Here is a 105,238-nt window from a genome sequence, read left to right as displayed (position 1 = left end):
AAACACAATACTCATACTTTAAGTTGCGTTTTTCTTAAAATAGTTTTTGAGGTCCTGTGACTTACTGTGCATCCGGAAAGTATTCACAGCATTTCACTTTTTCCAAATATTGTCCTGTTGCAGCCTTATTCCATAATGGAGTAAATTACTTTTTTCCCTCAAAATTCTACTCACAAAACCCCATAATGGCAACAGAGAAAACATTTTTTGGACATTTTTGGAAATGTATTAAAACATAAAAAAAAAAAAGTAAGAAAGCACGTGTACATAAGTATTCACACCCTTTGCTCAATACTTTGTTGATGCACCTTTGGCAGCAATTACAGCTTCAAGTCTTCTTGAATATGATGCCACAAGCTTATTGCACCTATCTTTGGGCAGTTTTGTCCATTCCTCTTTGCAGCATCTCTCAAGCTCCATCAGGTTGGATGGGGAGTGTCAGTGCACAGCCATTTTCAGATCTCTCCAGAGATGTTCAGTCAGATTCAGGTCTGGGCTCTGGCTGGACCACTCAAGGACCTTCACAGAGTTGTCCTGAAGCCACTCCTTTGATATGTTTGCTGTGTGCTTAGAGTCAATGTCCAGCTGAAAGATGAACCATTGTCCCAGTCTGAGATCAAGAGTGCTCTGGAGCAGGTTTTCATCAAGGATGTCTCTGTATTTTGCTGCATTCATCATGGCATTGCTGTGCGCCATGCGACACGCGCAGAATTCCTCCGCACGTCTGTCTCAATGTGCCGAAAAAGTGCTGATGTCCACGTTTTTTCACAATTCCTGTGCTAGTCAGACGACGTCCCGGAAAAAACACAGCGTCCAGTTTGGAAATGAACGGCACATTCCACTGTTACAGGAGTTTTTGTCATGGAAAGAGGAGCGGAGGCTTCGCGCGTCGTGGCGGTGCCGCATGGCACAAAGCAATGCCGTGATGAAGCCTCACGGGACATGTTCTGGCATGTCCAGGCACATCCACAATTTCACGGATAATCACTCGATGGAAAAACCACCGACAGCTGTCTGAACGCCATCTCAAAGCCGTCCTGTGAGACCAAAACGGAGGTGGTTTGGTCTCGCTCCAGTAGCAAATCCATCGTGACGTGCGAAGCCTCCGCTTGGCTTTCCATGATAAAATCTCTTGTTAAAAGTGAAATCTGCCAGAAAATGGTTGATGTCCAGCTCTTGTGATAACCAGAGAAATGGTACACGATGGTCACGGATCCAGACAGCCATCCGTTTAGAAATGAAATGGTCGTTCAGCCTGTCGATGGTGGCTTTGGAGCGCGGCGCGCCCCACAGCCGCTGGGGGCCATCCTTAAAGCGACACTAACACTCCTTATTCTCTACCAAGCCCGTAACATTTTCACCGAAAGTCAGATAAATTTTTCTAATAGTTTCCAGCTGCCAGTCTCTAACAGTTTCTGAAAAAATTCTGATGGAAAAAAAGCCCAAATCATTCCACCATTTCCTGGCAATGAAACAACGACGAGGGGGCTGGACCACTCCTCACTCAAAGCCTGCTCACAGGCAAATGACGCAACCGACAGGCGTGGAAAAACTCACGCATGCGCACGAGGGTTCAAGCTTGTCTGACGCAATCACACGTGATTCAAATCCATATGTTTTTTGAAAAAAATAATAAGGTCGGATACTTTTCTAATAGACCTAGTATATATATGAGGTCTATTAGATAATAAACCGACCCTTTTATTTTTTTTTAACTATATGGATTTGAATGAAGTACGATTCCACCAATCATGCTTGAACCCTCGTGCGCATGCGTGAGTTTTTTCACGCGTGTCGGTGACGTCATTTCCCTGTGGGCAGGCCTTGAGTGAGATGTGGTCCCGCCCTCTCGGCTGAATTCCTTTGTTTCACACGCTGCTCGAGACGGCGCACGTTGCTTTATCAAAATTTTTTCTGTACCTGTGAGGAATATCCGAGTGGACACTATTCAAGAAATTAAGATGGTTTTCGGTGAAAAGTGTTAACGGCTGATGAGAGATTATGGGGTGTTTCTGTCAGTGTAAGGACTTCCCACAGAGCAGGACGTCGTGCAGCGCTTCCAGGCGCCGTCATCGGCCTTTTTCGACCTGAAAACATCCTAATTTAAGGCTTAATTCACCCAGGACGTCATGAGAGAACAGAGAAGATTCAGAAGAGGCCGGCATGAGGACTTTATGCGGACATTCCACTGTAAGGACATTTTTTAATGAAAGACGTGCGCGCAAATTCGCCGAGTCGTTTCCGTGACGACTCGGCAAATCTGTGTGCGCTGCGACAGGAAAAACACCTCAGTGTTGAAAACCATTTGTAAAATTCAGGCGGCTTTTGATGGCTTTCAACAAGTGAGTAACTGAGAAATTGTTTAACAGCTTGGGCATGTTCCAACTTGCCCGTTAAGGTTTCCAACGGAGGTGTTTTTCCTGTTGCGACCCCCCGCGGTCGGGTCCGGCCCGACATGCGACTCTGCCCGCACGTTCTTTCATTACAAAATGTCCGTTAACAATGGAATGTCCGAATAAACTCCTCATGCCGACTTCTTCTGAAAGTTCTCTGTTCTCTGACGACTTACTGGGTCAACAGAGCCTGAAATGTTGACGTTTTCAACTTGAAACGGCGAGACGCTGCCGCCTCAAAGCGCAGATCGCCGTCAGGCACCGTGGGCCGTCCTTACGGCGACACTACCAGACCAAAATCTCTCATCAGTTGTTAAAATTTTTACCGAAAACCAGCTGAATTTATTGAATGGTGTCCACTCAGTTGTGCCTTACAGGTTTGAAAAAAATTTTGATCAAACAAAGCAGCAGTCTCTGAGCCATTCCTAAACAATGAAAAAAACGACGAGAGGGTGGGCCACTCCTCACTCAAAGACTGCCCACAGGCGAATGACGTAACCGACAGGCGTGAAAAAACTCGCATGCCCACGAGGGTTCAAGCATGTCTGATGTAATCACACGTGATTCAAATCCATATGGTTTTTGAAAAAAATAATAAGGTCGGATACTTTTCTAATAGACCTCGTATAATGTCCCAGCATAAATTATTTTGCAGGTCGAGACACTGGGATGTCTACAAAATCTGTGAAAAAGGTCAGCTGTTCAATACAACAATTAATTGTTAATATGATCATTGCATCGGGCATAATGAATATCCAGACGATTTTTAATGTCTTTAAAATGTGATTATCAGATGAATGAAACTCCTCAATGCAACAGCTTTCCTGCAGGGATGTCTCATTTGCGTAATTACCCCAGAGGTAGATCTGTATCCAATGAATGCGCGAGGTGCTGGTTGCTTAACAACGCATCCTCCAATGAAAGCGAACATTAGTTGAACGCTCCTGGAGAAATAGAGTGGGGAAAAAAAAAACGCTGCACACTGCACAGAGCTTCTGCTAACTGGGTCATTTTGCTGCTGCATTATCAGAAAATAGGTGAGAATTTTGCTGTTGACACTATCACGAATGAGCTCTAAGTTTTTTGTATTTCGGAGAAGTAACATTTTTATTGTCATATTCCTGTTAGGTAGAAAGTTTAACGGTTTGACTGGACTTTTAACCGGTAATATGTTTACTTAGCATAGCTTTAATCCAGGTTAGCAAACCTATCTGAAAAGCGCATTCAGTGAATCATATATATCCGATTCAGGAATGTGCTGTTCCTGCTGTACATAACTTTTAAATAAATCCCTGATGATGACAGCTAACCATGTTGGTCATGACTGTGCTGTTAACTTTGTGATAAATTAGATTAGATATAATTTTTATTAATCCCTTGGGAAGACTCCATGCTTCAATTTAAATTAAATTGAAGCATGGAGTCTAATAAAATTAAAAGAAGAGAATTAAATGTATTTTATATGAATTACAGTTATTTTGGTTATCATCATTCATTCTGTACAAATCCCACTTTATGTTTGCATTTCCTTAAAAGGGAGGATTTGGTGTCCTTTTTTTCTCATTTATCATTGTAAATAAAAAAAAGTGAGGTTTAAAACTGTGTATAACACAAAAAAGGTCACCTTGGTGGGTTATGTTTCATAGATTAAATTGATTAATTAAAATGGTGCAAACTATTCAACAATGAAAATTACTAAGATTGTGTTTAATATTTAATTTCATAATGTAAGTTGTCAGTTCTTTTTGATCATGGTCACCACAACAGACCCCACATGTATCTACATGCTGATGTGGCACAAGTTTTACGCCAGATGAGGCAGCACGGTGGTGAAGTGGTTAGCACTGTTGCCTCACATCAAGAACATTATGGGATCGATTCCCACTTGGGGCTTTTTTGTGTGGAGTTTGCATGGGTTCCCTCCTGGAGCTCTGGCATCCTCCCACATCCAAAGACATGCAGGTTAGATAAGTTGGAAATTTTTCATTGACCGTAGGTGTGCGTCCAGGTGTGATCATGTTTGTTTGTTTGTCCGTCCATACGTGGCCCTGTGATGGACTGGCATCCTGTCCAGGGGTGTACCCGCCTTATGCCCTATGACTGCTGGGATAGGTCCCCCCCGACTCGTAATTCAAGTGGGTATAGAAAATGGATGGATGGATTTAAGCCTGATGCTCTTCTTCTTGATGCAACTTCACATTACATGGAGAATGGGTACAAGTGGTCTTGAACTGGGAGCCTTCTTTGGAAGCAAGTGCGATAACTGCTTGGCCACCACACTGCCACTGCCCTTTACATTACAAATTTAATTTCAGAATGTCACAATGATGTAAATAATTTCTGAGCCTCTTGCCTTGTTGCCAACAGTTCAAAATCGAAATAATATTTATACACTTCTTTTAAAGTAAAATGCTAACTTTTAATAATGTGACACATTTCAAAGTCATGTTTACTAAGGGTTATATTCGAGAAGCTGTGTGTGTGTTATTGCGTGTTTATTGCATAAACTCCTTGAAAGAGTAATCAATTGTAAAATAATTTTCCAGTTTTTTTTTTTTTTTTTTTTTTATTTCTTCATCTACAGAAAGTACCAGTTATTTGCAGTCCTTCTTAGCATGTTTTTATTTATTTGTACCATGCTAACCATAAATGTTACTGTAACTACAAGCTAATGTAGGTCTGCAGTCTTGACCTCAGGTCTGTTTAACTACAGATAACCACTGCGTGCATTTTTGGTTTAATAGATAAATGTGCTGAGGGAGCCTTCGCTGGGATGTTGTCCTGTAAACACACCGACTGAAAACATTGTGAGTGTTTAATGTAGTATAATGTCCGGAGCAATGTTCATCTGGCTTTGTTATAGTCCAGATAATGATCATGAGAATAGTTCTGTTTATTAGCATGTGATATGTGCGAGAGTTGCAGTTTATAGTAGAGTGGGAGTGGTAAGTGTTGAAATCTGGTTCGGCTTGTTTCCCAAGGACAAGCCAAGCTCATTATATTGTTTTGCAGGGACAACGTTATAAAACACACACTCCGTCTCAGATTCTTTTTTCTTTTTCTTCTTTGTGTCTGTAAGCTTTTATTATGTTTGTAAAAATCTATTTTGGTTCATTTATGAAATGACTAAACTGGAGGGAGGGGGAATATTCTCAAATTTGGACTTGATCCAGCCTCTCACAGGCAAGGATATGCTGTTTCTGCTTTAAGGAAAATTTTGTCAGTTGTTGTGTGGGCTTGTTTTTTTTTTTTTTTTTTTTTTTTTTTTTTTTTTTTTAAATTGTCTACACCAGGAAGAAGATACCTTTTTATTTTTTTAAACATGTTTGAAACACTTTAACAGTAATACTACCTTGTTTTAATGTGCTTTTAAAAAGTTTAAGACAATAGTAACATGATTTAAAGTGGTTATACTTAGGATAAATTGTAAGCAGTCTGGGCAGCACGGTGGCTTAGTGGTTAGCACTGTTGCCTCACAGCGAGAAGGTCATGGGTTCAGTTCTCACCTGTGGCCTTTCTGTGTGGAGTTTGAATGTTTTCCCCGTGTTTGCATGGGTTTCCTCCGGGTGCTCCGGTTTCCTCCCACATCCAAAGACATGTGGGTGTGACTGTGTGTGTTTGTCTGTTTGTGGCCCTGTGACAGACTGGCGTCCTGTCCTGGGTGTATCCCGCCTTGTACTCTGACTGCTGGGATTGGCTCCAGCCTCCCGTGACCCTTAATTGGACTAAGCGGTTGAAGATGTATGTATCAATCAATCAATCAATCAATTTTTTTATATAGCGCCAAATCACAACAAACAGTTGCCCCAAGGCGCTTTATATTGTAAGGCAAGGCCATACAATAATTATGTAAAACCCCAACGGTCAAAACGACCCCCTGTGAGCAAGCACTTGGCTACAGTGGGAAGGAAATGTATGTATGTGTGTGTGTGTGTTTGTGTATATATATGTATATGTATATAACAGTCTTACTTTAATGTTTTCAACACAAAGCCTAGACCAATTTAAAGTGGTTTAAAAGCACGTTAATACTGCCTTTGCTCAAGTTTCAACTAAATGGCTGTTGCAAAATGGTTTAAAATAAATCAAAACCAGTGGAAAACATGTTTTAAACTCGTAGTTATCAGATAGTGACTGACTGTGGGTCAGTGCACATCAATTAACTGTATAAATACTCAAGAGACAAATTGATCATGGAAATACTGTTTGCTTGAAGCTGAGGTGATCACCCTGTGGTGTAGTTGCCATTGGCCAGTAGAAGCTCATCATTAAACGCTGATGTGATGACCAGTGTGGATCAGATCTGACAGATAATCCTGTGTGAGTGAAACACCACCCAGATTATGTGGTGCTGCTCTGTCTCATGTCTTGATGTTCTGTTACAGTGGGAGCTTTTGATCCACCACCCAACCACTAATCCACAGTCCTGCTTCATACCTCATGACCTTACATCCTCATGTCCTGATGATTCAGTGATATGGGAGAGTGGTGGACAGCAACCCCAACAGAGATGTTAATAGGTAAACTGCTCTGCTAATCCACACTCTAAGAAAATGCATCTGCCAAAGAAAGTACTTCAAGAACAGAGCAGCCTGTTAAACTATTTTTAGAGATTACTTGAGGTGACCCATATTTTTGTTCCCTTTTCAGAGCAGCAGCCTAATAAAAGCCTAGGAGAAACTGCTGCAGCTATAACATAACCTGCAGTTGACATAATTTCTCTTTGTCTTCTTTTTTTTTAGGGAATAATGAGATCTCCAGCATATCACGAGTGACTATGTCCCCTTCGAGACCGAACAACCTCCTGTCATATTCTTTACCCCTGTCCAATAATTCCTACAGTGTGATAAGTGCCTTCTGCACTGAAGATAATGTTGCTCAATGCATTTTATACATCAATCAGGTACTGCAATGCACAGGTTTAGTGTTATGTGTGGGATTGTTTTATTTATTTTATTTTTTTTAAATGCACCCAAAAGATAGAAACTGCTGGTGGCAGTGCAGTCTACACACCAGTTTGATGTGTTAGTCTTCTCAGTATACTTCTGTGGAATAACCTGCGCATGGTATCGTTACATTTGTACTTGAATGATCTGTATCCTGCAACAGTGAGCAAATCCTCTTTCTTGTCCAGGAGCTTGCTTCGCTGGGCCTCACCTCATGTATTCAAGCTGCCTCACCAGGGGAAGCTGGCCTGAACACCGTGCCCACTCTGAATGCCATGTATGAGCTGATGCAGATTCACCGACGTATTGTACGGAATCTGGAGGAGCTGGAGAAGGAACAACTGAAGCAATCCAGCACTTTGGAACACATGCAGATGAGCAATTCCAGACTGAAGGTATGTATGACAAGGAGACTTGTAGAACAGTCATCCATGTTAGAAAAACAAAACTATGCTTTTAAATCTGAGCTGATGTTCTGTGTATGTCATGTCTATTTGTTTGCTTCCAGGATCAGTTAGAGCTGTCCATACGTGAGAAATCGGGTCTACATGAGACTGAGAGACAGCTGCAACTCAAACTTAAGACTTTGCAGAGATGCTTAAAAACTGAAAAAGATGAGGTACACTTCACCTCAACAGCATTCTGGTTTCACTTTTCCAATATATATCTGTGTGTATGCTCGAATATTAACAAAAAACTACAATGTGTCAATCTTGCTGGTCAGGTTCAGAAGCTCCAGAGTATCATTGCCAGTCGAGCCTCTCAGTATAGCCATGATGCCAAGAGAAAAGAGAGAGAATCCGCAAAGCTCAAGGAGCGTCTCAGTCAGCTACTGGTTGACCGTAAGGATAAGAAACTCGGTAAGGCCATTTATCTCCTGTGTTTATAGCTCAGAGGCTTTGGGCCTGATCTAAGACTGGCATGTGCAACACATCTAACTGAATGTGTACAATGAACTGATTTATTCCATGGAAAAGTAACTGGGGATTAATAAGATTTGGTTTGAAATGGTCCGAGGATGGCAGCACGGTGGCTTACTGGTTAGCACTGTTGCCTCACAGTGAGAAGGTCATGGGTTCAATTCCCGCAGCCTTTCTGTGTGGAGTTTGCATGTTCTCCCCGTGTTTGCGTGGGTTTCCTCCGGGTGCTCCGGTTTCCTCCCACATCCAAAGACATGCGGGTTAGGTCGACTGGAATCTTTAAAATTGTCCTTAGGAGTGTGGGTGTGTCTGTTTGTCTATTTGTGGCCCTGCGACAGACTGGTGTCCTGTCCTGGGTGTACCCCGCCTCACGCCCTATGACTGCTGGGATAGGCTCCAGCCCCCCGTGACCCTTAATTGGACTAAGCGGTAGAAGATGAATGGATGGATGGTCCGAGGATAATTGGACCAGATTTTAACATTGAGTGGTTCAGAACAGACCAGGAATGATTGTCAACACGCATAAACAGTGAGAGCTATATGCTGCAGTCCTAGTCAGAACTCTAGCAGCAGCATTCTGACCCAGCTGGAGATCTCTGATGCTGGACTGTGGTACACCAGAAAATAGAAAGTTTCGGTAGAAGAGATAGTCATGAATCAATGTCTTTGGGCCAGCCATAGACAGAGCAGGTTGATTCCTTACAATATTACAGAGGGGCATTCTTAGTTACTTCTCTAATGCGTAGGTCGAAGGACAGTGTGATCAAAGGTCACCACAAGTTTTTTTCACTTGTGTACCACAGGATCAATGACCATCATCCCTGTCTTGTCAGAATTTAAGAGTAAGCAGTTTCTAGGTATTGAGTTTTTCACTGAAGCCAGGCAGGCCTCTAAAGTCTTTAGCATGTGACATTATCTGCAGTTTTGTCATGTACAACTGGGTGTCTTCAGCATAGCAATGAAAAGTAATTCTAAAACATCGGAATATCTGACCACACACACTCATCTTCAACCACTTATCCAAGATCGGGTCATGGTGGGCCAGAGCCTATCCCAGCAGTCATAGGGCGTGAGGCAGGGTACACCCTGGATAGGACACCAGCCTATTGTAGGGCCCCAGATAGACAAACACATTCACACCCGCACGCACACCTACAGACAATTTAAAGATTCCAATCCACCAAACCTGCATGTCTTTGGATGTGGGAGGAAGCCAGAGCACCCAGAGAGAACCCACGCAAACACTGGGAGAACATGCATGTCAGAAAGCCCACAGGTGGGAATCTACCCCATGACCTTCTCGCTGTGAGGCAACAGCACTAACCACAAAGCCACTGTGCTGCCGAAATATCTGACCAAGACATGCTATATAAAGAGAGAACATCAGAAAGCCTAATACGTACCCCTGTGGTACTCCATATTTTGTTGAAACAAGATTTGAAGTAATGTCACATAAGACACACAGCAAGAGGTGGTGTCTTTGGCACTGTCCTGTGGCACAAAAGATCTGTGCAGACACACAAACTGATATATGGTCTAAGTGTACAGTTGTATGCAAAAGTTTGGCCACCCCTGATAATTTTCATAATTTTCCTTTTATAAACCATTGGTTGTCTGGATCATTTACAGAAAGTCTGCAATAATTAAACAAAATTGGGCAGGTGCATAAATTTGGGCACCCTTGTTGTTTTGATTTGAATACATTTAGCACTAATTATTGGAACACAAAATTGGTTTGGTAAGCTCATTGACCTTTGACCTCCTTACACACGTGAATCCAATCATGAGAAAGGGTATTTAAGGTGGCCATTTGCAGATGTTTCCCCTCTTTGCATCTCTTGTAATGAGTGACGACATCGGAGTCTCTAAACAACTCTCAAATGACCCCAAAACAAAGATTGTTCAACATCATGGTTTAGGGCAGGGGTAGGCAACCTGTTCCAGAAAGAGCCATGAGGGTGCAGGTTTTCTTTGCAGCCACTGACTCCACCAGGTGATTTTACTGATATCACTTTGAGCAGATGGAATCAGTTAATCAGTGAAATCACCTGGTGGAGTCAGTGGCTGCAAAGAAAACCTGCACCCTCATGGCTCTTTCTGGAACAGGTTGCCTACCCCTGGTTTAGGGAAAGGATACAAAAAGCTATCTCAGAGATTTCAGCTGTCAGTTTCCACTGTGAGGAACATAGTGAGGAAATGGAAGACCACAGGCACAGCACTAGTTAAGGCTCAAAGTGGCAGGCCAAGGAAAATCTCAGATAAGCTAAAGCGAAGGATGGTGAGAACAGTCATCGTCAACCCACAGACCTGCTCCAAAGACCTACAACATGATCTTGCTGCAGATAGTGTCTCTGTGCATCGTCAACTATACATCGCACTTTGCACAAAGAGATGCTGTATGATGCTGTAATGCAGAGGAAGCCTTTTCTGCATACATACCTCAAACAGAGTAGCTTGAGGTATGCCAAAGCACATTTGGACAAGCCAGCTTCATTTTGATGAAACTAAAATTGAGTTATTTGGACATAACAAGGGGCGGGATGCATGGCATAAAAAGAACACAGCATTTCAAGAAAAACGCTTGCTACCTAAAGTAAAATTTGGAGGTGGTTCCATCATGCTGTGTGGCCTGTGCAGGTACTGGGAATCTACTTAAAGTTGAGGTTCACATGGATTCCAGTCAATATCAGCAGATTCTTGAGAACGATGTTCATGAATCGGTGACAAAGCTGAAGTTGTGCCGGGGCTGGCTCTTTCAACAAGACGACCCTAAACACTGCTCAAAATCTACTAAAGCATTTATCAGAGGAACAAGTACAACGTTCTGGAATGGCCATCTCAGTCCCCAGACCTGAATATTATTGAAAATCTGTGGTGTGATTTTTAATAAAGCGGCTGTCCATGCTTGGAAACCAACGAACCTGAGATGTTTTGTAAAGAAAAATGGTCCTAAATGCCTTCAACCAGAATCCAGACTCTCATTGGAAGCTATAGGAAGTGTTAGAGGCTGTTATTTCTGCCAAAGGAGGATCTGCTAAATATAGATGTATTTTTTTTTTTTTTTTTTTCTCTGTTGGGGTGCCCAAATTTATGTATCTAACTTTGTTTAAAGCATTATTGCACACTTTCTGTAAATCCTATAAACTTCATTTTACTTCTTAAATATCACTGTGTTTGTCTGCTATATGATATATTTAACTGAAATTGCTGATCCAAACAAAGGGGGGGACAAAGCTCTAAAAGGGGGCAAAGCTCTCGATTTACCGATCGATCTACGTTCCGATCCTCACCTATGGTCATGAGATTTGGGTCATGACCGAAAGAACGACATCGCGAGTACAAGCGGCCGAAATGAGTTTCCTCCGCAGGGTGGCTGGGCGCTCCCTTAGAGATAGGGTGAGGAGCTCGGAGTCGAGCCGCTGCTCCTCCACGTCGAAAGGAGTCAGTTGAGGTGGCTCGGGCATCTTTTCCGGATGCCCCCTGGACGCCTCACTGGAGAGGTGTTCCGGGCACATTCCATTGGGAGGAAGACCCAGGACACGGTGGAGGGACTACTTATCTCGGCTGGCTTGGGAACGCCTTGGGGTTCCCCCGGAGGAGCTGGGGGAGGTCTGGGCGGCTTTGTTTGAGCTGCTGCCCCCGCGACCCGACTCTGGATAAAGCGGAAGAAAATGGATGGATGGATGGATGCTGATCCAAACAACCAATGATTTATAAAGGAAAATCATGGAAACGATCAGGAGTGCCCAAACATAAAACTGTAAATATGCTAAATACAGTAAAGGCTCAGTGTTGTGTGCTTTTTAATAACTTCTATCTATTTATTTATTGCAGCTATTGATGTACTGAATTCCCTGGGACGTTCAGATGGGAAACGGAGCCAGTGGAGGACTGCAAAGGTGAAGGGAAGGTAAAACACTTCTCCCCCCCCCCCAGGAAATCTTCTTCCTCAGTTGGTTTGCTATATTACTTAGGCAAGTGTCTCTGTAATTTCCTCTGTACAGCCATGAGGGTGACATGTACAAGTCCTTGATGGATGACTATGAGGCGAGTCGGAGGTCCTTGATGCTGGAAAATGCCGAGCTTAAGAAAGTGCTCCAGCAGATGAAGAAGGAGATGATGCATATCCTGAGTCCACGGCAGCCAAGTGCCAGAGGGGCCATTGCAGATGAGAGCCATGATCAGGTGCTTGTATAGTGTCGTTATTGATCACAGTAGCGGTACACAAACAAGAAGACAGTGCGTTGATAATCCCCCTGACAGAAATTTGTTAAATAGCATTCACTTTAGCATTGGTCTGACCTGAGATTCATTAAAACATGTCTGTTATCATTTCATACTGTATTTGGAGTAAGTTATTCTTATATAATGACTGGGATTACATTTTAATCATTACACAAATCAAGGACTGTCTGTATATTCCACATATGGAGTCTGACACATGATTTCCATGGGTCAGCCCTGGACTAACATGAGCATGCATGCTTTTAACTTTATTTAATTAAAATACATTTCTTCTGCTGCTTTGCTCAGGGGGGTTCAGATGGTGAGGAGAAGGTGGGTGAGTCTAGCAGGGACATTCTGGACCAATCCTGTGAGCAAGCTCGGGAACAGCTCATCAACAGCATCCGCCAGCAGTGGAGGAGACTCAGGAACCACATGGAGAAATTAGACAGCCAAGGTACACACAGCACTTTGAGGTAGAACTGAGATCATCCCACATTAGTTGAAGATGATACTATAAAACAGATTTGTTGATGATGAATTTGAAACATGAGCTACTGTAATTTTCCAAAATCAGTTTTTATTTATTTATTTTATAACATTTGAAGTTTTGCCGTGCAAAAAGATTATAGTATCAGTTGCACATTTTTCTTTGTTTTCCTGGAAAGCATCTCGGGTGCAGAATCAGATGGAGTCCAGTAAAGAGGTGGTGCTCAGGGAGACCCACGAGGATGAGATGGACAGGATGAGGTGTGAAGTTCAGCAGTGTAAAGAGTTCATTCAAGTGCAGCAACAACTGCTCCAGGTTTGTATCTGTGCCACTGACCATTTTTGCTCATCATTTTCCAGTTTAATACATATGTGTTATGATTTGCTCTTTGTTGTAATGCAGAGGTCTGAAACTCTTAGTCCCAATAAAGCTCACAAAACATAAGGCCTCTGTTACAAACAGAAGAGACATGTTCTTTCTTTGTTTGAGTTTACCACACTTTGTTTGTTGTTTTGAGTTTGTGGCATTTTTTGTTATTAGCCACTGCGTTGTTAATACTTTATTTCATAAGTAATATTTTGTGAGCTGTGCACACTGATCATCACATGCACATATGGGTGCCAGATGTCGGTCTACATGCTGTTGTAATTCCCCTGCCCCAGAGGGTATGACAAGTGCGGTGAAAGTGATCCTATGTATGGTTTACTTCATTCACTCATGTACATTAACTCAAAATATGGTGTACTCACCTTAATGCACTTTGAACCACGCAGAGTGCCTTATACCCCAAAATTCAGTTTAATTAATGTGAGTTATGAGCTTATGGAGTCACGAGGTTGCTGGACAGAGGTGTTTGGCGATGCCAATATCTTTGCAGGTGAAGGAAGGTCCAAGTCTTTAGGGTCCTTGTGCTACCTGTCTTACTGTATGGTTGTGAATATTGGATGCTAACCAGTGACCCAAGGAGGTAACTGGATGTCTTTGGTACTAGGTGTCTTTGAAGGTTTGTTGGGTTGAGGAGTATCACTTGCATTGTGAGGGAGTGTTGGCTATGACATTTTGACCATGTGGCCCATTTCTCTGCATGAGCCAGCACACAGGTTCCTGACTGTTAAGGACCCCAGTAAAAACACCGGTTTAATTAGCAGTAAAGTATGTCAGCGACCACTGATCGTGACGTGTGTGGATAGACTTACAATCACGAGTACTTTGTTGTATTGTTGAACGGCACATTAAGTAACATGTCCTTTAAATCTGTTATTGCATAATTTTTTTCAGACTGCGCAGGTTTTATATGGAGAGGTAAGGTGAAGTCATTATTACCATAACCCCTCAGGACTTTGCCGAATGCACCATATGGACTGCCTTTTTCCTTCTGTAAAATAATCCATAGAAATTACTTCAGGTTATTTTATTTTGTATAAACACAAGTGTCTCTGTAAAAGACATTTTCTGCTGTTTGTCTCAAGCATGGAGGCAAGTAAAATGCATCTCTAAAGCACACTTTGTATCTCTGGATCACCTGCTTTGTTCATGAGCATAATCCACACTGGACACAAATAAAAATAATCTCAAGCCATTATGAGAGGTGTTCTTCCTGCTGTAGGCACAAGGACCACATGCTGCAGTGCACCTCTGCAGAGCACACACAAACAGTAATAATTCTAACAACAGCAACACCAAAAAACTCAGTTATTTTGTCTCAAACCAGAAGTCACATTGTGTTGACGTAGACTTGATGGAGTGCAGTGCAAGCGCAGGCCAACGGGACTGGGAAGGGGGCAAAGTTGTGCACCTCCTCAGTCCCAGGCACCTGTGCCTAGTGAGTATGCACTATGACACTCACTGACTTGAGGTTTTTGTAGAAGGTGGCTCCATTGTTTTCTGAGATTGTTCCAACATGGTTTCTGGAATTTATCCATCCATATTTTATTTTATTTTTTTAAATACCTGCTTACTTCTGTTAAGGGTGACGTGGTTCTAGAATTTATTTTTGTTTTTAAAGGTGGAATTTGTCACCAGCCCTGGTGATGGTAGATGATCATCCTGCATTTGACTGAGACCTCTGTTGAAAAAGAATAATTTCAAGTGTTAAAATATTGAGCATGTGCTTTCCTGCTTTCTGCAGCAACGTCTTTACACAACATTTGACGATGACACTGCAGCTCTCCTTAATGACTGCTACACGTTGGAGGAAAAAGAACGACTTAAAGAGGAATGGAGACTGTTTGAAGAACAGAAGAGAAACTTTGAAAGGGAGAGGAAGAGCTTCACAGAGGCTGCTATTCGCCTGGGGCGAGAGGTACTCTAGAATTCTGATTCTTAAATTTACATATAAAATGTTTTGTGGCTGATAGACTTGTACTTCTCTTGTATTCCATAGAAAAAAGCTTTTGAGGAAGATCGTGCCTCTTGGCTTAAAAGTCAGTTCTTGAACATGACTCCCTTTGCTGACCGGAGGAGATGTTCCTCACCTGACTGTCAAAGTGCCTTATCCATCAGTAAGTTAATGTAATTTTACTGCAGTTAATGGATGTTATATACATATAGAACACCAGGTAATTCACATTCATGATATGTAGTACAAATTTAACTGGGGAGAACCCTGAACTTGATCATTTCACTCACTGTAGTTGGAGCATAGACTGGGAAAATAGACAAAACACCTAGTGAATGCATAAGTCTGAGCCTCATAATGCTCTCATTGACAGGGGTGACATTTGACACCATTGGAAGGAAAAGAACCACAGCAACTGCCACTCCCTCAGTATGCTGACCACTGGGACAACCATACGTACTAAAAGTAGATGGGTCAGGGCACTTCCACAGTGTCGGTGTCTGGGTTCATGTTTGTCGTGGATTAAGTCTAAGATCCAAGCCTTCACTTACTTCCAGGTCTCAGTCATCAGATGTCTGTACACTGTGAAAGTGTCAAACTTCTAGAGGTATTCACGTAACCTCTGCAGTGACATTCATGGCTCTGGGTCCTTGGCCTTTGAGATTGAGAGATGCCTGGGAAGAGTTAGTGGAGTCATGAGGTTGACAGCTCGACACAACTGTTTGGATGCTAATATCTTTGCAAGAGAACAAATTTCCAAATCTTTAGGGCCCCGGTGCTTCCTATTGTGATAATTGGATGTTCAGTGGCCTAAGGTGATGACTAGATATCTTTGGTACTCAGCCTCTTCAAACGATTCTTGGATACCACTGGAAAGACTTTTATGTCAGACCACTGGTTACTTGGGAAGACTAAAATGAGGAGTATAATATATTTTGGGTATGATCCAGGACACGCGTCTCAGTGTTGAGTGGCTGGAAACGCCCATGTTTCACCTGGTTGGGGCAAATGAATAGTTACTTTCGAGATGTGGGGATGGACCAATTGGTTGGTGTTCTGAACCCAAGCTGGTTTTGTAGTTTGATGGATGCGGTCGGTGCCAGCACATGCTCCCTTTCCTGGCCTGACCTGATACTTTCATCAAGCTACTTTTGAAAAAAGAAAAAAATTTGAGAAGGAATTTACAGTGTCTGTTAGTTGAAAAAAAATTTTTGGTACTGTTTTTACATGGAAACAGTTTTTCATTATTAAGAATATATCGTTCAATCAAATTTATTTGACCCCTGCTTCACAGGAAGTGAGCCAGAAATGAGGGTTTCTTCCACGACCTCTCAGTTGGCTCAGTCATCAGCCTATGCCATGTTCAACACTCCAAAATCTGCTATTGGTGCTATTTTGCCATCTACAACTGAACTTTACCGAACACTCTGCCTGATGCCAGACAGCAGGTAAACTGAAACTCAAATCATCACCGTCTGTAGTTACCAAAAAGTCTTAACCATGTTCACTGTGCTGAGATTGCACCCTTAGAGCCCAAAGGGTATTTTTTTTAAACCCTACTTTAAGAAATCCCCCTTTTTAAGGTACTTTCTTTTAGTATAATACCCATGTGTTGCATATCAAAATGTTTGAAACAATCTAGTTTCTGAAAGTGAAATTTTATTTTATATATATATATATATATATATATATAAAACGCTGTCTAAAAGATGTCATCTGTTAGCAATATGATGAAAAGTTGACAAAGGCACGGGAGCACATCATTTGGGTTCTATGGGTCAAAGAGGGCATATTGTCTACTTTTTTTTTTTTGTTTTTTTATTAAAACAATTTGCCAGCTGTCTCAAAATAAATTGGAATTGTTGATGCATTCTAAAATTAAGGCCATGCATCACAGAAAATTAAAAGAAAACTCTTAACTTGGCATAGTGTGGAATAGACACTTGCTGGCAAGGTGATCTTGGGACTTGTTCTTAGTATGTCACTTAAAAGACCAAAGCTCAACAGACTGAAGCACTACTTATCCTTGTCACGTTAATCTAGGTTAAGTTTGGGTTGTTGCACATTTTGCCTCAGCTGTCAAATATGTTAAAAAGTAAGGAAAATGCTGACCACAAGGACTACTGGTATGAGATGGGTGGAGGTTGTGCAGAGTCAAATTAAAGTACATATGCACAAGTCTGCTTGTTCTCCTGTTCTAAAAATGAGCGAGATCATATTAATCCATTAGTTGTCACTTGAGACGAACCAGTTAGTGGGTGGTCTTTAAAAAAAATAAGTAAATGTTTTTTAATCTGTTATTCCTTATTTTCCATTCTAGACATTCAAACAGAGGACAATGTCAAGATTCCAGCACCAGTGAAAGTGGAGATGTTAAATTTCAGTCATAAAGCAGAATTCAGTGTGGGAACCTAAGCGTCTTTTCTGTGGGTGACAATGAGAACAGTCTCACTTAAAGACTCTGTGGTGCTGCTTTTTTTTTTTCTTTTTTTTTTCTCCCCATCTGCAGTCACCTGGCTGAAATCGACCATAATTTTTGCAGATGTGTTTTCACCAAGGATGTTTTTTTTTTTTTTTTTAGGTTTGTGAAATAACTAAGCACTTTATGATGAATGCCATCCTCCATTTCTATCTTTTTATAGGTAAATCAGCACTGGCTGTATAGTTATTAAGCTATAATTAGTTGGATTGTATGTACATACCAAGTAATGACTAGAATGTTGTGGAGGTAAAGAACAATCAATATTTTCTTCATGTTGCTGAGATATTGAAATGTCTGTTTTTCCATGCATTGTAATGTTTATATATTAAATGTTTTTATTGAATGCATAGATGTCGATATTGCCGTGATTGTTTTGGCTGCTGGTGAACAATAAAGCTTAATATATAAATAATTTTGTTTTACTCGTTGATATAGCACCCCCTGGTGAAAGAACAGTGGCGTTTACAAGGGAAAGAAAGTGTGTACTAATATATTTTGTTGCCCATCAGATTCTGTGACCGACATGTTTTAAAACCAATCTAAATGTTTGACAAAAAATATCCGGCAGCTACTGGATATTTTGTCATAACAGATATTGTCTACATATCATGTATTGTTTAGTACGGTAGAAAAAAAAAGATGTGTGATTGGTTCGATTAAAAAAATATATGGTCACATTTGATGCGACACCGGAATCCGGACGTGGTTGTCTTTTACTTTTTGTCTCGTTAGCATCCAGTTGCAGCGACGCTTGGTTTTTAATAGAACGCACCGAGGATGTCTGGTTCTTCCAATCTCGTAGCCATGAAAAAGGTTGTACAGCAGCTTCGTTTTGAGGCGAGCATTAACAGAGTGAAGGTAATTTTTTTTTTTGGATGTGTTTGGACTACAAATGTCTGGGGAAACCGTTATCTTGCTAGTAGCAGTAGCTAGCCGTAGCAGGGCGTTGTATACTGGCTACAAAACTTTAAAGCGAGTTTCACTCTGGGCGAAAATATTTAAACAGCGTTAGTGACAATTGATATCTGTTAGTCAAAATAAACGAGAACGTACTGAAACTACACAATTTAACAACACAGTTCATGAAGTAGCTGCACGAAATGCTTTCGAAATGTCTCAAGTCTTTGACCAAACAGGTAAACAAAGCGGTCAACCAATTTCTCAAATTTAGACAATTTAAATTTTGTCATTGGTTTCGAGCAGTTAAAACACTTCACAACACAATCTGATTTGAAAACTGTTTTCAAAGTAATAGTCTGTGCTGTGTCAGACCTCTTTATTAAATCTTAGTTTTAAACAATTGAAGCAGTTTGCAAATAATTTAATTCAGTTGTCTGCAGTGGACACTGCTTTAAAACTGAAAAGTATGTCATACCCCCTGCAAACAAAGGTTTTGGGGTATATATTAAGTAATCACCTTAACTGTCTGACTGTCCAAGAACATCCTCTCTTAAACTGGTTGGTGGATTTCAATAAAACCTCATACAGTGATTAAAGGACCACATGAAAATGTGCTGTAAGGAAGAGAATTCTTGTCTAACTTCTTAAGGCAGAAACTAACTGAACAATACCTGTGCTACTGAGACCCACTCAGTGGGTATGAAGACGCACAGAGGATGGACCAAAAAAGTGATGTTTACATAGTGTGACGGATGTGGCACCTGTTTGAGGAAAGCCAAAAGATGGAAGGTAATCTGTTTAGTCTACCATGCATTTTCTGTAAGTAATTAATTGATTAAGCCAGACATGCAAATGTTATTTGTAATGGAAGATAACTGATTGCAGTTTGAGAACCCCACTGACCCTTGGGTAATGGTTTATATTTTCTTGATAACTTGCAGGTGTCCCAGGCAGCTGCAGAACTTCAGCAGTTTTGCATGCAGAATGCTCTGCATGACCCTCTGCTCACCGGCGTGTCCTCCAGCACCAACCCATTCAGGCCACAGAAGGTCTGCTCTTTCTTGTGATACCACTGTGTTCATTGGTGAGTACGCCTCCCGCATCTGGTATCATTCACTGAAAATTAGTGATTTTTTTGCAAAGCTTGACATAAAGATTTGAAGAACAGTCCACTGCTCTGGATTTTTAAAGCATTTTCTAATGAGACATTTCATAAATGTTTCTATAGGCTATAGCTTGGAAACCATTGATTAGGCGGTGATATCGACATGAAAATGATGATACGGCAGGGTAAAACGTTATCAGTTTTTCCTACTTCATAGACCCCCATTCTTATCAAACATTTTTTGATTGGATGTCATTATTGTCAGCTTTGTTTCAGATCTATCTACAATGGGTTGTGGTGTGACAGAATTTCTGAAGCAGGTGGGAATGTAGGATTACACAAATCTTCCTGTGGCAAAAATGGAAATCTTTGAGTCTGATGTTGCAGGTTAGAGTTTCCGCTAATGTATCCTGTTCAAAATCGGAGAGCAGCATGGAAACTATAACCTTTGCCGGCCCGCCATATACACTGAATACATATTTTGTCAAATGCTCATACTTTCTGGAATTGCACTGTTGATTTGAATTGGTCTGAAAACATTCTTAGGTTTACATGCTCAGGTTTTTTATTATTATATTATTATTATTTTTTCAATAAATGGGGACAACGGTTTGTATTGTCTGGTATTTTGCTGGTCTTAAAAACCCAACATGAAAAAGACTTGAAGATCATGAATTGTGTTCCTTTCTGAAAACAGTTCTAATTTTTTTTTTTTTTTTTCCTTTGTCACCCACCACCGTATGCAAGGTGCAAATTGCTATATCACCCAGGAATACCACCAACTTGTTATACTTTGAGTTTCTAAGGAAGTTAAAATACTCTTCCATTTGCTTTTTTCCTCATTAAGCCTTGATAACTATGGAATTACAAGGTACAGCTAAAACGAATTTAACAGTGGGTGTGTTAGGTTTACAGTGTGCGACGCTATCAATGCTCACATGCTTTTCTGGCATTTCAACATGACAAAAACTTAAGATTGACGTAACGTCTGGCGTCTTATTGCCAAATTCTGCATCTAGCAACAAGGAAAATGACTGCAATGAAAAACACTTTCTGAAAAACTGACCTGGAATCGATGAACTGGATCAATAAACAGAATCAATAATGGCATTGATATCACTAAAATGTTAACCATTCCTATCGCTTGTCTTGACTATCGTCAACAGGATGGACTGTGATTGTAGTTTTTAAGTGTAATGTAAAAGTTAACGGGATAGATTTTATTTTCATGTCATATATACAGTATACCAAATTAAATCAATATTGTGTATTTTTTTCCTCTTCTTTCTCTGTTTTATTCTCTTCTACTGTAGGCCTTCGTTTTGACAAAACAGGGAAAATTTGACCTCAACACTGCTCCTCGTGCCAAGCCATAGTAGTGCCACGAGACGTCTTGTGTGTAGAATGCATTGGAATCATGTCAGAAAAATGAGCATCTATTTTTGTTTAGTTTGTTTTGCAACAGTAGAAGAGTTCAGACAGTTTTATTTTTCATGGCACAGTGTGGTTTTTCAAGTAAATTATTGTGCCTTTTATATTCTATTTTAGTCACTACTGTTACTGACCTTTTGTATTTAATGAATAAAAAGTCTTTGGTACTCCATCTTATTTGTTGTGATCATTGAGCAAATGATTTGGCAAATTCCATAATCGCTGATACATGTGGCAGAAATGTTTTTATTGAGCACTGAGCAGATAACTGAAATACAGAAATGACTGATGCTTTGAGTTTTAAAATCAGCAGTTGACTCAAAGTAATCTAATTTTTATTTTGTCTACCTGACTGAAGTTTGTCATATCTGCAATGGGAAGAAGTGTAGGTTTGGAGGAACACCGTGCTTTGATGCCTCTGGAAGTGGACTGAGTGATGCTCCGCCACACAGGGTCCGTCACTGGATTACAAACAATGTGTGTTTCAGTCAGAGAGACAGGTATCACCTGGACTGCAACAACTACATGGGTATTACACTCCTCTCTATCCCAGACAAGATGCTTTTAATGGTCATTCTTAAAAGGATTCAGTCCCAGTTAGCTGCCACTAATCTGTATTCACACCCAAGAACCCAAGCTTTGTGATGCTAATATCCTCCATCCTCAACACATTGTCTACTGTGAACACTTTCCGGTTCCTGGGATCCACCATCGCCAGAGATCCGGAGTGGCCCTCCCACATAGACTCATCAAGAATAAGGTACAGCAGAGGATGTACTTCCTCAGAGAGCTCAGGAAGTTAAACTTGCCCCAGGAACTGCTCGTCATCTTTTACACATATCCAGTCTGTCCTGTGCATCTCCATCTTTGTTTGGTTTCCCTCGGCTTCCAAACATGACAGGCACAGACTTCAACAAACTGTCGGGTCTGTAGAGGGGAAAAAAAAAAATCGGAGCTAGCCTGTCCTCCATCCAGGACTTACACCGGTCAAGGACCAGGCAGTGAGCTGGTAATATCTCTGCAGAGCCTTCACACCCTGGACACGGTTTAAACTCCTCCCCTTTGGTCGATGTTACAGAGTTCTGTACATCAAAACAAGGGACAAAGGAACAGTTTCTTTCCACAGGCCATCACATGGGTAAACAAATTTAACCTGGTATAAAACTCACTAATTCATATACTTCATGTACAACCTTAATCTGTTTGTTTCTCCTTTGTGCACACATTTTTACTGCACATTTTACTTGCACAATCCCAGATCAGACCTCAATTCAGACTAACAGAAATAATTTTAAAACAAATTTCAAACAATGGCTGCATAGTATTTAAGATGATAAAATATTGTGTGCCTTATAATAAATTAAAAATTCAACAAAAAAGTTGAATAAAGTGGCTAGGTTATAATGTTATAAATGTGCTTTTTTGAGTTAAGCAGTGATTGAACGATTTTTCTTTTGCCTTTGTGTAGTAAAAGCGACATATTCCCAACTCAAGTAAAATGTTTATAATTGGGGTGAATTTAATATGTCGTTCTATAACTTAATTCCTTGATTCTAATCATTTTTCACTATCTTTTGCTGCCAGACATACTTGAAATGATTCATCGTTAATAAAGTCTGGTGTAGCTGGCAGGAGTCAGACGAGATTTTCTGATGAAATCGTAGTTAAGGCATTGCCTCAACTCTCGCGAGATTTATTCGAGGGCAAATCTGAAACAAAACTCACCAATTTCAAATACTGGTAGTTGCCCGTTCGTGATGGCTGGCCTGGGGTCAGTTTTTTCATTCATTTCCACAGAAGTTAAACTTGAGGACGTAACGCATAACTGACGGTTGACCAGCTGAAAAAGGCTGTCATCGCCACCCCGCAGGAAGAATGAATCATGGGACACCGTTGCTGTGGATACGACGGTAACGTTGACTTCTTTGACTTCAGACACAAGCTAGCTGGCGTTAGCGAAATTAAAATTTTGTAGCGGTTTTATCTAGTTAAGAGACGTATGTTAGCGAACAGCGACTGTCCCGTTTAGTTATAAATGTCTACTTGGTGTCTGAGCTGAGACAGCTGCGTGCGCTAGCGTGAAGCTAACGGCTGAACAAAGGATGGTCGCGTTCCCTGATTTAGGCCTCGAGAAGTTCATTCATTCATTCATTCATATGAAGACTGTTATCACGCTGACCACCTGGTTTAGCTGATTGTGTGTTGATGGTGATGATGCTCCACGGTGGGTCCACACAGCTCATCTGCCTCACAGCCAGCAGCGGAGTTCCTCTGCTCACAAGAGGAGCCTCCAAACAGCTGCCTTTCTCCGTCATTGGTTCCCTGAACGGGGTCCACATGTTTGGAGGTGGACAGGGCGTCACGCTGTCCTCCTGCCAGACTGCCTGTGGGGGGAGAGTGCTGTGGAGAGTCTTCCACGACAGTGTGGTGCTTATTGCTGTGAGAAGGGACCAGCAGGCAGGAGGTGCAGGCAGCCAGGAGGAGGAGGTGTGTTTACAGCGCCTTTTGGAGAACGTGTGGAACTGTATGGTTCTGATTCTGGGGCGAGACGAGCTGGTCAATGTGAAGAACGTGGAGCGGCTTAAGAGGGACTTGCGCTCCTGCTTCGGCCTCATTGATCAGCTGTTGGAGGAGCGACAGGATGGCGTTCTGGGTAACTTGACACACTGCGTGGACTCTTTGCTGCCTCCCAGTACAGTTCTTCTTCAGGAGGCGCTGGAGGGATTCGCACGAGCAGCAGACAGCGAGTTTGGGTGTCTCATCATCAGCGGTCGAGTTGTTGTGGCAACTGAGAAATGGTGGCGCCTGGATCCGCGTGAAGTGGTGCTACTCTCTGCTTTGATGCGAGTTCTCTCTGAGTCTAGATCAGCCTCGTGTGATTACCCTGTTTTCCTTCCTCTGGGCAGCCCCACTGTGGCTCATCGCCTGCTCCGCTTCCAGCTCCTCCCAGGGGCAGATGTTTGTGTACTCTGTGGCCCGACTCCTTCCCTGCACAGAACTGAGACTGAGCTGGTGAGATGTTTCTGGACACCCCTGGTGGAGACCTTGAGAGACTGTCTAGCTGTTGGAGAACGATGCCTTCCTGGATGTGTATCCCTGCGTACTGATGTCCTAGCACTACTTCTCATCAACCGTGAAACTCGTCGGTCAGTCTCCTGTGTGCAGACATCCACTAATCACTCACTCACAGACCCTCCTCTTCCCTCCAAGGAGCGTTGCTGGGAGCTGCTGAAGCTCTTCTACATCTTCAGCACATCGCGCTACTTCAGCCAGGATGATACCTTGTGTGTATCACCAGAGGAGAAGGCTGTGAGACAAAACACTGAAGACTTTGTCCTTGGATTTTCCCACCAACCGCTGCAGTGCTATCTCATTACACAAGAGTGCAAAAGTTACGCGATGCAAACACCACAGCACCAGCTCTTCCTGCTCATCCCACCATCAGTCCCCACCTTTGCACTGCGTACGGTGGCCACACAGACTCTCACTGACATAACTACAGCCACTGGTTTTTAACGAAGCATTTAATTTCAGTACAATATTTAGATATTATTCTATATTATTATTCTGTGTCTGAGTTAAGATAACTATTCATCTGTCATATGTATTCACTGCTGACAGTTGATGATCATTTGTTTTTACTGATAGTGTTAAACATGCATCAGTAGGTCTTGACACTGAACCATGAAGCATAAAATTATTGTGCATCTTTTATGAAGACAAAACACTGCTAAGACAGAAGTCTACTGATTTACATGTGTTATTGTTTCCATGCATTTTCACTGTCAAACTGAAAACATTTTAAGTTGAATAGGACCAAGAAAAACTCTCATAACATAAATGTTAAATAGCATTTATTATTATGGCTTAGTCATCTTAAGTTTTTTTTTTTTTTTTTTTTTTTTTTTTTTTCCCTCTTCAAAATCCTTGTGCATTTTGGCATTAAACCTTCATCAGGGAGTCAAACAGAGTTCAAAACATTGCACACACAGTTGTTAAACTCTTAGCTTTGAAGTTGTCATATGTCACAAATGAATGCTGGTTAATGTTGACTTAAAGCTACAGTGTGCAGGATTTAGTGTCATCTACTGATGAGGTTGCAGATTACATTTTGCTGTAGCATCTCATGATTTTGTTCCTTCATTGGTATTGGGGATTCATGCTCTCTTGCCTTCTCTTAGGATAATCAATATGTATGATGCTATATTTCACAAAAATTCTCGTGCTTGTTATCCTGCACTAGCAATCAGTAGACAACGTATAGGGGAGGAACAACTGATTCCTCTTCTTTTTCTTCACTTTTTTAATCCATGCTGCCAAAATACGAAAGGCAGAGTAAGTATGTCCCTTTTTTGTGTTACAGTGTTGTCATGGTGCTGTAACATAGTGGCCTCCATGGGGGGCTTGCTCCCTTGTAGATATGAAGGGCTCATTCTAAGCTCACAGAAACACACCATTTTGTTGTTGCAGGTAAATTATACAGTAATGAACAGGTGGTTAAGAATGCTGTATATAAAACCTCTAAATCCCACACACTAGCTTTAATTATAAGGTTTCCACTGTATCTAAAAGGGGACTGGCAATCTACTGGCATGCCAGTTTAGAGTGCACGTGTGTATGGGGGTGTGATTGTGTTTGTTTGTCTATATGTGGCCCTGTGACAGCCTGGCGTCCTGTCCAGGGTGTACCCCCCTCACGCCCTATGACTGCTGGGGTAGTGGGGTAGTTTCCAGTGACCCTTAATTTTAGTTAGTAAATAGAAACAAATGGTAAATGGACTGCATTTATATAGCGCTTTCCATCTGCATCAGACACTCAAAGCGCTTTACACATCAATGTCTCACATTCACCCAAATGTCAGGCAGCTGCCATGCAAGGCGCCCACTACACACTGGGAGTAAGTAGGGGATTAAGGACCTTGCCCAAGGGCCCTTAGTGATTTTCCGGTCAGGCTGGAATTTGAACCATGGATTCTCTGGTCTCAAGTCCAACGCTTTAACCACTAGACCATCACCTCCCCTAAGTGGTTAGTGGTTGAACATGAGTGACTGAGTGAGTGTGACAGCAGCCCCCTCCGCCCTCCCAAAAAAACAAACAGTGGAGTCTATAAATATTTGGACACTGGCATCATTTTTTGTAATTTTGCCTATTCACGCCATCATAATTAAGTTGAAATGAAACAGTTGTGCATGATTCAAGGGATTTAACAAAAATTAACATTAACCATTTAGGAATTGCACCCATTTCTATGCCTAGTAAATGAAGTCTGAGACATATTCAGTGACTTGAGAATGTTCTTGTGTCCATCCTGTGAAAGAAAACTGTCAGTGATGATTTGTATTAAATTCTTATACTTAGCTTGTCCATTTACTTATGGCATCTGAAAATGGTCTGTTTCTAAAAATTGGTGTCATTCCTAAATGTTAAGATATTTTTGCTGAAGCCTTGAATTAAAGTTAGACAACTACACTGCAAGTACTTTCATTATGTAATAGAGCCTGACCAATATGTATTTTTTGAGGGCTGAAAAAAACTGATATTAAGGAGTAAAAAATTTCTGATATAGAAATGTCAACAGATATACACATAAAAAAGGCTATGATTCCATACATTTTGTTATCAAACACCTATCACAGAGACATATAATTGAAGCTTGATGTTTTACAGTTTAAACAAGAACTTTGCTATTAAAAAAAATTTCAAAATATAACCAACAACCATCCGACATGGATCACGCAGTCTTCACTCAGCTTGGCCTTCGCTGTGTCGTATCACTCAACATTTGCATTAAATAGACTTCCTGTCTGTTTTGGCCCTGCTTAGCTGGTGGCACAGCGACCCAGTGGTGTAGGGATGCACAGTGCAGCACGTGCTGTCGCACTGAGGCCCGGGAGATACAGAGGCCCGTGAAATTGTCTGGACTGATCTACATGACCACACTCAGTGAATCGCTCTTTTATGCATGTTGTGTGCACTGCGCACAGCTGTTACCCTTGAAGCAAACATATCATGGTTTTCCAATTGGTGAAATAGTTGAGTGTAATATATTCCAAAATGGTGTGGTTTTTAAAAAAAATGTATAATGGGCTAAATTTACAATAAAGAATATGTTGTGTGGGCCGCTGAAGAGGAGGCTAGCATGGCTAGCATACTGGTATAGTATAGTTCTACGCTTTTTACTATTTTAATTCTTTTTATTAGGAAACGGAGCGGACCGCGGCCTCAACTTTACCTAAATTCTGGGTCTTTTAGTGACGCTCAGGGCTAGTGGCCATCGGTCACCTTAGTATTTCTTCTGGTTTTCTTGTTGTTTAATGCTGACAAATTATACTGTATTTGTTGTCTTTCTGATGCCTGATTCTGTTTTTTGTTCTCTGAGGTGCAGCTCCGTCCAGAGATGGATGTGGTATTTGTGCTGAAGACCCTCCTGTCCTGTGCACGGCAACATTTCCTGTATAGTCGTTTTGTGAATTGTTTTGTAATTTATGTCTGTAGCATGGCCCAAGCAGAGGGTCACCCCTTTGAGTCTGGTCTGTTTGAGGTTTCTTCCTCAGAGGGAGTTTTTCCTTAACACTGTTGCTCTGGGGGTTAGTAAGTTTAGACCTTACTGGTGTGATGTGCCTTGAGGCAACTCGGTTGTGATTTGGCGCTATATAAATTAAAATAAATTGAATTGAAAGAAAAATTGACAAGTCCGGGCCCAGCAAACTGTAAGCTGTGTTTAGTTTTTCTATTCATTACTTGGCGAAAAGAAATAATTTTTTATGATCTCCATATTCTTGATTATAGGCCTAACCTCATTAACCAGTCTGATTCAGAGTCAGAAGCATGCAGTTCAGACGCAGCCAGAAGCACGTCAAATGTCCTGACATAAAAAGGTCCACCTACTTCTGGTCATGTTACTTCTGCTGGCAATCATGGAGATGACAGAAGCCAGGAGGACAGTGCTAAAGAATATGAGCAGCAGAAGGATGACGAGCCACTGTCACAGACACTGCAGCCTCACCCCACAGACAGAGGGCATTTTGATGAAAATATTTTAGATGCTGCTGTTATACATTATATCATAGCAACGGGGTCCTGTAAACCTTGTGGCCCGTTCCCAAAAAAATTTAGATAATCATTTTTCTGAAACGTTTTACAACACATCTACAAAAGCCAGGATCAAACTGCCAAGCACCTGGCTTTGCTACTGTCCAAAGCTGGACTGTCTGTTCTGTGAGCCATGTTGGCTATTTGGAGATTGCAGTTCAACCTGTTACAACGCGTGGGTGAATGGAATCAAAGATTGGGGAAAGTTGACAGAAAAAAATGAAACTCCACGAGTCATCTCATGTACATGTTGCAGCCTGCGTGGTGTATGAGCAGTGGAAACGCAACCATACTGTCGATGTGCAAATGGAGAGGGACGTGCGTAATGCAGCTCTCTTTTGGAGACAGGTTTTGGAGTGCATAGTGAATGTGACATTAACACTGGCATCTTGCAGCCTCGCGTTCCGGGGGCACAGAGCAGTACAGAAGCAACCAAACAGTGGGAATTTCCTTGCCATTATTGAGCTGCTGGCTAAATATGACCCTGTGCTAAGAGAGCTAATTGATCGGACCAAGTGAGTTAAATACTGAAGTCCCACAATTCAGAATGAGCTCATACACATTTTGTCACAGCGAGTTAAACAGGACATTATAGCTGACCTAAATGAAGCGCCTTTTTTCTCAGTGATTATGGACACTACACAAGATCTGTCCAAGCGAGACCAGCTTAGCCAAGTTTACAGACACCCTTTCCCTGTTTGATCACCGCTGTGCACCAGTTTAACCAGCGGTCTGTGTTTTTCACTTTTTACACTGTAGCTGTTTGGTTCTTTAAATAAATTGTAAAATATATATATATATATATATATATATATATATCTTCTGTCTTGTCATGCTATAGGCTTCATTTTATTATCATCTCTTCTTGCCTTAAGGTTTATTATGTAGAGGTGCACTCCTGACTGCAAGAAAAATGATTTTGTAGTCATTTCAGCACCGTCATGAATTAGACAGCTCCTCCCCTGCTGTCTGATGGGATGATGAGGAATGCTGACCTGCAGGCTGCAGACTCTTGTGCACATGCAATTCAGAGTGTTAAACCTAAATTCTTGAACTCTTAAAAAATTTCTAATACAATAACACAAGTCATTTATTTTATTGTAAAATGCAGCACACTGTTGGTAAAAATCTATATAGACCTCATAGCGTGGGTGGGCGCGTGTATGTGTGTGATTGTGCTCGTACGCCTAATAACTAGTAACATGCCCGTAGGGCCCATCAATATATCTTACGCTGGGGCCCTGCTGAGGTTGCTACACCACTGTGGTGACCACTTGTCTCTTGTCACTATAAAACGCTCACTCTAATTGAAAATGAATGACAGCTGGTCACTTTGCCTCTGTCTCTTGTAGCTAATGTGATGGGGTTCCCAGCCATACTTGACAGATCAGTTGATTTCAGCTTCATTGTAGTGGTGTACAAAAGCAAAATTACAAAAACTCACAGTTCAAATACTTTTGGCCCTGACTGTATATCAACTGCTCTTTCAGCGTCTGTTTTGTCTGATTTTTTTTGTTTGATTAAAAAACATCAAAAAGCAGTATAACGGGTCAAAAACAGACTTAAGATGAAATGAGATTATTTTTACAATAATTACTTGTGTTCCAAACAGATTTAGATTATTGCCATGTTTTCATTCTAGGACAGTGTGATGGCCTTTGCCCATTCTCCATATAATGTGGAGGGCATCCAGTGTAAAACTTGTGCCAAATCAACATGCAGCTCCTTCTCAGACGTGCTATGGTGACCCCGAGTGATAAAAGGAAGAAGCTAAAGGAACTTACTTTACCATTTTTTTCATCCTGCATTAATTTGTTCATTCAAATTTGGTGTAATTACTGATGCTGTAAAATAAGGAAATATTCATCATGGGGGAGAAAAAAAACCCTGTAACAATTTACAAGCACCAAAGATGACACGCTGGAGTTTATTCTTTTATTTAACCAACAGCCTCTCTGAAAGAGCTTCTGTTTAGATTAAACTAAAACTGACAACAGCACATACCTCTGCCAAGAGGCCCAACACTCTTCTGATTATGTGTACTTGTCCTGAATTACTGGTCGGGACACTGTTTCAACATGTACTGTACACGTAACATGGAAATGGATGGAGAGATATTAAAGATTAGCTGTCATCATTGTCAACCTCAGTACTTACTTCACCTATAGGAGACAGGGTTTTGAGGAAAGGTGTGTCTAGAAGTTTGTGCTGAATTTAGAAACTGAAAAATAAACAGCAATCAGGGAGAAACTAACAGACTACTACTGTAATTAGCACTGGTGAAATGTTTTTGTTCTTTTTTATATTTTCTGTGCAGCATGTCACTAATCCACATTTACTGTGTGACAAAAATGTGTCCGGTTTGGGTATTTCTGGAAAGGAGCATGAGGTTTACTCAGCTGTCCCGCTGAAAGGCCCAGCTTTTTGTGCAGTCAGTGCAGTACAGGTGTGTGATGTTTCTGAGCCACCGTGGTCTCAGTAGATTTTCCGGGCATTTCCAGAGTGATTCCAGACAAATGGTGTTGGAAGATGGCTATAGCATCATGCTGCTGTCTAAGACATTGCTTAAAAAAAGTTTGAAAGCATGTTCAGTTGGGAGTTGTGCTGCTGATGCATTGATTGTGAACTCCTAAGTGTATCATTATCTTTTCACTTTTATCCATATAGATGAAGAGCATATTTTCTCGCCACAGGTAATGCTTTTTCCAAGATGTTAGACTAACCAGTGTTTGACAGTTTTTGTAAATCAACAAGAAAATTGATGTTGTGGTTTCACAGAAATGGCATGAAGGTGAACAATCACAAAGTTGAACTCCAGGTTTCTGTGAAATAAGACAGACAGATAAAGCTTTTCACTTGGTCTATGTCCAGACTGCATGTAAGCAGGAGATAATGTTAAAAATCTCTGCACAATAGAAAAGCAAAACAACAATTTCAATTTAATTAGCTTATAATGCTCCAAATCACAGCAAAAGCTGCCTCACCTTACACGGAACAATTCAACATAAAATTTAAATAATTAAAAATGAATAAAAAAAAATTTCAAACACATAATTAAAAACAGAAATAAAAGAATAAAACAGATAAAAAACTATTCATAAGAAAGAATAAAAATAGGTTTTCAGTCTTGACTTAAAAATGTCCATGGACTCTGACTGCCCCACAGTCGCAGGAAGACTGTTCCACAGGGTGGGTGTACGATGAGAAAAAGCTCTTTGACCTGCTGACTTCTTCTTCACCCTGGGAACACAGATAGGTCCCGTATCCTGTGACCCCAAAGCCTGGGCCGGCACGTAAGGTTCCCCCAGATCAGCCAGATAAGATGGTGACAACACATCACATTTAATGATATGACAAGAATGTGACTGCAAGATGTGTTGTGCATAACAGGAATTTCTTATCAGCCTTTTCTTGGTTACAAGTCTGGTAAATTTTCTAACTCTGATTGGCTCAGGGAAATCTGAAACTGGTGGCCTGTGAAGCCACTATGTACTGCATGATAAACTTCTGTCTATAAATTGTAATATCTTAAACACTATTTTGTACCTTTTTGCTTGCAAAGGTCTAGTTTATGTGGCTTCATTATTCACATTCGTGGCCTTTTCTACACTCATTTGCGGTTTATTTTGTTTTGAAGTGGTTTGACAGTGCTCTAATCAGCTTGTTGTTTGTTTGTATTCTCAGTATTACTGTGCCTGGAAAAAAAAAATTCTAGGGGGAACTTTGATACACATATTACGATGGTGTTTTAGGGCCACATAGAATTTGTTTTTTAAGACTTCGAGAATAAAGTCGTAATATTACGAGAATAAAGTCGTAATATTACGAGAATAAAGTCGTAATATTATGACTTTATTCTTGTAATATTACGACTTTTTTCTCGTAATATTATGACTTTATTCTCGAAGTCCAAAAACAAATTCAATGTGGCCCTAAAACTCCATCGTACACTGATAGCTCTTATGTGGTATCTTACTTTAATTAAAGTGCAAGTGTGTAAAAAAAAAAAAAAAAAATCAGTACTCCACAGTGCAAGTACCACATAATCTGTCCCAAGCCGCACACATATACATAAAACCCTGGTAATCATGGTGATATGTTACAAATCCCAGCAGCAGAGGGTTACAAAGAAGTAACAAGTTCTCCTAAATTGTGTCCATTTCTAAGGTTCATTACAAACAAACCTTGAGAAAATGTCACACAGTTTTAGATAAGTGCAACTAAAAAAGTGTTTATGCACAAGAAAATAAAGGAGCATTATTTCTGGGTTTGTGGGTGGGGTGTGGGGGGGCCCACGCCACCATCTCACTGGGGACGGCTGTCTGTCTATTTATTTTATGGCAGTATGTTCTGCGGGCTGACTGTTTTGACCTCACAATTTTCAAAGCTTCCTGTCCAAATAATGGTCGTCCGCGTGGTGAGATTTTCTGTCATCCTGTATCTGCTACGTAGTTGTTTACTTGAGCTGTGCCTGTTTATTCCCTTTCAAGTTATTGGTGGGGAAATGGTTGTGTTTGTCACATTTAGCCAGTTGAAGGCCTCCTTTCCTATTAAAGCTACAGTCGCCCTTCACATGCCCTCATGTAGGTTGTTCAGTGTGTAAAACTGATTGTTGTAGAATCAATAATGCGTGAAGATGATTAGTTCCTGTACATGATACAGGATCACAGAAAGCTTCATGAGGGAAGAGCATCATTTTGGCAGGAAGCATTGAAAATGGTGAAAATAGTCAAAACAGTCAGCCGGTCAGGGGAAGAATGCTCCGTAGGACAGGTGCCGTTTCGTGCAGTACACCTTGCACAGTCACATCATTGTGTCATTAAAAAGCAGTGACACCAATATAGTACCTCTTTTGCTTTCCAGAATGCAAGGCATGTTTGCATTATCTGCTGCACACGCACTCTGGACATAGACTCAGGCAAAGCTTTCATCCCATGTGGGCAATTTTAGTATTGAGTTTCTGTACAAGCGTTGATAAAATTAGATTGTGATTCTATGACTACAACAGACACATCAGAGACAGAACTCTGCCTCACTGAAGAGCCTTCAAAGAAAATCATTTCAGAGCATTGCCATCTTCTGACATCACATGATGTCTTTGAAATCCAGAAAAGGTTACAGTCAGAGAAGATGCATCCACTGAGACTGTAATGTGTCAGAAATCAGCTGCTTCACAAACTCAGAAATGCCATCGCACATCTCCTGGGCCTTTCATTGGGACAGAAAAATACTGAAGAAGGCAAAAATACAATGAAGTATACAGTATATGCCAGTGCACATTACTTTAGTATACATAACATTCACTTGTCTCCCAATGTGTTCATACGTACACATTGAATAAATGTCCTCTTCCATTTTCTCCCTGTTTCATGTTTGTTTTTCAGCTTTCAGGTGTATTTTTCAGTTTCTAGATTAATGGCAGACTTGTTATTCATTGGCCATACTTGTTCCAATTAAATATAGATTGCTGGATTCAGCACGGTCATTTCGTGATAGACCTTTGTATCCAGAAAGTATTCACAACTTTCACTTTTTCCACATTTTATGTTACAGCCTGATTCCAAAATGGAGCAAATTAATTTTTCCACTCAAATTTCTACTCACAACACCCCATAATGACATGAAAAAAGTTTTTTTTTTTTTTTTTTTTTTTTTTTTGCAAATTTATTAAATATAAAACACTAAAAAAAAAAATCACATGTACATAAGTATTTACCGCCTTTGCTCAATACTTTGTTGATGCATCTTTGGCAGCAATTACAGCCTCAAGTCCTCTTGAATATAGTGTCACAAGCTTAGTACACCTGTGTTTGGGCAGTTATGCCCATTCCTCTTTGCAGCATCTCTCAGGCTCCATCGGGTTGGATGGGGAACGTTGGCGCACAGCCATTTTCAGATCTCTCCAGAGATCTTCAATCAGATTCAGGTCTGGGCTCTGGCTGGGTCACTCAAGGACATTCACAGAGTTGTCCTAAAGCCACTCCTTTGATATCTTGGCTGTGTGCTTAGGGTCATTGTCCTGCTGAAAGATGAACTGTCACCCCAGTCTGAGGTCAAGAGCGCTCTGGAGCAGGTTTTCATCCAGGATGTCTCTGTACATTGCTGCATTCATCTTTCCCTCAATCCTGACTAGTCTCCCAGTTCCTGCCACTGAAAAACATCCCCACAGCATGATGCTTCCACCACCATGTTTCATTGTAGGGATGGTGCCTGGTTTCCTCTAAACATGATGCCTGGCATTCATGCCAAAGAGTTCAATCTTTGTCTCTTCACACCAGAGAATTTTGTTCCTCATGGTCTGAGAGTCCTTCAGGTGCCTTTTGGTAAACTCCAAGCAGGCTGCCATGTGCCTTTTACTAAGGAGTGTCACTGCCATCTTCTAAGTTAGTTACTTTTAAAATTGAGTAATCAGTAAAGTAACTGAGTTACTTTTTCAAGGAGTAGTCAGTAATTGTATTACTTTTTCAAAGTAACTGTGGCAACACTGTTGACCTCTGTCACCAACAAGGCATTTTTTTAATCCACACAACTACCCCTCATTGGATATCTTCTCTTTTTTGGACCATTCTCTATAAACCCTAGAAATGATTGTGCATAAAAATCCCAGTAGATCAGCAGTTTCTGAAATAGTCAGACCAACCCGTCTGGCACCAACAACCAAAGTCACTTAAATCCCCATTCTGATGCTCAGTTTGAACTTCAGCAAGTCGTCTTCACCACATCTAGTAGATGCCTAAATGCATTGAGTTGCTGTCATGCAGGGGTGCCAAAAGGGGGAGAATAAGGAGAAGGATTGTAGGGGCCCATGATTGACAGGGTCCCTAATACAATTACAATATTTCTGTGTAGGCTCTCAGTTGTCCAGGTGGTTTCCATAGTAGAGAAGCTTGAATCTTCAACTGGACTGGGTTGCTTGACGCAAGGACGCTTCAAATCAATTTCGCTTCAAATCACAGAAGCTTCCTCAGCTAAAATTCTTGCTCTGGTAGTCTGACTTCTGTCTGACCCTTGTAGAGAAGAACAAACAGAAGCCACAAAAGCTGGAGTTTTAAACCTAACCAGACGCGTCCTACCGAGAGGCAGACTGTTAACCGTTACACAAAAGGCTATACCAGCACCGCAGAGAGGGCACCAGTGGACCTCAGTCTGCAGTTCATCTCCACCTTAAAGACACTAACCACATGTTTGAGGACAAGGGAGTTAAAATCTTAGCAGAGAGAAGAAATGGTTTGAGAGAGGGGTGAAGGAGGCATTCTATGTGAAACAGGTGAAACCCAGCCTTAACCGGGGAGGGGGTCTGAGACACGCTTTGTCCCCTGTTTACAGTGGGGTACTCAGATCAAAGCAGTTTCAGTGTTTTGTTCATGGTAATGAGTCATTCACGTCATCAGGAGAGGCGTCAGTCCCATCGTTAGGAGGGACAGCTATCCTGTCATTAGGAGGGTGCTAACAAGAGCACAATAGGTGCTAATTAAAGCAATTGTTTAGTCACTAGCCAATAGCAGTCTGCCTCTCAGTAGGAGACATCTGGTTAGGTTTAAAACTCCAGCTTTTGTGGCTTCTGTTTGTTCTTCTCTACAAGGGTCAGACAGAAGTCAGACTGCCAGAGCAAGAATTTTAGCTGAGGAAGCTTCTGTGATTTGAAGCGAAACGTCCTCGCGTCAAGCAACCCAGTCCAGGCAAAGATTCAAGCTTCTCTACAATTGCAGTACTGGCAAAATAATATGGGGGGTGGCCCAGTAAGATTTCTTTTCATGGGGCCCCAAATCCCTCGCGGCGTCCCTACTGCCATGCTTTTGGCTGTGTACCTAATAAAGTGGTTGGTGAGTGTATATGTATTTAGCACTTAATAACAGCCAGCTGGTCTCACTGTGGGGCTAAAACTGACTGTAGCGTTTGAATGAGGAATTTGCATAACAGCATTTATTAGCCTTTAAAGTTGTGTTGCCAGCTGCACACACATTTCCAATCCAGATGCAGGAGGCGTTTTCATAATTATTTTAGAGTTCAGCCTCCTCCAAAAATAAGTTTTGCGTGTTCAGCTCAGGATAAAGTTGTTTGGCTGGTCCCATGTTGAGTATTTGATTGGTGTGGCCTGAGTGAGTCAGTAACCGGAGAGCAGACCGTGATTTTGGGGGGAGGAGGGATAACGGAGCCGCTCACAGACGCTCACTTGTCGAGTTGCCATGTCTGCAGTGCGCATGTGACTCCGAAAGTTCTCTGATTTTTTTTTTTTTTTCTTCCTTGGAATCCTTAACTTTTATAGTTTCCGTAAAAAAAAAAAAGGAAAAAGAAAATCAGGGGTTGTACCAGGTTTTGAAGCACTATCAGCACCGAAAGGTCCAAAGTTTTTCTTTCTTTCTTTGCGCTCGGTTCCAGGAGGCCGTGCGTCATGTCGGCTACGCGGCACTTTGTGACTTTGAACAGGGCGGTTGTCGGCGCTCAGCAGCCGGCTGCTCCGAGGCTCCGCTCTCTGACTTCTCTGTCCTCCTCCTTCTCCTCCTCCTCTCCTCTCAACAGGACCATCTCCGGTCTGAGCGCCACGCGGCGCGGGGGGCTTCCCAAAGAGAAGCTGTCCGAGAACGGAGTGACGCCCCGGGTCAAAGTGCTGACCGTGGACAGCATGAACCCGGCGGTGAAGAAGGTGGAATACGCCGTGAGGGGACCCATCGTGCAGCGTGCCTTGGAGCTGGAGAAGGAGCTGTCGGAGGTTTGATCCCACTCACTGTCTCCACCATCCGTGTCCTCACTGCGCTCACCTGTGCGCGCGCCACAGGTTTTTTTTGTCCACTTCACACTTTAGACACATAATAAATAAATACATTTAGTCAGATACTGATTTTCTCATTCTTCTGCAAGGAAGATTTTCTTAAATGAGAATTTTAAAAATGCCAAAATGAGAAGAAAAGGCAAGACAGGAAAATGGGCACCCAAATCAGGATGAAAAGAAAAAAACACATTGATAGATTAATGAAATTCAACACACACACACAAAATGTCAACATTAATTAGAAAAAATAAATTTACAAAATAACGAAATCAAAAGTTTGAGGTTTTCTGCTAGATTCAGTTCCTCAAAAGTTTTACTGCATACCTCTCCATATATTTCAGTAAACAGAAATTTGGTTTTGTCATCAAGAATCTACTTTTATAAATGAAAAAGAAATGCAAGAATAATGATTGTATTAATTACCAAGTCATGTAATTGTTAGATTTTTTTTTAAATAAGCATATCAAATCAAACATTTGACTTTGTGAAGTCAGAGAGATTGAACACTTTGGGAATAACTGTTAATGTACATGTTCTCCCCTTAAAAAGTACTGACAAAAAACACGTTCAGAAAGAACAGTTGTTATGATCGAAGTCAAATTGGGGTCTATATCATTAGGAATTTTAAAGTGAATTCCTTTGCTTTGAATGCAACAGGAAATGTAGAATCTAGATCTCAGGGTAATGAATTACTAGTTTATAATGAATTACTAGATTGTTATAATTATGTAATACATCTGCACTTTATTATTTCTTAGTTATATGACCTGCAGCCTGTAAGTTACTATATTGTTATTATGATGCAGCATTTGCCACTTTCACAGCTTTATGTTGGAGTAGAGAAGGGTTGTAAACTCAGAATTCCCATGGCAGAGTGTAGCTCAGATTTTACAGCAGCCAAAAGGGGACCAAAGTGCTTTACAATGTGCTTTGTAATTAATTAAAATTTAGAAATAGAAATCAGGGAGAAACTTGTTCCACAGTTTGGGACCGCCTACTGCAAAAGCGGGATCACCTCAGAGCTTACATTTTGATCTCAGGACTTCTAATTAAATTTGAAGACATGACCATAATGTCCTGCTGCAACTGCTGAGAGTTAAAATTTCAGACAGGTAAGGTGGGGCAAGACCATTAATGGTTTTAAAAACAAACATTAATATCTTAAAATTGATTTTAAATTGAGCTGGAAGCCAGTGTATTGAGTAAAGTACAGGGGTAATACGCTCACATCTAGAAATGTTTGTTTAAAGATGAGCAGCAACATTTTGCACAAGCTGGAGGCACACAAGGAAATGAAGTGCCTACAATAATCAAGTCTGAGGCTGATGAAAGCCTGAATGACCTTCTCAAGATCATGTCTATTGATGGAAAGAAAACCTTGCTTTGACAACAGAGTTTATCTGTTGATCAAACAGGTTAATCACTTCCAAACTCTTAACAGCTGGCTTTAATAATTAGCCTGAATACCAAAAGATTGAGGCTACAAGATTACTCTCTTTCCAGTAAAGAAAATTTTGTGACAGCCACTGCTATATATCACAAATACAATAGAGTCACAAATTCAGTGCATCGCTTCTGTTACAGTGCATCCGGGAAGTATTTCCACATTTTATCTTACAACCTTATTCCAAAATGGAAGATATTCATTTTTTCCTCAAAATTCTACACACAGTACCCCATAATGATGACGTGAAAAGAGATTTTTCTAATTTCTTAAAACTAAAAAAAAGAAAAAAAAAAGAAATCACACGTACGTAAGTATTCACACCCTTTGCTCAGTACTTTGTTGATGCACTTTTGGCAGCAATTACAGCCTCAAGTCTTCTTGATTATGATGCCACAAGCTTGGTGCACCTATCTTTTGGCAGTTATGCCCATTCCTCTTTGTAGCACCTCTCAAGGTCCATCAGGTTGGATGTGGAGCGTCCGTGTACAGCCATTTTCAGATCCCCCCAGAGATGTTCAATCGGATTCAGGTCTGGGCTCTGGCTGGGCCACTCAAGGACCTTCACAGAGTTGTCCTGACATCACTCTTTTGATATCTTGGCTGTGGGCTTAGGGTCATTGTCCTGCTGAAAGATGAACCATCGCCCCAGTCTGAGGTCAAGAGCGCTCTGGAGCAGGTCTTCATGCAGGATGTCTCTGTACATTGCTGAATTAATCTTTCCCTCAATCCTGACTAGTTCCCAGTTCCTGCTGCTAAAAAAACATCCCCACAACATGATGCTTCCACCATCATGCTTTACTGTAGGAATGGTGCCTGGTTTCCTACAAACATGACATCTGGAAGTCATACCGAAGAGTTCAATCTTTGACTCATCAGAACAGAGAATTTTGTTTCTCATGGTCTGAGAGTCCTTCAGGTGCCTTTTGGCAAACTCCAGGCAGGCTGCCATGTGCCTTTTACTAAGGAGTGGCTTCCATCTGGCCACTCTACCATACAGGCTTAATTGGTGGATTTTTGCAGAGATGGTAGGTTCTTCTGGAAGGTCCTCCTGTCTTCACAGAGGAATGCTGGAGCTCTGACAGAGTGATGATCAGGTTCTCGGTCACCTCCCTGACTAAGGACATTCTCCCCAATCATTGAGTTTAGACGTGCGGCCAGCTCTAGGAAGAGTCCTGGTGGAACCTAACTTCTTTCATTTATGGATGATGGAGGCCACTGTGCTCATTGGGACCTTCAAAGCAGCAGAAATGTTTCTGTACCCCCAGATTTGTGCATCAAAATAATCCTGTCTCAGAGGTTTACAGACAATTCCTTTGACTTCATGCTTGGTTTGTGCTCTGACATGCACTGTCAGCTGTGGGACCTCGTATGTAGACAGCTGTGTGCCTTTCCAAATCATGTCCAGTCAACTGAATTTACCCCAGGTGGACTCCAGTTAACCTGTAAAAAACATCACAAGGATGATCAGTGGAAACAGGATGCACTTGAGCTAAATTTTGATCTTTATGCCAAAGGCTGTGAATACATATCTACATGCGATTTCTTAGTTTTTATTTTTAATAAATTTGGTGTATTGTGTGTAGAATTTTGAGGGGAAAAATTAATTTCATCCATTTTGGAATAAGGCTGTAACATAACAAAATGTGGAAAAGCAAAGCACTCTGAATACTTTCCAGATCCACTGTCGTCCCCATGAGCAAATAGATGTATAGATCATCAAAGGACAGATAGTGCTTGGCTATTATTAACCCTAAAAGCAACATGTACAATGAAAATAGAATAGGGCCTAGAATAGAACCCTGTGGTACTCCACAAGAAAGAAGTTCTTTTTAAGAAAAGCCTCCTCTGTAACACTTTGTCATGAAGCTGTATGTCTGTGCTAGGGTGATGGTCTAGGGGAGGTGATGGTCTAGTGGTTAAGGTGTTGGGCTTGAAACCAGAAGATCCTGGGTTCAAATCCCCGCCTGACTAGAAAATCACTAAGGGCCCTTGTGCAAGGTCTTTAATCCCCTATTGCTCCTGGTGTGTAGTGAGCACCTTGTATGGCAGTACCCTGACATCGGGGTGAATGTGAGGCATAATTATAAAGCACTTTGAGCGTCTGATGCAGATGGAAAAGCGCTATATAAATGCAGTCCATTTATCATTTATGATATGACAAAAGTTGCGTAATACAGTTTCTTCAGCCACAACAATAGAAACGTATATACTTCTTTGACAGTTGTCTGGGTGTCTTGGTGGCTTCCCTCACTTGTCTCAGTGGCTAGCACTGGTCTTAGTGGCTAGCACTGTTGTCTTATAGCAAGAAGCACCTGAGATCGCTTCTCGCGTGGTCCATTCTGAGTGGAGTTTGCATGTTCTCCCCGTGTTTGGGTGGGTGAATTGGAAACTTTGAAGTATGTGTGAATGTGTTTGTCTGTCTGTATGTGGCCCTGTGATGGACTGGTGTCCTTTCCACACTGTGTACCCAGCCTTTCCCCCTCTGACCACTGGGACAGGCTCCAGCTCCCCTGTAAATCTTAACTGAAATAAACTGGTATTGATACCTTCCATTAAATGGATTGTGACAAGTTTTGAGCAGCTGATTGAAATTTAGTTTAATTCCACATAATGCTGTCATGTTTGTTAAAACTGTGATAGTCGTTTGTTGGTATATCATAAATTCTATTAAAGTTTTCATATGTTTGGATTTGCCATTCAGGGTTAGTGCCCAGGTTCATTCATTATTAATTGAACTTTAAAGCTTATAAGAGACTTGTTAACTTATACTCCCGTTTAGAGAAGAAACTGTACATTGATTCATTTATTTGATCACCAATTTCGATTTAATTTCAATTTCTTTCATGTATATAGCGCCAAATCACAACAAAGTTGCCTCAAGGCGCTTCACACAAGTAAGGTCTCACCTTACCAACCCCTAGAACAAGCACACAGGTGACAGTGGTAAGGATAACTCCCTCTGATGATATGAGGAAGAAACCTCAAGCAGACCAAACTCAAAGGGGGGACCCTCTGCTTAGGCCATGCTACCAACACAATTGACAATACAAATATACAGGAAATTTTGGGAGTCCATACTGGTGCACAGTACGGGAGGCCTGCAGATGACACCCACTCCCACGTCTGGATGGAGCCGCACCTCAAAGAGAGGAAAAAAAAAACAGAATCAGGCGGTAGAAAGACAACAAACACAGTACAATGTGTCAGCATTAAACAACAAGAAAAACAGAAGAAAAAATGTAAAAATCCTAAGCTGTTTGAACATTTTTTAAACAATGATTTTAAGTCATTCATGGATGAAGAATGCCAAACATAAAGTTTCCAGGGATTTAAACTGTTTTTCTGATATTTTTTGGACTAAAGGGTGAATTGGTTCTGAGTTACAGTAATTATCAGATGAGTCAAAGAAAATAGGCTAAAGTTGCGTCATTGCTTGTGGCATTTGAGATGGAGGGGGGGCTGGTTCTGAGTTTCTGAACATGAATGTAATTATTGTTTCTTTTTAGTCTGAGTTGCGGCTCAGCAGCTATTCATTCATGGTCATGCACTTATTTCCATCTAATCCTCCCCTAAGAACAAAACTCCCTGTACCACTTCTTATGCTGCTTAAGTGCATTCTGCACAAAGTCCTTCATTTCCAAAGTCATTTTCTGTCGTCAATAATGCTTTCAGTTTTTAACTAATAGTTGCCTTCATGTTCGTAAGGAATCAATAACTTTTTTTTCTCTTTCTTTTTGAATATGCTCATAGTAAAGTTGGTGTCATTTGTTGAAAATATTAATGAATGACAGCTCAGATGATGTGTAGTACCCACAGATTTCACAATGTGTCATTTGGTCATTGTTAATCTTTAAACCTCATTATACTTCACTGCCCTTGGTCTTCAACACTTTTTTTACTCTCTCTGGTTTCTTAATCATATTTTGTCATGGAGAGATCCCAAGAGAGGTGAAAGTCCGTCGTTGGAAGTAGATTTGTTTTTTTTTTTGTTTTTTTTTATGTGCGTCACAGTCTGACCTAGTTCCTAATCTGTCACTGTCACTTTAACTCTGTCAGATCCTGCTGACCAAAGTATTTTTTGTCCAGCTTTGAACCCCAACACAGATGGCCTGTTCCTCATTATCATCTATTTATTTATTTATTTTTAACAGCTGTAGTACAGACAAGTTTATTTGTACAGCCCAAAATCAACAGGAATGCTCCAGTGGGCTTCGTGAGACTGGGTTGCTCAAGACACCATACCTCCATCGACACATATTATTTCAGGAGGTTGTTTGTTTCAGCATTGGCAGACATGCAATCAGTGGTGCAGAACAGCGTAAATAGCAGGAGCAGAATTACAGCATGGAGAAAGACTGAATTTTTACAAAATGTAATGCAAGGTGTGTAAAAGTTAAAACTTTCACAAATACTAAGATTAAGAAGTTAAAAGCTAATACTACTTTACAATGATGGTACATTAATTAATGCAATAACAAGCATTAACTAACAGTGAATTATGACTTAACTGTGATTAATAATCATTTATTGAGGGTGTTCATTTTAACTGAGGCAGTGGTTCTCAGCCTTTTTTTCTTCAGAGCTCCCATCATACTGTGAGGAAAATAAGTATTTGAACACCCTGCGATTTTGCAAGTTCTGCCACTTAGAAATCATGGAGGGGTCTGAAATTTTCATCTTAGGTGCATGTCCACTGTGAGAGACATAATCTAAAAAAAATCCGGAAATCACAATGTATGATTTTTTTTAAATAATTTATTTTTATGTTACTGCTGCAAATAAGTATTTGAACACCTGTGAAAATCAATGTCAATATTTGGTACAGTAGATTTGTTTGCAGTTACAGAGGTCAAACATTTCCTGTAGTTTTTCACCACACTGCAGCAGGGATTTTAGAGCTTTCAGGTTTGGAGTTTCAGCTCCCTCCAAAGATTTTCTATTGAGTTCAGGTCTGGAGACTGGACAGGCCACTCCAGGACCTTGAAATGCTTCTTACGGAACCCCTCCTTAGTAGCCCTGGCTGTGTGTTTGGGGTCATTGTCATGCTGGAAGACCCAGCCATGACCCATCTTCAATGCTCTTACTGAGGGAAGGTTGTTGTTTGCCAAAATCCCGCAATACATGACCCCATCCATCCTCCCTTCAATACAGTGCAGTCGTCCTGTCCCCTTTGCAGAAGAGCACCCCCAGAGTATGATGTTTCCACCCCCATGCTTCACAGTTGGGATGGTTTTCTTGGGGTTGTTCTCATCCTCTAAACATGGTAAGTGGAGTTGATTCCAAAAAGCTCTATTCTGGTCTCATCTGACCACATGACCTTCTCCGATGCCTCCTCTGGATCATCCATATGGTCGCTGGTGAACTTCAAATGGGCCTGGACATGTGCTGGCTTGAGCAGGGGGACCTTGCTGCCCTGCAGGATTTTAAACCATGATAGCATCATGTGTTACTAATGTAATCTTTGTGACTGTGGTCCCAGCTCTCTTCAAGTCATTGACCAGGTCTTCCTGTGTAGTTCTGACTTTCTCATCTTGTGTTTCTTCAACTTTCTAATAAATAATCATAACAGTTGTTGTCTTCTACCAAGCTGCTTGCCTGTTGTCCTATAGTCCATCCCAGCCTTGTGCAGGTCTACAGTTTTGTCCCTGGTGTCCTTAACAGCTCTTTGGTCTTGGCTATGATGGACAGGTTGGCGTGTGATTGATTGTCTGTGTGAACAGGTGTCTTTTATACAGGTAACAAGTTCAAACAGGTGCAATTAATACAGATAAAGAGTGCAGAATAAGAGGGCTTCTTAAAGAAAAAATAACAGGTCTGTGTGAGCCAGAATTATTGCTGGTTGGTAGGTGTTCAAATACTTATTTGCAGCAGTAACATACAAATAAATTATGTAAAAAATCGTACATTGTGATTTCCAGATTTTTTTTTTTTTTTTAGATTATGTCTCTCACAGTGGACATGCACCTAAGATGAAAATTTCAAACCCCTCCATGATTTCTAAGTGGGAGAACTTGCAAAACCGCAGGGTGTTCAAATACTTATTTTCCTCACTGTACCTAAGAAAGGCTGAGAACACCCCCCCCCCCCCAAATGGAAATAAATCACTTTATTCTTTTATTTGTTGTTGATTGACATGATAGGTTCCATTCACCTTTTCTCTTTCAATCATCCAATGAAAATGATCTTTTGGATGAATCATGTTTTCATGATTATAGATGATTACTAAACACATTAACTCTTAATTAACTGTTAGTTAATGCTTACTGCATTAACACACACAAGCATCATTAATAAATGATTACTAGACAGAATTAACTATTAAATCACTGTTATTTAATGCTTGTTACTGCATAAACTAACATGAACACATTAATAAATCCTTGCAAAACACATTAATTATCTCTTAACACACGTGTATAATTAATAAATTATTACTAAACACAATTAACTTAAATCACTGTTAGTGAATGCCTATTGTGTTAATAAGTGCTTACTAAGCACATTAGTTAGATCTTAGTTAATTGTTAGTTAATGCTTATTGCATGAGCATCATTGATAAATGATGACTAAGCATAATTAACGTAAATCACTTAGTGAATGCTTATTACTGCATTAGCAAACCTGAACACATTAATAAATGTTTACTAAACACATTAGTTACCTCTTAATTAACTGTTAGTTTATGCTTACTGCATTAACACATATGGGCAGTATTAATAATGATTGCTGAACACACTTAACTCTGAATTCACTATTAGTTAATGCATATTATTGCATGAACTCGGATAAATACCATGAATATATGATTACTAAACACTTTAGTTCACTTTTAATTAACTGTTAGTTAATGCTTATTCCTCAGCTAACTTGAATACTATTAATAACTGCCTAATAAACATCACTCACGCATCACTCATCTTCAACCGCTTTTCCGAGTTCGGGTCGCGGGGGCAACAGCTCCAGCAGGGGACCACATACTTCCCTTTCCCATGCCACATTGACTACCTCTGACTGGGGGATTCCAAGGTGTTCCCAGGCCAGTGTGTTGATATAATCTCTCCACCTAGTCCTGGATCTTCCCCGGGGTCTCCTCCCAGATGGACGTGCTTGGAACACCTCCCTCGGGAGGCGCCCAGGAGGCATCCTTACCAGATGCCTGAACCACCTCAGCGACTCTACTCCAAGCTCCCCACGGATGACCGAATTTCTCACCCTATCTCTAAGGGAGACACCAGCCACCCTCCTGAGGAAGCCCATTTCGGCCCTAATAAACATATTAGTTTTAATGAACTGTTAGTTAATGTTTATCCCTGCATTACCTACAGTGAACACATTAATAAATGATTACTAAACACATTAGTTATCTCTTAATTAATCATTAATTAATGCCTATTGCTGCATTAACTAATAGTTAATACTCCCTTATGGTCAGGCGTTACTATTTAAAGCCTTCCAAATAAAGTGTATTAAATGGTCCAAAAACTAGTAGAAAGTTCTCTTATATCAGTACTTTGTAATTAAATGCCCTCCAACATACATTTAAAGACACTTTTTAGTCATTATGTCATACATCCTGCCTTACTGATGAGATGAGTTCAGAACATTTGTCTGTTTCCCCATCCATAAAACCCTGCTTCGTTTCACATGCTCTCTCTTTATGGTGATGTGGCAACCAGCTGTTGGCGTAAGAAGTGCAGTGTGGTGTAAAAAACAGTCCTCATTTGAGAGCTTTATTCAGGAAGAGATGAGTACGTGAACAGGTTCTTGCACATGTCCAGCACATTGGAGATGTTAATGGATGCTGTGACCTTTTAGCTGCACGGTTGACTTGCATTGAAAGTGTTTCTTTGTACCCATGCTTATCCTCAACTGAGACAGCCCGACCGGAGTTTTTTTCTTCTTCTTCTTCTCAGTGTTACAGGATTGTTCTCAGGCTTGGTGGAGGCGTGGCACAAATAGAGCAGGACACAAATGCAAAGTCTCTCAAGCAGATAGAAATAAGGAAGAAGGATTAATATGGTAAGTCGAGCAGGGATTTAGTACACAGGTGGTCCAGCAGCGAGGTAGAGGTGGCAGGCAGACAAAAAGCTGAGACATAGTAGTCAAATAACAGGCTGAGGTCAAATTACATGGTGTCGAGGAGTTCAGTGGCAAAGACAAAATCGAAGTCAAAGACAAAGCAAAGTCAAAAAACACAGGTAGGCAGATAGCGAGGAAAAACAAGATTATGAACTATGCCTGGAAAGTGAAATGAATTCAGCAATCTGGCAGTGAGTTGTGAGACTGTGAGGGCTTAAATGGGGAGCAGACTAGTCAAGGTGTGATGAGGTGCAGGAGTGTGGAATGGTCTGGAAGAGGGCATGGCCGGGGAAGACAAAGGTAAGTGCAAGAGAGTGCAGTGAGACAAACGCAAAGCGAACTGGGGCAAGATAACTAAGTAACTGAAAAAACAAAATGTGAGGTGCTCAACAAACAATAATTAACTTGAACAAAACAAAAGGGGAAATACTAGGAAATAACGTGACTAAAGTAAATATCAGAAAACAAGAAGATCAATGATTATAATCAAAACTAGAACAGAACTGATACTGATTACAATATAAAAGTAAATGCAATAGCTGATAATGAGGTGACAACATAAACTAAGACTACACCAAACACAAATGAACAGAATGACAAAACCAGAGACTACAGAATAATGCAATAAATAAAAGGAACTAACAGATAAGCAATAAGTGCCAAACGGAACATAATCAGATAAGAAACACTTGAAGATCAATAATAACCAAAACCGGTGACTAAAGCATAATACAATCAATGTGATAAACAGAATTAAATTAAGACTAAAGCAACATAAGGGACCAAGAGTGAAAGCAAACAATAAACAATAAAGCAAACTTCTTTTCTGCCATTCTCTTGTGCTGCAGGATGTGTGCTGACAGTGAGCAGCACAGTTCCCTCTCAGATGCCCTGGCATTCTTGGTAGTCTAAATCTGGGTTTACTGTGCAGCGTATGGTACATGTTGAAACCACCACTTCACATTGTTTTTTTTTTCTGATTGCCATGTTATCTCAACATGTTAACAGTTATGACTGTGAAAATTCTTCATAACATGTTAAACAGTTGGGCACCATGGTGGCTTAGTCATTATCAACTGATGCCTAACTGTCAGAGGCTCCCGGTTTGCTTCCAACCTGGTCCTTTCTGTGTGGAGTTTGCATGTTCTCCCCATCTTTACGTTGGTTCCTTCTGGGTGCCCGGCTTCCTCCCACTTCCACACTCATGTAGGTTGGGTGAATCTGTGACTCTCAATTGACTATATCTAGGAATGCCAGTGTGAAGGAGTTTGTTGGTCCATATGTGTCAGCACTGCAATAGACTGGCAGCCCGTCCAGGGTGTACCTCTCCTCTCGCCTATTGACCGCTAGGATAGGCTCCAATCCCCTGTGTTCCTTAACTGGAATAAGTGAGTTTTAAAAATGGATAGATGACAAACAGTTGAATCAGGGATTCTAAGATGCTTGATGATCACCATGTAACCTTTTGAGTTATTTTCTAATGACCGTAGCATTTTCAGTGCTGTCAGACATCTCTCTTTTCTTTGCCATTGTGAAGAAGAAACAAGAAACAGTCATCCATTTTTTTCTGGAGTAAAAGCACCATTCATTGGTTAATTCAGGTCATGTCAACACTGATACTTTAGCACAGGTAAATCTTATTTACTTTGTATTTTGTTTGAGGCAGCAAATTAAAATTTAAATGATTAAATGGGTGCGAGTAATTGTATCCCATATTAATTTTATGTCTATTTTTTCACTATATGAACGCATTTTGTTGTTGTTGTTTAATAACTTTGGAAATAACTTTGGACATTTTGTTAAATATTCTGATGATACAAAATTGGTTGTTTTGCATTTATTTCTGCAGATATTCTGATTTTTTTTCAAGATCAGGAGTGTTCTTGTAGCTCTTCTTTGTTTCTATAAAACATGTTCATTTATCAGCATACTTTTTCAAACTGTACTTTGAATGGTGTTGGATTACTTTGGGAAATGGGGCACGCTGGTTTTTGTGTTTGTCTGAGCGCTAAATATCCGCTGTGATCCTCTACTCATATTTCTTGCACACCTGTCCTTTGGAGACTGAAATCTTGGCTCTACATTTACAAAGTATTGCTTTGTTTCTCTTTTTCCTTGCATGCCAAAGACCTGTTAAAGGACAAATTCACTATTTACAATCCTCAACATATTAAACATTCTTATCTTATCACAGTAAGTATTTTTGTTGGATAATATATCATCCCACAAATAATTTTAAAAGCTTTTCGCCTACAGTACAGAACCTCCGCCAGGCCAGACACATTTTATTAATAGCGCCAATAAAAAATGTCTCCACATGTCCATTAATTTGGATGTGGGTGTGTCCACAGTACTTCAATTGTGGGCTTTCCTCACACAAACAGTCTTCTGTGGAGTAACTGTTTTTTTTTTTTTTGAAGTGATGTAACATCGCCAGTGTCCACACCACAGCTGTCCTGTTGAGATCTGTGTCACTTCCTCTCCAAGCCTTCATGGTCTCACACTTGCAGAACTGGATAAACTTGCATAGCTTTCCTATATGTGGTAGAGAGAATTGTTTTTTGTTTTTTTTTTAGTTGTCCAGCCGTTCGCATCAATTAAAGTTAGATGTCACAGCTTTTAATAGAAGATGTTACATGTCAGAATCTGACATCTGCTCCACACATTTGAAGCCCTAACTTTTTTCCTGCAGACATCTTTTTCATGGAAAAATATGTTCACTATTCACATCGTCCATTGGTGCTGTTAAGACTCCTTCTCAGTAATGCATGTTTCACACCAGACAACTAGACTGGATGGAATTTTGCAGACCATGAGAAGAATATACATTACAATTGAGTAATACTTTATTTTCACTTCACCTGCTTCACTGTTATTCTGTGTGTGTGAGTGTGTGTGTGTGTGTGTGTGTGTGTGTGTGTGCGCACGCACATGCATGCATGACTAAATGACCTGAGCTGCCTCAACTCCCAATGCAGATAGCAGAAGAATTGCAGCCAAATATGACAGAAAAAAAACATGTCTCCATCTGATTTTGTTTCTGTTCATTTGGCTTAGACAATGAGGAGGACAAACATGGTATGACCCTGCACCCCAGTATTGAAAACTATGCTGTTCTGACATGTTCATGACATTATGTTAACAAACATTTTGTTCATTGCACATTAAAGTTTGAAAACCAAAAAGTTGCGTAACGGAGCTTAACGGAGATGTTTTATGTCGTGCCTGTGTTATGTACAGGGGCTTGCAAAAGTATTCAGCCCCTTGGTATTTCACACATTTTAATTTGTTTATGGCATTTCAAATACAAAAAGTAAATCAGGCTTCTCAATATAAAAAAAAATCTAAAATTATCTTCCTTAGACTCTGAAACTGAAAGTAAATCTCTACAATTTGATATAAATTAATTACAAATATAAAAAGCCAAGATGATGGGTTGCATAAGTAATGGGCCCCTTTGGTATAATACTTGTAAATAACCAATTTTATTGCCAGATTTTTTTCAGACAAGTCAGGGGATGGATATGAACATTTCCAAGTCACTGAATATATATTGAACTTTATTTACATCAGTTATGAATAAATACAAACAGTATGGCACTCTATGGTAAATCTGTGTGGAGTAGACAGTTCTCAAAAACAGTGACTGTGCAAGAAGGAGAAGAGTGAGGAAAGCCACAAGACACCCAGACGAAGTTATAGGCTTCTGTGGCTGTGATTGGAGAAATTGTGCATAGTGCATGTTTTGCATTTTGTGTTTCCAATTATACAGCTTCATGATGAAGTGATATAGAGGAGGATTTTCTTTCACCAAACATGAAATGTATAGGCTTGCATCTCAGATGTACCTTCTGGCAAATTGTAGCTGAACGTTCAGGTCTTCTTTTTAATAAAATCATCCTTTTTAACAATTTTTTTTTTATTTTAAATTTCATTTTAATTTTAATAAATTAAAAAGTATATTGCCCAATATTGGTTTTCTTTTGTTGTACGCCAGTAACGCTGCAGTGTTTCTTAATATATTATAGATGAACTTAAAAGATTTGCAAAGCCAGCTCCATTTATAACATTTATGGTTTTAAAAAACAAGTTACCCCAGCTAACTGATGTAGGGTAGATATAAACGAACATTTTTAACAAAAAGTACACCGAGCCGGCCATATTTCTTCAGATGTCATCATACCATTAATGTACCATTCATTAAAAAGTAGGTTGCTGGTGTTATTTTCTTTCTATTTTCAGTCTACAGTGACCTTGTTCACTGATTCCTTTTGTCCAAAACAAATTTTTCCAAGCAATCATAAAATGTGAGTCGAGCACTCAGAGGCATCATTGCTAAAAACGTTTTAATGTGCCTTGGGTTCTCACTCATTCACTTTCTACCGCTTATCCAGGATCAGGTTGCAGGTTATGACTAGGGTTGTAAAAAAATTTATCTCGTTAAGAACCAGGGAGAGATATAAGACATTTATGACAGCTGGTATTATGGCTGAATTACTGCTCCAGTTCGTAAGTACACTCATAAAGGTGGTGCTTTTAATATTGCTGACTTTGCTTTGTGCTAATGATCATGAGGGAAATGCTTTCGAAAGAGCTGCTATGGAGACTGATATACAAAATATTTTCTGTCAGATTCTTTCCCTACATTCTGTGAAAATGTTAATAGTAGTTTTTTATTTTAAATAGTGATCTAACAATGACCAAATCTGACCACAAATCATGTGAAGACAATTACGTACCAAACAGAGCAGAGTGGTTTTTGTTTGTTTTAGTTTTATCTGGACTTGATACAGTGAATTTAGTCACGTCATGTTTGACGTAAGAACAGATGGCCGAGCTTCAAACCAACGATCAATTTCACACTATGCTGAAACTTCAGTACTGAGGACAAAAAGCCCTGATTCTCAGAGCTGCTTCTGAAGCGCCGAGGTCATCCGGTTTGTAAAGGGACCTCGTCGTGAGTGGGGAGGATCCATTTTGGCCCAAGGGGTGCGACCAACTGCGTAACGCTATTGGCTGAGCCTGAGAGACGCCTCTGCCCGGCCGGCCAATAAAAGAACAGCAGGCTCAGGTTTCCTGAAATTTGAAATGGATCAGACACGGCAAACAAACGGGTTGTTTTAATCTGTGCAGGGTTTGTGGTGTGATCATGAGACCTTTGCACAGTGACTTGCTGTTCCAAACAGCTGGAGTTATATAGCCTTCATGTGTGTTTGTGCATGTCTGCATTACTCTCTGTCCTCATTGAATGTTCTGCCAGCTACTTTAGTAACCTCAGGTTACTGAAGTGGAAAACTGTGATTTTACAGCCCTCATTCCTGTAATTTCTCTCCATTATCCACTCCACCATGGAGATTATGTTTGGTCCTTGTTTGTCACCAGGATGTTTCTCCAAACTAACATTTTTAGTTGAGGCCAACATGTTCTTGGCTGATTAGGTAACTTTGGGTGTGCAAAAATATCAAAGAATTTGAATAAGCCATTTCCACTTATTTATTTATTTTGGGTTACCGGCCGATAGACCACTAACCCTATGTTGTGACGCGGCATCCGTCGTTGGTGTCGTCCATTTATTGCGTTATCTCAGATGCTGTCTACTTTTTTTTCTAATTTGGCAAGGGTGTAATATAGGTTATTGATATTGTTCCTGTCTAAAAATTATATTCGTAGATTAATTCATTTGGAAATGACGGTGATTTGTATGGTGAAAATAGCCATTTTGAGCACTTAAAGGCAATTTTCTCAAAAACTAACTTTTGTTCTAATTTGTCAAGGGCGTAACATGACAGGGTTCTAGCTAGAACCGTTTTAGTGCCAGGTAAATTACGTGATCACGGCTCACGCCCTGGGGTGGAGGAGCCCCTAGCAGGGGTCAAGGGGGCAAAGCTCCCTGAAGCTATAGGGTTTTATACCTCTAAAATGTTATTGGCAAGTCCTATTTTAACCAATTTGAGTGGTTTTATGCATTGAAAGTAAGAATAATAGACAAATAAAATTTGCAGTACTGGGCGGTACCGTCCAGTACTGCAAATTTGCAAATCCAGTACTGCCCACTGTAGCTAGAACTCTGGTCATAGATTCGTTTGTTTGGAAATGGCGGTTATTTTTATGCTGAAAACAACCAATTTGTGTATTTAGCCCCAATATTCTCAAAAACTGTCTGATAACTTATCTTTTAATTTAACAAGGACACAATATTGATCATTGACATTGTTCCTATCCCCAAATTATTTGCATAGATTCATTCGTTTGGAAATGGCGTCCATTTTTATGCCAAAAATGGCCATTTTGCCTTAATTGAGCTGGTAACCCACAGGGCTTGGCACTCTAGTTTTAATTAAAATTTGTGCATTTTATAATGCTCTGTCCTATAAATCCCTATTTTAAAATTGCAGATGCATTTGATATATGAAAGCCCTGCTGTGCTTTGACAGAAGTGTGCACTTTGACATAGTCCATTAGTCATGCCTGCACACAATAATGTAATGGGAGTAGTGTTTTCGATCCTGTGTGCATATACAACATATTTTGAAAAATTTTAATATGATTTGGACTCAATTTCAGGGAATAATTAAACATCAGCCAAGGACACGGTGGTTTGATTTTTGTGGAAAATTGGTTCAGTCGATTTCACAGGGCAAGGTCCAATTTTGAGCCCTAGGCTTGTATTCATGTAATGTTTAGCATGTCCATTCTGATGAATTGGTTAAAGATACACCAATGGTTATTATTAAACACTAATATCAAGTTGTGTCACCTTTCTGTTCATCACATTACCTTTTACCTTGGGTGATCTTGAGAGTTCAAATTCATTGTCAAAGCTGTTCACGTCCAGCAGTTTAGAGTAGGTCCTGGTTAGTACGTTGCTGGGAGACTATTTGGGAAACCTGGGGGCTGTGTGTGTTTCTCCACGTTGAACAGGAAAGACATCCGGTGTCAACATCATTGTTGTCATCCATTTTTCCCCTCAGAGAGATGCTGCTGAGGGCCGTTCAGACCTTCTGTCAGAAGGTTAATGTTATCAGCATCAGAATGTTTCATGGGTTGGACCTTTGTACTCATGTTTACATATGCTATCTATAACAGGCCTGGAGCCAGAGACACACACATTGTCATGCATTGATCACATCAAGTGTGTGAGACAATTTTATAAGGTCCTAATGTATCATTCAATTCATCCCGTTTTAAATCCCTTCCAAACACATGATTTTGATTTATGATTTTGCACAGTTTAGCTAATAACGGACTGAACAATGAAGCTTCGTTGATATTTTAATTTCTGTATATGAGTATTTTAGTGGTTTGCATTAATTGCTGTTCATGCTGTGAGCTCTGAACATCTTGTTATTTACATGTGTACATTCATGGATTGTATTTTTGTGCACATACGGCTGATTATGGTGTCATGTCAGGGTTGTTTAGCGGCTCTGTGGCAAGTGTATTTCCTGTAAGAGTTTATTGTCAGAGACGTGTGTATGAAAAATGTCAGGTGTTTACTGTCCTCTGAATTTTGTGTCATAATTTTCATGTGTTGTGTTTATGTCATGCAGGGAGCGAAGAAGCCATTTGGTGAAGTCATTAAGGCTAACATCGGTGATGCGCATGCTATGGGCCAGCAGCCAATCACTTTCTTCCGACAGGTCTGCTCATAAACACCTCCACCAACCTCAGTTTCTACTTCTAAATAACTTCAACACTTGGGTAAGGTGAAGCACCTGCGGGTGGCTTATGTAGCGATCTGAAGGTATATAACTAAATTGGATTGAATTAATGTGTAAACGCTACATTTTGTGGTAAAGTTTGTCTTAGTGCTAAGACCGAAGGTCTGGTGGGCTTATGCTGTGGGTCGTCTGTCCATCACCATGTGTAAACATTTTCTCTGAAACTGCTAGGCTAATGAAGCTGAAACTTAGTGTATGAAGTTTGTTCGAAGCATTTCTCAATCTCATATGTATCTATTTGTCAGCCATTTATGCAGCAATTGAGCAGAACCTTGCTACATCGGTAGCAATCAGCAAGCCCAAAAGCATATCCGATGGGGTTTGCAAAATCTTTAATTTTGACCTTGATATGACCCCTGGACTGTGACACGCCCACTTTTCTAGTTGTCACTTTAAACATCACCTTCTCCAAAACCACTGAGTCAGTGGAGCTAAAATGTGGTGTGCTTGTCCCTACCCTTGACGATGCCAAAGTATATCTGAGGTGTTCCAATCTGATTTCAAATATGGTCAAGACGGTGGCCATCTTGAAAATTACATATATGACCATTTGTCAGCCATTTATGCAGCATTTAATCTGAAATTTGCTGCATGGGCACCAATCAGCAAGCCCAAAAAACAAATCTGATGGTTATTGCGAATTCTTAGCTCACCTGGACCAAAGGTCAGGTGTTTTTTTTTTTTGCCATGGGTCGCCTGTCTGTCACCGATAGGCGAGTGTGTAAACGGTTTCTCCTCCAAAACTGCTGAGCCAGTGAAGCTGAAACTTGGCATTAATGTTTCATCCTATAAGCACACCGAAGTTTGTTCAAGGCTTTCCAATCCGATCTTAAGCATAGCTGCCATGGCGGCCATTTTCAAAATGCCAACTTGAACCATTAAAAATATTGAACTGAAATTTAGTACAAGGGTAGCTAGTAGGTAGCTCCAAAACATATCCAACAGGTTTATAAGATTTAAAATTTTTTACCTTGATACAACCTTTGGCTGTGCCCACTTTTCTAGCTGAAACTGTGATGTCTTGGATCATCCACCTTAGCCATAGTGCCCATAGCACTATTTTATTCCTCTCATGCTGTTGCATGTCTATGTCTGTATGTAATGCAAAGCATCATGGGTACTCAAACAATGTAATGTAGAGGCTTCCTGACGTGCTTCTGTGCAGCACAACTTCAGGTCAGCGGATTATGTCCGCTGCACAATGGGCATGAAATGGACATTTTTCCCATAGGGTAAAAAAAATACCCCTTAAAATGAAAACGCATGGGTAAGCATGCACTTAGATAAATTGTCTTTGTTTTACAGGTCTTGGCGCTGTGCTCATACCCTGAACTCCTGAATGCCAACATATTCCCAGAGGATGCTAAAAGTAGAGCATACCGTATCCTGCAATCCTGTGGAGGGAACAGCATGGGTGTGTAGTTGAGTGTGTGTTGTGTAACACCATTTGTCCGTAAGCTGTTAATGACTTCAGATCAGTTGCTAATTATCACTTGCAGTCTCTTCATTGTCTGCTCAGGTTGTTTGGTGGTGCTTTTTTTTTTTTTACATGAAAACATTTCTGGAATGATGAAATCTGAAACTTTCACAGGTTCCTACAGTGCCAGTCAAGGAATCGAGGCTGTGCGTCAGGATGTGGCCAGGTATATTGAACGACGGGATGGCGGTGTGCCTTGTGACCCAGACAATATTTACCTCACCACAGGGGCCAGCGATGGCATCATGGTACAAAACACTTGTAATCTCTCACTTTTATACTTCAATTCTTGCTAATTTTCCTCAAAAGGAGCTGGAGACATCTCAGTGTGAAGTCTTCAGTTTATCCATGTAAAGCAAATTATACAGCTGGTTGTAAATGGACTGCATTTATATAGCAGTTTTCCATCTGCATCAGATGCTCAAAGCACTTTACAATAATACAACCCCTGGCAATAATTATGGAATCACTGACCTCGGAGGATGTTCATTCAGTTGTTTAATTTTGTAGAAAAAAAGCAGATCACAGACATGACACAAAACTAAAGTCATTTCAAATGGCAACTTTCTGGCTTTAAGAAACACTATAAGAAATCAGGAAAAATAACTGTGGGAGTCAGTAACGGTTACTTTTTTTAGACCAAGCGGAGGGAAAAAAAATATGGCCTCACTCAATTCTGAGGAATAAATTATGGAATCACCCTGTAAATTTTCATCCCCAAAACTAACACCTGCATCAAATCAGATCTGCTCGTTAGTCTGCATCTAAAAAGGAGTGATCACACCTTGGAAAGCTGTTGCCCCACGTGGACTAACATGAATCATGGCTCCAACACGAGAGATGTCAATTGAAACAAAGGAGAGGATTATCAAACTCTTAAAAGAGGGTAAATCATGACGCAATGTTGCAAAAGATGTTGGTTGTTCAAGGTCAGCTGTGTCTAAACTGTGGACCAAATACAAACAACATGGGAAGGCTGTTAAAGGCAAACATACTGGTAGACCAAGGAAGACATCAAAGCGTCAAGACAGAAACCTTAAAGCAATATGTCTCAAAAATCGAAAATGCACAACAAAACAAATGAACGAATGGGAGGAAACTGGAGTCAACGTCTGTGACCGAACTGTAAGAAACCACCTAAAGGAAATGGGATTTACATACAGAAAAGCTAAACGAAAGCCATCATTAACACCTAAACAGAAAAAAACAAGCTTACAATGGGCTAAGGAAAAGCAGTCGTGGACTGTGGATGACTGGATGAAAGTCATATTCAGTGATGAATCTCAAATCTGCATTGGGCAAGGTGATGATGCTGGAACTTTTGTTTGGTGCCGTTCCAATGAGCTTTATAAAGATGACTGCCTGAAGAGAACATATAAATTCCCACAGTCATTGATGATATGGGGCTTCATGTCAGGTAAAGGCACTGGGGAGATGGCTGTCATTACATCATCAATAAATGCACAAGTTTACGTTGATATTTTGGACACTTTTCTTATCCCATCAATTGAAAGGATGTTTGGGGATGATGAAATCATTTTTCAAGATGATAATGCATCTTGCCATAGAGCAAAAACTGTGAAAACATTCCTTGCAAAAAGACACATAGGGTCAATGTCATGGCCTGCAAATAGTCCGGATCTTAATCCAATTGAAAATCTTTGGTGGAAGTTGAAGAAAATGGTCCATGACAAGGCTCCAACCTGCAAAGTTGATCTGGCAACAGCAATCAGAGAAAGTTGGAGCCAGATTGAAGAGTACTGTTTGTCACTCATTAAGTCCATGCCTCAGAGACTGCAAGCTGTTATAAAAGCCAGAGGTGGTGCAACAAAGTACTAGTGATGTGTTGGAGCGTTCTTTTGTTTTTCATGATTCCATAATTTATTCCTCAGAATTGAGTGATTCCATATTTTTTTCCCTCTGCTTGGTCTAAAAAAGTAACCGTTACTGACTGCCACAATTTTTTTCCTGATTTCTTATAGTGTTTCTTAAAGCCAGAAAGTTGCCATTTGAAATGACTTTAGTTTTGTGTCATGTTTAAACTGTTAGTTAACAAATTATAAAAAATAAAAAAAAAATCCCCCTCCCCCACTTTTTTCTTTGGGGGGGGGGGGTCCCAGAAACAAGGAAACTAGCCCTAGACCAAAACCTTTTTTTGTACCAAGCTATAAACATGTTCATATCTGCTGTAATGTTCTCTATTTTTTTGTTGTTTGTTGTTTTTTCTTGTTAGGTTCTCTCTCTCACTCTCTTTTTTTGATGGATTTGGTGTAGTCTGTTTGTGATTCTGATGTATGTATTCTTGTCTCCATCTTTCCTTCAACCTGCATCCTGTGCTCCCAGACCATGCTGAAGCTGCTGGTCTGTGGCGACGGAGTGAACCGTACAGGTGTTATGATCTCCATACCTCAGTATCCCCTGTACTCGGCAGCGCTGGCTGACCTGACAGCTGTGCAGATCAACTATTATCTTAACGAGGACAAGTGCTGGAGTCTCGATATCGATGAGCTGCAGCGAGCCCTGGAGGAAGCCCGATGCTACTGCAACCCCCGAGCCCTGTGCATCATCAACCCCGGAAACCCAACGGGTAAAGATGCCCCCCCCCTTTTTTTTTTTTAATCTTTTTCTCTTTTTTTACCATACTAGCCACTCCTATGGTGTGTTATTACAGTGATAATGATCAGGGTTTTAGCTACAGTGGGCGTGCCGGGCGGTACCGCCCAGTACTGCAAATTTCCGCCCGGCACTCGAGTTCAAATTTCCTCTCCTACCCAGCACGGATTTTCCAAAAAATTAATTGAAATGTTGCTGAAAAATGTACCAATTTGATCGTATTTCAAGCTTATAGAGTCGTATTTTTGTTTCATTTTGCAATTTCAACCAAATAATGAAAGGAAATAAGGCTCCCGTTTCGAAAAAGCTCGGAGGAATGGTGAGAGAGAGGAGGAGGAGGGCAGAGGAGCCTCATTCAGCTGTTGTTCAAACAAGACAGTGGTTATATTGTTTTTCACTCTGCCTGCTTCACTGGGTGAAAAGAAGAATACTATATGCCCAACAAATATTAATGTGTTTCTTAACCTTTTCAACATTATTTATTTTACGAACTTTAAACTTTGACAGAAACATTTTAAAAAGGACTTTGGTTTTACAAATATTACTGTTGGGAAAGTGTAGTGACACAGACCCACAACAGGGGGCGCAAATGAACGGCCAATAGATGAGCCAAAAAGTAACAATTTAATGTTGTGAAATGTGCACAACGAATATACAGACAATCTCAGAATATGATTACAGTCAATCCACAAAGGTGACGTGTGGGCAGGCTCGAGGATAGAAGACGTCTGTCCTGAGAAGAGCCGGAACTAAACGATTTCCGCCGCCACAGAACCTGGTGAATACTGGAGCCGCCAAGTCCCGAATTCCCAGGTGATCACCGTCCCCGACTGTCGGATCTGGTACTGCTGGCGAGAACAAAGACAGTCAAGTGTGGGTGTGTGTACACCCAGTAACAACAACGGTGGGAATGCCACCTCCACCTCTCACTCAATATGTTGCAGAGTACCGCAGTGATTCCTCAGGAGGAAAAGAGTGCCGTCCTGCACTCACTCAGCCTCCACAGAAAGAGGGACCGGTACTCCTGCAAACACTCACAATATACAGATATAGAAAACACAAATGGCTGAGGATATTACCTCCAATGAAGTATGATATCTCGGCGATGAGGTGGAGATGACGTCTGGGTTTTATGGAATGAGATGATGAAGAATGAGTGACAGCTGTCAGGAAGTAATGAGCAGTGTTGCCACAGTTACTTTGAAAAAGTAATCCAATTACTGATTACTGATTACTCCTTGAAAAAGTAACTTAGTTACTTTACTGATTACTCAATTGTAAAAGTAACTAAGTTAGATTACTAGTTACTTTTTTAGTTACTTTTCCCAGCTGCCGACAACAACCCACGTCAACATGACAATGATACCTGTTTTGCCAAAACTTACTTTATAGTCACCCTTTCTTGACTTCAATGAAAATAAATACTTGTTTTATAAAAAGTAAAATAAAGACCTCTTTCTTGACCTCATATTTAACTGTTGACAGCACTGTAACAGTAAAACTTGCAATTTCGAACCTACATTGTTTATAAATGTAACTATTAAATTCATTCTAGCATTTTTCTAACATTTAAATTCTCTTTAAATATTTTACTTGTCGAAATTAATATTATTTTAAGTAGTATTAGTAGTTGTAGTAAAAAAAGGCTTCAAAACTGGACCTTTAATCTAGGGGTGTTGTGAGGGGGGCACATCCCTCCCCCATGCCCCCATTCCATCTGGATTCGCCCCTACTTTGGCGTTTGAGCACAAAGAATGGATAACATTTATTTATGCAGAAAACGTGACCAGATTTACAGGTAAGAAAGTTTTATTGTGTTTTCACATCATGTGGTCCTCAGAAAGAGAGTTTAGGTGCATTTGAGTGGAAAATAGTGTTAGTTGTTGACGCGTCGCGGAGGATCAGCTGTTTTAACGTGCAGATACGGAGCAGCTCAGCTCAGCTCTAAATAAAGGAGGAAAAAAAAGTATAAAAATGTCTTTGTAAAGCTCAGTGCAGGTGTGCTGATCACCGTGCTTTAAGAGGAGACGACGAGTCGAGCAGCTGCAAAAAACTGCGGATGAAAAGCTCACAGCTCACTTAAAGTGGGCAGTTCAGTCGAACCCCGACCTCCTGCCCATAGACCAAGTTTAATGCTGCTATCGACCCACAATGAAAAATAATAGTAACGCACAGTGACATGGAGAAGTAACTTTAATCTGATTACTGATTTGGAAAGATTAACGCGTTAGATTACTCGTTACTAAAAAAGTGGTCAGATTAGAGTAACGCGTTACCGGCATCACTGGTAATGAGTAACAGCTGTCACTCCCGGCTGTGTCCGTGGCGGCAGCACCCTCTCGTGCCTGAAGCCCGCACTTCAGACAGGGCGCCCTCTGATGGTGGGCCAGCAGTACCTCCTCTTCTGGCGGCCCACACACAACAATTACAACATAAATGTCTTTTTTTGTCTATTATTCTTGCTTTCAATGCATCTAAAATCACTCAAAATTGGTTAAAATAGAGCTTGCCAATAACATTTTAGAGGTATAAAACCCTATAGCTTCAGGGGGCTTTGACCACTGCTGGGGGCCGTGGCACCCCCTGCCATGAGCCGTGATCACGTAATTTACCCAATCACACCGCCGCCCTCCTGTCTGCTGTGCGGAATTGTGCCAAATCTGGCAACAGGTCCAGAGGCTACGCTCGCTGTTTTGATCCGGATGTTGACCGTAGCCACAGAGCTCCGTGGCCACCGAGAGAGGACTTGGATTCTTTACGGGTCCCGCATCCGTACCCCCGGAGGCAGTGAGTGAAGGGAGAGCACGCGCATTGTGTTCTGCGTGTGTCTGTTTATAATCTCGCAGAGAAGAAAAAAAGAGAGTGTTTACACAAGAGAGAAAAGTCAGAAAATGTTAATGCTTGTTTGAGAAAAGTGTGTAGTGAGGGGTTTTACAGCCTTAAAGCATCTATAATAAGTGTAGTGCTACTTCGTGGATTTAATGGTGCGTTCACACCGGGCGCAGTCAGACACTACAAATTTGCGGGGGTCGCGTGGCGACGGACGCGCCTCCTTCGCCCGGTGTGTCGCTCTGCTTGGGTGGACTTTCGCTGCGAAAATTCGCCCTGGTGCGTCATCAAATAGGAGGAGCTTCCATTCCGCTCGGCGTCAAGTCATCATGACGGACCTTGATCACACGGAGCGAGTTGTTGTGAAAAGCTCCCAATACAGAGAGTATCATTATTTGCTGCAGGAGCTGCGTCTGGATGACGGCCGCTTTCAGTGGTCCTTCCGCCTCTGCGGGACCCAGTTTGAGGACCAACTGTCCCGTTCACGCGCGCACATGTAAACAATTAAAAAAAAAAAAAGAAACTCCGCTGCTTGCTGCAGCTCGCTCTTCCCCCAAAAAACTCTGTCATAATTGTGAATTGTGATAATTTGAGCGCCTTGGGGCAACTGTTTGTTGTGATTTGGCGCTATATAAGAAAAAAGTTGATTGATTGATTGATTGTGTTTAGAAACCAGTCACCATTTGCTTTATTATACATCTGTGTAGTTAATTAATAAAATATTCTCCACAGATGATTCGCTCGCGCGCGCAAGTAAAAAGAAGAAAAAACAAAGAACGAAACTCCGCTGCTTGCTGTGAGGCTGCTCCTCGCTCTTTCCCAAAAAAACTGTCATTGTCTTTAGAAACCAGTCACCATTTGCTTTATTATACATCTGTGTAGTTAATAAGTAAAATAATCTCCATGGATGATTCCCTCGCGTGCGCACGTAAAAAAAAAAGAAGAAACTCCGCTCCCCCTGCTGTGGTGCTGCTGCTCGCTCCAAAAACTCTCATAATTGTGAAATAAAGGACAAAAGAGACATAAGTCCTGCTCACAGGCTGCTACCAGAAACAGGACATGTTCACATCTTCAGTCAAACTCCAGACATCTCCACGTCACTACATATTCAGTCACTGATTGGTCATCACGGCGCGACAAGACGAAAAAGTTCAGATTTTTCAACTTGGGGAGGAGGGCAACGCGACGCAATATCGTGCCACACACGCAAAATGCTCAAAATCACTTCACTCACGTCACGCTGCGCGGTTTGGTGCCAAAACGTGTCCTTACATAGGGATTACATGGCAACCTGTGGCTGCAGTCGCTCACGTCGCGCCCAGTGTGGACGCGGAGAACGTAACTCCCGCGATAAATGAGGGACCACTGTACATCATTAAACAGGAATTTGTACTCTATCCAGATTTGGTGTGACTAGTGTTATTAGGCCTACAATACATGCCCAGTTTATTTTCGGTGTGGCGCACAGCGTTGTTCGCAAGCCCCCCCCGCCCATCCTCTGCGCTCTGGGACCTCCCACTTTACAAATTAAGCACTGGGCGTTCACCATAACTACCAGGTGGCTCTGTGTACATGGACTGAACTACGAGTGACAACATATGCACCTTTGCTAAACTTTCTCACAGTAAGTTCTGCACATTAAACACAAAGTTCCACACGTGCAGTGGAAGACCCTTACCGAAATTTTTCTAATACAAATATGTGTACCATTACACTCTTAGGGAATCCACAAGTATTGTTTACACGACTAATAAAAATGATCACATACATTCAGATATTTATATGAACACATCAGAACAATTCTCCCTACCACATATAGTGCAGCAGATAACTGAAACAATCTTTCAAATGGTGATACAAGCACCAAATTTGGCACAAATACACCTAATTAGACATTACTCTTGAAAAAGACTATCCACTTGATTTTTCAATAGGCAGCCAGGTAGGGGTCAGTTGAAGAATTATACGGGTCAAAATTAAAAAGAAGAAACACAATTTCAGTAAAACAGATTGCATTTTTATTGATATAAGCTCATTAAAAGCTAAAAGATGTATTACTCTGACCTGGAAAAATGTCAATGGACCAAGCGCCTCCCAGTGGCTAAAACAAATGCTCTCTTGCCTACCATTGGAAAGAATATCATATATACATAAAGCAAAACAACATTTGAAAAGATTTGGAGACCATTTATAAACTTTATAAAAGATTTGGATTCATCTGATGACCTCATTGATTTTTAAGCCCTCTGCAGAAAGTACTAAATGTAACGATTATAACGTTATAAATTAAGTGTCACGTGCCCGTGGCTCAGAGGACAGTGACAAGGAGGAGAGAAACGATAGGATTAGAAAAATAGAAATATTTATTTACAATAGTTTAAGTCAATAAATTAAAAGGTGCAAAGATGTGCAGCTGTGCAAAAAGGCGCTGTTACCGGTCGGCGCAGCGAGACGTCCTAGAAAGAGAGAGGGAGAGAACAAAATGAATTAGTTGGGCCCACTTAAATAAGAGACAGGAACACCGGACCCAGGTGCCCCTGATGATGGGCCTGCCCCGCTACAGGCCAGACTTAGAGGGAGGAAGCGGACCCACACAATCTATGATAATGTACTCAAAAGGCTTGCTTATGGCTGGAATGGGACACAGGGGTGCAGGCTTAAGTATTTGGTTTGGCTTTGCAGTTAACTGACAAACGTGACAAGTTTTAATGTCTTTTGACACATCACGTTTTAACCTAGGCCAGAAAAAATAACGCAGCACTCTATCACACGTTTTCTTCACACCTAAGTGACCAAGTCATCATGGGCAACTCTGAGCACATCATCACGAAACATCTCAGGAACAACAATCTGAAAAATGGGCTCACCAACGAAGTCACCATGACATGGGACCCACTTGCGCACCAACAGACCCTCCTGCATGAAGTACCCATGAGCAGCACTCTGTACCTTGTCACCTGGAAGAACATTTTCAAACAAAACTGAAAGAGTTGGATCAGACTTTTGATGCTGACTCCATTCCTTCACAGAGACAGATGCGGGGAGCTCGGGCAACAAGACTGAGCTCTCAAGCACATCCGACTCAGACGCACGAAATTCAGCGCGCGTCACGACACAAGCCGGAAACACCTCTGGACACTGCTCTTCAAGCAGAGACGACGAGCATGGCTCAGGGGTCACCACAGGCAAAGGGGACCTCGGCCACACCGCACTACCAACCAAATCATTGCCTAAAATCAGTGAAACCCCAGGAAGCAGCAGAGCGGGGCGCAGGCCTACAATCAGACCATTAATAAACCCACATTCTAACATAATTGTGTGCCTCGGCACGGAGATCACACCCAGCTCCATCCCATGCATAAGGACAGAGTCACCCGTTTCTGTAGCAGAGGAAAATGGAAGCACAGAAGCCACTATAAATGAATGTTTAGCCCCTGTGTCACGCAGCATCTTAATATGAACACGCTGCTCGCTCCCCACAATGGACACACGCATCATGGATAAAAGGAGCAAAAGCTTTATCGAACTTTTTCCTGGACTTATTATTTGAAGCTGACAGAGCAGGAGCTGAAGGTACGTACATTTTACGCCTGCTTTTAGACTTAAACACAGGACACTGAGACTTCCAGTGACCTGTTGCCTGACAATAATTACACCTGCTAGAGTGCCCTCTGAATGAAGCAGAGCGACCCTGCGCAAAGGTCTGCGAGTAGGAGTGACTTTCACTGACTATAGGCTTGGTCCTAGATGGAAAAATTTCACCCACAGCCCCCTTGTGAGTCAGGACAAAGTCATCTGCCAGCTCAGCTGCCTTCAGAGCGGTGCTGGGTTTCTGTTCAGTAACATAAGTAGCTACATGCTGAGGAATACAGTTCTTAAACTGCTCCAAGATCATCAACTCTGACAAACCCTCAAAAGTGTCAGTATTCAAAGGAGAACACCAACGATTAAATTGACAGGTTAAATCTCTAACGAATTCCACGTGAGTTTGACGTTCATTTTTCTCAAAATTCCTGAATTTCTGGTGATAAGCTTCTGGGACTAATTCGTAGGATTTTAGAACCGCAGCCTTTATTTTGGCATAATCCAGTCTGCAGCGCTCAATGCAGAATAAGCCTCCTGGGCACGACCAGTAAACACGGACTGGAACAACAAAGCTCTATCACAATCCGCCCAATTTTTAACATCTGCAATGCGCTCAAACAGAATGAAAAAAGTATCTTGATCTTTTTCATTAAACTTTGGCATTAGGTGCAGACTAGCACCCACGTCAAACGCGTTAGGAGCAGGCCTACAAACAGCAGAGGAAAATGATTCTTCACTCACCTCACCCATAACCTTACCATCCCGAATCAAATTCAATTTATAGTGTTCCAGTTCCAATCTCATTTTTTCAATCTCTTGTCTGACACGTTCCAGTTGAACCTCTTTTTCAGCTTCAGTTCTCAGTCTCATTTGTTCCAACTGAAGTTCAGCATCTTTTCTGCTTTTCTCTTGTTCAGTTTGCAGCAACATTAATTCCTTACGCTGCTCAAAACTCAGTCCATCAAACGAAACAGATAACTTGACATATAAACCCGACTGTTGCTCTCCCCCTATTTCCCACTGTAATGCCATAGTGTTTAGCTATCTGCAATAAATGTTTCTTTTGACAATTTTCCAAAAAAACTTTCAGAAGGAGTGGAGAAAAAATGCGAAACAGAAGCCATGGTTACAAAAAAAAAAGTAATGTGAACCGAACTGAATGCAAACTGCCAATCTCACATAACCGAGGTTGAGGGCCAGCGCGTCCCTCAGAGTCCCCCGCCCTGAACTACTTAACCCAAATCTACCTGCTTAACCTAGTCTTCTTGCGGCCTCATATGGTGGGTATTGTCAGGAAAGATGACTTTAAGCTTGCTTTCAGCTTGTTTTCATCTTGGAATATAATACGTGCTGTTGTGTGGGCCGCTGAAGAGGAGGTACTGCTGGCCCACCACCATTAGAGGGCGCCCTGCCTGGAGTGCGGGCTCCAGGCACCGGAGGGCGCTGCCGCCTTACAGGAGCAGCCAGGATGACAGCTGTCACCCATCACTGGAGACAGCTGATTCTAATCAACAGGGAGGTATATCAGCAGGACGGCATCTCCACCTCATTTGCCGAGATATCGCCTAATCAAAGAGGTAACGATCTCTGCCCGAACATATAAATAACCATTGTTGTATTTCTTGTTGAGTATTTGTAGGACAGCAGACTACTGGACAACAGTTGGATAAGTACTCACCTTCCTACACTCCTGCATTGTTGTTAACGAGAGGTGGAGGTAGACTCTCCACCCTCCGTGTTGCTGGGTGCAGCCGCATCCACACCTGACTGTTTTTGTTCCTTGCCAGCAGTACCGGATCTGACGAGCGGAGGCAGTGGCCACCTGGGAATTCGGGACTTGGCGGCTCCAGTATTCCCGGGGTTCGGTGGCAGAGGAAATCGGGTTGGTTCCGGTTCGACTTGGACAGACGTCTCCTATCGTCGAGCCTGCCCACATGACACCGTTGTAATTGGACTTAGTCTCAATATTGTAATCGGCTGTGTTGTTGTGCCTGTTTTCACAACAGTAAAAACAGTGTTATTTGACTCTTCCATTGTCCGTTCATTTGCGCCCCCTGTTGTGGGTCCGTGTTCCTACACTTTCACAACAGGATATCTCGGCCAGCGTCATGGATCCCGAGGGGCGTCAACCGGCTGTTGAACGGCCAATGGAAGAACAGGACGCGCAGGCGTCCTCGGGAGGGGTGATCGGTGAGTTGCAGCGGATCCTCACCGCTTTCACGACTCGGATGGATTTAATGACCGAGCAGAACGTCCTCCTGAACCGCAGGGTGGAGGCTCTCGCCGCACAAGTGGAAGCGCGCCCCCCGGGCGCCACTGCGGCTCTCCCTCCCGTCGACCCTGTGCGTAACAGCGATGTTCCACTGGTCGTTCAACGACCCCCCCCCCACCTTCCCCTGAAGCTTACATAAGCCCCCCAGAACCGTACGGAGGCTGTGTGGAGACGTGCGCAGATTTTCTTATGCAGTGCTCGCTCGTCTTCGCACAGCGTCCCGTCATGTACGCGACTGATGCTAGCAAAGTAGCTTATGTAATAAACCTGCTTCGCGGTGAGGCACGTGTTTGGGCTACAGCGCTCTGGGAGCAGAATTCACGGCTCCTTCTGACATATGATGGGTTTGTGAGGGAGCTCAGAACCGTGTTCGATCACCCTAATAGAGGAGAAACCGCTTCAACCGTGCTACTGTCAATGAGACAGGGGCGTCGGAGCGCAGCTGCCTATGCAGTCGACTTCCGCATTGCGGCTGCGAGGTCCGGCTGGAATAGCACTGCCCTCCGCGCCGCCTTTGTAAACGGACTGTCTTTGGTTCTTAAGGAGCACCTGGTGGCTAAGGACGAACCGCGGGATTTAGATGGGCTCATCGATCTCGTCATACGGTTAGACAACCGGTTAGAAGAACGTCGGCGGGAACGAGACGAAGGGCGTGGCCGGGCACGCGCCGTCCCTCTCCCTTCCGGTTCCGACCGCGCTCCGCCTTCCCCACGCTCCACGGCCCCTGCGCTCCGTGGGGTCACAGCTCCCCCTGCTGACGAAGCTATGGACACGAGTAGGGCAACATTTAGGGCACCAGATGCACAGAGGAGACGGGCCCACGGAGCTTGTTTTGTTTGTGGTGCAATGGAGCACCATATGAGAGACTGCCCCGAGCGGTTAAACTTCAACGCCCGCCCCTAGAGACTGGGCTAGGGGTGGGCCGAGACATTCACGTGGGACACACCCACATTGCCACACGACTCCCAGTTACGATCCTTTATGAGGACTCAACCCTGAAGGCCCCAGCACTGGTGGACACGGGCTCTGAGGGGAATCTGTTGGACAGCAGATGGGCCAGGGAGATAGGGCTCCCTCTGGTGGCGCTTACCTCGCCTGTACAGGTTCGGGCACTAGACGGCTCCCTACTCCCTCCAATCACACATAAGACACCACCTGTAACTCTGGTGGTGTCAGGAAACCACCGGGAGGTGATCGAGTTTTTTGTGACTCAGGCCACCTCCCGTGTGGTTTTAGGATTTCCCTGGATGTTGAAGCACAATCCCCGGATTGATTGGCCGTCCGGGGTAGTGGTTCAGTGGAGCGAGACCTGCCATCGGGTGTGTCTAGGTTCCTCGGTTCCTCCCGGCTCCCGAGCTAAGGAGGAGGTCAGAGTCCCGCCCAATCTGGGGACGGTGCCGGTGGAGTACCACGACCTTGTCGACGTGTTCAGCAAGGATCTGGCTCTCACTCTTCCCCCCCACCGTCCGTATGATTGTGCCATTGATTTGGTTCCGGGCAGTGAGTTCCCGTCCAGTAGGCTGTACAACCTCTCACGGCCTGAGCGCGAATCAATGGAGACCTACATCCGGGACTCGTTAGCTGCCGGGTTGATCCGGAATTCCACCTCCCCGATGGGCGCAGGTTTCTTTTTTGTGGGTAAAAAAGACGGCGGACTTCGTCCATGCATTGATTATAGGGGACTGAACGAGATCACGGTTCGCAACCGATACCCGTTGCCCCTGTTGGATTCAGTGTTCACACCCCTGCATGGAGCCCAAATTTTCACCAAGCTCGATCTTAGAAATGCGTATCACCTGGTTCGGATCCGGAAGGGAGACGAGTGGAAGAAGGCATTTAACACCCCCTTAGGTCACTTTGAGTACCTGGTCATGCCGTTCGGTCTCACAAACGCTCCCGCAACATTTCAAGCGTTGGTTAATGATGTCTTGCGGGATTTCCTGCACCGGTTCGTCTTCGTATATCTAGACGATATACTTATCTTTTCTCCGGACCCTGAGACCCATGTCCAGCATGTACGTCAGGTCCTGCAGCGGTTGTTGGAGAACCGGCTGTTTGTGAAGGGTGAGAAGTGTGAGTTTCACCGCACCTCTTTGTCCTTCTTGGGGTTCATTATCTCCTCCAACTCCGTCGCTCCTGATCCGGCCAAGGTTGCGGCGGTGAGAGACTGGCCCCAACCCACAAGCCGTAGGAAGTTGCAACAATTCCTAGGCTTTGCTAATTTCTACAGGAGGTTCATTAAGGGCTACAGTCAGGTAGTTAGCCCCCTGACAGCCCTGACCTCACCAAAAGTCCCCTTCACCTGGTCGGATCGTTGCGAAGCCGCGTTCAAGGAGTTGAAACGGCGCTTCTCGTCTGCACCTGTTCTGGTGCAGCCCGATCCTAGTCGCCAGTTAGTGGTTGAAGTGGACGCCTCGGACTCAGGGATAGGAGCCGTGCTGTCCCAGAGCGGGAAGACCGATAAGGTCCTTCACCCGTGTGCCTACTTTTCCCGCAGGTTGACCCCAGCCGAACGGAACTATGACGTCGGCAATCGAGAACTCCTTGCGGTGAAAGAGGCTCTTGAGGAGTGGAGACATCTGTTGGAGGGAACGTCCGTGCCATTCACGGTTTTCACTGACCACCGGAACCTGGAGTATATCAGGACCGCCAAGCAGCTGAACCCCAGGCAAGCCCGCTGGTCACTGTTCTTCGGCCGTTTTGACTTCCGGATCACCTACCGTCCCGGGACCAAAAATCAAAGATCGGATGCTTTGTCCCAGGTACACGAAGATGAGGTCAAAACGGAGTCGTCGGATCCCCCGGATCCCATCATCCCGGAGTCCGCTATCGTGGCCGCCCTCACCTGGGACGTGGAGAAGACCGTCCGGGAGGCCCTGACACGAGACCTGGACCCCGGAACCGGACCGAAGAACAAACTCTACGTCCCACCAGAGGCTAGAGCTGCAGTCCTGGACTTCTGTCACGGTTCTAAGCTCTCTTGCCATCCTGTGGTGTGTAGGACCGTGGCAGTCGTCCGGCAGCGCTTCTGATGGGCGTCCCTAGAGGCCGACGTCCGGGTTACATCCAGGCCTGTACCACCTGCGCCAGGGGCAAGGCCGATCACCGCAAGACCTCGGGTTTGCTACAGCCGCTGCCCGTCCCTCATCGCCCCTGGTCCCACATCGGCCTGGATTTTGTCACGGGTCTCCCGCCGTCCCAGGGAAACACCGTCATCTTCACGATAGTGGACCGATTCTCCAAGGCGGCCCACTTCGTGGCCCTCCCGCAGCTACCAACGGCCCAGGAGACGGCGGACCTCCTAGTCCACCACATCGTCCGTCTGCATGGGATACCATCAGACATCGTCTCCGATCGCGGTCCCCAGTTCACCTCACACGTTTGGAGGAGCTTTTGCCGGGAACTGGGGGCCACGGTCAGTCTCTTGTCCGGATATCACCCCCAGACCAACGGACAAGCAGAACGGGCCAACCAAGAAATGGAGCAGACCCTACGCTGTGTGACAGCCGCGCACCCGACGGCCTGGAGTACCCACCTGGCCTGGATCGAGTACGCCCACAACAGTCAAGTGTCATCAGCCACCGGCCTCTCCCCTTTTGAGGTGTGCTTGGGGTATCAGCCCCCGTTGTTTCCGGTGGTTGAGGGAGAGGTCGGTGTGCCCTCGGTCCAGGCCCACCTACGGAAATGCCGTCGGGTGTGGCGTGCCGCCCGTTCTGCTTTGTTAAGGGCCCGGACGAGGGCGAAGAACCATGCAGACCGGCGGCGGGCCCCGGCTCCCACGTATCGTCCCGGGCAGGAAGTGTGGTTGTCCACCAAGGACATTCCCCTACAAGTGGACTCCCCAAAACTACAGGAACGATACATCGGGCCGTACAAGATTCTCAAGATCATCAATCCCGCCGCAGTGAGGCTCCAGCTTCCGGCCTCACTGCGGATTCATCCAGTGTTCCACGTCTCCAGGATCAAACCTCATCACACCTCACCCCTCTGCACTCCGGGTCCGGCACCACCTCCTGCCCGGATCATCGACGGGAGAGCCGGCTTGGACCGTACGCCGGCTCCTCGACGTCCGACGGATGGGCCAGGGTTTTCAGTATCTGGTGGATTGGGAAGGGTACGGCCCCGAAGAACGCTCCTGGGTGAAGAAGGGCCTCATCCTGGACCCGGCCCTCCTGGCCGACTTCTACCGTACCGTCGCCACCCAGACAAACCCGGTCGTGCGCCAGGAGGCGCCCGTTGGGGGGGGGGTCCTGTTGTGTGGGCCGCTGAAGAGGAGGTACTGCTGGCCCACCACCATTAGAGGGCGCCCTGCCTGGAGTGCGGGCTCCAGGCACCGGAGGGCGCTGCCGCCTTACAGGAGCAGCCAGGATGACAGCTGTCACCCATCACTGGAGACAGCTGATTCTAATCAACAGGGAGGTATATCAGTAGGACGGCATCTCCACCTCATTTGCCAAGATATCGCCTAATCAAAGAGGTAACGATCTCTGCCCGAACATATAAATAACCATTGTTGTATTTCTTGTTGAGTATTTGTAGGACAGCAGACTACTGGACAACAGTTGGATAAGTACTCACCTTCCTACACTCCTGCATTGTTGTTAACGAGAGGTGGAGGTAGACTCTCCACCCTCCGTGTTGCTGGGTGCAGCCGCATCCACACCTGACTGTCTTTGTTCCTTGCCAGCAGTACCGGATCTGACGAGCGGAGGCAGTGGCCACCTGGGAATTCGGGACTTGGCGGCTCCAGTATTCCCGGGGTTCGGTGGCAGAGGAAATCGGGTTGGTTCCGGTTCGACTTGGACAGACGTCTCCTATCGTCGAGCCTGCCCACACGACACCGTTGTAATTGGACTTAGTCTCAATATTGTAATCGGCTGTGTTGTTGTGCCTGTTTTCACAACAGTAAAAACAGTGTTATTTGACTCCTCCATTGTCCGTTCATTTGCGCCCCCTGTTGTGGGTCCGTGTTCCTACACTTTCACAACAACGTGCCATGGGATTAATATACATGCTGTTGGATTAAACTGCACAGTGTTTGGTACCTTACAGAAGTAAGTGAGGTCATACCGGACTTTTCCATTACAAATGGGGAGGCCCACGGAATGAACTCGGGGGTGAAGACGATGGAATATGTCTAAGAATGATTCTAACATGACAAGTATGATCAAATGAAGTATTAATGTGTTAAAATTAAGAGTTGATTAGAAAAAGTATTAGAGAAAGTATTAGAAAAGTATGTTACAAATAAGTGAAATGAATGATTATACGAGTTGTTTTTCATAAAGAGTGCAGAGTCAGAGAAAAAAGAGGAAGTGAAGATGATGTCGCAAGCAGGGCAAGAAAAGCTGATGATAAACAACTGATCAAATGATTAAGATGTTGGTAAAATATGAAATGAATAATAAGGAATGAAAATGTATATGATCATATGAATTGTTTTTATGTAAAAGAGAGTTGTAATGAAATGATTGAATATGATTGATGTGATTTTGAAGAAATGATTTAAAAGAATGAATTCTCAGAAAAGCTGAAGTGTTAACAGAAAAGAGGAACTTGAGAAATAAGTTACTGGTAAGGGGCTGCGGAGATTTCCAGTGAGCAGAAGGAGAAGGGAGGAGGTTTTGAGTCAACAGCGTCCCCATGGTAACCAAGATCATCTGAGGACAACAAGAGTCAAGCACATATATAAACTGTGAAACACCAGAAAACGGGGTTATTCTTCCAGGGAGAGGTGCTGTTGCCACTTCTCCCCTGCTACGAGGAGATCACAAGACTTGACCATCTTGTGAGCAGCAATTGGAATCGTGGAGAGAGAGGATTGGAGCCATAAAGATCATTTGAGAGAGTTTTCAACTCCCACTCAGGCCGTGCAGTCACGGAGTAGCAGAACAACGGAAGAGTAACCACTGGCCTTAAGTCTGAGTGGGGAATGTTCAACAATTTCTCTCTCAAGGAACATCACTGCATACCAGAATGGATTAGATCAACTTTTGGTTGATTGAAGACGCAATAAATTCTTATGTGGATTAACTTCCTGAAGGATTACAACATCACACGAGGATCGTGGTCAGCTAACGACTAATAGCTGATGAAGAGGAAATCAAGTTCATCGAGCTGGGGACTCTAACCTCAAAAACCTCCTTCCCTCACTCCTAGAAAAAATTGTTAAGAAGTCAATCCAGTCCCAGTCAAAGTAAGATCAGTCAGAAGTACTGAATTAAAAACAAAAATCTCTGCCAATCATTATTCTAATTATACTTGAATTACTGTTGTGAAATTATCACCATATGACCTATTTTGATTATGTTATTGGCACTTGCAAAACCTGCAATAAATTTCCAAGCATGCAGTTAAAGTGTTAAGGCTCGGACATTGGATTATTGATGCTTCTTAAGGTGTAAAAGATAAAGTTTATTGGGTATACAACATCAAAAAGGCTCTAAAAGGTTAGTTTGGTTATTTAATGAAAATAACACATCCTGGGGACTCGCTGTACGAGTCACTAAATTTAAAATCTAGCAACATTCCAAGAGCCCTGATCCATAAGAGGAGAGCTGCCGTTAACGGGCGTGGCCGGTTCGTATCCTGGTTCCTGAGAAGGCTATTCGACCGGGGTGCGAGATCAGCTTCAGCGGGGTGGACGTCCGGATGGAGGCAGTGAGCAGCTAGACGAATCTCCTCGCCACCAGCTTGAACAGCCTTTGTGCAGCCCTGCCGGGTAATACCCGTGTTGACACGAAGGTCGGACCCCAGAGACGGAGAGCTGGTTTTGTACACAAACACCCTCATCGGAGGGTGAGCGTGTGCCGTGTATCTAAAAAAAGCGGGATGTGACAGTATTTATGCGCTAAAACCCGATGGGTCTGAGCAGCGACCAGCAAGCTGACAACCCCCAGAACACCACGGATGCGCTCCCAAGCCGAAGCTTGTAGCCACGTTCACCGCTGCCCTCACAAAACAAAAGCAGGCAAATCTCCTTATGAGAAAAGCCACTAAAGTCTAACGAAGGACTCCAAAACACCATGAAACAAACAGCACTTACCTTCACCTCGGATCAAAAAAAAAAAAAACAATTGGGCTTCAAACCTCTCGCGTGTCTCCACAAACAAACGAACACGCAATCAGCAGGTGCGCACCAGATTCTAATCATGTAATCAGCGCACGGCAAAGCCCCAACATAAAAAAACAGGCTAAAAACAAACTTTAACCAAATAAATTTACAAAAACTAAACGCGCTGACTACAAAAATTAAATTTAAAGGACGAGCCCCCACTCTTGTCACATGCCCGTGGCTCAGAGGACAGTGACAAGGAGGAGACACAAACAAGAGGATTAGCAAAATAGAAGTATTTATTTACAATAGTTTAAGTCAATAAATTAAAAGGTGCAAAGATGTGCAGCTGTGCAAAAAGGCGCTCTGTTACCGGTCGGCGCAGCGAGACGTCCTAGAAAGAGAGAGGGAGAGAACAAAATGAATTAGTTGGGCCCACTTAAATAAGAGACAGGGACCCCTGATTTATGGGCCTGCCCCGCTACAGGACAGCAGGGCCGTCACATAAGAGAAGCTGTTTTGTTCTTTTTGTTGCGTTTTTTTTCTTTTCTATATTGAAACACCATGTAAGACATATTTTGTAAAATAATTTTGTTAAAGCTGTACATGGATAAAATGTGAATAAAATATATTTGGCAAAAAAAAAGATGCTCCAATCATATTGAAAGCTACACCACATTATTCATCTGATCATAAAGATTCTAAAAAGGTATAGTTTAGACTATCTTTGACTGAATGTTATTAAGTTATGGGGTAAAAACAACAAAAACGGTGACAAAGGTCAGTTTCAGTTTGTACAGGGGGCCAAAGTTAAAGTTGCTCTAATTTTGGTAAAAAGTTATGCAAATTATTGGTTGAGTGCATAGGGTTTTACAAAGGAATAGTTTGTGTCACGTGTCATACTTAGTAATCATGTTACAGGGTAACATATGACACATGCCATAGAATCCAATGGACATTGACATAGTTTGACATTTACTGTACTTTGGATAGTCAACATTTAATACGGTCAAAACTATTCCATTTATTAATCCTATTAACTCCATCAATAATTTTTACTCCATAACATCATAACATTCAGTCACAGTTTGTCCAAACTATACCTTTTAGGAATATTTATGAACAGACAAATAATGTGATATAACAAAGCCTCAAAGTCTGTCTTCACGGAGGACAATTTCAGGAATATGATGGTTCCACACCTGAAAAACAATTCTTGCACCGACTATTATCAGTTGACAAATAAAATTCATTTATAATTTAAAATCACTCAAAATTATCATGTTTATTTCTGACATACACAAACACAAACAAGTAACCAAACTCAACAATGGTGGTAGTAAAATGAGAAACTTACCACCAACAACTGTATGATGTAGGGAGAATTTTTTTGCCTTGTTGACGTTTGCACAAAGCAGCTCCTGTGCCCCCCCCCCCCCCCCCCCCCACCACGCAGTTTTGTTGAAAACAATGGACCCATGGCTACAATTATGTCGAGATTCCATAATGGACTGGTAATTCACGTACTTTATACACCAATACATTGTTCTGTTTCCCATCAAAATAGTAAAAATTTTAATGCTTTCCAATCTCCTGCAGCAGAGTAATACTTTCCCTTGTAGCTTTGCAGGAAATGTACATGGCCCAACTTGCATCAGTCAGCAGGTGATGAGCATGTGCAGAAAGGTCCTCCTCTAATGGACAATCAGATCAGGCATTTACATGGGTCCACTTAAACGCAGCTATTGACAGTTTATCCTCTGCAAGATTTTTACATCACTCAGATAAATGATGGGGCACAGACGGAGTAAGCACAAAGAAGCCAAGTGGGCAAAAATGGCTTTGTGTGGGACTTGTTCTCTCACATTCTGTTTGTTAGTGCTAATAGGTTCCAATTTTGCCACCATGCCTGCATGCGGTACGTTTGTAACTGTGAAGTGGGAATCCTTTGGTTTTTTTTTTTTTTTTTTTTTTTTGGACCCCTTTAAGTGAAGCTGCTGCCACTAGATGGCAGCATTAAGATATACACAAATGTTTTCATAAGCAACTTCTCTTTATAAGGAGCCTCTGCCTCCTTGTCTTCCACAGGTCAAGTTCAGACCAGAGAGAACATTGAGGATGTTATCAGATTTGCTGCTAAAGAGAATCTCTTCTTAATGGCCGATGAGGTAGAGTCTTTGCATCTTCTCAGGTCTGCATGTTTAAAGTTACAGTGTGTGGAATTTAGGGTTGGCCGTGGCTATTCGCACGGTGGCCATGTCCATAAGTCCCATTTGGCTATTCACACGGCAAGACTAAACAAACGGCTAGATTAAACAAGCATACTGCATTCAAGATGTCATAACTCCTTTAATATTTTTCGATTTTGATAATTTTTTTTATTTGGCCGTGTCCATAACTCTCATTTCACTATTAGCCCCGCAAGACTCTGGTGGCAAAAGGAAGACCCTATTCGAACGGCGGCCGTGTCCATAACTGTCGTTTAATGCAGTGTTTGTTTATACAAGTAGGGTCAAGTTTTGCCACCAGAGTCTTGCTGTGCGAATAGCCAAATGAGAGTTATGGACACGGCGGCCGTGCGAATAGCCACTTCCTTTATGGTTGTTTGTTAGTAGAAATGGAATATAGCATTCAGTTCCCTATAATTACCTGCAACAATGAATTGATATGTTTTCATAAGCTAATACAAGAGCCCTTCATATCTAAACTAAGCAATTGAGGGGTAAGTCATATTTTTTGTATATATTTTACACTGGATTTTACACAGAAAAATGTTTAAAAAAATGCTATTGCCATTTTTTTGGTAGAGTCAATAGACAACCCCTTCCATTCACACTTTCATTTAAACAAACATAGCAAAACCTTGTGAAATTTTATAATTTCTTGGCATTTATATGAGAAAACAAACTTGAACCCTTGATTGTTTTGGTTACTGTACATAGGAGAACAACCGCTAATCCGCTAACTGAAACGTTAGCTGTGATAATGCTAAACCGCTGAAACATTCAACTTTAGCTACTGATAACATCTAACAACTAACTTTTATTACACAATTTTAGATTCAACTTGTTTTTTTTTTTGGCTCTAAAACCCCAAAAGAGCTAGAATTCTCATGTTGCATAAATGTAGAGGTTCCCCAAAAGGTTTAGCAAGCCAAGATCAGATGATGATCAATGTGTACATCGATAATTACAACTTAAATTCAAAAAGTACTCGTAGTTTCCATTTTTCAGTTTGCAAATTTTATACACAGCATAGAAAGTTTGAAACAAATAAGAAATCTAAAAAATTACACAGACTTTAAGCCTTGGAAACATTTTATTTAAAAAAGAAAATGTTTCTGACTTAAAGTTCATGGAGCTAAATTTAGTGGAAGCTAATTTGTAAGTTAATGTTGGTCAAAATTAGCTGAAATGGTAATCAGTTCACAAAAAAGGGAGTTTTATTAATTGGCTGTCTACTGATTAGCTGAACTGTGTCCACCACTGCCCAAAAGGGACACACTTACTACGGAAAGTCTTTTGCATTTTGCAACACAGTCGGAAGACTGAAGGGAGGGAAAAAAGTAATCACTGGTTGCTCCAGTATACACTCTACTGGTTGCTAGTGCGGCTGATAAGTTTGAGAACTTTGAGAACTTTTGTGAATTAGAGCAGTGTTTCCACAACACATTCGTTTTATGGCACCGGGTCACCGTCATTATTGCAGCTGCTAATTCAGTTGGGCAGGTGCATGCATGTAACATTCCCACGTACACGATATTTGATCAGCATACACATTGACGTCAAAACAATCCTGGGAACAAAATATTCTGCAGAAATACATTCATCAGTTTACCCAGTAAGTTTTTCTTGATGAAATAGTTCATCTTCTGTGTCTAACAGCGTCAGTCACGCTCTGTTCCATAAGCAAGAAGCGATAACAGCACTGCAAACACTGTCCCTCTAAAAATAAGACAAATAATCTAAAATCTAGCCAAATTGTCTTATATTAAGAAAAAAAAAATCTGCCAATAGGGCAAGAAAAATTTACTTGGTTAGAATTCTCAAAATGAGCAAAATGTCTAGGCACTGAATATTCAAAATGTGCCTTAAAACGAGACAGAATTCTTACTTTAAAATCAGCTTCTGTCTTAAAATAAGGAAAAGAATCTTGCTCCTTTGCTTGAATGATTTGAAATCCATAGTCTTTCCTTGTTACTGGTTAAATACAGCTTGATATGAGCTGGAAAAACTTAAGAAAAAGTGAGACACATTTTCACAAAATAAGACATTTTTTTCTTATGTAAAAAAATGCTTGACAAGATTATTTTTCTATTTAGACAAAAATTAAGTCAAATTTTCTTTAAACAAGTCTGTTTTAGCTTTCTTAGATATCAGTTTTTGCAGTGAGGCATTGCTCAGTGTGTGATGTACCTTTCTCACAGGCCAATCGGGTAGTTGTTTCCACACAAAAAAATTAGTTTTTCTTGTCGTTTTCTTCCTGTTTACAGAGACATACAGGTGCGTAGCCAGAGAAGTGAGGGGTTGAAAGCCCCCCTTCCTGTTAAAGTAAAGATCCACTTTGGAAGACATTTTTACGCACGACAATAATAACAATAACAAATCATTTTTATTAGTCATAATAATTAGTGATGATAATAATATTTATTAGCAGCAGCTGCCCCCGCTGCCAGTGGCGGCGCCAGGAAATTTTTGTTGGGGGGGCTCTTGCAAATGCACAGAGGATGATTTACAAATATTCTTTGATTTGTACACGTGCTTTGTGACCCACAAACACAAATTTCTGATTTGTAGCTTGTGTGTGGGTTTTTACAAATAAATGTTTATTTGCAAAACTGAAAATTCTGTTTGTGAAGGGTGATTCAGCATTGGTGGATCACCGAACACACACATTCATCACTTTGCTCAGTTACGCAATATTGAGACACTCTCAGCGCAGAACTGCAGTTGAGATCCACAAATATGTCAGTCGCTATTCACATTATTGCAGAATTATTGGGGGTGCTGAGGGGGGCTTAGCTCATTATTGGGTGGGCTTAAGCCCCCCCAAGCCCCCCTTGGCGCCACCACTGCCCGCTGCTAATAAAAATCTGAGAGGAAACACTGGAGGATCATAGATATTCCTTATCACAACAGAAGGCGAAAGAAGCCACCAAAGAACAGAAACAAAAGTGTGACTGACTACTGCATAATGCATTCTGCAGCCTCACCACTAGGTGAGACTACATCCAACACATTGTACCTTTAACTTTCCATCTTTCAGGTGTACCAGGATAATGTGTATGCCGATGGCTGTCAGTTCCACTCTTTTAAGAAGGTGCTATTTGAGATGGGACCAGAGTACTCCGACACTGTGGAACTGGCTTCCTTCCACTCCACCTCCAAATGTTACATGGGAGAGTAAGTCATCTTTGATCCACCTTTGATCCTTTGATTTATACAAGGCAACATTATAGAGAAGGAAAAGGAAAAGGCTGAATAAATGAGTGGTGAAACATAACAAATACAGATGATTCCACACTGGCACACTGTATGGTGTAATTCAGCATCTACCATCAGGATCGGGAGTCTATGTGCAATTTGAAAACACCAGCTTCACTGCATTCATGTTATTTGTGCTTCTTTCTGTATTGTCTTCTACTCTCCATTATGTAGGTCTAAAGTTGTGTCTTTTTAGGTGTGGTTTCCGCGGAGGCTACATGGAGCTCATCAATGTTGACAATGATGTGAAGGCCCAGCTGACCAAACTGGTGTCAGTCCGTCTGTGTCCACCTGTACCTGGACAAGCTTTAATGGACTTGGTGGTTAACCCGCCCCAGCCTGGTGAACCTTCATACAACAGCTTCATTAAGGTACTGTGTTTCAGGATACTGAGAACACAAGCAGTGGTGCCCTTTGGTGAGCACCAGATAAAAGGAACTGAAAAGCTAATTTCAACACACACGTTGGGAGAGACGGCGAGAGAAGGAAGAAGTGTCTGCTTTAGGTACGTTTACACAAAATCCTTTCAGCAGAGTTGTGTGGAGATCTGAGTGTTGGCATGTAAATGTTGTGAAACAATCAGACAGTAACATTTTACATTGTGCTAAAATGGTGTCTCTCTCAGTAGGTGGGTTTGTGTTGCCCTCCAAATGGTGCACATTGAAAATTCGCATGAGTGGAAATGTGTATTTTGACACAATTCTCAAATATCACATGGCATTCTAAGGTACATCATACAGTTTGTGTGGATGATGTAAGAGATGGAGAGCGTGTTAAACATGATAAGTGATGTTATGGTAATATTGAATTAAAAACAATAAAATAGTAATATTTAGCAGAACTTACCCTTCTGTCGCTATTACTGTTGGAATTACGGTTCTCACAAGAGCCTCACTAAAATTACAGCTCTTGTGTCATTTTCCAGCTATTTATTATTAACATTATGAAATATTGCTAAACTTTTGCATAAATCTGTAATGAAACCCAGCTACTGGTAGCTACACTTGCTCCTAATTTCTATCATCCATGTAACATCCGTTAACCATGCAGCAGGTGGCAGTGTTCAGCAGGAGGCAGGTGTGTGGAATGTTAAATAACCAAAAGAAAATGGTTGATTTTGTTTTCTTTTTATTGATCTAGTGCATCACTTGCCACATCCACCACAGAGCCACCTCTAGACCCTGGATGTCTGAAGTACTTTGAATCATGTTCAATTTCCTGTCCTGCTGTGTTGTCCAGGAGCGTACAGCCACCCTACGTGCCTTAGCGGAGAAGGCCAAGCTTACAGAGCACATCCTGAATACTGTGCCTGGAATCAGCTGTAATCCTGTGCAAGGTGCCATGTACTCCTTCCCCCGCATCACCATCCCCGAGAAGGCCGTCAAAGAGGCTCTGGTGAGTCTTCAAGCATTCAAGGAACCCGTGTAACTGTTCATAACCATCCATATCTTTAACCATTTCCTCAAAATAACCATTCTGAATATGGCCTGTGTATAAACTTCTTCTATAGCCTGCTCCCGTTTGGGGTCGCCACAGCAGATCAATCATTTCCATCTCACCCTGTCCTCTGTATCTTACTCTCACATCAACCACCAGCACATCCATAAACCTCCTCTTTGGCCTCCCTCTTCTTTTCTCCCTATATACCCTGGGTCCCTCCTCTGCACATGTCCAAACCATCTCAATCTCGCCTCTCTGACTTTGTCTCCAAACCGTCCCACCTGAGCTGTCCCTCTTATATGTTCATTCTTAATCCTGTTCATCCTCATCATTCCAAAAGAGAATTGCAACATCTCCAGCTCTGCCTTCTGTCTTTTTGTTAGCGCCACCATGTCCAAGCCGTGCAACATAGCTGGTCTCACACCTGTCTTGTCTTTGCAAAAATTTCAAAAACAAAATATTGTTTATGTTGTCATTATGGGGTGTTGTTTATAGAATTTTGAGCGGAAAAAAATGAATTTACTCCATTTTGGAATAAGGCTGTAACAGCAAAATATGGAAAAACTGAAACACTGTGAATACTTTCTGGATGCACTGTACATGTGCATTTCTGCTGCACATGGAAGCAATGAATCTATGATTTTCTCAGCCCTCAAAACAATCCCTTGTTAAGAAAAAAAAAAAACAGACCAAAAAAGGACTCATCAAGTGTCTCCCCCCCTTTTTTTTTGCTGTTAGGCCAAAGGTCAACTTCCTGATTTGTTTTACTGCTTGAAGATGTTGGAGGAAACGGGGGTCTGCCTTGTACCCGGAAGTGGCTTTGGCCAGAAGGATGGAACATACCATTTCAGGTGCAGAACACTTTACAAAAACAGCTGTCTGACTCAAAACATCTGTACATACTTGGGGCTCAACATTAAGGCCCCCTTCACACTAGAGCACCAATGACCCTGAATGTCGTACAAACAGCCATGTACGAATGCCGTACCAATACCCAGAATGTGTTTCGAAGCCGCCTCGAATGATTCCTGCACATTCAGAGTGCTGCACCTCCCGAATCCAGGTCGACTACCCAGAGTGCAGGTCGAATGTGGACACAACGCAGCATGAAACACAACAAAATAAAATAAAATAGACAAAGAATAACAAGAACAGGACAAAACCCCACAATGCTGGCAGAATGCAGCAGGAATATGCAGAATGCCCCTCCAATGCTGTACGTGCCACTCGAGGTCTGGGTGGAAGGCAAGCAAGGGGAGGAGCGTGGCAGAGCGAGCGCTGTGTTTTGTACACCTGATGACCTGCCGTGTCCCACTGCTGGATGCGGATGATATCCAGCCCATGAACTGATTACTTGTCAGTTCATGGGCTGGATGTCTCCCCCCCCGTTGCACTTATGCCCTCTCTCTCTCTCTCTCTCTCTCTCTCTCTCTCTCTCTCTCTCTGGACATCAGCTGTTTAGCAGAGAGGCGGACGCCCTGCTGACCAGACAGGTTCACGTACGAGCAGTAAAACGATCAGATGATATATGTACACACACAAGCACAGCGAGTTGTGTGGATGATCCAGCCTGCTACTCATGCAGCGCTTTGATCAGCTGTTATGAGGACATGAACGCGCAGCACTTTGATCAACTGTTATGAGCACACGCACGTGCAGCGCTTCGATCAGCTGTTATTCCACCCGGACTGAAAGGTACAGGAGGAGCGCAGGAGGCCATGAGCTCCCCGGAGGCCTTTCACCACTTCGACTGCAGCTTGACAGTGGTGTGCATGTGCTCTACATTCATGCTGGCTGCACAATTGTGCCCGACTGTGTGGCATGCACTCAAGAATGCAGTACGAGGATTTCAAATGCAGCTCGAATTTGCCCGACTGTAGTTTGAATGTGCATTCCTGCAGCATTCGGGCTCATTTGTGCTCTAGTATGACAGGGAGGGGCGTGCAGGCACGGTCAAGACATTCGGCCAGGATTCGACATGCTCGAACAACTGGAACAGCCCCTCAAACGCTCTCTGAATGCTTCGAATTACATACGAATTGCCGTGCAAATATTATGACCGCAGATTGCAGTATGACTGTACTTCGACCGCTGTTCGATTGTTTTCCAACACAAGCGCAACACAAGTGTAGAGTCCACGTGCTCTGGCCACATGAATGTGCCAACTGCTGTATAGAATGCTGTACGAGGGGTTCAAATGCAGCTTGAATTTGCCCAAATGTGGCTCGAATCCTCATTCGTACAGCATTCTGGCTTGTTTGTGCTGTAGTGTGACGGGGGTATAACTTTTGTCCGACAAAACTAGAAACTCTCCAGGGGCAAGTTGATGCTTTGTATGAGTTATCTCTTCAGACAAGAGCTAAATCACACCTGCAGTGTTCCAACATTATGATTAAATCTAGGGATGTCCCATGCTGATTGATAGGTGTTGAAAAAATTAAACCAGATTCACTAAATCTACATGTATTTTCTCTTGCTTTGTTTCATGTGCACAATGTCAGTGGAGCAAGCAGGCACTCAGCCCTGCTGCTGACTTCACAGAGCTGCAGCGCACGTTTTAAGAACACATTAACACTCTGCTTTGGTTTAAATACGCAGCAAGTCTGTTTTATGTGCATAGGTCATCAACAATGCACAATGCAATCTCTGTCTCATAGCAAGGCATTGACACAGCGATCACAGCCCACGCACCCGCAGTGTAAAGTTTTCTAAACATATTTAAACCTTTTCTTTGGTTCATATATGTACCAAGCCTATTTCTGACGGATGCTGCTGTGGTAGCACTTTCTTACCAGTCAATTAGGTTGCACTTGTCACATAAATTGACATGTCTGTGTTCCTCCTACTCAGGGACTGTACAGGTGTGTAGCCAGAGGGGCGAGGGGATGGAACGACACCTCAACCCCATTTGAGTAAAGGATTACTGTTACAGGCATTTTTTTTTTTTTTGCACATCATAATAATACTAATAATTAAAATGAATTTATTTTTAATAACTAAAATGTTAAATCACTATTACTTTGAGTGTCCCTGTTGTACGCCTACAATTCTGCACTAAGAGGAATGGAGGAGCCTTGTCAGAAATCTGTTAACTTCCTTTTTTAAAACATTTCATAAATGCACCCCTGTATAGTGGGTTACATGACATAAAGGAAATTATCAAGGTTCATGTAGCTTTATTTTAAAATAGTTTTTCAAAATTTTCCAGGGATGCACCGTGCAAAAATCAGGATAAGTACATTTGTGTGCCGGGCAAGTGGCACAGAATGCTTAATGAGACTGTTCCTGTTACTCTGTGGGAAGATTGAAGTATTTATTACGCGTGTCTAACTTGTTTCTAACCACGTTGCAGACAAACAATGATAAGTTAATGTCTTTTGGTTTGGTTGTGGAGAATTGAGTTCAAAGAGTAACTCAGTAATCAGTGTGTAACTGTTTGCACAGGTGTTTCAGCTGTTGCCATTCGCCTGTTTGTGGTTAATATTTGTTTTCTCCTCCTCCACACAGAATGACCATTTTGCCACCAAAAGACAAGCTGAAGATCCTGTTGAACAAAGTGAAGGAATTCCATCAGAGTTTCACCAAGCAGTACTCTTAAATTTCAAAATCATCTCCCTCTATTCAAACCTGGAACGGCTCACCAACCAGAGGAAGAAAAATAATAATAACTTAGCCAATCTGAAATGATTTGAACTTCTGTGCCTTTCCTCTGGAGGACTCTGTGATTTACCTCTGCCATTATCGGATGTTTATCAAGAAGAAAACTGGAGATGAAGAAATTCATTTTTATTCAGGAACATTAATTGATGCACGGGCGATGAAGGATGTGAATTTGACTGATTACAACCCCTGGCAAAAATTATGGAATCACCGGCCTCGGAGGATGTTCATTCAGTTGTTTAATTTTGTAGGAAAAAAGCAGATCACAGACATGACACAAAACTAAAGTCATTTCAAATGGCAACTTTCTGGCTTTAAGAAACACTATAAGAAATCAGGAAAAAAGATTGTGGCAGTCCCCAAAACTAACACCTGCATCATATCAGATCTGCTTGTTAGTCTGCATCTAAAAAGGAGTGAACACACCTTGGAGAGCTGTTGCACCAAGTGGACTGACATGAATCATGGCTCCAACATGAGACATGTCAATTGAAACAAAGGAGAGGATTATCAAACTCTTAAAAGAGAGTAAATCATCACGCAATGTTGCAAAAGATGTTGGTTGTTCACAGTCAGCTGTGTCTAAACTCTGGACCAAATACAAACAACATGGGAAGGTTGTTAAAGGCAAACATACTGGTAGACCAAGGAAGACGTCAAAGCGTCAAGACAGAAACCTTAAAGCAATATGTCTCAAAAATCGAAAAATGTACAACAAAACAAATGAGGAACGAATGGGAGGAAACTGGAGTCAACGTCTGTGACCGAACTGTAAGAAACCGCCTAAAGGAAATGGGATTTACATACAGAAAAGCTAAACGAAAGGCATCATTAACACCTAAACAGAAAAAAACAAGGTTACAATGGGATAAGGAAAAGCAATTGTGGACTGTGGATGACTGGATGAAAGTCATATTCAGTGATGAATCTCGAATCTGCATTGGGCAAGGTGATGATGCTGGAACTTTTGTTTGGTGCCTTTCCAATGAGATTTATAAAGATGACTGTCTGAAGAGAACATGTAAATTTCCACAGTCATTGATGATATGGGGCTGCATGTCAGGTAAAGGCACTGGGGAGATGGCTGTCATTACATCATCAATAAATGCACAAGTTTACGTTGATATTTTGGACAATTGAAAGGATGTTTGGGGATGATGAAATCATTTTTCAAGATGATAATGCATCTTGCCATAGAGCAAAAACTGCAAAAACATTCCTTGCAAAAAGACACATAGGGTCAATGTCATGGCATAGGGTCAATGTCAATGAGCAGATCTGATTTGATGCAGGTGTTAATTTGGAGGATGAAAATTTACAGGGTGATTCCATAATTTTTTCCTCAGAATTGAGTGATTCCATATTTTTTTCCTCTGCTTGGTCTAAAAAGTAACCGTTACTGACTGCCACAATCTTTTTTCCTGATTTCTTATAGTGTTTCTTAAAGCCAGAAAGTTGCCATTTGAAATGACTTTAGTTTTGTGTCATGTCTCTGATCTGCTTTTTTCTACAAAATTAAACAACTGAATGAACATCCTCTGAGGCCGGTGATTCCATAATTTTTGCCAGGGGTTGTATATGCACTTAAAGTGAAAAACAAAACCATACAACTGAAGGCAAACAGCTGCTGCGTGAAGTTTCAGTTAAGACGTTTTGTCTGTGCACGCTGCACCTGAGAATGCACGGGTGTAGAAAAGATTGTTTTTATATTGTGATTCCAAATTGATTTTGATGCATAAAAATAAATGTAACAAGTGATGTTATAGTTTATTACTTTGAGAATAACTTTTCGATGTTTTATTGCGTTTACAGTCAGACTAACCTCTTTTTTTATGATCTGTAGCAAAGAACTCCATTAAACTTTTTTTTCCATTTGGCTTGAATGAAGATGATAACCGAGTAATCAAGTATAGAACTGCTTTAGGGTTGGTAACCTGAGTTTTACTTGTAAAGTTTTAAGAGAAGCTTAGCCACAGGAGTTTACAGTGTAGTGATAACCTTCAGCTCTAAATGTGTCAGCTATGCAATACAATAGCGCCTCCCTGTGGTATGAAATGTATGTATATGAAGGTCATCTTGCAATGGTATGTAATAAAATACAATTCCAAATCGTCTCAATCACCTACACTTACCGAATCCCTTCAGGTCCAAACTTGACCGTCTATAGCACGCAGTCCGAGTGCATTTGAGGCGTGTGCAGCTCCACTTTACACAGTGTGTAATCTGAGCCCAAACAAAGGTGAAGGTCAGGTCCAGGAGCATGCATTGGACATTTTCTGTAAAGGGGTTGTAATTAGGCATAATTAATCAGAGTGTGTTTTGAGTCTTACATGATTTACACCAGTCAGACAGATCCGTCTTGAAGAGGTGGGTTTGCTGGAACCGTGACACATTGCTATTTAGATACTTAAGAGGTTTAGACCAAATGAGTGAGAGGTTTTCTGGTGAGGAAAGTGGTCTGCGCACAAAGTGCTAGCGCTTCATTCTGGCATCATCTCCTACGTCTCCTCCCACGCGATCTCCTCCATGTACGACTCAACAGACACACACTTTCAACAACCCACTGTTCCTGGACCATCCCACCACCAGCTCCATTCAGGTGGTCCCCACTGATGAACCCAGAGAGGAAGAAAATCAGCGTTAAAAAAGTAGGGTACAAATTAGTTAATAAATAAAGTTAATAAAGTTTGGTATTTTTGCATTCTGTGTACGTGTCGTGAACCCACTTATAAGGGATGTGACTTTTGCACTGTGTAAATAGCAGGGCCACAGATGAGTGCATGAGCACTCGTACACTTGCTATATAAAGAATGCTGGTGCTGGGCGTGAAAGTGAACAGTTGGAAACTAGGAATGACACATGCACTGTGTGCTGAGGAGCACGCTCTGTCAGTCTCTTACACTCTTTAAGTTAGATCATGGCTGATAAGAAGTTAATTAAGCAGTTTCTGCTTACACTTGGTTCACTTACAGATTTTGTTTGTTTTCCATCCATCGTGGGGGGGTGTTCCACCACATTTGTTAGTTAGTTCCTTTATTAGCAGGATTATGCAAAACAAATTTTATCACTGTAAACCTTTGAGAGGTGGGCCATATAGGCCAAAGAAGAACTTATTCAGTTTTGGTGACTATTTCAAAAAAAGAGGCAGGTTTAAAGCACAACAACAAGGATCAGTGATCATGATCAAAGTTCAGGGACATGATCAAAGATGTGCCATTAGAATCAATGATCAGTTATTAGGATCAAAGATGAGCAATTAGGCCTTTTGGATCAAAACAATCATTTGGATTAAAGATGAGTCTTTTGGATCAAAGATGAGTCATTACAATGAAGAATGAGTCATTAAGGTAAAAAAATAAATCAGTATGATAGAAGATTATTTATTAGGATTAACAATGGGTCATTAGCAGGTATGCACATAACTGGCGCTTATGGTGGTCATGTGTGCTTAAAGTAAAGGATGCGCAGCAGAAAACAGGGAAGGGCTTTTCCTTCAATCTGTTGTCATAACTTTGCTCCTAAGAAGTGACTCCCTCCATGTTCTGCACATCATTTATTTTTAGCATGCATGAGCACTAGTTATATGCATGTCTAGTCATTAGATTTAAATCTGAAACACTATGATTAAAGATGAGTCATTAGAATGAAAGATGAGTCCTTAGGTTCAAAGATGAATAAGTGAGATCAAAGATGAGTTAATACAATCAACAATGAGTCATTAGGATTGAAATCACACTTATGATTAAAGGTGTGTTCAGGATTTATTTAATGATTGTTTTTCCATATGTGTGCTTTGGTCCAGCTTGTGATCTGGATCTGGTTGACAAAAATGTGTTTTCTGACTGGTGACACAACAGAATAAAGGTTAAAATTAAGTTTGGAGCTTAATTTAAAGGGGAATGTGGGGACTTGTTGGAGGTATGTCATCTAAATGAGTGACTCTCTAATTACCTCCGCCAAGGAGGTTATGTTTTCAGTTGTATCCGTTTGTTTGTTGGTTGGTTGGTTGGTTTGTTAGCAGGATTACTCAAAACCTCCTCAACGGATTTCAATAAAATTTTTACCAGGGGTGTATCTTGGCGTAACTTAGAAGTCATTAAATTTTGGTAATGATGCGGAACACGATCCGGATCCAGTAATTTTTTAAAGGAATCTTTATCATTGCAGGAGAGGGCCAATTTCAACATTTTTGCACTAACTTCATGAAGACGGGTCACAAAGGCTGAACAAAAATTAAGTTACGACACAACAATAATTTAGCATTTGGTTCTCCTCACTGAATAAACTTATTTGAAAAAAAAAAAAAAAACGTGTAGTTCATGCAGTTTCTCTTTATAAATACATTTGCTGAAGATCTAAGGGTTTAACCACTGAATCTGAAACATGATGGTAGATGTGTGAAACAACGTGGAATACGTCTCTTTGCCAAAGGGTATTCCAAGTGACCTCAGTGACCCTATGGCCTTGGCGGAGGTTTGCGCTCTCTGAGTGCCTCTAGTTGATTTATACTCCAAATAAAAAAACATTTCAATTTAAAAAGGGATTCCCGCCCCCACACTGATTATTTCTACCTGTAAGAAGCCTCACCCAAACAGTTGGGGATTAACCACCGTGCTCAAGGACACTGTAGTGGTGATAATGACGGATGGCAGGAGTGCCGTTCCTTCACCTTCCCGGCCGATCGGGACTGAACAGCGTCATGTTTGTGTAACACATCCACGCTGACCTCCAGGCAACCTCCTCGTACACCAAAGACGCCAACCTCAGATGTTAGCCGATGCTGAACTTGTGCTAATGAGCAACAACAAATGAAGTGACACAGATCACAGGTTGGGTTGTCGACGATCAGATGTCTCGAAGTGTCGCTTCACGTAATGATGGCATTGACCTCCGTCAGCAAGAGGTTGAACTTGAAGATGCTGCAACTGCTTTGACTGTGTGTGTTAATCTGTCATCTGTTTTATTGCCCGTCGTGCAGTTTCAGAGCGGCCCAGATGACAGATGATCCTGCAGCTTTATGTATATGTGTGGAAGGAAGCGATTGAAAGGCAAAGTTGAGATTCTGTTAAAGTAAAGCATGTAGTTCAGAGGGGTTTTGTGCTCTCTCGCTCTCTGCACTGCACAGCTGCTGTCAGCTTTAATTATCTTTGACAAAGGGTCTCCTGAATCCTAATTATACAGAGCTTTGTCTTTCCTGGAGCCTCTCTCGAACAGCATGACGTGCTCACACGTTCCACTCTTCCTCGCCCTAAATTAATTGGGTGCGTTGTGCTTCCTCCCTCGTCTCCTGACATCTTTTGGGAATCAAAGGTCATCATTAATTCCGCTGAGAATGTAAGGTGACAGGGAGACGGCCATGGATCAGAGCGGTTATCACAGTGACCAAACCCATTCTGGATTTTTAACAACTTCATGCCACTTGGTGAAGTTTGTCAACTGGTGGTGAGTTTTCATTACACACGGCATCTCACCGCTGGAAGAATGACTTCACTTATTTAAAGGATAACTTCCCTTTTTTTTCCAACTCACCTTTGATAATTTCTTTTTTTTTTCCTTTTTTTTGGAGCTAATGAAAGAGTGACAAAAAGCAATCGTCCACTCAAAATAGCAACAATATTTGTTTAAGGAAATATAATAACTAATTAATTCTGTGCATTTTTTTAGTCAAGTCCCCAGAAAGATTTGAGTTACTATTGTAATCACTTTCTGTCCCGTCTGTCCCAACATGAATATCTCATGAATGAGTTCATTCATATTACATGTGAAGTGCTCGTGATAACATTTCAGCATAACATTAATATAAAGGTCAAGGTCAATCAAGGCCATTGAATAATAAAGAATGTGACAAAGAACAAGTTCAAGTGCATTATTCTACCCTTCCTTTGGTGGATTTTTAGAGAAATTAAGTTTATGATCATAGGATGCATCAACCCTGACAGCTCTAAAGGTATTTTATTGATTGTAATCAAGGGCGCAATTTAGAACTAGAAATTGGGGGGACAAAGTGCGAGGCCCGCAGGGCCGAAACCCATAGGCCGGGGGTCTGGGGGCGGCTTTAGGCATGAAAAAGGGGCAAAATATTAATGTGGCCTCGTGTGGACATTTAGGAAATCAAACTGGTTAAGCACTCAAGGTTAAAATAGTACTAAAAAAAATTTTGATTCTGGAAGTTGAACAAATAAATCTGAGGACCGTAAATTTGGTTTACGATGCAATGAAGGACAGACGTGTCAAAGATGTCCTGTTAAAATCCATTATGATTGTTCACAGATACAGTGACTTGCAAATGTATTCAGCCCCTTGGTATTTCACGCATTTTAATTTGTTTATGGCATTTCAAATCCAAAAAGTAAATCAGGCTTCACAATATAATAATTTCTAAAATTATCTTCCTTAGACTCAAACTAAAAGTAAATTTCTAAAATAATAAATAAATTAATTAATTAATTAAAAATATAAAAGCCAAGATGATGGGTTGCATAAGTAATCAGCTCCTTCAGTATAATACCTGTAAATGATTAGTTTAATTGCCAGTTTTTTTTTTGTTTTTTTTTTCAGACAAGTCAGGGGATGGATACATGAACATTTCCAAGTCACTGAATATGTCTTGAACTTTATTTACATCAGTTACGAAGAAATACAAACAGTGTGGGCTCTATGGTAAGTAGACAGTTCTCAAAAACTGAGTGACTGTGCAAGAAGGAGAAGAGTGAGGAAAGCCACCAAGACACCCAGACAACCCAGAAGAAGTTATAGGCTTCTGTTGCTGTGATTGGAGAAATTGTGCATAGTGCATGTTTTGCATTTTGTATCCCCAGTTATACTAGTTGTACTGTTTGTATTTCTTCATAACGGATGTAAATAAAGTTCAAGACATATTCAGTGACTTGGAAATGTTCATGTATCCATCCCCTGACTTGTCTGAAGAAAACTGGCAATTTAACTGATTATTTACAGGTATTATACCAAAGGGGCTGATTACTTATGCAAACCATCATCTTGGCTTTTATATTTTTAATTAATTTATATCAACTTGTAGAGATTTACTTTCAGTTTGAGTCTAAGGAAGATGATTTTTGAAATTTTTATATTGAGAAGCCTGATTTACTTTTTGTATCTGAAATGCCATAAATAAATTAAAATTTGTGAAATACCAAGGGGCTGAATACTTTTGCAAACCACTGTAAACTACGTCTGTCTTTGTGTTGTGGTTACGGTTTAATTAACATGCACTAAAATGGAACTGATGCTCGGTAGGAAGCTTGAAACAGTTGGAGAGACTTCCAATCAACAGATGCATTGTTAATTGAAGTGTGAAGAGTGGCTACTGCATTATTAGACTCTGACGTTGACATCAAGTTTTAGAAAGCAATGATTTGCATTTAACGGATCTGCATAAAATCTTGTTTCTGTCTCCTCCTGGGGGTTTGGGTTCTGTAGTTTAAAATATTATCCAAAAAAAACAAAACAAAAAAACACACAAGTGTGAACACAAATTCTTAAAGTTCAGGTTGAGGAGAAACCAGACAGTTGTTATCATGTTATTCCACTGTTCAGAAAAATTACTTTTTTCATTCTGTAAAAAGAAATATTGTGGATGTTTTTTTGTTGTTTTTGTTTTTGTGAAGGTTGATGGAACACACGACACTTCACAACTTCTTCTTCTTCTTCTTCTTCTTCTTCTTAAAGGGGGATTAAAATCATAATTTTGTGTGCCAAACTTAACAGCTTTATACAAGGAGCTTAACAACTTTGCCTACAAGCATGTCATGGAAAAAACACACCAACAAATAAAGTCAGGAGATGCAGAAACCAGTAGGTGGGAAAAAAAACAATGTTGTTTCACAGAAAAATTAAGAGAAACATTGAACGACTGCTTGAGATGATGAAACATTCGCAAAGCTAAAAAAGTAATAGAAGTCATTTTTACAGCACTTTTCCCCTCCACCTCGGTTCAAAACCCAGCCAGACAAGAAAATCACTAAGGGCTCTTGGGTAAGGTCCAATCCCCTAGTTGCACCTGGGGTGTAGTGAGCACCTTGCATGGTAGCACCCTGACATCGGTGTGTGAGTGTGTCTGTGTCAATGGGTGAATGTGAGGCATCATTGTAAACCACTTTGAGCTTCTAATGCAGATGGAAAAGCACTATCTTAATGCAGTCCATTCACCTTTTTACCGACAGGATTCTGTATGGAGCGTAAGCTGTCGCAGAGTGATGACATGTTCCTATGTTGCTATGAGCCAATCAACTGGCAGCATTTGGTTAGTGCCTCCCTTTTGTTACTATTCCATTATTTTGGTACCCCAAGTGACGGGTCCCCAAAAGTGGTGCGGTACGGGTCAGTTATTTTGGTACCCCTCCCTAAATCTGAATGTGGAAACACATAAAGTAGCACTTCGTATCGACCTGGATGGCTCAGTGGAAATGAGGCTGGGCCATTTGAATTTTTTGATCATATCTAACAGTGACATGGCCATAAGTTCAGCAAACACGTCACTGTTCTCAAGACTGGAAATAACTTCTGCTAACTCGGATGCTCAAAGAGTGCATGTGCCTCCACTGGACTAATCAACAGATGAGTGTCTGGATTCCGACATTTATCTTTGTGATGTTATAAAGCAGTAATGTTAAAAGGATTCTAAAATAAAAATGATAAACAATACGATTTAACAGTAAAAACTAATGCAAAAATACAAAGGATTAATAACTTTGGCTTGTACAATATTTTTATGGTTTTCTCTCAACCATTTTTGTGACAGTACCCACCCACCACCCCAAACTGATGGGGCTATCCACAGTGATTGTCTTGGAATGGGTGGCTGACTGGGGGCCCTGATGGAGAAGGTGTTTTAGGAATGAGGCGCTCAAAGAGGTGGATGCTTAAGGTGCCCTGACACTTGCACGACTTTGATCCACGCAATTGCACGCACTTTGCCGTGCAGTAGAATAAACTTGTCTCAAACTCATTGTAAGCCGTTGTACATTGTGCACGTGCGCAAAGAAAATTTTGAAATATTCAAAATCTCTATCATGCATTAATGATGTGACCTTCAAGTGAACACTGCGCAAACAATTCAAAAACACTGCGTGTAAGTGCCGATGATTGCGTCAGCGCACCGAATCAAAGCGCAAATTGTCTGAACGATGAAAACAAGATGTTAAATCTCAACATACTTTTACAGCTGCACACAAGAAGGAACGAACATGCAACTGTTTTACCAAGCTTTTACAATATAATCATTACAAATAATTACCTTTTTTAGATGGTTCCAAATGCATTCTCCACCTCATTAAGAGCGTGCACGAGAGAGAGAGAGAGAGAAGGTGCAGCTGGAGCAGTCCGCTGTTACTCCAGAAGTGATTAGAGGCGTTTTCAACAGCCCACTCAGAGAGAAAATGATTACTTCGCTACGAAATAATTATTTTATATATGCAGCGTCCAGCTGGGAACACATCGGGTGGGATCATCACGTCAATGTGCGTGCAAGTGCACAGATCAAAGTCATGCAAGTGTCAGGGCACCTTTACCCTGTAAATGACATGTGACACGCTGTGAAGCTTTGCACGTGGTTCCCTTTCCTCACCAGAAAACATCTCACTTCTCCACCACATACACAGCACCTGGCTTTTACAGAGAATGACAGACGACACGCAGATTCATGTTGTGCCCAAAACACACCCATGATTAATTGATGAAATAAAACCCATTTGAGCCCTGTGTCTTTTTTATACTCAGATTATAAGGAAGATATGTATTGATTTTTATGACGTCACAACATTCTTATGTTGTGACGTCATAAAAATCTCATGGCAAAGCAAATAAATCTGAACTCTGAAGAGACCTTATTGTTCTCTGAGTGTCCTTCTAGTCCTGATAATTGCAGCGCACGTCACTTAAACTCACTGTAACTTTATTCGGCAGGGAGAGAAAATGTTTTTATCAGAGGAAAGATGAAACTGAGCAGGAGGGCACTGGGTGATAAATCTTCTGATCAGGTTTCTCATGGTGCCCTCACATCTCAGTCTCTTTCGTGGGGTAATTAATCAATCCTAGACTGGAGGCATTGATCGGCCTCTGCGCCCCTTCAGTATGTTTACACTCCTCGATTGCATTTGCCACTAAGCCCCTCGTTGCCGCTCAGTCTCACTGGCAGAAAATGTGACACTCCACCCTCTCGCACCATCAGCGACAGCGCATCGATTGACATCTTGATGAAAATCAATCTACTTATTTTTGTTGTTGTTGTTGTTTTTTGTTGTTGCACTGGGGATTTTGGTGTAATCCTTAGTTATAATCCTGTATTCTAGGTGACAATGCAAAAAGTTTTGTTACAAGCAATTAAAATACTCCGGGGAATTCAGGGACAGGAAATGATCACAGATAACTCACACTGAACAATGTGTGCAGTGTTACACAGTTTAAATTTACAGTGCCTTCATATCGATCATTTCAAAGACTGCATTATTTACAATGTACAGAGGCGGGTCCAGAATTATCTGGATGGGGTGGGCAAGTGGTTGTATGCAGTTAGTTTGGAGACTTATGACTATAATATTGCAGAGTAATATTACCTTCATCCATGACTGGTAGTTTGTCCGCAGGCTTAATTAAAACTAAATAAACTGATTTGAGATTTAAGATTATATATACAGTTGCGGACATAAGATTGCATAATCTTTAGCTAAAAACCCTTTGACCTGAATACCTAACTTCGATGGTAATGTAGAGCTGTTCATCTGTCTGTAACTGCTGTACATTCCATCTGTGCACTTTGACATAGTTGATTCTTCTTTGTCTGTTATAAGGCTGGAGTGGGAGATTCAGGTTTGTAATGCGTTTTTGTATGCAAATACAGTTTGTTGATTAGCTTGATGTATATTATCAACAGATAAAATTTCATTTCAAAGCTTAACATCCTGTGAAAACTGAATCGTCTCCTGTTCATCCACCTGATTCCCACAGAGCCCAAGCTGCAGGAAGGAAGAAAAGTAGTTTAGCACAAACCAGAGTCAACGATCAAGGTCAGAGGTTGAAGTCAATTTTAAATTTCTTTCTCCTTCCTAATGTGTAGAAAAATGACTAATTGAATGGAAATTAGTTTGGATATTTCCTTCCCACTGTAGCCAAGTGCTTGCTCACAGGGGGTCGTTTTGACCGTTGGGGTTTTACATAATTATTGTATGGCCTTGCCTTGCAATATGGAGCGCCTTGGGGCAACTGTTTGTTGTGATTTGGCGCTATATAAAAAAAAAAAATTGATTGATTGATTGATTGATATTTATTATTAGTGAACGTGACAATTTAAATGCTCTTGTAACATTATGTCTACATGTTTTGAAACGAAGGTGTGACGTCACTGTGCTGTCTGAGCACTTCTAATCTTGATCTGAATATTGTCGTACCATCTCTCATTTTCACAGGTTCTGGTTACTGGGTGGAGTTGTTCAACAAAGAAATTATTCATTTTTAATCACGTTAGCATGTTATGTGAGTGGTGTGAATTTGTTAAGCAGACCTCTGTGCAGTGCATAAACACTTTTTAATGGGTACTATGGAAACTGGAAACTATAAGACTGCATCAATCAGACAATGTGAATAAATGAGGCTGTAAACAGAATGTGAATGAACGGCCTCACAGGGCTGATGCACATCCTGAGTGCTATACACACCAAAATGTAAATATACATATGTCTGTAATGGTGTTTTCAACTGTGTATGATTTCATTACACAATTTTTCATAAGTAATTCATACCAGTCAATCACAAATATTTTGCTGATCAATGTATGTTTTAGTTCACCAATCTAGGCTGAGATATACAGGAAAAAAAAGGCATTTTTCAGACCATGTTTTCTTTGACTTTGACCAAACTACTCCACAATCTAATCACCTCTAGATCTATCCAAGTCATATTCTCACCAAATGGGAAGGAAATTTTTTTGTCTTGTTCACAGACATACGGGGCAGTGGAAACAACACCCTGCATCGCCAGCATGCAAAGTAATCAGTCATATCTGGGAGCATGTTACGCATTCAAAACAAAATGGGACCCACCCAGGCAGACCACTGGTCCATCCTCACTTCTTGAAGGTGACCATCGATCTGCTGTGGCCATCCCCTTGGGGCATTCTCCAGCCACTGGGGTTCTGAACACTGAGGCACCTGTGTGCACGTTCAAAATGTCAACAGACATTCCCTCAAAGTTCAATGGAGACTCCTCACCTGAATCTCTCCACGTCACTGCTCATTTGATTCAGACATTCCAGCACTACCCAAGAATCCTCTGAAGAAACTTACATAGTATCAAAGGCATCCATTTGCCATCTTAGGTCACTGGTTAGTGTCCAGCGTGAAAGGCAAATGTCAATTAGATGTGTCATAGTTTGCTTTTTTTTGTTTCTGATCTCGGGGTTTCTTTCCTTAGTAGGACCTTCTCTATTTTATTCTCATGTTCTAATTACCGCTTGCGTCTTTCCTAACGCTATTATTTTGACATCTGCTCTGTTTATTAGGGCTTCCTGGCTTCCTCATTTATAGTTTCTTCAACATTATAGCCATTGACAGTTTGTTACCCCTTACCAGATTGTCTAGTTTCCATGCCAGCTTTCTTCAGTTCCTGAGATTGCCTCTCCATTGCCAACTTATGTGGCCTCTTTGTTACTTTCAAGTTCAGTCTGTCACTTCTGGACCTGTCTGTTTGGTACGACTGATTACTGTTTTGACCCTCTGCCTGTGGTTCCGGCTCACTCATTGGCTGCTGCCCTGTTGGATACCACTGCATCATGCCCAAAAGGTATTTGTGTACGGACTCCGTCTGTTGACTGTACTGACTGTTGGTACAGTTAAGCTGCAGAATAAATCCAGCTTGTTACAAACCTCTGTAGTGTTCTCTTCTCTGGGGTTCTCAATCTGGTCTTTACAATACAATGGTGTTTTGGTGTGGCTACTAATATTTTTTGGGGGGGGGAGGGGGGCATATCATGCTGCACCCTAGCGCCTCCTAACCACAATCCCCCATCACTTGTTGAAAAGTTAATAAAAAAGAAGACAAAAAAGATATTTTAATGGCCATTTGTCAGACAGAGGGAAAATAAAGCAAACAATTACCTCTTGATTTTTGAATGAAACAACTCTGTGGCATGCTGCTGAAGCTGTGAATGCTGTGACTGCATCGCCATCCTAAACACAGGACAAGATCGGGGTGGGAGGTGTGGTAACGCATTCTGTAACCCCCCCCCCCCCCCCCCCCCCCCCCACTGAGCTGAACCACTGAGCACGGCCTTTTCTGAAATTTAAAAAAAAAAAAGATCAACACCTTCTGAGAAAGAGCAGAACGTGTGAAAAGCAGCAAGGGACGCTGCTGTCCACCACACATGGTGTCTCATCAGTGGATAAACACTCGTGTGTCATTGGTCACATAATATTTCTGTTGATATTCGCGGCTGGTGGGTTCATTGAGCTTCCGTCCATTCAGCAGACACATTCCTAGACAGTTTTGATTGTCATAAGCACAAATAAAAGCTGCTTATCCACTCAGGTCAGGCCACATGAAAGTGATGCATATTTCATCGTGCGTCACACGTAACTGACAAAAGCATCTGACTTTTTCTGGGTGTGAACTGATATCACGCCTCATATTTCATTAGGCGCGGAGGAAGGCCTCTAGTCACTGGTCAGACGGGCTTCATGTTTTATTCATGTCCTCTGAACATCTGCTTGTCCGGATGTCAAAATTCATCAGGCTCCCGCAGGACTCCGGCTGACTGCCTATAAATGAACTCCAAAGTTGAAGCTCAACCTGTCATCGCTCCAATCTTCCACCGGTGAGCAGCTGATCGTCTGCTGGAAAAGACTGATGAAAGTCAGCTTTTTGACATGCATGCTCGGCTCCAAAAAGAAATAAAAATGTGCACTAAGACTGATCTACCCTGAAGAGCTTCTTGTGTCTTTTTCCCACAGTTTTGCTGTCTTTTTTTTTTCTTTTTTTCTGCACTGCTGTTCACTCTGGCTCCTGGTCCATAAGACACCTTTAGTCACTGGAGGCCTGAGCCAACTGAAGGGAAAGAGCGTGACCGCTAACAAGTGCTCACTGACTCATAGCCGCCGCAGCGCGTCCCACTGTGTGTGTTGGAGTGTGTGCGTCTTTATATACTGTTCCATTATATCCTGCTCTATTTCTCGCTTTGCACTCATCCCACAGAAAATGTGTTCATTTATAAATGTGTTTTACCTCACATAAGAACGGTGTCAGCTCTAATAACAATACATGAAAACACAAAACAAAATCATACCCTCCAAAAAGTGCATAACTCTGCCAAGACTGAGAAAATTGTTTTAAAAAAACGTTTCTCAGATCTACATTAAAATTTAATTGTTTCTATTTGAGGATAGGCCAAATGTTTTCAGTCATTTTTTTTTTTTCAAAAATGAATTAAATAAAATGTCCAGCCTCAAATGTTTCATAAATTTGCTTTGATTTTCTCTTGGCTGCACTCCGTTATGCAGATTTGCTTCCAAATGTCTTCCACAACAAGTCTGACATTTTCACAAAATTTCATTAAAATCATGCACTGTTTAAAAAAAAGAAAATGCCCTTGCTGATTGCCTTCATCCATACTCCTGTCACAAACTGAATAAACTCTCTTCTGGGTTTGAAAGAAGAAGAAGAAATCTTTCCATGAGAGGCCAAAATGCTTCACCCGGTTATGAAAACATGTTGCATTAATTTGCCCACATTTTAACAATTTCTACTCCATTTTTGGCAAAACATCCTCAGCTAATACAAGATCATCACCAGATCATGAATTTGTTGTTCATAAATCAACAAACTAAAAGGCAGGTGCTGATGAGAATATGTGTTAAAATATGCGTTTTCAATTTTTCTTTTATTAATATCTTTATTATGAAAAGTGAAAGGGTGCCTGAGATGTGGAGGAGAAGTGCACTGGTACTGGTTTTTAAGAATAAGGGTGATCTGCAGTGCTGCAGAGGCATAAATTATCACAACATGAAGTTATGGCAAAGAGTCGTGGAAGCTAGATTGAGAAGAGGTGACAATCTGAGAGCAGCAGTGTGGTTTCATTCAAAGAAAGAGCACTACAGATGTGATGTTTGCACTGAGAGTGCTGATGGAGAAGTATAGAGAAGGTCCCTGGCACTCATGTAGTGGTTAGCACTGATGCCTCACAGCACTAAGGTTGTGAGATCACTTCCCACCCTTTCTGTGTGGTGTTTGCATGTTCTCTCCAGGTTCTCTGGTTTTCCCTCCACAATCAAAAGCATGCTGTGGAACATCTACCAGGGAAAACAGATGGAAATTAGCCGATGGCTACAATCTGGTGTGTTTGATGTCACTGTATGCTGATGAACTTGCATTGTACCTTCACAAATAAATTTAATTTAGAAAAGCTGCACTGTGTGATTTAGAGCAGTGTTTGTCAAATCTTTGTCAGGACAAGGACCACTTAACCAATTCAAAAAAAATCTCGGGGGCACCACCAAGCTGCCAAATATCCAAAAACAATAGGTCTGCTTACCACTCCAAGAATATATTACACATTACAACCTAAATGGTCATAAAGGATCAGCTGTACTCACATCACAAAGCAAGCAAATCAAATTAAAATGTTTGGATTTACATACAAGTTGTTAAAAATGAAAATAATACAAACAGTATATGCTACTATCGATTACAATTTGGAGCCATGTTTAGACTGTTTGAGAAACATTTTAAGTTGAAATAATATAATATAATATAAACTGTGATGTTTTATCAATATACTCACGGGCAACTAGGGGTCGCTCACAGACCACCAGTGGTCCATGGATCACTCATTGAGAAAGGCTAATTTGGAGAACGTCTATGAGAAGGTGCTGCTCTCACAAGCTGTACTTTCACCCATAGGCTCTCGTTGTTTATACTAGTCTGCACTTGTGTTCAACAAGATATTCCAGTGGAAACTGTAACTCTAATCCAAGATGGCCATCAGCCCAGTCCTGTGTTTGTGTGACTTCATGTGAAAGTTTAATTTTTTTATTCTATAATTCTATAATTTTTAATCTGTTTTTGTGCTTTTAACATCTAGCAAAGGCAGCGTTGAAGAAGGCAAAAATGGGCTCAGCCCCTTGACCATATGGAGTACCATACAAGGTCTACAAAATGTGCTCAAAGCTCTTGCACAGATCCGACTGTGGCTTCTACTGAAGGTCATCTGGAGATGGGAAGGTGCCTGAGAGATGGCAGAAGGCAGAGGGAGTATATCTCACTAAAGAAAAATACTCCACACATATCAACCTATTTAGAACTATATCACTACTGAATCTGGAAGGAAAAATCTTCCTTGCAGTCCTTGCAAAGTGACTGACCAATTATCACAAGTATGTGGATACATCAGTGCAGAAGGGAGGACTGACAGGTTTTCTAGATGTATGGAGCAGTGCCATCAGCCAGCTGATCCGGCAGGCAAAGGTGAATTGCAGCAACCTGACAGTGCACCTTGCCAATGCCTACCGTTCAATCCCACACAAGGCGACTGAGGCCACAGTGAGCATGTACCACATTTCAACTCACATCCAAGGGATCATCAAGAAGTTACTGGAAAGTACACTTAGCAGATGGCAGAAGTTAAAGAAGGGGATTAACCGGGTGTGTCATCTCAGTCATTCTTTTTGATTACAGACACTGTGAGTCAATATGTTTCATGTTTTGTGTGGCCAACTTCATTTAATTTGTTAATATACATCCATTAATACATTTCAGGTTTGCAAAAATTTAAAAAAGAGTTGGGAGTGGGTCAATTTAGGGTTAGTAATGATGTTAGGTCAAACAGGTGACTGTAATCCAAGAAAGGCTGATTCTTTGAAGAGCAAAGATGGGAAGAGGATCAATAGATTGTCTACAAATGTATAAGAAAATGTTACTCAAAAAATATAGAAAGTGATTTGCATATTTCATGCTCTAAAATGCATAATATCATTAAACCATTGAAGGAATTTGGGGGAATTTCAGTCTGTAAGCAGCAAGGGCACAAGTCTGAAAATGAAGCATCTTCAACTTGTCACATGGCACTACATTAATAACTTTCATTCATCAATAGCTGATATAACCACCTGAGCAAGGGATTACTTTGGGAAATCTTTGTCAAACACTGCAATACAGAGTTACATTCACAAATGACACTTTAATCTTTACTATCTAAAAAAGAAGTGTTGTGTATGCTTTGAACAGATGTGGTGTCACCTTCTCTGGGCTTTAAGGCATTTGGGTTGGATCATCACACAGCGGAAACAAGTAGTATTCCAGATCATTTTTGAAGAAGAAGGAGAAGAAGAAGAAATGAACGAACACCACATGCTCCAGATCAAAGATGAAAAGGACCATCCAGTGTTGTGTGGGCCGCTGAAGAGGAGGTACTGCTGGCCCACCACCACCAGAGGGCGCCCTGCCTGGAGTGCGGGTTCCAGGCACCAGAGGGCGCCGCCGCCTCACGGGAGCAGCCTCGGTGACAGCTGTCACCCATCACCTGAGACAGCTGACGGCAATCATCAGTGGGGTATATCAGCAGGACGGCATCTCCACCTCATTGCCGAGATATCGTTTCTACCAGAGAGGTAACGTATTGAAGCTAACAGAGTGTATCTTTTTGGATTGAGCTAGTTTTTTGGATTACTGTTCCAACGAGAGGTGGAGGTAACTTTCCTGCTGTTCGGAGTCCTGGGTGCAAACGCGCCCCCATCTAACTGTACTTTGTTCCTCGCCAGCAGTACCAGGTCCGACACGCGGAGGCAGTGGCCACCTGGGAGTTCGGGACTTGGCGGCTCCAGTATTCCCGGGGTCCTGTGGCGGAGGAAGCCGTGTGGTTCCGGTCTTACCTTGGAGAGGCGTCTCCTATCTTCGAGCCTGCCCACACGACACTTTTGTGAATTGACTGTTGTCCATTTCTGTGATTGGTTGTATTCGTTGTGCACATTCACAACAGTAAAGCGTTGTTATTTGACTTACTCCATTGTCCGTTCATTTGCGCCCCCTGTTGTGGGTCCGTGTTCCTACACTTTCCCAACAGGATATCTCGGCCAGTGTCATGGATCCCGAGGGGCGTCAACCGGCTGTTGAACGGCCAATGGAAGAACAAGGCGCACAGGCGTCCGCAGGAGGGGTAATCGGTGAGTTGCAGCGGATCCTCACCGCTTTCACGACTCGGTTAGATTTGATGACCGAGCAGAACGTCCTCCTGAACCGCAGGGTGGAGGCTCTCGCCGCGCAGGTGGAAGCGCGGGCGCCGCTGCGGCTCTCCCTCCCGTAGAACCTGTGCGTAACAACAACGTTCCACTGGTTGTCCAACGACCCCTCCCACCTTCCCCTGAAGCATACATAAGCCCCCCAGAGCCGTACGGAGGCTGTGTGGAGACGTGCGCGGATTTTCTTATGCAGTGTTCGCTCGTCTTCGCACAGCGTCCCGTCATGTACGCGACTGACGCTAGCAAAGTAGCTTATGTGATAAATCTGCTTCGTGGTGAGGCACGCGCTTGGGCTACAGCGCTCTGGGAGCAAAGTTCACGGCTCCTTCTGACATATGATGGGTTTGTGAGGGAGCTCAGAACGGTGTTCGATCACCCTAATAGAGGAGAGACCGCTTCAGCCGTGCTGCTGTCAATGAGACAGGGGCGCCGGAGCGCAGCTGCCTATGAAGTCGACTTCCGCATCGCGGCTGCGAGGTCCGGCTGGAATAGCGCTGCCCTCCGCGCCGCCTTCGTAAACGGACTGTCATTGGTCCTCAAGGAGCACCTGGTGGCTAAGGACGAACCACGGGATTTAGATGGGCTTATCGATCTTGTTATACGTTTAGACAATCGGTTAAATGAGCGCCGTCGGGAACGAGACGAAGGGCGTGGCCAGGCACGCGTCGTCCCTCTCCCTTCCTGTTCCGACCGCGTTCCGCCCTCCCCACGCTCCACGGCCCCTGCGCTCCGTGCGGTTACAGCCCCCCCTGCTGACGAAGCTATGGACACGAGTAGGGCAACATTTAGGGCACCGGTCACACAAAGGAGGCTGGCCCGCAGGGCGTGTTTTGTTTGTGGCTCGATTGAGCATCAAGTAAGGGACTGCCCCGAGCGGTTAAACACCAACGCCCGCCCCTAGAAACTGGGCTAGGGGTGGGCCGAGACGTTCACGTGGGACACACCCACATCGCCACACGACTCCCAGTTACAATCCTTTATGAGGATTTAACCCTGAAGGCCCCAGCACTGGATGTTGAAACACAATCCCCGGATCGATTGGCCGTCCGGGGTAGTGGTTCAGTGGAGCAAGACCTGCCATCGGGTATGTTTAGGTTCCTCGGTTCCTCCCGGTTCCCAGGCCAGGGAGGAGGTCAGAGCCCCGCCCAATCTAGGGACGGTGCCGGTGCAGTACCATGACCTTGCGGAGGTGTTCAGCAAGGATCTGGCACTCACCCTTCCCCCGCACCGCCCGTATGATTGTGCCATTGATTTGGTTCCAGGCGTTGAGTTCCCGTCCAGTAGGCTGTACAACCTCTCACGACCTGATCAATCAATGGAGACCTACATCTGGAGACCTACATCTGGGACTCTTTGGTTGCCGGGTTGATCCGGAATTCCACCTCCCCGATGGGTGCGGGTTTCTTTTTTGTGGGGAAAAAGGATGGCGGATTACGTCCATGCATCGATTACAGGGGGCTGAACGAAATCACGGTTCGTAACCGATACCCCTTACCCTTGTTGGATTCGGTGTTCACGCCCCTGCATGGAGCCAAGATATTCACCAAGCTTGATCTTAGGAATGCGTATCACCTGGTTCGGATCCGGAAGGGAGACGAGTGGAAGACGGCATTTAACACCCCGTTAGGTCATTTTGAGTACCTGGTCATGCCGTTCGGTCTTACAAATGCTCCCGCGACGTTCCAAGCATTGGTTAATGATGTCTTGCGGGACTTCCTGCACCGATTCGTCTTCGTATATTTAGACGACATACTCATCTTTTCTCCGGATCCTGAGACCCATGTCCGACATGTACGTCAGGTCCTGCAGCGGTTATTGGAGAACCGGCTGTTTGTGAAGGGCGAGAAGTGTGAGTTTCACCGCACCTCTTTGTCCTTCCTGGGGTTCATCATCTCCCCCAACTCCGTCGCTCCTGATCCGACCAAGGTTGCGGCGGTGAGAGACTGGCCCCAACCCACAAGCCGTAGGAAGCTGCAACAGTTCCTCGGCTTTGCGAATTTCTACAGGAGGTTCATTAAGGGCTACAGTCAGGTTGTTAGCCCCCTGACAGCCCTGACCTCACCAAAAATCCCCTTCACCTGGTCGGATCGTTGCGGTGCCGCGTTCAAGGAGTTGAAACGGCGCTTCTCGTCTGCACCCGTTCTGGTGCAGCCCGATCCTAGTCACCAGTTAGTGGTTGAAGTGGACGCCTCGGACTCAGGGATAGGAGCTGTGCTGTCCCAGAGTGGGAAGACCGATAAGGTCCTTC

The 105,238-nt window shown here is 42.1% G+C and overlaps 4 protein-coding genes across 5 annotated transcripts; all 4 read left to right on the top strand.

The window, feature by feature from the left end:
- Nucleotides 1-3,373: 3,373 nt before the first annotated feature.
- Nucleotides 3,374-18,204, top strand: ssx2ipa (synovial sarcoma, X breakpoint 2 interacting protein a). Its single transcript, XM_034184043.1, has 14 exons — nt 3,374-3,430; nt 6,779-6,913; nt 7,136-7,296; nt 7,528-7,734; nt 7,848-7,958; nt 8,064-8,199; nt 12,094-12,169; nt 12,264-12,444; nt 12,793-12,940; nt 13,152-13,288; nt 15,102-15,275; nt 15,357-15,474; nt 16,606-16,759; nt 17,632-18,204. Exons 2-14 carry the CDS (start codon nt 6,871-6,873, stop codon nt 17,699-17,701), a joined length of 1,716 nt encoding a protein of 571 aa, XP_034039934.1. The 5' UTR covers nt 3,374-3,430; nt 6,779-6,870; the 3' UTR covers nt 17,702-18,204.
- Nucleotides 18,205-18,470: 266 nt separating this feature from the next.
- On the top strand, nt 18,471-21,401 carry gng5 (guanine nucleotide binding protein (G protein), gamma 5). The gene is made up of 3 exons (XM_034184049.1): nt 18,471-18,651; nt 19,635-19,777; nt 21,112-21,401. Exons 1-2 carry the CDS (start codon nt 18,571-18,573, stop codon nt 19,758-19,760), a joined length of 207 nt encoding a protein of 68 aa, XP_034039940.1. The 5' UTR covers nt 18,471-18,570; the 3' UTR covers nt 19,761-19,777; nt 21,112-21,401.
- Nucleotides 21,402-22,936: 1,535 nt separating this feature from the next.
- gpt2l (glutamic pyruvate transaminase (alanine aminotransferase) 2, like) lies at nt 22,937-84,697 on the top strand. 2 transcript variants are annotated; one of them, XM_034184046.1, is made up of 12 exons: nt 22,937-23,139; nt 36,842-37,031; nt 54,168-54,257; nt 55,644-55,752; nt 55,930-56,063; nt 58,159-58,402; nt 76,257-76,336; nt 79,434-79,570; nt 79,848-80,022; nt 80,891-81,046; nt 81,830-81,942; nt 84,599-84,697. In XM_034184046.1, the coding sequence occupies exons 1-12, from the start codon at nt 23,105-23,107 to the stop codon at nt 84,687-84,689; spliced, it is 1,554 nt and encodes a 517-aa protein (XP_034039937.1). In that variant the 5' UTR covers nt 22,937-23,104; the 3' UTR covers nt 84,690-84,697. The 2 variants fall into 2 exon arrangements, with proteins under 2 accessions (XP_034039937.1, XP_034039936.1); XM_034184045.1 differs by lacking the exon at nt 22,937-23,139 and having other exon boundaries at nt 36,648-37,031.
- Nucleotides 23,073-24,820, top strand: fuz (fuzzy planar cell polarity protein). The gene is made up of 2 exons (XM_034184048.1): nt 23,073-23,156; nt 23,430-24,820. The coding sequence occupies exon 2, from the start codon at nt 23,435-23,437 to the stop codon at nt 24,743-24,745; it is 1,311 nt and encodes a 436-aa protein (XP_034039939.1). The 5' UTR covers nt 23,073-23,156; nt 23,430-23,434; the 3' UTR covers nt 24,746-24,820.
- Nucleotides 84,698-105,238: the final 20,541 nt, after the last annotated feature.

Source organism: Thalassophryne amazonica, chromosome 12 (genome assembly GCF_902500255.1).
Source record: "Thalassophryne amazonica chromosome 12, fThaAma1.1, whole genome shotgun sequence".
Classification (NCBI taxonomy): Eukaryota; Metazoa; Chordata; class Actinopteri; order Batrachoidiformes; family Batrachoididae; genus Thalassophryne; species Thalassophryne amazonica.
This window is presented reverse-complemented; position numbering and strand designations above follow the sequence as displayed.

Coding starts and splice junctions, on each gene's coding strand:
- ssx2ipa (XM_034184043.1), top strand. CDS start 6,871: ATGGGAGAGTGGTGGACAGCAACCCCAACAGAGATGTTAATAG. Junction 7,735..7,847: donor TGAGCAATTCCAGACTGAAG/GTATGTATGACA, acceptor GTTTGCTTCCAG/GATCAGTTAGAGCTGTCCAT. Junction 13,289..15,101: donor TGCAGCAACAACTGCTCCAG/GTTTGTATCTGT, acceptor TGCTTTCTGCAG/CAACGTCTTTACACAACATT.
- gpt2l (XM_034184045.1), top strand. CDS start 36,714: ATGTCGGCTACGCGGCACTTTGTGACTTTGAACAGGGCGGTTGTCGGC. Junction 55,753..55,929: donor CTGTGGAGGGAACAGCATGG/GTGTGTAGTTGA, acceptor AAACTTTCACAG/GTTCCTACAGTGCCAGTCAA. Junction 80,023..80,890: donor CATACAACAGCTTCATTAAG/GTACTGTGTTTC, acceptor TGTGTTGTCCAG/GAGCGTACAGCCACCCTACG.
- fuz (XM_034184048.1), top strand. CDS start 23,435: ATGGTGATGATGCTCCACGGTGGGTCCACACAGCTCATCTGCCTCACA.
- gng5 (XM_034184049.1), top strand. CDS start 18,571: ATGTCTGGTTCTTCCAATCTCGTAGCCATGAAAAAGGTTGTACAGCAG. Junction 18,652..19,634: donor CGAGCATTAACAGAGTGAAG/GTAATTTTTTTT, acceptor GATAACTTGCAG/GTGTCCCAGGCAGCTGCAGA.